The sequence below is a fragment of the Apodemus sylvaticus genome, chromosome 2 (assembly GCF_947179515.1).
Source record: "Apodemus sylvaticus chromosome 2, mApoSyl1.1, whole genome shotgun sequence".
In the NCBI taxonomy this organism is placed as follows: domain Eukaryota; kingdom Metazoa; phylum Chordata; class Mammalia; order Rodentia; family Muridae; genus Apodemus; species Apodemus sylvaticus.
Window position 1 is genome coordinate 84,337,084 of NC_067473.1, and position 144,179 is coordinate 84,481,262.

Sequence of the window (144,179 nt, forward strand, 5' to 3'; positions counted from 1 at the left end):
TCTTTCTTTCTTTCTTTCTTTCTTTCTTTCTTTCTTTCTTTCTTCTTTCTTTCCTTTTTCCTTTTCTTTTTTAACTTGAGAAAATGTTCTCTTTAAAGCATTTTAAGGTCAACTGAACAAAATTACATCAACAAAGGAAATTAAAACATTCTAGATTCTCTTAAATTGCTTCAACATTCAGGGTCCAGTTTTACCCCTCTCTACCGCTTTAACCAAGTGGGCACTGACAAAACATTCCATGGGCACTGATGTCAGCAGGAATTCCACCGTACCTCACTGGGACTTGGGATGGGAGGCACAGAAGACATGGTTGTCCAGGAAGAAACATCCATGAAAGCAAAACAGAATTTAGACTACAATTAGCTCTTCACATAGCAGTCTGTAGTGTACATAATGTCAATACCATCTTAACAAAGTTTAAATCTCCTTTGAAAATCAAATTTGACTGTATGACATTCCTTGAACATCTGTACTGGCTGCTACATCCAGTTTTCTCTACTGAAAACTAGGATGCTCCCATACCGACGACTCTAAAGGGTATCAGAGCCAGAATTGCAGGCACAACCCTGCTCAGAGTTTAGTCAGCCCACAGGGCTCTAAGACTGCCGCTGTTGAGGATACCGGCAGGAACTGGTTCTAATTAATGGTCCTGGTCTAGACAAGTCAGGTGCAGAGCACAGACCCAGCCTGCAAGAGGCTTTTTCTGCTGCGTAGATGTTACATCTGAACGAGACAAAGCGGAAATTGCTCTCTGCTCCAGTCATGGCTGACAGCAGATCTGCTGTGAATACTAATCTGTTGACTGAAAGTAAGGTTAAGCTTTAAAAACTGGCAACCAACCAGAAGAAATCTAGGATTCACAGTGAAGTCTAGAAAACAAAACAAAACAAAAATTCAGCTCTTTGATTTGAGATCTGACTTGGTGTTGCACGAAGCCCACAAAGCTCGTGCTAAAATGTCTACAGAGGTTTCTTAAACTTCAAAGTGGGCCTTTATCTGAAACATTGGGCCACTGTGTGTTAAAAAGTCTGACCTGAATGATAAGAAGATTAAATGACATAACGACAACATACTGAATAATATACAAGTCTATTTCGATGTTTACACCAGACTGAACATGAGAAAGCCAATTATTTCGGAACATTACATGTCTCTGCTATGCTATGATCACATAGTCAAGCTTATTCTTACATAACCCTCAGTATTTTTGTTGCTATGTGCGATGTGCCATGTGCACACTCCCAAGAGCCCATAGAGAATCCCTAGACCTACAGCATTCTGTTTGTGTGAGGCCAATTAAGATGCTGCCTCTAGTGCTAGGAGACGGAGAGCTGCAGAGACGGTTGCCATGGAAACCAATTTCCCCCACATTTCCTGCAGAGCCAGAAACCGCTGAGTAATATGCCTTCCTTCTGAGAAGACCTGGTCTGGCATAAACACAGCTCCCACCTTCATTTGGGCTCCATTTTATGAGGCAAGGAAGTTAAAAATTATGAAGGAAACCATGATATTCCACACATGATTTATTTTCCAATAACTTGGTATTTTATTGATCACATAAAACTGAATGGAGAGTTGTGAATAAATCTTAGTTCATTTACCTTTGGTGCAAACAATGGATTTCAAAACATCTAATAGCTTCTAATTTGTATGCAGCTTTACAAAAGAAATCTCTAGTGTATTCTTTTCAAAACAATGCTCTTAATCAGCTGTGCTTTAAAAGTTAACTGGTACAGATTCGAGTCATTCCAGTTTCCTTAGGAGATTAAGTACTTAAAAATTACAGACTAAATATGGATTTCTTTTTAAAAAATACATTTTTTTGGTCATGTGAATGATTCATGTTCAGGCCTCCAAAATAGAAAACATCCCTACATTACAGAATTTTATTCATAGTATAACTCCTTGAAATCATAGCAAATGTAAACAGCAGAGCAAAGAACATCAAACTACATCTTCATGTACATTGAAATTTGTAGGATTATGTATCGTTTTTGAAGTGTGTAGATAAAAACAGTATTTCCAACACATAGTTCATGCTTCTAGGGGATTATTTGTAAAAGAAAAACTGAAGGAATCCTCCACCTGCCCCACCCCAACCCTGAAACTGAAAGAGCCTCCTGGTGACAGAGCTACAGTGGCAAATCAGTGCTGAAAATCATCTGACTTGAGATCCCCAAACCTGTTTTATCATTGCAACTGGTGATACAGTTTTCCATTTTCCTCATCAACTCTGCCCTATTAAAGGTGGCTCTCCAAACAGAACAGGGACTCCCTGCTGTCTGCCCAGTCTACAGTTCAGTCTTCCAGAGGCAAGGCTGTCACACACCTGCAAAAGAAAGCCTTTGCACTTCAGGCAGACATGGTAGATGAAAAGAAAGATCACATCTCAGGAGTGACAGCAGGCACACAGAAGAGATGAATGATGGGGGAGGGCAGGATGGTTGAAATTCCCTGGTCCCTCCAAAATGTCTAATATAGACAGCTTTGTGACATAGTCTTTGGGAAGAAAAAAAAACCCACAGCATCAAGGTTGGCCACACACCATTTTTTTTTATCATCTTGAAAACAGTGTGATCTAGACTCTGCCTAGAGAGTGGACTGAGCTCTTAGGACTATATCCTACCCATCCATTTAGGGATTTTAGTGCAGATTTACTTTCGTAGAAAAATTATGCTCTGGTAAGTTTAGGAGACTGATACAGACTCCCTCTCTCCCATGATATTCTATACCTAGTATAACAATGAAGCAAGACTCCTTTGTTTAGCTAGTGCAACAACAAAATTGAGCCCCAAACAGGTTATCATAGGAACACAGGCCTCATTTTGTGTTCGGCATCAATGCCTGAGACTGGAAAAGTGCAGTCAGTGTCTGGAAGAGTTTTCAGGCTCTTCAGCTGTCACCTGATTTTAAAATAGCTATTTGTGTAGTCACTCTGTCCTCAGCGTAACACAGGTATGAGGCAGGGACTTAAAGTCTGTCAGCTGAGAGAGCAAATCATCAAAATGACTGCCCTGCCACTGGGTGGATGCTGCCTCCATCTACCTGAGAGCTAACAGGGAAATGGATTTGTGGAGTGAGTAAGTACAGCTTGGGAAATGGCCAAGGCAGGAAATAATGTGCCAACGCATGGTCAGCCACGGTGGAGTCCAGGGTGAGCACAGGCCTCCACAACAAGCAGGCTCTGCAAGGGAAGTCCTGAGCTTGTGTCTGTCACAGTTTCAGAATGGCCTCATGTTTTTCAATTGTCAGGGAAGAACAGTAGGTTATCTGCCAAGTCTGATGGTGTGTCTAATCGCTGCTCATGTCAGTGAAGTTCCTACTGCAGTGTGTGTTGACGTGTGTAGGAGTCTGACTTGCCCACTATAAAATCCCTTAGTCAGGTCACACTGGCATCTTCCACGCAGGCATTTTCTAAGGCAGGCAATGGAGGCAGGAGTCAATCTGATGGGTTAAAGGCAGGGGATTGCCTGCTTTGTAAGCACAGCTCCAAGGCTGCCTTCCAGAGCTGTTCTTTCCCGGGAGAACTGTCATCCACACCACCAGTCCTTCACATGGATTTGGAATCAGAATCTCTTTTGCTGATGAGCACCTCCAGCAAACGTAGCTTCGCCTTTATGTGCTTGTATTCGTTGTATTCTTCAGCCATTGGACTACGGTCTTCCTTCTGGACATTTCTAGAAGAAACAAAGAGGGGGAGGGAGGGAGTGAGTGAGTGAGTGAGTGAGTGAGGGGGAGAGGGACGGAGGGAGGGATAGAGAGAGGGAGAAAGAAACCAAGGATCACTTTCTGCCTGTTTTAAAGGAATTATCATCTGGAGACTACATATTCTATCAATCTAAAATCAGTGTTGTTAATTAGCTCTCAGTATCTAAGGCTGGATTCAGACAAGTACAAAGTGGTTCTTTTCTGGTGGTACCATGGAACTTGAGGGCCTATAAAGTTAATCTAGGATCTAACAGGAGACCACAAATGACTAAGAAATGCAGGGATTTTCTATTAAAGTATGATCTCACAGTAATAGTTTCTCAGAATGAAAAAAAAACCTCATTCTTGATTTACCTAGGGGATTACTTAGGAATTCTATTGATGTGATAAAACACAAAAGCAATGTGTAGAAGGATTTTATTTCAGTCCATCATGAAGAGACTAAAGGCAGGAATAGAGAGGCAGGAACTGAAGAGGCCATCTCTGGAGGATTGAACTTAGTAGCTTGCTCTTCTTGGCTTGCTCAACTGGTATCTTATAACCCCCAGAACCACTAAACCAGGAGCAGCATACCCATATTGGGCTGGACCCTCCCACATCAATCATCAATCAAGAAAATGCAGGCATGCTTACAGGTCTGGTGGGGGCATTTTCTCAACTGAGGTTCCCTCATCTCAAATGACTCCAGCTTATAACAAATTGACATGAAATTAAACCACACAATTCTTAATATTTCCTTATTTGTATATCTTTTATCAAATGAACCATTAATTTTCTCTTTTTAAGGTTTATTGATTTTTATTTTATTTTATATGCATGAATATTTTGCCTACATATGTATATGTACAAGTACACACGCCTGCATGCTCAGCACCTACAGAGGCCAGAAGAGGAAGCTGGATCCCCTACAACTAGAATTATGGATGATTATGCTGCCCTGTGGGAATCAGACCTGAGCCCTCTGCAAGGGCAGCAAGTGCTCTTAACTGCTCACCCAATTAAATTTCCAATTAGCAGTCAACACATCCACAATTTGCAGCTATTTCATGAAGAGTTAATATTCCTACCTAAATACTTGTTTTTGAAATGTAGCAATTGGCCACACGGTGTTAAGTATTTGTAGTTTGCTTTGTAATTTTATATGCATTAGTATTATTAGTATGTCTTAGTTTAAAGCTTACTCTGAGGACCCAGCACTTTATAGCCATGATCTAACACAACTCTCACAATAGCTAGACCACAAGGAGCTGCTGTCTATGTTCTTTTATACATGGAATACTCAGGGCAGGCAGTGACAGTCTGGGAAGAATGACCTCCAAACCACCTGTCACTATGGAATACAGGAAGCAGGCTTTCCAACACCATGCTTCCTTTTCTCTTCACAACAGAAAAAAAAACGGGCAAGGGGGACAGCAGGAGGCTTCATTAACAAATGAAACTGATTTTGAAAAGATTCTAAATGGGTCTTTAGTAGAAGGCAGGAAGGAGGCCTAAGGCGACCATCCCCACTCCATCATGCCCTGTGAGGGGCTTCTCATTCTTGCAATGCTATGACGTTATTAGGCTCTCATTGCTCTAAACTTGAGTGATGATTGGTTAGTTTCTACCATTCATTGTGGAAATAGCTTTTTCTACAAATGTCTCTAACCTTAAGAAGCTAAACTTCTAGCAAGTTGCAACCAAGTTAATAGTGTGCCTGAGGCCATTTAAAACTCTGTTCTCAATCTGTTCCCTTCTGTGAATTCAGTCTGTTTTAAGTTTAACTTCCCCTTAAGAAAACTATGCCATTAAGCAAACTGTGCCTGTTCCCACTTAGTCAGCTTTTACACAATAAGCTAAAGGCATAGCTTTAATCTTAAATTATGTGTTCTCCATCCCAACTCAGAATAGTGTGTGTATATGTGTGTGTATGTATGCGTGTGTGTGTGTTTACTGAAAGCAGCCAATAGGTTGAAAGCAAACTTAAGGAAAACAAGTATCTACCATAAATGTTGGCATCAATATGTGGGTATAATAATATTTGTTTATGGATTTGAGTGTTATTCTGGGTCATTAAGACTCATAGAGTAAAGTTTTCCCTTGTAAACTCTGATGAAAAATCGATTAAGACCAGTGACTCTGCGTCCCCTTCTGATGCCAGATATTTGGGGGCTATTCAACAAACAGAGGAGAAGTGGGGAATTCAAAGTTGGGCCCACTCTTGGTTTAAGCCACTTCAAGACAAACAGCCTGGCTTTTTTTTTTCCATCTATGTGGCATCAACACAACTTAGACTTCCTTACATCTTCTTCATGCTCCACAATATATAGAATTCTATGTACAGTATGTGAGATTAATGTGAAAATGAAAGGCATATGGACAGAAACATCAAGCCAACACCTTAACAATTAAGTTAACTCCTATGTTGGTTATTGTTATTATTTTAGCAATTATTTCTGTTGTATGCTTAGCCAAATTTTCTTAATAGTCTGTGAATGAGTAGCCAGGGAAAATGCAAACACATTTCAGTTATAAAATACACATTTAGCTATAAATACACATTTAACTATAAATACACATTTAGGTCCAAATGTGTAAGAGATCTTTAGAAATATTATTGTACAGTATATCCAAGTTAGAAATCCAAAAAGTACATTTATGTAATGCTTCCACTAAACTGGGATATAACACAGTCCCAGTGTCAAAGTTATAGTTCTTGTATTTCTTTACACCCCAGGGCATGAAAGTACTCCAAAGAAACTACAGAACCCTTTACCTAATTTAGATTAATGTAATACCAGTTTAGGATGGTAAAACCTAATTCCACATGAGAGGCACAGATCTATTTCTGGTCCTGTTACTTAGCTCCACATAGGATATGAGGAGAACTGCATGACAAAGGCTTTCCTTGCAAATGTAGTAATCAGACAATTCAACTACACCTTAAAACTCACTGGATAAAACAAGGTATCCACTAGACAGATACAATACACTAATCATTGCTTCTCATATATGATTTTCATTCAGACTTGGTCACTAGCATTTTAGTTATTTTAGTTTTTTTATATTGCCTGTGTGTGAACGCAGGACCTTGTACGAGCTGAGCCATATCCCCAGTCCAACTTTGGACTTTTAACTGTCATTATATCCCCTAGTATCATTTTTCTCCCTCTTGCTTCCTGAGAAGAAACTCAATGCTGTCAATTTGCAACTCAGTTCCAAACTACTCATTTTAGTGGAGAACTAAAAGTGACAGGATGGTTTTGCCTTTTAGCAGACTCAGTATGTCACGGACACTGCATGAGAAGAATATCTTCTTAAATATCTCTATCTATATGATTTGCACCTATAATATCTATCTATCTATCTATCTATCTATCTATCTATCTATCTATCTATCTATCTATCTATCTCATGGTCTCACAGAAAATTTCCTGGGCATAACCAGGGGACCTATAAGGAGAATGTGGCAAATGGCCCACTTGGAAGCTCTCCACAGATGGAGCAGAAACAGAGGGTGGGGCATGGGAAATGAGGAAATGAGGGACAAGGAGACGCATACATACCTCCCATTTTGTCTGAAAAAATTGTCCTCAAAATCATGAAGTTTCTTTCGAATCATTTTCTTTTCTTCTCTCATTTCCTGAAGGTATTCCAAGAGTTTAGGTCTAAGAAGAAAGGAAAATTTAAAGAAACAATTAAATCAGATAGCTTTAGTAAATAGCATATGATATGATAGGCGTGGTGGAGAAAGAAAACAAAACAATTTGAAAGTCACCATGGGTGCTTTCTCTTGACTGCCCATACTCTGAAAACAGGCGAGGCTCTAGGGACTCCTAGGGGATTTTGCTACTTGGGAACTCTTTAGGTCTTTATGAAGCCCAGGATGCCTTGTCATATATTTCTCAGAAAGAAAAAAATGCTGTCTGTACTCAGAGTTAACTGAGCTGTGATGGACAGCGCCACAGAGTCATTCAGAGACCTCATACTTGTTGAGGCAAGATCTCAAAACTTCCTCAAATAATCTGGGATCAAATATATGAGAAACGGATGAACATGCTGATCTTTTTCTCTCCCTTTTTCTCTTCCTCCCTCTCTTCCTTCCTTCACTCACCTCTCTCTTTCTCCTTCTCCCTTTCCTTTGTTTCCCTAACCCCCCACCTTCATACTCCATAGCTTGATGCTTCCTTAGGATGCACTCTAGCCAGCCTGGCCTCGAGCTTACTTACCCTTCTGCTTTAGCCACTAGGCCCGTTTCATCAGTTTAAATCATTATTTTCTCTATATACGCATACCCTAGGTAAGCCAACTGTGGCTTTTTAGCTAAACTGACCCTCATGCTGTTATTTGAACTAAAACTACTGAAATGCCACTGCCCAAACAACATACATTGAAGCAGAGTGGAGGTTTGAAAGGTCCGAGTCCTGGCTGCATTTTGATGGCATTTCGTCATCCATTGGTGAAATAAATCCATCAGCATCGTCTTCAAGTTGGTCCAGAAAGCAATGTGCACTGCAGTCTGTTTTCAGAGTGACAGCAAAGTCTGGCTTTGTAGAGCTGTCATCTTCTGACCCCTCCTCTTGTTCCTAGAGACACAAGGCAATGCCAGTAAGACTCTGAGCATATTCTGGAGGATGCTTCCATTATAAGTGTCATTCAGAAACCACCCAATCAACCAGATTCACATGGCTTCTCTTCTCTTTCATTAGAATGATGGCACCAAGACAAAGTATGGAAGGCAAAGCTGGACCAGGCAGGCACTTTCTACCTCAAGGACTTTCCACCTTTAATCTCTGCTTGGCCCAAAGAAACAGTGCTTCAGTCTTCTTCTCAATTACTTTAAATTACTTTAAGACTTCAGACAAAAGTTGATTTTCAAGCAAACAATTTTAAAGTTTCTTTTTCTAAGTAGAAGTAACAGTTACCACCAATGCCATTTTTATAAAACTTAACTGAAGCAGCATACACCTGGAACTTGGGGAGACACAGCTGGCAGGTAAAAACTGTTAGTCTCCCTCTCCTCCCTCTCCCATGCATGAAAAAGATGAGGGAGAACAGATTCAAAGCCCAGGCAGATCTTGGATCTGTACACTGCTGCTGCTTCTCAACAAGTATCTGATGAACAGTACAGCAATTCAGATTTAAAAGAAAGTTGTGAATACGCAGTTTATAGCTGAAAAAAGATACCCAGGAAAGCTACAAATAGAATGAGGATTTCATTTTCTAAAAGTTCTACTAATAGACTGGAGAGTGGCAAGAAGCTGCTCTTCCAGAGGACCCAGATTCGATACCTAGTACCCATACATCAGCTCACAAATATCTATAACCAGTCCTCGGAGACTCCAAAGACACTTCATACACATGGTGCACAAACATACATCCCAGCAAATACTCATATACATAAAATAAAAATAAATAAAATCTCTAAAGTCTTCCTAACTCCATTTGAGAGAGAGAATGATGCACTATGATACTTTTTTCAGATGGACCTAATAGAATTACTCTCAGTAGCCTTGGAAAATCATGGGGAAAAATGAAATACCAAATATAGATGTGAAATAATATCATAAATGGCAGATGCTGAGTATAGTCCCAAAATAATGTACAGATAAGATGTGAGCAGTTGGGAAAATAGCAGTGATTAATTCCCTAGTGCTAACTCCTTCATAAGCTAGTTTTCTTTTTCTTATAGGACTAATGTTATATCTGGATTTTGATAAAAAAAAAAAAAAAACAAGGTTAACAGATCCATTAAAAGGAAAGGCGACTATCAAAATTTCAGCCATGATGCTAAATTGGTGACATGAACCTGAAGAGAAAAGGCCATAGTAGGCTCTTAGCCTTGAAACCACCAATTAATGTTATTAGTCATTTAGATGATGATATAAAGGATGTATTCACCAATGCACCAATCACAGAGTGGAAAGGATATTTAGTTTGCTGGAATATGAATCTATATTTAGCTTATTTCAAATAGCTTGAAACCAGTATAAAAAGCAGTTGGAAAGTATAAGATTCTACAAGTAAGCTAAGAAAAGGAAAAATCAGATAGGTAGCCAATAAGAAACACACGGAAAAGCATCAGGAGATCACATGATCCTTTAGCACAATCGCAAGGAGGTGGGGCATGGACAGTGGTCTCCATGGGGCGATTATAGACCCTAGGTATTCGAAATATCTAGAGACATTTGGGGCTATCACAACTGAAGAGGGGATAGCAGTAAGTGATGGCTGAAGGCCAGGAGTGTTAGGAACAATCATCTCACAGCGGTTATCCTGATCCAGCGCCAACACAGTAAGGTTGAAAATCTGCCCAGTGAAAGTCTAAAATGAACAGGCCATAGATTGACAGTCACATGGGCAAAGATTTGGAGAATTGAAAGGACCTTTGCTATCAAGTAAAGCCTGACTCTTTGTCTACTGTCCTGGCTAAAACATAGTTGGGATAAAACTAGCTCTGGAGAGAAACAGATAAACTGACCTGTGTATTTACAGCAGAGCCAGTGGCTGAAGAAGAGCCTGAAACCCACATTTCACAAGGAACAGTAGGAGCTTAGAGAAAAGGTTTTTCTCTAAGGAAGCAGGGTGGGAAGAAATGGCACGTGACTATAAATGTGTGAAGAGCTATAAAGGGAAGCCATATGTGTGCTCCCTAGCCTACCAGGTGGTAAATGCAAGTGTGTGTGTATGTGTGTAGAATGTAATGGGCTATACCAGTTATAAAAATGTTTTCACTAATTATTTTACATTTATCAAACTAACATTTTAAAATTATATGCTACATAATGAATTATATTCTACTTTGTTATGAAAGCTGGTTAGGAAACTACTAAGATGTTGGCTGCTTTGGACACTCAGTTCAGGAAATATGCAGCCTCAGATTTCCACTGCTCTGAAAGGTTCAGTCTTGTGAGAGAATCCTATTCCACTGTGTTTTGGAGGGTTCTTGGGGCTAGAAATTTCTCTAGGCTTATTTTGGGTTGAAGGCCTTCATAACCTTCAGAACTCAAACTAGCTCAACTTCATAAAAGCTGGTTTCTTCAAAAAAGCAAATAGAACAGGGGATAAGTTTTAAAGAAACTTCTTAGACTTTTTTTTTTTAATCTCCAAACGAAATTGTGAATTGTGTTAGTACTTCTGTGTTAGCGCATATCAAAAGCACATTAATAACCCTGTCCTTTGAGAACAAAACGAACCAAAAGACAGCCGTATTTACAAAAGCAATGTAACAAAATTACTTGTAATTTTGACCATGATGTGAGCCAGTAGGCAATAAGCCACAGGAAAAAAAAAACCATCTTCTTAAAGAAAAGAGAGAGAGAGAGAGAGAGAGAGAGAGAGAGAGAGAGAGAGAGAGACCATTGCTAAAGAATAAGAATGGGTAGACTGTCCTCATCCAAGAAAAGCATCATTAGGATATCTACCATTCACTTAATGAGGCAATTATTACGTGACACATCTTGCATGTATTCAAGAGAATGTTTTTACCTGGTAATAAGTCCATTATATGCTGCTGAGAGAAGCATGCTAATTTTCATATACAAACTATCCAAATTTCTTCAATTATCAACATTCAGTTCATCTGTAAGACTACCAGACAAAGCCTGTTGCCTTTCACTGATATCAAAGCATATTGTAAAGAAATAGCTGTAATTTTAAAAAATATAATATAGCACACTAGCCCTGATGTTCCAGTATTCATTCATAATTCAGATTCTATTTAGTAGCGTGATTATCAAGCACAGTCTGGCTAATACATTAAAATTGGGTATTGTAGTGCGGTTTACCTTACCTCAGGCAAGAGAATGAAGCTTTCAATTGGTCACCCACAATAGGTTTTTCAGAGATAATCATTCCTAACTATAGGGACTAAATGGCCACTGTCAGCTTAGAATGTCACAGAAATGTGCCAGGTGGGGACTCTTAAAACTTTCTTGTACTTTAAGTTTAAGTTTTCTCTTTGGCTCCAAGGAACTCCAAAAAAGTAATCATGAGTTAAACAACAACAACAACAACAACAACAACAAAACCCAAAAAAATCAACAAAAAAAAAAACCAAGGTGAGGTGAGAAACAAAAGTCTGTGCAATCAAAGGAAAAGCAAAGCAGAACAAACCAACAATGGAGAATGGAAGGGAATCGGGAATCAGCAGGGTTAGAAGATGAGTAGATATGACTGGCCACAGCTGGTTCAGGTAGCTACTAACTTGTAGCAATGACTACTAGAACTGCCACCCAAGGGCGGGCACACCGGGTGCCAAGGGGGTTAGTGGAAGTAGTGTCAGCACCAAGCTCTTCACCTTTATCTCCTTGAAGAAGGAAGCAGTTTCTCCCTCGATAATCGGCTGCAGCGAAGGGCTTCTCCGTTTGCTGGAGGGGGATCCCTGTGACAAGTGTTACATAACAAATAGGTTATGCTGTGAACCCCTTTTCCTTGCCTTATAGCTCTCGGTCCCTTTGACCATTACTACTGTAATTTAACTACATTTTACAATCATTTCCCACCAAAAGCTCTCAAGAAAAAAACACAAAGTTCTTTTTCCCCCTTCAAAGCCCATACCTAGGAATCAGAGGACAGAGTAAGAAGGCACAAGGCCTTTTTAGCCAAGCTCTCAGAAATTCCCTAAGGAGAGCATTGATTTCCCACACCTCCTCCCTAGGTCCAGCAGAGCAAAAGGAAGTAGCTCAAGGTCAAACAAACACATTTATCTGTTCTGCAATCACCCTATTTAGGAACCCTAAGTGTTCCTAACTGGTTGAAGACAATGACTCCTTACATTCACTTATTTTATTTATTAGTCTGTTCTGCAGGAAATCTGCAGAAAAAGAACATTCTTTAATTACGCCTGCCTAGAGTCTCTGGGTTGCCTCTCATTCATAAAAATGAATCCACTATTAAAAGAAGTATGAAAAATGAGGAAGCACACACTAGGCCTGGAAATGAAGAAATGAATCAGGAGATTTAGTGAAGTGCTAGATAAGAGCAGCAGCTAGAGGGAGTAAATGTCCTAGCAGTGATATCAAATCAAGGTTGTGACAGCAGGGAGGATGAGGGCCTTGAGCCAGGTAATGCTTCTCTTAGAATGAGCAGCACTAACACCCTAACTCTGTCTAGTCCAGGGAGGACGTTCTTGGGCTGTAGGTAGAAGTCTGTCAGAGTGAAAATACTGCCTGCAAGCAGAGACAAACTATTATTCCCCTTAACAAGATGAAATTCAGATGCTAACAGCAGTTATATCCCAGCATGTGCGTCACAGCAAGGCAGCTTCCCAACCAGTAGCTTCCCCAACTACTTGCGACTTCCTCTCCACTCCTATAGCCTCCAAAATAAAGGCCTTCTCACATATAGAGTCCTCCTTGGGTCAACTTCTTAGGGAGCAGTCTTAGGGAGTGGGGAGAGACTGTAAACAGACAGCACCAGAGAGGCACTCTTTGGAATGAAGCACCTAGAGGAAGTAAATCCACCCCTATACCTTGAGCTCTGTTTCTAAGGATGGCTTAGGTATTGGCCCTGTGTGTACCAGAAGAAGGTATATCTATCTGATCAAGTCATTCCTCAGGCCGTGGGGCATGGATATGAATGGCTGGTGCAACTACCACAGCCTGATCTTGATGAGAATGCAGGTTAAGATTCTATTAGCATACGCAGCGCTCCTCCCATAGAAAGGGAAGGTTATATTCACAATGATGAGTATGGTACTGGTTAAGGCCCTGTGCTGGTGAGTTTTTGACAACTTGATACAATTTAGAGTCACCTGAAAGGAGGGAGCCTCAATTGAGAAAACACCTCTTTAGATTGGCCTAGAGCATATCTGTGAGGCATTTTCTTGATTGATGTGGGAGAGCATAGCCCATTCTGGGAAGTCCTACACTTGGGCAGCTGGTCCTGGGTTGCATAAGAAAGCAGGCTAAGTAAGTCATGGAAAACATGCCAATAAGCAATCTTCCCCCATGGTCCCTGTACCAATTCCTGTCTCCAGTCCTTCTTTAATTCCCTGGCCCAATGTCCCTTCAGGACACATTATAAACTATGAGCGGAAATAAACTCGTCCCCAAGTTGCTTTTCTGGTTATGTGTTCATCACAGCAGGAGTTGAAACCTAACAAGGACAAGCGCTTGTAGCATAAGCAGGGGATGCCAACAGAAAGGGAAGAATGTTCTCACAATGATGGGGACGGTGCTGGCCCGGGACAGGATCTGTTTGACTAGTCGGTACCGATCATATAGTGGCTTCATAATCTGACGCTCAGTCTTTGTCACCTGAAAAGCAAGAACAGGACAAGTGAGAAGCTGGTTCCCAGGTCATGCTGTCCCTTGTCCCCAGCATTCTCTGGGCTTTTGTGGCCCAAGAGAATATACAGAGATGATACAATTTATAAAACTTATTTAAAGTGATAATAATATTTAGCAAATTAATAAAAATCCTGCAGATCTCCCCTGCAGATCAGTGGAAATCACTCTACTAGTATACTTTCTTCTAGACCTGAATAATGTCCTATGTCCTCAGCCGACTATGGTAATTCTAAAACTGCTATTTAAAACTAAGGGTGGATGGAGGTAGAGATGGCTCATTGGTTTAAAACATCTACTGTACTTTTAGAGGATCTGGGCACAATTCCTAGCATTCATACAGTAGATCATAATCACCCGTAACGAGTTACAGGGGATCTCAAGCCCTCTTTTGGCTTCTATGGACTCCAGGTATGTGCATAGCATATAAACATACATGCAGGCAAAATACCTGTACACATAAAAATAAGTAAATGAAATTTAAAACAACCTTCCACTCCAAAACAAACAAACAAAAAACTCTTCAATGTGTGAGGACTCAGTAGGTAAAGTTGTTTGTTCTGAGCTTGCTATCCAGACCCCACATGGTAGAAGAAGGAATTTGATGCCCACCATTTGTCTTCTGACAAAAAAAAGTTAAAAAACAAAAAAACAAAAATCCAAGAAACTCAAGGTTCAAAAATCTCCAAATGGTTCATTATTTGGGGGAAGGGAGGACGCCAAAGGATGAGGCAACATTTCTATTATAATTATGCTTATTACATGGTACTGTAATCAACTTATTTGGATGAATTTCTTTCACTTGAAACTATTCCCTCTTATGATTCTGGCAGGCAGAGAGTATTCAAGGAACATTTGTTGCTGGAATCCACTGGATGATTCAACCTCATTTTCCTCATCTGGCACCCTGCACAAAATCTGTATGCAGCAGGAAGGAATCCAGTTCAGTTTCCTTGTACTGGATTTGAAACCCCTTGTCGTTCATGATGTATTTCCTCCCCACTGTACTTCAAACTCCAGCGACAGACTAGGTCATCTCAATACTAGATGTACTTCCCTCTGTTGAAGAGGCTTTCTCTCGTCTTTGTTTGGAAGTGGCAGATCAAAATCTGACTAGGCACAACTCTTTTTTCCTTGTGCTCCAATTTGAAAGTGATCCTGTCCTCCACATTACCACCTGTGCTGGCTAGTTTTATGTCAGTTTGACACAAACTACAGTCATTTTGGAGTAGAGAACCTCAATTGGGAAAATGCCCCCATCAGACTGCTCTGTGGATAAGCCTGTGGTTCTTTCTTTCTTTCTTTCTTTCTTTCTTTCTTTCTTTCTTTCTTTCTTTCTTTCTTTCTTTCTTTCTTTCTTTCTTTCTTTCTTTCTTCTCTTTCTTCTCTTTCTTCTCTTTCTTTCTTCTCTTTCTTCTCTTTCTTCTCTTTCTTTCTTCTCTTTCTTCTCTTTCTTTCTTTCTTTTCTTTTCTTTCTTCTCTTTCTTTCTTTCTTTCTTTCTTTCTTTCTTTCTTTCTTTCTTTCTTTCTTTCTTTCTTTCTTTCTTTCTTTCCTTTCTTTCTTTTTTCGAGACAGGTTTTCTCAGTATAGCCCTGTCCTGGAACTCACTCTGTAGACCAGGCTGGCCTCAAACTCAGAAATCCACCTGCCCCTGCCTCCCAGAGTGCTGGGATTACAGGCATGCACCACCACACCCGACTGTGGTGCATTTTCTTGATGATTAATGTGGGCAGGTGTCAGGTTATGAAAGAAAATGGCCCATATATGTTTATAGTGAGTGGTACTATTAGGAAGTATAGCCTTGTTAGAATAGGTGTGGCCTTGTTGGAGAAAGTGTGTCACCGGAGGTGGGCTTTGAGGTCTCAGATGCTCAACCCAGGTCTAGAGTGGTATTTGCTTCCTGCTGTCTGTGGATCCAGATGTAGAACTCTTGGCTATTGTGTCACCACCATGCAATGCTTCCTGCCATAACAATATTAGGCTAAACCTCTGAACTGTAAGCCAGTCCCAACTAAATGTTTTCCTTTATAAGAGTTGCAATGGTCATAGTGTTTCTTCACAGAAATAAAACCCTAACTAATACAGAGGACCAACTTCTTATGGGCAACATTACCCTTGGGCTAGTGGTCCCCAGTGCTATAAGAAACGAGGCTAAGTAACTCCTGATGGGCAAGTCATTAAGCAGCATTTCTCTATGGTCTCTGCATCAGCTCCTGCCTCCAGGTTCCTTCTCTGCTTCCCTTCCTGACTATAAGCTATAAAATGAAATAATCCACTTCCTCACAAAGTTGCTTTTGTTCCTGGTATTTATCAAAGCAACAGAAATGATGAGACAGCACATCTTGTGCTTGCAATGCTTTGTAATTTCAAACATTTTTACATTGTATCATAAATGTTCACATATGTATCCTCTGATTTACTATATAACCTGTTGAGCTCAGGGGCTTATATTTTCTTATCCCAAGTACCTCATCCAATGGAAACATTCTATATATATTTGCAATGTTTTTGAATGAATATTTCAAACCTATCCGGCTATGCCCAACAGACAGGTATGCATGCATTTCCTTTGGCTACCTCAGTGCACAATAAGGTAAAGTATCTTTTCAGACTTGGTTGTGGGGATTCTGCATTCCATTACCATTCCAAGAGTTTCTCAGGTAGGGAATGGTGTAAGATAGGCAGCTTTACCCTTTCTCTCGGAGTTTTTGGAAGATACGTCTTCAAAGACAGCTCTGGTTTATGTAAATATGTTGTCATGTGTGGCTTTTGTATCTGCCTTTCTCAACATGATCAACAGTAAACCACTTTGGATAACTTTTACAAGCTAACAGGGTACTACTTCCTGCTGTTAGCAACAATAACAATCTCTTCATTCATCTTCCTTATTTAGGTTTTAAGAGTGGCTGAAATACTTCTGCTTCAAGGAGGTACCATATGATAATGGAATTTTAAAACTGGTCACTTCATTTACAATTAGTTACTTCATTAAAAATGGCTGTTGGGACAGCAAGGTGACTCAGAAGTCATTTGACATGAAATAAAAGATATTACTATTACTGCCACATTCTTATCATAATAGCTAACATGCTCATTCTGGTTGCTGGTAAGGGCATTCTGGTGAGCCATTTGGCACATGAGTGAATTTATGATTCATTCATCACACTCCGAAGTATGTATATACTGAACAAACCATCAGAATCCTCTGTGTGTCACTTTCTGATGGTAAGCTGAAGAAGTTAGTTTAGAAAAATAGCTGATTCATACTTACTTGAAAATTACATTCAGCCAAACATACTATCTCTTCAAAATCCTTTCTCCACTCTTTAAAACCTTAGTTTAAATTTAGTTGGTAGTACTGAATGCTTTGGAGTGTGAGGAAATGGAGTTCTTATTGATTTTTTTTTATGCAAAGCAAAGCAATATTGGCCTGTGTGGTGGTACAAGCCTTTAAATTCAGAATTCAGGAGTCAGAGGCAGGTAGATCATTGTGAGTTCAAGGCCAGTCTAGTCAACGTAGCAATATCCAGGGTTTCATAGTGAGACCCTATCTAAAACAAAACAAACAAACAAAAAAACATAAACATGAGACAGGAAGATAGGAATACAACAACATCTCTACAGTGGTCTTCAGTAAGATACAGAGATACTTCTACTGTCACTACTTTTTTTTTTAAGTAAATCAAAAACCCTGCTTTTGGTTACTCAAAAGAAAATAGCCAGATGTTATTTTGAGTATTTTAAGAAGAGGGCACTATCCAATAATTATTCGTATTTAACTAGAGGCAAATTTGGGGTAGAAATCATAAAGTCCAGATTAGATAGCCCCTTGTGTCTGCCTTTATGTTGTGAGTTTTTTTTTTTAATCTCCGCCTCCAGCAAAACTTTTCTACAGTTTGTTTGATATTACCTGGATGTAAAGGAATACAAAAAGCAGTGAGATATTTACTTTGATGACAAAGACAAAATTAAAGCAACAGACTCCGAGAGCTAGACATTCCTCATTCTTTAGTGGTTAAGGCACATAGAGAGCAATGACTTCCCAAGATAAGAGAGCTTAGATGAGAGTGGATGGATCGACTCCCAGTCAGGTTTCTTTCTATTCCAAAAACATCAGACCTGAATAAAGCTGGACCTAGTTTATTTGAACTATGGCACTCTGGGCCCATTAATTTAGGAAATGGCAACTCTTTTATAAGTTAAGAACACTAGCATGTTTGTGGAAAGATCAGAAAATCCAAGACAGCATCTAACCAGAGGATAGTGTTTATAAATGGATATGTAATTTAAATGTTAACTTGGCTGCACTAAATGCTGTGTTAGTCAACATGGTTGTGAAACACAGAACAAAATATACCAGCATGGGAAAGAAGTAAGAAGAAGCCAGAAGTACAGGTCAAACAACCTATTCTCTTCCCCTGCATGTTTATTATGAATGGTGATATATCATGAACTGTCATGTGGGGGCTTTGACTATTTGCTATATTTTCCTGTGACATCATTTTTAAAGATTTCCAACACCCTTGTTGAAGAGAATGCTTTTTAATAATAGTTTGCAGAGGACAATGAGCCCACTTGTTTTTGTATGTCACACATGTCCTCAATTAAAGCAAACGACTTGGCTGAGAACTGCGTAGTACACGACATGTAACTGTGATCCTGATGATCAATAGCCTCTTAAACTGGAATACACAGACGTAGACAAACTCACGAGTTCTACATATAGACTTCGCGAGATAAAGGGACTTGAAATGACTGCCTAGCATTAGAAATATACAGATTTTTTTTTGTCTAATAGTTTTTAGGGTTTGGGGTTAATTATAGTACAGATCTAAAAAAAATAAAAGTTGAGTTTGATTCTCAGACTGGACATCTATGAAGGGAAGTTTGTTTTTTTTCCTGAGGAGGTTAGAGCATTGTGTCTTAGAGAGAGGCAGAAAGACCTGCGATTGGCAACAAATGACACTAATATTTGTTTCTCAATTTGTTCTCTATCCTATGAGATGCATAAATTTTGATTTGTCAGAGAGGGAATAAGGCAAGACAAAGGACTAATACTTTGTATTTTTAATAACACACAGGTAAAAAGAGCACATTCTTTGCGCCCCTGTAATCATCTTTTGTCACGCAGGCAGGAGGGATGTGACTGTAGTGGCGGTGAGACCTGTCATTTATTCTGCAGTCCAAAGCTGCTATTTACTTCCTCTGTTTTGAGCTTACACATCACTATATGTCTAAGTGTCTCTGTGTGTCTCTAATTTCTTTTTACTGCCATGACAACCCATAGCAGATATCTGTCAAGCAAGTACCTAGAGTTCAAGCGGTATCTTTTTTTTTTTTTCCCCTGAGGACCCTGTTTTTTTTTTTGTTTTTTTTTTTTTATTCGATATAATTTATTTACAATTCAAATGATTTCCCCTTTTCTAGCCCCCCCCCTCCCCGAAAGTCCCGTAAGGCCCCTTCACTTCCCCTGTCCTCCCTCCCACCCCTTCCCAGTTCCCCGTTCTGGTTTTGCCAAATACTGTTTCACTGAGTCTTTCCAGAACCAGGGACCACTCCTGCTTTCTTCTTGTATCTCATTTGATGTGTGGATTATGTTTTGGGTATTCCAGTTTTCTAGGTTAATAACCACTTATTAGTGAGTGCATACCATGATTCACCTTTTGAGTCTGGGTTACCTCACTTAGTATGATGTTCTCTAGCTCCATCCATTTGCCTAAGAATTTCATGAATTCATTGTTTCTAATGGCTGAATAGTACTCCATTGTGTAGATATACCACATTTTTTGTATCCACTCTTCTGTTGAGGGATACCTGGGTTCTTTCCAGCATCTGGCAATTATAAATAGGGCTGCTATGAACATAGTAGAGCATGTATCCTTATTACATGGTGGGGAATCCTCTGGGTATATGCCCAGGAGTGGTATAGCAGGATCTTCTGGAAGTGAGGTGCCCAGTTTTCGGAGGAACCGCCAGACTGCTTTCCAGAGTGGTTGTACCAATTTGCAACCCCACCAGCAGTGGAGGAGTGTTCCTCTTTCTCCGCACCCTCTCCAACACCTGCTGTCTCCTGAATTTTTAATCTTAGCCATTCTGACTGGTGTAAGATGAAATCTTAGGGTTGCTTTGATTTGCATTTCCCTAATGACTAATGAAGTTGAGCATTTTTTACGATGCTTCTCCGCCATCCGAAGTTCTTCAGGTGAGAATTCTTTGTTTAACTCTGTACCCCATTTTTTAATAGGGTTGTTCGGTTTTCTGGAGTCTAACTTCTTGAGTTCTTTATATATATTGGATATTAGCCCTCTATCTGATGTAGGATTGGTGAAGATCTTTTCCCAATTTGTTGGTTGCCGATCTGTCCTCTTGATGGTGTCCTTTGCCTTACAGAAACTCTGTAACCTTATGAGGTCCCATTTGTCAATTCTTGCTCTTAGAGCATACGCTATTGGTGTTCTGTTCAGAAACTTTCTCCCTGTACCGATGTCCTCAAGGGTCTTCCCCAGTTTCTTTTCTATTAGCTTCAGAGTGTCTGGCTTTATGTGGAGGTCCTTGATCCATTTGGATTTGAGCTTAGTACAAGGAGACAAGGATGGATCAATTCGCATTCTTCTGCATGCTGACCTCCAGTTGAACCAGCACCATTTGTTGAAAAGGCTATCTTTTTTCCATTGGATGTTTTCAGCCTCTTTGTCGAGGATCAAGTGGCCATAGGTGTGTGGGTTCATTTCTGGATCTTCAATCCTGTTCCATTGATCCTCCTGCCTGTCACTGTACCAATACCATGCAGTTTTTAATACTATTGCTCTGTAGTATTGCTTGAGGTCAGGGATACTGATTCCCCCAGATTTTCTTTTGTTGCTGAGAATAGTTTTAGCTATCCTGGGTTTTTTGTTGTTCCAGATGAATTTGATAATTGCTCTTTCTAACTCTGTGAAGAATTGAGTTGGGATTTTGATGGGTATTGCATTGAATCTGTATAGTGCTTTAGGCAAAATGGCCATTTTAACTATATTGATTCTACCGATCCATGAGCATGGGAGGTTTTCCCATTTTTTGAGGTCTTCTTCCATTTTCTTCTTCAGAGTCTTGAAGTTCTTGTCATACAGATCTTTCACATGTTTGGTAAGAGTCACCCCAAGATACTTTATACTGTTTGTGGCTATTGTGAAGGGGGTCATTTCCCTAATTTCTTTCTCAGCCTGCTTATCCTTTGAGTATAGGAAGGCCACTGATTTGCTTGAGTTGATTTTGTAACCTGCCACTTTGCTGAAGTTGTTTATCAGCTGTAGGAGCTCTCTAGTGGAGTTCTTTGGGTCACTTAGGTAGACGATCATGTCGTCTGCAAATAATGATAGTTTGACTTCCTCCTTTCCAATTTGTATCCCTTTGACCTCCTTATGTTGTCGAATTGCCCGAGCTAGTACCTCAAGTACAATATTGAAAAGATAAGGAGAAAGGGGGCAGCTTCAAGCGGTATCTTAAGCAGCACCAGGTCTGCCAAACTGAATTCCTACAATTCAGAGACACACAGTATCTGCATCATGGAGCAAAGTACAGACATAAAAAAAAAGAATCTTCCAAAGTTAAAGCCATACACACACACACACACACACACACACACACACACACACACACACACGCACGCATGCACGCACGCACGCACGCAAAAGAAAAGCAAAAAATAAAAACACAACAACAAACCCCAAACCTCCTCCACACAACCCAGTAAACCAGCAGTGAGGTTTGACCACTTGGAATGCAGCTGTGTGCTCTTTCGTGTGGGAGGGCCAGGCCAGGAAGCCCTGGAAGGAGTCTGTCAATATTCCAACTAAAATCCTTGAGAAGGGAAGAACTAAGAACTATGAAAAGTGGAGAAACAGGATCACAGGAGCAGCTTCTGTGGCAAAGGGGCTCTTGTCTGTTCACAACAGTTCAGCTCTGCCTCTCCCAGTCCTGAATACTCCAGGACAGAAAGACAAAATTTCACAATCTTTGAACTCTGAAGCACTTACTATTTGGTTCAGTGCCTTAAGAAAATCTGAAACAAAACTTGGCTGACACATGAACATTATCCTAGAGTTCTAGTACTTTTCCACTGCAGGAACAGTCCAGCAAAATGAATCAGCACCAGGGGCAGAACTTTTCAAAGACAAAAGTAGACAGACAGACAGACAGACAGAGAACTAGAGGATGCCTTCTGTGAATATTCCCTGGGCTTACACTGTATGACATGGTTTGTGCCAGACTCTGGGGATTGGGTTCACTATCAGGTAAACAATACCCAGAATCCTCACCCCATAAATCCATGTTTGGAGTGATGGTTCTGTGATGAGTGTTTACCTTGTTCCTGAAGAACCAGGTGTCATACTGTGTCTTGTTAAAAAGGAGTTTTATATCTCATTCTGGAAGCTTCTACATTGTAGAAAATATCCTTTACAAGAAAGGATTAATTCGTTCAATAATTCAACCCAATACCATGCAGTTTTTAACACTATTGCTCTGTAGTATTGCTTGAGGTCAGGGATACTGATTCCCCCAGATTTTCTTTTGTTGCTGAGAATAGTTTTAGCTATCCTGGGTTTTTTGTTGTTCCAGATGAATTTGATAATTGCTCTTTCTAACTCTGTGAAGAATTGAGTTGGGATTTTGATGGGTATTGCATTGAATCTGTATAGTGCTTTAGGCAAAATGGCCATTTTAACTATATTGATTCTACCGATCCATGAGCATGGGAGGTTTTCCCATTTTTTGAGGTCTTCTTCCATTTCCTTCTTCAGAGTCTTGAAGTTCTTGTCATACAGATCTTTCACATGTTTGGTAAGAGTCACCCCAAGATACTTTATACTGTTTGAGGCTATTGTGAAGGGGGTCATTTCCCTAATTTCTTTCTCAGCCTGCTTATCCTTTGAGTATAGGAAGGCCACTGATTTGCTTGAGTTGATTTTATAACCTGCCACTTTGCTGAAGTTGTTTATCAGCTGTAGGAGCTCTCTAGTGGAGTTCTTTGGGTCACTTAGGTAGACGATCATGTCGTCTGCAAATAATGATAGTTTGACTTCTTCCTTTCCAATTTGTATCCCTTTGACCTCCTTATGTTGTCGAATTGCCCGAGCTAGTACCTCAAGTACAATATTGAAAAGATAAGGAGAAAGGGGGCAGCCTTGTCTGGTCCCTGATTTCAGTGGGATTGCTTCAAGTTTCTCTCCATTTAGTTTGATGCTGGCTACCGGTTTGCTGTATATTGCTTTTACTATGTTTAGGTATGGGCCTTGAATTCCTGTTCTCTCCAAGACTTTAAGCATGAAGGGATGCTGAATTTTGTCAAATGCTTTTTCAGCATCCAATGAAATGACCATGTGGTTTTGTTCTTTGAGTTTGTTTATGTAGTGGATTGTATTGATGGATTTCCGTATATTGAACCAACCCTGCATTCCCGGGATAAAGCCTACTTGATCATGGTGGATGATCGTTTTGATGTGTTCTTGGATTCGGTTGGCAAGAATTTTATTGAGTATTTTTGCATCGATGTTCATAAGGGAAATTGGTCTGAAGTTCTCTTTCTTTGTTGGATCTTTTTGTGGCTTTGGTATCAGCGTAATTGTGGCTTCGTAGAAGGAATTGGGTAGTGTTCCTTCTGTTTCTATTTTGTGGAATAGTTTGAAGAGTATTGGTGTTAACTCTTCTTTGAAGGTCTGGTAGAATTCTGCACTGAAGCCATCTGGCCCTGTGCTTTTTTTGGTTGGAAGACTTTCTATGACTCCTTCTATTTCTTTAGGCATTATGGGACTGTTTAGATGGTCTAGTTGGTCCTGATTTAATTTTGGTATTTGGTATCTGTCAAGGAAATTGTCCATTTCCTCCAGATTCTCCAGTTGTGTTGAGTACAGGCTCTTGTAGTAGGATCTGATGATTTTTTGGATTTCCTCAGTTTCCGTTGTTATATCTCCCTTTTCATTTCTATGTTTGTTAATTTGGATACTTTCTCTGTGCCCTTTGGTCAGTCTGGCTAAGGGTTTATCTATCTTGTTGATTTTCTCAAAGAACCAGCTCCTGGTTTTGTTGATTTTTTGTATGGTTCTCTTTGTTTCTACTTGATTGATTTCGGCCCTGAGTTTGATGATTTCCTGCCTTCTACTCCTCCTGGGCGAAATAGCTTCTTTTTGTTCTAGGGCTTTCAGGTGTGTCATTAAGCTGGTAATGTATGCTCTCTCCATTTTCTTTTTGGAGGCACTCAGGGCTATGAGTTTTCCTCTTAGCACTGCTTTCATTGTGTCCCATAAATTTGGGTATGTTGTGTTTTCATTTTCATTATGTTCTAAAAAGTCTTTAATTTCTTTCTTTATTTCTTCCTTGACCAAGGTATCATTGAGTAGAGTATTGTTCAGTTTCCACGTGTATGTGGGTTTTCTGTTGTTTCTGTTGCTATTGAAGACCACTTTTACTCCATAGTGATCAGATAGGAGGCATGGGATTAGTTCTATCTTCTTATATTTGTTGAGGTCTGTCTTGTGACCAATTATATGGTCGATTTTGGAGAAGGTACCATGAGGTGCTGAGAAAAAGGTATATTCTTTTGTTTTAGGATAGAATGTTCTATATATATCTGTTAAATCTAATTGGTCCAAAGCTTCAATTAGTTTCATTGTGTCCCTGTTTAGTTTCTGTTTTCCTGATCGGTCCATTGAGGAAAGTGCAGTGTTGAAGTCACCCACAATTATTGTGTTAGGTGCAATGTGTGCTTTTAGTTTTAATAAAGTTTCTTTTACGAAAGAGGGTGCCCTTGCATTTGGGGCATAGATGTTCAGGATTGACAGTTCTTCTTTTTGTATTTTTCCTTTGACCAGCAAGAAGTGTCCCTCAGGGTCCTTTTTGATGACTTTGGGTTGAAAGTCAATTTTATCTGATATTAAAATGGCTACTCCAGCTTGTTTCCTGAGACCATTTGCTTGTAAAATTATCTTCCAGCCTTTTACTCTGAGGTAGTGTTTGTCTTTGACCCTGAGGTGTGTTTCCTGTAAGCAGCAAAATGTAGGGTCCTGTTTACGTATCCAGTCAGTTAGTCTGTGTCTTTTTATTGGGGCATTAAGTCCATTGATGTTAAGAGATATTAAGGAATAGTGATTGTTACTTCCTATCATTTTTGACGTTATTTTTTAAATTTGATTGCTTAACTTCTTTTAGGTTTGAGGAAAGGTTACTAGCTTGCTTTTTCCAGGGTGAAGTTTCCCTCCTTGTCCCAATAATTCGTTAAATGAGTAGTTATAACACAGTGGAAATGCCTGCATTTCAGGGCTTTATAAAAATTGGTGACTCTAAATTTCATGCATCCTTATACCTGCCTGTAGCAATTGCTGTTGTGACATTTTTCCCTTGTCAACTATCTGAACAGGAGACAATGAAGAGTAATAGGCAGCAAGGGTGACTAGGGTCCTCAAAGAAGACAGCAGAAAGAATCTTGTCTTTGCTCCACCTGGGGATTCATTCCTTATACAGTTACCAAACCTCCTCGATGGAGGAGTTGGAGAATGGACTGAAGGACTGAAGGAGCTGAGGGGCTTTGCATCCTCATGGGGGAAGCAATAGTATCAACTGGCCAGATGCCTGGGAGCTCCTGGGGACTGGACCTCCAACCAAAGAGTACACATGGAGGGACCCATGGCTCTGGCCGCATATGTGGAAGAGGATGGCCTTGTTAGATATCAGTGGGAGGAGCACCCTTGGGCTTGAGGGTGTTATTCAATGCCCCCAGTATAGGGGAGTGCCCCGGCAGGAAGGTGGGAATGGGTGGGAGGGTGGGGAATCACCCTCATAGACACAGGGGGAGGGGGAGGGAATATGAATTTCTGGAGGGCAGACCTGGAAAGGGGATAACATTTGAAATGCAAATAAAGAAAATATCCAATAAAAGGTGGGGGTGGAGGGAAGAATCCTGTCTTACTGCAAGTTTCCCTAAAACTATCAAAAAATACCCAACATGTGCTTGTTAAACATCAAACCACCTCAGGTACTTATTAGTTTGATAAGAAAGCATAGCAGCCAGGCAGTGGTGGTGCACACCTGTAATCCCAGCACTCTGGGAGGCAGAGGCAGGCAGATTTCTGATTTCAAGGCCAGCTTGGTCTACAGAGTGAGTTCCAGGACAGCCAGGGCTGTATAGAGAAACCCTGTCTCGAAAAAAGCAAAAAAGCAAAAAAAAAAAAAAAAAAAAAAAAAAAAAAAAAAAAAGCACAGCTACATCTTGCACTTCATAATGTGGGTTCTACGTACCCTTAGAAGTCATTTATAGTGCTGACTGTGTCCTGAAGCACAGAGGGACTGTTTTATGATCAAGCTTACTCCTTTTATAATATGCCAGTGGAAACCTACAGTCAGCTACAGCTTATGGATACTGACTCTGGCAGGAGGTCTCCTTTCTTTAAAATTTTATGAACTCTCTACAAGATCTCCCTTCCCCTTTACCTCTCTTCTCTTTCAATAGGACACTAGCAACTTAAGTTTAGGTGTAAACTAACTTCTGTTGGAACTCAGTTATGTTCAAGATCTATTGACCATGCCTTCAAAAACACTTCCATATGATGTGAATATGCATTAAGTTTCCTTTCTTGTACTAGAGAATAGAGTATGTATCAGGGTCCCTAGTTCCTAGATGAAACTAAATTGTAGAACCTTTCCAAAACCAGACAACTGACCCCAAAGAGACAGTTTGCTGCATCACATACCGGCCGCCCGTGGATACTTTCGTAGTATAGCAGGGCTTTCTGCAGAGCCACTTTCTCATTAGCAATCTGGTCCTTGGTCATATCCTGTATAAACACAGTGGTAAGAAAGGAAACATGAGGAAAACATTTGTGTACATCCCAACTTCTTTATGTAGTCACATTCATCTAAAGGAAGGGTTAAAATGCTCTGTTCAAAGATCACATAACAATGAGAGCCCCTTGACCTCCCACCAGAGGCACAGAGTGTAGATGACCATTGTCATCAGCTGGAATACCCACGTGGCAAGGAAGGCACTCTGAAGACACAGGTTGAGCTTAATGGACCCAGAATACTTCAGTTATTCTCCTAAAGGTTTGCCTGTCATCCTCTACTCAGAGAGTCAAGCCATCAATTAATCTCGATGAGTTCATTTTACAACAGTCAACAGAACGATCTGCTTTCGATCAGTAGTCAGAAACCAGAGTAACCACAGCTAAAACACTGCAGCTTTCATATGCCTCTCTCTGGGAAGCTTTACAAGGGGTCGCGCTTGCAGGGATTCACACTCCCTGCCCTCTTCCCCCTTTCCACTGGGACTAGTGTAATGCCAGGAGACAGCAGAGCAGTGTCGCCTACCTGGAAAGCAAGTTTGGCAAAGGCATCACGGCAATCTGCATGGCCTGTGTTTTTACCATGTTGACCTCACTAAGGGCAACTCCCTCATGCTTTCTAACAGCATCCCACCTTAATGTCCTCGGGACGGCTGGCCTCTACTCGCTTCTCTTGGAGTTTCCTTAGTATCCCTTCCAGTGTAGCTTCAACACTGGGCCTGATGGCTTTATCCACCACTTCCTGCTTCTTCTCATCTTCTTTTTCTAGCTGGGAACCAAAACTCTTGGGGAGTGTGTTACTTCGTTGCCGTGTCCTGGGGGTGAGGTCCTCTTCAGAAATCTTCAGTTTTGATTCTAGGCAATTAGATTTGTAAACACAGGTACATGAGACTGAGGTGTGCTGTTATGTCAATAACTGCTTAGCCATGTCTTTTTTTTTTTTTTTTTTTTTTTTTTTTTTTTGTCCAGAGAGAATTGAATTACAGTGTAAATGGAATTCCCTGGATCATTACATAAAACAAACTGTAATAGACTATTTCTAGATCTTTAGGAATGTTTCCCAAACCCTAATTCCTAGGAAAGTATTAGCTTTGAGCACCTGAATTTTGGTCACCTCAGCTTGGTAACTGATGTCAGAAGTGGGCTAAAGCATTTCAAGGGCATATAGATGTGCATATAGTACATATAGTACATATATATATATATATATATATATATATATATATATATATATATATATGCTGATCTAAAATCAGACACTGACCACTGCTTCTCATCCAATGTACAGTATATCCCATTTTCATTTCATTTAGTTGTTTCTGTGACTATCCCTAAATACAGAAAGCTTTTCAAGGGGAAGGTGCCTAGACCTTTCAGATCTGTCTCTGATGAAATGCCTTCTAACATTCCTACAAGTGCAACTTTAGAATAAATGGGTAGAAGAAGTACTAACGTGAAACCATCTTTCTAGGAGTGTGCAGAAATCAGGACATGTTGAGGAATTCATATCATATCTTGTCTGGTTGTCTTGTGACATGAGATGTTCCAAAGTCTTGGGATGGTGTTCCAAAAAGAACTGGGTGAACTGGGAAGTGTCTCCAGGCCTGGGAAGCCCTGATAGTGACACTCTGGTGAAACTCAGCATAACCCTAGGGATTTGGCTCCTGGTTTATTGCACACAGGCCATGCCAGAAAGTTCACAACTTCACTTACCTTTCAGCTGTTTCCGGAATTTGGCCAAGTCATTTGTCCATTTCAGAACCTCTGGATTGGCTGCCTTGTCACTATGGGAGGGCTGGGAAATGAAAATCTAGAGTAAATACTTTAAAAAAATGGTTTATTTAACTTTATTTTATGTGCATTTGTTTGAGGGTATCAGATCCCTTGGAATTGGAGTTAGAAACAGTTGTAAGCTGCTATGTGGGTACTGGGAAATGAACCTGGGTCCTTTGAAAGAACAGATGGTTCTCTTAACCACTGAGCCATCTCTCAAGCCTCCTACAGTAAATATTTTACTGCTTATTTCCAATACTCAAGCCAATTTCCATAAGGGCTAAATACTGGATCTTTATGATCATGGACTTCTATGGGGTCCACATCCCCTTTTCTATTATTTCTATATTTCAGCTAATGAAGCAGGAAGTGGAAGAGCTTATAGTTTATCTTACAGTCAGCATGAAAAATGCCCTCTTGCCACTGGCTTGGGAAACCAACACATAGCCAACAATGGAAGGAGCCCAGCATGGAGGAAACTGTAGAAGATAATCTTAAATCAAATTTTAGCCCAACAAGTAAAATTCCCTTCTTTAATTAACTTTGGGTATCTTCTACATCAATGGTTCTCAACTCTCCTAATGCTGTGACCCTTTAATATAGTTGCTCATGTTATGGTGAACCCTCAACCACAAATTTATTTTGTTGTTACTTCATAACTATAATTGTGCTACTGTTATGAAATGTAATGTAAATACCAGACATGCAGTGTATCTGAGACCCACAGGTTGAGAACTGAAGCTCTACCAGATAAAGGGTATATTGGGATGAGGAGATCCTAACGGAGAACTCACTCTGTACTTTCTCTCTTCTTCAAACCTGTCCTCAAACTTCCGGATCTTCTTTTTAAGGGTCTGGATCCTTCTAGTGAGCTGCACAGGTGTCAGGTCCTCTTGCTCATCATCATAGGACCCCAGGGAAGAGCTTCGGCGCCTGCAGAGAGCATGGCATGGGTTAGCTGCCCCGTGAATGACCAATAACTATGGGGAGGTCCTTCAGGATATGAGAGTAGATGGAACAGAGGAGTGAAAACATCCCCTCCCCTTTGATAAAACTCAAGAGATGGGTACATTTTCCGAGTACATCTGAATTATGTATATGCCACCTATTAAATAAGTCTGTGTTTCTCTCACTTCCACTTACATTATCAAAACAATCTGAAATGGAGTTCAAGCCTAAATGTTAAATTTGACAGAGCTTTAAGAAGGAGGCGCTAAGTGGAATTCAAAATGAGATCTACAGTTGGGCCACAGCTCAAGTGGAAACTCTAACACAGCCTCCACACTAGGATGGAAAACTTTAGGTGTTGCACCCCACAAATCCCTCCACACATCCCCAACTTAATCTTTTACTAATTGGGTGAGCCATCAGTGACATTCTGTCTATTCTGATGCAATGTGGCTGTTGCAGTAGCTTATCAGTAACAAAGAACGTACCTCATGAAAGAATGGGAATTGGGGGGAGACGGAGGCACTTCTGTGTCATCCAGGTACTGCCTGCTCTGCCCATAGGCATAGAACCTGGGAGACAGCATGGGGTCGCTGTCCTCATCCAGGAACTGGTGAATCAGGCGCCCAGCCTGTGGGGAGAGGCGGGCTTCATCAGAGTCTGCATTTTCTTGTTGCCAGGATGGGATGGGTTCTGGAAAATGGTTGAGGTTTAAGAGGTTAACACTTCTTGAAAGTATCATCACCCTGATTCCTGAATGTTTTAGGTCACTTCCTATTGGGTGGCTTCTTGCTTCATATCTAAGGTCCAGAGTAGATACCATGTCTAACTGAAATCACCACTGTATCTCATGGACACCACCTGACTTTATCTCTATTCTCACTTGCTTTCAGACCAGAATTTGACAACTAAGGAGCCATGTTAGCCTTATGGGAGCCTATTGACCAAGGGTATACAACCTCTGTGTGGGTAATTGAGTAAGACGTCTCCCCGGGCCTCTGCCGAGCATGCAGGATTAGCATGTTTCTTTCTGTGTCTCTCTGCCTAGTACACAGGATTCGCTGGCTTCTGACTGTGCAAGCCTCTCTACAGGATTAGAATGCTTCCCCATGGGCCTCTGCTTAGGACACAGGATTAGCATGCTTCAGACTGTGCACACCTCTCTGCCTAGTACACAGGATTAGCATGCCTCTGACTGTGCACGTCTCTCTGTCTAGTACACAGGATTAGCGTATTTCTGACTGTGCTTTGCACTTGTAATTTCAGAAACTGCCCAAGAGCAGGTTGAGGGAGCATACATAAATTATGAAGAGAGGAAAAGAGCCTTAGAGACGCCAAACCAACACAAATTATTTTTAGGTAATCATTCAGGAAAAAAAAGCACAAAATAGTGACCTTTTATTTTATGAGGCAAGAAGGTAGTGTTTATTTCTATTTATCACAAGCCACATTTGAAAATACTCCTTTTCTTAGTTGGAAACTAACAATAAGTATTGGGCTGGCAAAATGGCTCCGTGGGTAAAGGCCCTTGTTATCAAGCCTGATGACCTGAACTTGATGCCTGAAACTCACGTGTTGGAAGGAGAGAACCAACTCCTCAGCTCATTCTCTCAGCTCCACAAGTTCACTGTGGCACGGCTGCAACAGCCCCCGCCCCACCTGACAAAGCTAAATAAATACTAAGAAAAACTTTACAACTATATCTAAAAGACTTCAAAGTAGATCTTAGGTGGCACACAATCTGCACTGAAGTCTTTGAGTACACTTGCCATTTAGTGATTTCCACAAGTCTAGTACTTGCTCCGATCTTAGACTCTGGGATTCTTAAAAGTCTGAATCACAGAACTCCCAACTGCTCCTTGAATATGAAGCTTGAAACTGTTTACAGGTATATGAACTACATGTGCTTAAGCTTTGTATGTAGAAAGACCAGATTATAATTCTAGAACATTTGAGGCAGGTTAACAGCTTTTAAGACCTCTCACCCTTGGTACATGCTTAGAGTAACCCAGGGAAACTAGGAACACATAAATACTTAACCTACCCCACATACAGTATACTTAAATGAAGGTCCAGATAAGACTGACAGGCAGGTCAACAAACATGTACACACATGTATATCTACATCCACACACACCAGTGTGCACACACAAAAGCATGTACACACTTAAAAGCTGCCCAAATGATTCAATAGTCAGCTTTGAGAACTACTAATCCCAGGCTGCTGAGAGATAAGGCCTCTGAGCTGTACGGAAGTTAAGAACAAGCACCCGTCAGTGAGAGAAGAGAGGGTGTGCTCCTGTGCCTTCTAACTTCTAACTGTTTTGCTTTAGAATGTTCCAGAGCTACAAAATCAGTGACAACTACCTGAAGCTTCGAAAAACTTCACAGTGCAATAGGAAGATAAACGAGTCCATTTGAAATATTAAATAATAAAGAACAAGGTTTGCAGTTTAAAGGAACTCACGTTATCTGGGAATGTAGATAAATATTCTGAAAACAAAAATGTTCAAGGTAAAAAGTCTCATTTATTGATGCGCAAACATGCGCAATGCACATGACTAAGCCTGGAGACAAACATCTCATTCTTTGGACTAACGGTATTAGTCCGTATGTGCTAAGTAGCAGCTTACAGGACTGAGCAGCTATACTCGGTTGACATAAAAGAATGAAAAGCACCAAGAAAGAAGGGAGGCAGGAGAAAGGAGTCTCTGGGAGAAATGCAAATGTTGGTGTTATGTTGCAGAAAATGAGGTTGTTAGACTGACTAGATCACATCTTCTATTTCCTAAGACAACAATCAACTCAACCAGACTGCATAGAGTTAAGACGGCCTAAGCAGCCTTGCCGCTGGCCTTGGCCTCTCTGCTGACGAGTGAACAATTAAGGGGACAGGACCCAAAGTTTTGGCAAAACGAAGTATGATGCTGATATTGGCACAAGGGTATGCTAGTTAACTTGAGATTTCTATTTATCAGGGAAAAAGAAATATAGTTTGAAAAGCTTGATCTTGACACCCTCAATTTGAATTTTAATCCAGAAGAATACATTTTCTAAAATAAAATCATCTTTGAGGTTTCAACTATTTGGTCTTTATGGTCATAAACTCATTATAAATAGACTGAATTAGGAGTGGTGCTTAGCAGGTAACCTGAAGCCATCTATCTATTCTCTTGTTTAATACAACTTTATTTTGTCTTTGTCCTGGATCAATCATTTCAATGATAAACATACAAACAAAAACAAATAAAACACCCAAATACATCCTTTCCTAGTGTTACAAGTGTTGAACAGGAAATAAGACAGCTCACAATATTCTAGCATTTTCCTGCTAAACTGTGTAGGTAGGATAGATGAATCCATTACTGAAAGACAATAGATACAAAGTCATTGTGAATTTCAGCTTTAACAAAATAAAGAGCAATATTTTATCACTGTTCCACAGGTGGAACAGAAGTGATCGTTCCCAGTTCTACAATGAGGAACACTGAGGCGAGTGGCCTCTTCTCCCTTCTATGAAGTCTCAATCTAAAGGACTCCATTTAAGAAAGTCACAAATTGACATGCAGTACATATCTCATATGCTAAAGAAGCAATACACTTCTTTCCACATTAGTCTGAAATAGCCTGGCTTTCATTTGCTAATTGTCACTCAACTAGGAACCAAGGAACAGCCTGGCATCCTGTGACATATAGTGTACATCATTATATTGCTTTGAAAAGACCAGTTTTGAGGATGCATAGCCATTTCTAAGAGATGCTTGAAAAATAGTTTATATTGAGTCAGTAACTGTAAAACATTGAAAGAAGAATATTGTAAGAAAAGTACTCAAGGGGACAACAAAAAAAGTCATGAGGCTTCACACTGAATTTCCCCTCTACAGCAGGACATAAAATAAGCACATATTTATTTCAAATAAAAATCCCTTTGGTCACTCACAATGAACTCTAGATATAATCATGTTGTTTATAATTAAAAATTAATTCATTTAGGTCACTTGATACAAAAGCAGGTCATCAGAAATAACAATATGAAAGCCGTGTTCCTGCTATGTAATTGATAAGTTCTGAGGAATCCTAATTCTGAGACCACATTACACAGGGACCTAAAGGGAATCAATCCAGCACAGGAAGTTCATCTTCAAGCAAAGCTGGCACAGGGCATTGAGACAGCTGCGCTCTGCTTATCTGGCTGCAACCATTGCTATATCAAAGAAACTGGCTACTGAAATGAGTTCTTTATAAGAAATCTGGACAAAATTAAGGGAGATGATATTTTCCATAGCTCTTTCCCAACTATGTTGTCTAGAGTCATTACTGCTTGGTATGATGTCATAACTGTCTTCTCAGCTGTTCAAAGAGGTGCTAGAGCATCCCAGACATGAAAAGGTAGATGCCACACTGAGGGGTTACTTTCATAAAATCTTTCTCTGTTCTAAAATTCAACCTTAGAACAATGTGAGTCTTACTAAATTGGCCAAAAATGTCTTGCAAACTACCAAATTTATAAGGACCTTAGCAGTCAGCTTTGTTAATCCCAGATTTAATTTTTAGGGCTCATATATTTGCTTTGCCTCTATCTGCAAAGAAGCACGTCCCCAGGAGGTCTGCTTAAATTACTGATATATGTATAGGACAGAATAGGGCGGATGACTTCAACCAAAGGAGCAATGCCATTTGAGGTGACCTGAACCCATGGGCTAGCACATGTACACACAGTTTCTTATCAGCTACTATGTACTACTCTGCCTGTCTGCTATTACTCACATCTTAGAGAAAGCTATCACAAAGACCCTGCTAGGAGGCCAGCTACTCTCTCTTTTCAAGTGCTGCATTTCCCAACCCAGGGTCTAACCTACTACAAAACAGAGGAATAGAGATTGGCATGAATGGGAAACAGCAGATGGAAGGAATGGGAAACAGATGGAGGGCCTGCCTAATTATTATTGATTTTGCTTCTTTAAAAATTATTACTTCTTTGAGAATTTCATACAGTATATTTGCTGAATTTCTGCCCCCCAACTAAATTTAGAGATATTTGGGGGAAAGAAAAGCAGTAACAATCATATGGTGACCATAGGATGTGGAAGACAGCAGATATTAGCTCATTTAATCCTTACTAAACAAAGATTATATTTATTATGTATTATTATTTGCTTATGTTGTTACACTTATTTACAAATAATGGAGTCAAGGCAAAATGGAGACAGATTTCATAATTTTTCCATAGACCATATAATTAGCAAAGCCAGGATTTGAAGTTTGATTCTTATCTACTCTGTTTGATGGGATACCTAAATAGCATTGCTTAAAGCACGATCTAAAAGTTAGGAGATGCTCAGTTTTCTTAATTGTATGATGGGATGGATCATATTGCCAATGGCAATCTACAGATTCAATGCAATCTCCATCAAAATCCCAACCCAGTTCTTCATAGAGCTAGAAAGAGCAATGCTCAAATTCATCTGGAATAACAAAAAACCCAGGATAGCTAAAACTATTCTCAACAGTAAAAGAACTTCAGGGGGATTCAGTATCCCAGACCTCAAACTTTACCACAGAGCAATAGTGATAAAAACTGCATGGTATTGGTACAATGTCAGGCAAGTGGATCAATGGATTAGGATTGAAGATCCAGAAATGAACCCACACACCTATGGTCACTTGATCTTCGACAAAGGAGCTGAAAGCATCCAGTGGAAAAAAAGATAGTCTTTTCAACAAATGGTGCTGGTTCAATTGGAGGTCAGCATGCAGAAGAATGCGCATCGATTCATTCTTATCTCCTTATACTAAGCTCAACTCCAAATGGATCAAGGACATACACATAAAACCTGACACACTGAAACTAATAGAAAAGAAACTGGGGAAGACCCTTGAGGACATGGGCACAGGGAAAAAGTTCCTGAATAGAACACCAATAGCTTATGCTCTAAGAACAAGAATTGACAAATGGGACCTCATAAAACTACAAAGTTTCTGTAAGGCAAAGGACACTGTCAAAAGGACAAAATGTCAACCAACAGATTGGGAAAGGATCTTCACCAACCCTAAATCTGACAGAGGGCTAATATCTAATATATACAGAGAACTCAAGAAGGTAGAACCTAGAGAACCAAATAACCCCATTAAAAAGTGGGGTACCGAACTAAACAAAGAATTTTCACATGAAGAACTTTGGAGGGCTGAGAAACACTTTAAGAAATGTTCAACATCATTAATCATTAGAGAAATGCAAATCAAAACAACCCTGAGATTTCACCTCACACCAGTCAGAATGGCTAAGGTCAAAAGCTCAGGAGACAGCAAGTGCTGGCGAGGATGTGGAGAAAGAGGAACACTCCTCCACTGCTGGTGGGATTGTAAGATGGTGTAACCACTTTGGAAATCAGTCTGGTGGTTCCTCAGAAAACTTGGCATGACATTTCCAGAGGACCCTGCTATACCACCCCTGGGCATATACCCAGAGGATTCCCCAGCATGTAATAAGGACACATGCTCCACTATGTTCATAGCAGCCCTATTTGTAGTAGCCAGAAGCTGGAAACAACCCAGGTGTCCCTCAACAGAGGAATGGATACAAAAAATGTGGTATATTTACACAATGGAGTACTATTCAGCCATTAGAAACAATGAATTCATGAAATTCGTAGACAAATGGATGAAGTTGGAGAACATCATACTAAGTGAGGTAACCCAGTCTCAAAAGATCAGTCATGGTATGCACTCACTGATAAGTGGATAATAACCTAGAAACTTGGAATACCCGAGAAATAATCCACATATTAAATTATGTCCAAAAAGAACAGAGGAGTGGCCTCTGGTTCTGGAAAGACTCAATGCAACAGTATAGGGGAAGAACAGGGAAGTGGGAAGGAGTTGATGGAAGAACAGGGGGAGGGAAGAGAGCTTATGGGACTTGCGGGGAGTGGGGACCCAGAAAATGAGAAATCATTTGAAATGTAAATAAAGAATACATCAAAGAAAAAAAGAAAAAAAGAAGAAAAAAAAAAGATCCTGCTTCTCCAGGATTCTTTTAAAATACTTTTTTATACTCATCAATTGATTGGTTGATTGATTATTGATTGTGTTTGTGTATGTCATAGTGCACATGTGGTGGGCAGAGGACCTTTTGTGACAGTTGCTTTTCTACTTCCATAATGTAAATTCTGGGGCCTGAGCTCAAGTTATCAGACTTGGTGCCAAGTGCCCTTACCCACTGAACCCTCTTGCCAACCCTTCTCCATGACTCATTTTTAAGAATATTTTTATTATTGTTTGTTTTACATGTGGGTATGCCTGAGGCTAGGGAGCATCTGCTAGAGCTGGAGCTACAAGCAGTTGTAAGCTGTCTTATGTGGATGCTGGGAGTTGAACTCAGATTCTTGGCATGAACAATAAATACACGCTATTACCTACTAAGCCATCTCACCAGCTTCTCTTCATGACTTAAAGAAAATTTCTCTCCAAAATTGTGGTCCATTGTAAGTAACAACTGAGAAAACTTAAACATTTTGTGACCTTTATTTCTTATGTTTTATGGATTTGGTTTTTTTTGAGACAGGGTTTCTCTGTATAGCCCTGGCTGTCCTGGAACTCACTCTGTAGATCAGGCTGGCCTTGAACTCAGAAATCCACCTGCATCTGCCTCCCAAATGCTGGGATTACAGGCGTGCGCCGCCACCACCACCCAGCTACATTTTGTGACCTTTAAAAAAACATCCTGTTAGCTGTTTGTGGAGGCTCACACTGATAATTCCAAGGCCAGCTTGTGCTACAGAGTGAGACCCTGTAGCACAGGCTGGCCTCAACATTATGGTGATTCTGCTATCTCACATATACTGGGATTATAAACCTCCCCACATTGGGATTATGTGTGGCTACTATTCCCAGGTCAAAGTGCCCTTTAAGTCTAATTTCAAGGCAAATAAAATACAGTTATGTTTAAATATCATACACATCAACATGCCTTAATTGCACAATTCTAATTACCTTTCAGTATCAGAACAATGCCTTTGATTTATGTATCCATTTAACTTTGGAGAGTTGAAACGCTAACACCACGAAATATAACAGCATGACAGATTACATAATGTGCCTTAAAAGGTGAAGGCATGGTTGACTGCAGGCCAGCAAGCCGGATGAGATGGACACTATGTTTACTTTGCAAGGGTTCCACTTTGTAGACTATGGAATCTACTTACGATTTCAATCCCTTTCATTGTTTCCTTTATCCTAAGCTTAACAATTTGGAGAACGTTATTTCCGCAGCACACCCGGCAGCACACACCTCAGCCATTCAGGCCACCCCACATCAGGTGACCCTTTCTGGCTCCACATCAGACTGTGACCAATGGCACAGGCCAGGGAGCATTCATGCAAACCCAGAGTGTCCTTCTACACTGTGGCTTTGAGGGGATTGGAGGCTGAGAATGGATATTCATCTGTACAGCCTCCTGATTATTCTTTCCATCCTTATATTTCGTTGTCTTGCTTTCGTGGGCACAATTTAGTGTGAAGTTCACTGGCGACTAGGAAACCATCTTTCCATTTCTTAAAGAAGCTATAGATGATATTCTAGCCATCAAATTTATTGTTGTCATTTAACCTAGCTTTGCACATTGGTTCCTTTATTTTGACTATACTTTTGGCCATGTTCCTATTATAAAGCAAGTTGGAAATTAAAGTATGTAATTTAAAGAAAAGGTTACTGAAAGCAGTAACCAAACTGTCAAAATGACCTTGAAAAACAAATCACTGCAGGTTTTAGAGTTGTAGAAGTTCAACCACAAATGCAAATTTAATGGGGTGGAGGGGAGAATAGTCACAGCAATTCACCAACACAAATCTCAAGCCCAAGCCAGCCTGTAAAGTGTATTTTTTTCTAACCTTGAGGAAAACATCCTGCCCAGCCTTCTAAATAAAATGCTGCTTCCTCCACACTTGTATTCTCTACAAAAAAATCTTTAATGGAATGATTTCTAGGAAACTCTATATTGGCTTCTAACCACACTGAAGAGCTTGTTCAGCGTTATTTTAAGTTATGTGTGTTGAGAGAGAAATTTACATTTGTGATTAACCAAGAGAAATTATCAAACTGAGGAGCAAGGAAGAGACTGTAGCTCATTTGAATTCTGGCTCCGGAGTCTTCTTTTTATTTAAAAGCTACATGATAGCGCATATCACTGAAACTCAAATATGGTATTTATTTATGTGGACTTTTGCTTTTATTTGGGCAACAGTGACCTCTCTGAGACTCTTAAAGTTAGAAAGTCAACTTGTTGCCAACTTACAGATTAAAAGGACATATGCTTATTTCAAAGTGGTCAAAAATGAATATCAAGTCAATAGATATCCAGCAATAGACCAGTTAAATTTCACATGAAGCAAGTCAACCATGACCTCTTTTGTTCTCTGAATATTTTGAGTTGGAATGATCTGAGAAAATTTCAGATCTGCTGCCTAATTATATGAAAACAACCAGAACAGGTTTCTTAGATTATAGGGGGAAAACATGAAAATTAAGCAGTCTCTTCTGGCAAAGCTCGCTAGGTCAGGACAATAAGTAGGATAGCCTTTCCCCTTGTGGGCTCTTCACATGGACTTTTGATCATTAGACAAGAACTGAGGAGTGGGTCAGGATAGGAACAGGGAATCCCCACACAAGCAGAGCTGCTTTTCGTAGTTGTGACTCTCTGTTAAGTCATTAGGTTACATTCAGCTGCCTTAATAAAGCCAGGAGCCCATTTCTCCCTGACTATGGCCTTCAGACACACACTGTGCAGAACAGTGACACAGGTTTGGGTGTAGACAGAGGGATAGTGGAGGCAGCTAGGCCCTCCCTTGGCATTGTCGTGACTAAGCTAACTTCTTCCTCAGAGCAGATTTCTGATATCTTCATCAGAAGACTCTAGAGAAGAAGAAGCTAAAACCATGTCAGAAGTCTTCAGCAAAGAAACGCTTTCAACCGATGTTCCCAATGATGTATGATTTTTTTAAAAAATGTATACATTAAAAGATAGAAGAGAAGCGAAGAAGAATATCTTTCTTAAAAACTTGGAATGTATACTTCAGGAAGTGGGTAATGTGTCTGGTGAGTAGCCAGGGGCAGCTAAGGCATGAGGGGTAGTGGGTGAGATGGTGGGTGGCTGGCTTTCTGCAGTGTACCACAAGCAGGGAAGCACTCTTGCTGGCTTAAAAATATACTGCAAGGTGACACTAGGACAGAGCGGTTGCATATTTTCCTTTCTTGTATTGCAACTATCCTTGGCAACACTAAAAGGCATGTTCCTATGCCCGGTAAGGGATTTTTTTTCTTTTTTTTCTTTTTTTCTTTATATTAATAGAAACCCAGTTTCTTCTGCATGCATGGCTCATACTCCGATCCGCACAGGCATGCGGTCACATGCTTTGTCTATACTTATTCATATATGCTTCTTTAATGCGCAACCCAAATGGCAGATGATCACCTACCTTCCCAGGTCTTCTCATCGCACAAAGCTGTCAGGTCCAACTGGGGCATATCTGGGACAAAGCTCTCCTGCTGATCTTCAGCATCTTGATTCCTCTGTTGTTTGGCGTCAGATACACTGGGATGCTCCTGAATCTTCATTGTGGGGCTCTGCAATAACAGCACAGTGTCCCCTAAAGTTACTGTTTATCAAAATGCAAAAACATTTGCATCGATTCAGTGCCTTCTGAATGCAACCTCCCAAGCCACAGCTGCTAACATTTCCACTGCAAAAATAAAAGCCAGGGCTTGATGCCCCCTGGGCACGCTCTGGATACTCTCATGCACAGAGCCACTGCCCATCTGCCAGCCTTTAACTTTCTTCTTGGAGGGGAGAGGCAAGATGATTTCCTTAGGCTGCTCCTCCAGATAACTCCAGGCAGCTGACAGGTCTTGAGTGATTACTGACTAAGACCGGGAAGAAGGAGAAGGAGTTTATGTTTCTTAAAGGAGCATGGCCCATCAGACGGTAAACAACAACAAAAAGCTGGCCACGGTTGCTAAGGCTGTGGCAGCAACATGGTGTGTCTGGCAAGCAGTGTCTTTGCTGCTTAGGTAAACATTCCTGCAAGGGCAGGGGAGAAGCTGGGGCCACCACACTCCTCTGAGCCCTCAGGCTTAGATCGATTAAATGGGGCTGTTTTCTCTAGAGTGTGGGGAGAACAGACTATTTATGGAGGCACTCTGGGTATTAAAACATTGTTGCGCAAATTCAAATGGCTGGGGTTTGGTGTTTCATCTCAGCTAGCAGTGAGAAACAGACCCTGAAAACAAGCCAAGAATACGGGTGAGCGATCTTCCCTCTCAGTAAAAGTAAGAGCTGGCAAGTTGGCGATATGTAATTTTATCCTAAAAATTTGCAGTTGTCATTGTTTTTCTGTTTATTCAGTTACCTTGAATACTAAAGCTGCATTTGGCTCTGCCATTGGTAGTGCCCACAGCCTGGCTAGGAAATGATGGAAGGGAAAAACCTTCCTTAAAATGCAGCTATTTAAGCTAAGTGCTTGTGTATGTGTGTGTGTGTGTGTGTTTACAATGGCAATTAAATGAATTCTTTTGCAACAAAATTGTCTTTTTTACCTTGCTCTCTTGGCATTTAGTAAGTTAAGCTGTTATATCTATTCCATTTTTTGTGAAATCATAAATGACTGTGCTTAAATATTTTTACTTGAAAATGTACTTTTCAAATAGCACAGATCTGTACAAAATATTTTCTTTGGGGATAAATGAACATTTATTTTTAGTTATCCCATTATTGATTGAAAAAAACCCAAGAACATCTGGAAGCCATAAGTGAATTCATTAATGTAGGAGATGTTGTTATACTTAAAATAAAGTGCTATTTGAGCCTTCCAGCTCCTTTTAGTAGCTGTCCGACCCACTTTGAGATCACCAGGGGAATTCTTGGTGATTTTCTTTCTATTCTGTTTCTCTGGAGTGAAGCATGAAGACTGGCATTTCTTAACATGGGGAACAAAGCAATACTTCAATACAGGCATGATGAGCAGTAGCATCACGAGAAATACCAAGGCCTTCTACTCTAGGGTAGTGGTTCTCAACCATTCTGATGCTATGACCCTTTAATACAGTTCCTTATGTTGTGGTGACCCCAATCATTAACACTATTTGGTGCTACTTCATATCTGTAATTTTGCTAGTGTTGTGAATCATAATGTAAATATCTGATATGTGAGCCCAACTGTTGCACTAGGATATTCTGAGTGTCTTATCTGTTTACTGGGAAACAGTCATATCAGCCACTGGTTCTGCGAGTTTAGCCTAAGTGGAACAGGGATGAAAACTTCAACATGGTATTCAGATTTTAGATGTTTTAGGGACAGTCAAATTTGTGAATGTATGGGTTTGTATGACTATAAATGTGTGAGACAAAGAGATGAACATGCATATAGTAAATAGGCATTTCTCAACAATCTTTTAAAGTTCTTGTGAATATCTAAGATATGATAATCAAAGCCTGCAGGCCTACAACTCAAAAAAGAGACAGACAAGCAGAAGTCACCATTCCTTCTCTTGCTGTATGGTACCATGTAAAGACCAATGGGTAATATGCCAGGTCCCCAAACTGTTAGTGAGGGGACTAGAAGACAGCACATATGACTGGATTTAAGGTAAAATACACTCTATCAAAACAAGGAACATGTTTATGCACCATGGGAAAAAATAAGCAAAATGAGAAAGAGGTCCTACCATATAGGCATAGGCAGAAGAGGGCTAGTGTGAAGGCCAGCAAACCAAGGAGCACCCTGGCCAGAGGGGGAGAAGAGGTTCCAGGGGGCTGCGCTGGGATTGAGAAGAGGGAACGCAGATGACAAGGGTGCCAGAAGCAGAGGCAAGGGTGACAACCCTATATGCTTAGCTAATCTCTGCATAATTAAGTGTACTCTAGTGCTGGCTACTACATGTCGAAAAACGTGACATGCAAAGAGGAAAAGTACTTGCTAGTTCATCCAAGAAACGATGTTCCAGTGTGTGTTAGATAGTTTCTTAGACACTAGGAAAATTGCGTTAGGCAAAATCAAATGTCCTGTGAGTGTTACACAATAGAATCAGTTAATAAGAAATTATTTCAGGGCTAGAAAGGTGAATCAGCGGCTAAAAGCATGCTGCTCTTGCAGATAACCCAGGTTCTATTCTCCACAGGAACACGGAGGCTCCCACTCTCTGTAACCCTAGTTCCAGGAGGGTCTGCCTCCACAGGAACATCATACAAAGTACACATACATATGTGTGGTCAAAACACCCTTACAGATAAAATAAAAATAAGCCATTAAACGTTTTGAAAATAAAAACATCATTAGGTCTATGGGAGATAAAACAAGGAAAGATGAGTGTTAGTGACAGTGGACAAGATGTCATGTTTTATGTTGAGTGGCCATGGATTGGATGGCTTCTTTTCATACTGACACACAGGCAGAGGTGTGAAGGAAGTGAGGGAATGGGCTGTCACTGGGAAGAACATTTCAGGAAGGGGGAAGCTTTGTTCAATGAGGCCTTGGTTTTTTGTTGGCTTGTTTGCTTTTTCATGTGGTAAAAAATAGTAGCAAATAGTCACTGTATCTGAAATCCCTCAAGGACAGCCACCAGCATGAGCACCATTCAGTGTTGAGTAGGACATTCTGCATAGTGAAACCTAGGTTAACTGAAGTTGATTCTTGGAACAATGGCAGACACATCACTCTTTCCTATACCTACCCCAGCTTGTATAACCATGGACACGCTTGCACAGCAAGCATGCTCTGTTCCAGTGCAACACAGGCATAACTTGGCTCTATCTTGCTGGGCTCTGATCCATCCCTGAGGTTATTGCTCTACTTGTCCTCTGATCTTACCAGCCCGAGTCCTAATTTTTGGCCCAATTGGTCTATGAAGTTGGTGTCTCTCCTGGACTTGGATTGCACAATTGGCTACTGCAGAGGAGGAGACTGATGGTAGGCTGCTCTTCAGTGGCTACTGAGGCTCTGCAGCATGTTCAGAAGACAAACTTCTCTTCCTGCCTGTAGGTAACTCAGTTGAAGCACCTGGCTAGGCAGTCTATACTTTCTAGGAATGCTTATTATAGACATGGCAAATACTGCCTATTTGCTTATCTGTTTCTCTTCTTTGATCATTCAGGTTAACTTGTTAAGGGCAGCCTCACATATGGAAATGTTTTTGGTTTAAACTTTTGTTGTTTACACATCTAGTATCTTCAGTTCAATCGAAAAGTAAATTAATTGTACAACTTTCATCTCACAAGTCTGTCATGCTATGATGTGGACCACAGTGAACCTCTGTCAAAATGCTGTTTCATATAATAATGTAAAGAATCTTTGCTTAGTGAAATAGTGGATGTCTCATGTACAGTTGGCAGGTAAAGGTGAGTTCTGGAGGTATAGACCTGAGTTTAATAGAAGCTCTGCTTTGTCAGGACCTGTGAATCGGCATCTTTGAGCATTAGTTTCCCTTTTTCTAATACTGGATTGAGACATCTTAAGATTGTTGTGAGTTACAAATCAAAAACATATACAATAGATTGCACACAGCAAGAGTACATAGATTTCTGTTTCTACCTCTACTCCCCTCCCCCTTCCTATTGCAGTGGTTTACTGAACATGTAGCATGTTCTGGGCAATAGACTTCACAAATGCATAAAGTATAGAATTCAGGGTGGAAGAAACACTTTGAAGGTCTGAGTGCTGGAGGCCTCAGGTGACAGTCCATATGTAGGTTCAAACCATTAACTTCAGTCTCTTAGCCTCAGCATTGTCAAGACTCCCACCTGTCCAGCCAAGCTTGATTGGACCTGTTCTGTCCCCAGCTTTGGGTGTTAGACAAGCTCATGAGCCATTCCCTGTGCAGAATTTAGGTAAGTGGCTCAGGATTTAGAATGAGGAATGATGATTCTTGAGGCTGCTGAACAATGCAGCTTTTCAGGAAGAAAACAACATTAACTGAAGACACAGGAAACTGCCAACATTTACTGTTTGGCCTGATAATAAAGGAGAGTAGACACAACACAGTCCCAAGATTCAAGTGTGCACAAGCTCCAGCAGCGTGTGGTGAAAGGACAGTCCTGTTTCTCAGGGTCATTGAGAGCTTGGACTTGAGATTGTGGGACAATCAACTTTCAGTCTTGCACAGAAAGCCTTAATGTTTCCCTTTCTCCTAGTTTTCCTTTCCTTCTTTTATTTAATTACTTTTTTGAAGCAGGATGAGAAAAAGGCAAATAGGTTTTTATGATGAATGTCCTGTTTGTTATCAAAGGTATGCTTCTAATCACTCTTAATTGGTGGGCTTAGAAGGCATAAAGAACATAAAAATATCTTGAAAGAATTTAACACTTCCCTACCTTAGAATTCTGAAATAAAATAATTTCTCTCTGGTAATTCAATGTCCTTCCACACAGTTAATAATCCTTGCTTGATTTACTTCCATGGCAAAAAGATTCATAAGTTTATTGTTTGAATAGTCTAGACTTTATATGAAGTGCAACATATTTCCACAATATAAAATTCCTTGGCTTGGGACTGGAGAGATGGCTCAGTGATTTTGAGTGCTTCCTACTCTTGCAGAGGACCCTAGTTCAGTTTCCAGCACTCACATCAGACTGCACAACTGCCTGTAATTACATCTGTAGAGAGGTCTGATATCTGTGGCCTCCATTGGGCATCTAGACTCACATGTAAATACTCACATGCATATGTATAATTAAAACAATAAAAGTAAACCTTTAAAGAAAAATGCTTAGCTTACAGAAGGAGCTGAAGTGTAAGACACCTCCATAGTGAGCACAAGTCTGAAAACATATTTCAGTCATGTGTTTTAGAAGGGGGGGGCACATGAGTGATAAGAATGCTTTCTTTTCTCAGGACCTGAGATTTTAAATGATATTCAGAAAGAAAAAACAAATCCTCTAGGCTCCATGTGTTATAAAACACATGCTACCTCTTTCTTAAGTTATCTCCATTCATACAACCCAGGGAAGATATTTTTATTAATGTTGTCAACCTCTGCATTGCCCACCGCAAGGAATGCTACTTTTCTTTGTGAAATTTTGAAATGACTTTGAAATATTTTCATTGTGTGCAATTAAATAATTTTTAATTCAAACCTCAGAAGAAAAGTAACTTTTGGTGTAAAGTACGTACCAGAGACTCCCAGAGATCCTCTTTTTAAAATAAAAAAAAAATTAAAGGCATGCAATGAAGGTGCAGGGTCATGATTGTTTTCAAAACAGGTGTTGGCATGAAGTATGTTTAAAACAGCCAATTGACATTTAAAAAAAAATAAAATCGTACTGAAACAAGGGAGAGTACATTAAAAATGGAAAACAAATCTTCCATTCTTTAATGAATAGTAATAAAAATAGTCCCTCAAAATAGATGTAATCCCAATCCTGTGAAGTGGTATCTTTTTCTCCATTGGTGCAACTATTATAAAGGGTGACAGTCAGAGTTTGTTCTTTATTTTAATTCGCCATCTAATTTCTTCTCTGAACTGAAGTGGTCATGATGGTAGTATTTCTTAAGAGTTAATGCTTACAGTGAGCTGGTTGCTGATTGGTGCTACATATGGGTAGCACATGGAAAAAGCAAACCTGGCACCCAGGAGAAGAATTTAAGATCTGTCCCAATGATTGTGCTGTGAGCTAGAGACATGGGGAGACCACTGTGAGTTTGAGTGCCATTTGGCATTGTGATTTACTCTCATGAAGTTCATTGACACCACTGTTCTACTTCACGTTATCCCAGAATAGGTGAGACATCTCCAGGAGCCTGGCAAGATTTAAACTCATGTCCAATGTCAAAGGGCTTTCTGCAAGCCAGGGAAGACGGTAAAGAAAAGAAGAAATGTGCACCCTAAGAGACAAGAAGTCCAGCAGCCTAGCCTGTTGCTTTGGTCCTATGGAAGGAAGGACACTTGAGTTGTAAATAAGATATGAAGGAATTATCTCAGAGGCAGAGGCTTGAAGTAAAAAAACAACAAAACAAAACAAAAACAAAAACAAACAAACAAACAAAAACACATGAGTTTTGTAGGGAGACAGCATCTTGCTATATAGCCAGACTGTCATTCTTGGTGCCTTAGCCTCCTGGGTGCTGGAGTTCCAGGTCCAGCACCATGTCCAGCTCTCTGTCTAGGCTGATGAAGTTATACAGACGAAAATAAACAGACGAAATATAAGAAAGCTACAGCATTAATGGGAAGGTCTTCATTAGCTTACAATTGTTTGTGTGAGTGTACACTTTTCTAAAGAGAAAGTTCTCAAATTTTCCAATTCTTTGTGTTTTCATTGGTAGAGATCATATCTAAGACTTTCTACATGCTATATACATCCTGTACCACTCAGCCATGCCACTCACTTCTACCTAGTATGGTGCTTAGATTCTAATCTGTTAGACTCAACACTTTCTTGGGGCAGTGATTCTGGCTGTCATTAAATGCTTTGAGAATAGAACATATGTAAGACAACTTAATAGACATTATTAAATAACTCCATTAATAAATCAGGTCGTTACTCAGCAAGTTTTAAGAAGTATTCATCTACTAAGACACTTCTCTCTATTTTATTAATATATCTACATTTAAAAGTATTTAGAGAAAAGCATTAATTCTTCCCAGAAATATACTAAAATTGACCCTGGGGCTGGGAGCATTTAGATATAGAACATGTGCTATACATACATAAATTTTAAGTTCAGACACTAAGCTGTACCAGAAATAGGCCAAAGAGAAAATGAGTACTTGAATCAATGTGGTGCCAAGATGACATACACAAAGGCAGGAAGATGAATGAAACATAGAGATATAGCCATTGGGGAGCTGAGTTTTTCATTTAATCTGAAAGAAAAGGACCTTTATTGAGTAGCTTAATCTGAATTTTTGTTAATTTAAAAAGGAATGAGAGGAATATAACTGTACTAGCACAATTTATCTTTACAAGGGGTAAAATAATCTAATCTAATTTCTAATCACAGTCCTGTGAGTTACCTTACTGGCTCTTATCAACAGGCTAGTACCATTTCCCAAGGACACTCAAGAACAAGGGCAAAACTCACCTGACAACGCTGAGTGTCTCTACTGCCTCTTTCATTTTCTTTGCTATCAACAAGAAAAACAAATACATAAATAATCCATCTATTTTATAATCTCTTTTATCCATTTATAATTATATTTATTTTAAAATTGGTCAGAGTATTTCTGACCCAAATTCATATAAAACTAAAAAACAAAATAGAACATACAATTAAAAATATAATAAAGAACCTAAGAAATTCACTAGTATATTAGGTATAGCAACACATGTGGACTGATAGCAGCTGTGACTGCAAGCACAATATCTGCACAGGCTCAAGCCAGATAAAATCCCAGCTTTGAGAGAATTGGCACATGAGTCCAAACAGTAGCTGAGAAGCTCTTGGGATTTAATAGTTGGTAGGAGAAGAGTCAGCTTTATTTAAGGATGTGATCCACACTCCATGGTAGTTCCCACACCCAAGAGTATTTAGACAACACACTTGGGCTTGTCTGTCTTTTTTAAAAGGGTGAACATGAAGTTGGACGGGTAGAAAGTAGGATGGATCTGGAGAAGTTGGAGGAGAGAGGTTGAATGTGATCAAAATAGATTTTATAAAATTTTCAAATAGTAAAAATATTATCTCTTCAAGTGAATGCCTGTGAATAAAAAACATAAGAAAACCACATGTGGATATAATTATTTGCCATAGTAATAGAGTCTGTACCCCAAATACTCTCCTTATAATAAATACTTCTGGCTACACAAAATCCTTTCTTTCTCCTGTTTGTTTTAGTTCTTATAACTCACATAGCATTTAGTGATGGAAATCTTTCATGCCCTTGAAAAATAGAGTGAGAAGAAAATTCTCAAATTACCTCTCAGATGATAGCAGTTCTGCAGCTTCTGGTTCAGGTGTTTCTTGGGATTGCATGGAACTGAGACTTTCCATGTTCTGTAACATAATAAATGTTGGGTGCTATGAGGCAAGGAAAGAAAAGTTCAATAGCATATTCTCCTTTCCTTAAAAGAGAAAAATCAGGGAAAGTAAATTGAGACACACTTCTGATGGTTAAAATGATGACTATTGGCATAAAGATATACTGAGTCCTATCACCCCATTAACAAAGACAACTGTCATCATGGAACCAGACAACTGTAACATCCTCACAAGCTAAAAAGGCATTTATAGCTAATGTGCAAAACTCAGATTGCCAGAATTTCAGGATGATTGGGAAATACAATGAAGGGGTGATCTTCAGTCTAATCTATCAGTTGCTATTCATTCTATATTTTTTCTTTTTGGTCTTTGTTGTCTTTGAGACAGGGCCTCATGTGATGGAGGATGACCTTGAGGTGATTCACACGCCTGCATCTGGAGAGTGCAAGGTTACAGCTGTGTGCCCTCACACCCAGCTTAATTTATTACCATTGTGGAATATGCTGCTAATATGACCTTGAGTAAACAATAGGCAATGATGAGAATGGCCTGATTATAAATCAATGTGGTCCAAAGTCTATTTTATGGGCTGGCATGTAGTTCAACAGTAGAACACCTGCCTAGCTTAGGCAAGGCACTAGATTCAATTTCCTGCATAAGGAAAGAAAAGGAAGTAAGTGTTCTACGCATTGCTGATCTGTTATTGAGGGCAGTGTAAACTAGTGCACTCCCAGTGGAAATCAGTGGGGAAGTTTCTGAAAGAATTAAAAATAGAACTATTTTATACCTAAGATATATTAATACCGGGCATACACCCAAAGCACTCCATATCCTACCACAGAGACACGGCACATTCATGTTTATTGAAAAGAACTTTGCTTTCATATGTGGACCCTTAACTTTTTATATGTGTGTGTATGTAAGTAAGGAGTTAGGGGAGTAGGTACAAATTTTGAAGGTAGACAGGAAACCACGAGAGGAGAACAGGGAGCATAAAGTAGGTATGGGTGGGCAAAGGTCTCACGCTGACATCAACGTGCAAAGGAGGTTTCAGGGGTCAAGGGCAAAAGGAAGGCGGAAGATGGAGAAAACACCAAAATATAACCCAATACCATTAAAAAAAAAAAGATAAAGAATCAAGGCCACATCACAAGAAATATGGGCAGGTTCTTCTCAGTGCCACCCTAGTATTTGATCTACAACTTACTTTTCATCTGAAAAACAGCTAGTAAGTTCTGACTTTTCAACAAAACATGCCATGTTTATATATAAATTTAAGATACCTTTTGTTTGTGTACCATTGAATACAGAAAAAAAATGCATTGGCTTCTGAACTCTGTGTCTTGGCAATTAATGTTTAACTTTACTATTCAGAGCCTATGATAGAAACAAAGGTATTATAAACACTGTGACAAAGTGTGTTTAGGCCAGGCAGACCATGAAAGCGACAAGGGCAAGATCAGTGGTCACATTTGTTGCTGTGTTATTTGGTGCCCAGCATAGCTCAGAGTGAGTTATCAATTGCATGAGACCTGCTGCCTTTTTAGGGTATAACATGGAGCCCAAATTCAATGACTCAAAGAACTGGGGAAGGAGAGAGAGAGAGAGAGAGAGAGAGAGAGAGAGAGAGAGAGAGAGAGAGAGAGAGAGAGAGAGAGAGAGAGAGAGAGAGAAGAGTCAGACAGAGAGACAGACAGAGAGACAGAGAGAGGGACAGAGAGAGAGGGAGAGACAGAGAGAGACTGAGACAGAGACATGGACAGACGGGCAGAGGGAGAGGGTGAGGTGGACAGAGAGGGAGAGGGAGATATGCAGGAGCAGATAACAGCTGCCATCTTCAGCACAAACCTCTAGGTACGCCCTCCTCTGGATGGAGGAAGCAAATGGGACATCTCACCAGCCAGGCCTGCAAGCTATACACATCTCTTCTCACATCTCACCAGTAGAGAGACAGGATATGTGCTGTTTCTGGCATATAGCTACTTCATGACCAGAAGAGGAAGATGGGGATATGGAGAGCTAGTGAGCTCTCCATGGGGCTTCATTATGGTATCAGTAGTTCCATTTGTGTTTGTGTGTGTGTGTTTGTGTGTGTGAGGGTGCATGCATGCATTCATAAGGGTGAATTCAAAGGATAACTCTCTTTCTCCTACCATCTTTTGAGATTGAGGGATCACTCAGATTGCCAGTCCATGTATACCTATTGATCTAGCCTAGGCGATATAGATATATTTTTAAGCAGTAAAACATAAAATATACAACAGTGACAAAAAGGGATTTCAACCTGCCACTGATCCTTTGCTAATGAGGTCACATCACAGTCTCCTTTCTTTAACTCAAGGTTAGAATCATAGACTTGTTTTGACTGGCAGCATTGCCTGACCTTCAGGGTGGCATGTTTGTTCAAAGGAGGCCTTCTGCCCTGTCCTCTAAAAAGCTCTGTCAACATGAACAGCTTTTGAAGACAAAGTCATTTTCCTCCCATGTATATGTGCTTCAGTCTGTGGTCAAATAGGTTTTGTGTCTAGTTTTCAATGCCAACATTGGGCAAAGGGGGATTTAAAATAATTTCCAGTCCAAGCTAGCTGCATCAAGATGTTTGTTCATTTAGACTGAGGTTATATTTATAATTGTACCTAACTTGAAAATATCCATAAAAGGTAGTGGAGTTAACCCACCTTTCCCATAGTATCTGACATTAACCTTTATAATAATTACAAGAATAGACTGTAACTTAGACACATATTAAGTATAGTAGACATTCTCTCTGTGTGTGTGTGTGTGTGTGTGTGTGAAAGTTGACTAAGTGAGCTTAATGTTTATCGAGAAGCATGCTTATAAGGACTTATTCACGTGTGGCACTGCCTTGTAGTCTGGACAGGATATCTTGCTGTATTATGCTGCACTTGAGATCAAGTCTGAAAGCCCTGTATGGGTGGGTGATTTGTTTTGTAGCAGCAGATGGAATAGTCTAGCAGGGGCAGACTGGAAGTGTGCAGATGTCCTAGCTTACTGTTGTGACTCCAAACTAATTAGAAAAGGGTATCAGTAATACAAAGATAAGATAAAGAGGAAAGGGCTCAAACGGTTTATTTTTAAACGACCTTTTATTTTTATGTGCATGGATGTGCATGGGATGACATGTAAGCTTGCCAAGATATATGTGAAAGTCAAAGGGCAACCTGTTGGAGTCAGTTCTTTACTTCCACTATGTAGGTCCCAGAACTAAGGTAGTCAAGCTTGGCAGCAAACACCTTTCCCTCAAAGCCATATCACTGGCCCAGTAATCATGATATTTTAAACATAATAAACTACATTTGACAATTAGAAAGTTGGAAGAAGGCCCGAAGCTGAGGAAAAGAAAGGGGCTTAGAAGAACTAAGGAGTAGACAATGGGGTTGGATCAGGACACCCCAAGGTCAAAAAAAGATCGCAGCACAAGAAGAATGAGCTCTAACATGTCGACTCTAGAACTATGTGAAGCACATGGAGATGGCATTTGTCAAATGCTGATGTGGAAATCATCTATAGAAACGACCTAAACCTTAGACTTGGTGTGCATAAGTAAATGTCTGATAGAGAGGTGTCACAAATTTGGGTAACACTTACATCCAAGTCTGACTTAGGAAGTTGAGCCAGTGAGGCTGTAGCAGAGCAGTCACAGCCACTGAGAAGAGGGAAGGGAGAGATCAGTGCCAAGGACAAGAGACAAAGAGACATGTGTCAAACACAGGACATAGTAGGGCACAGTGGAGGGGTCTTGAATAGCCAGTTCATTAACAGTAAACTGGGCTTCTGAAGAAAAATATGTGTAAAGTTTGACCACAGGGCTGGATAGGTAAAGGACCATGGCAAACAAGTGTAGATGCATGAAATGTTTGAATTAAAACCAAAGTGAGAGACTAGGCATCAGAACACAGGGGACACTTGGAAGGGAAACCCTTTACTGTCCTCACTTCTACCTATAGTTTTAGCACATTTATTTGCATTTGGCTCTCAAAAAGCCAAGATATTAATATCTTTCTTTTCCATAAGTAGTAACTAAAGCTTCATGACCTTGGGGCTCTTGTCTTTAGCAGTGTGGGGAATTAAACTCTGTATCTTACACACGAGAGCCAAGTGCTTTAGGACTGACTGAGCTTTAGTACCCTTCTCACCTGCCTTGCTATATAACTATGAAGCTAAACTGAACCAAGATATAAGTAATTGGAGACCCATTCTCCTGTTGGGAACCTCAGCTTAGATTTCAGACATCAGATGAAAGCTGTTCACAGACATGGGATGTACTAGATCTTTTCTTTTGCTTTATAGTTTCAACATAGTGTTTACTGTAGAATTAATTATATATTCTAATAGGATGTGTTGAGAAAATAAAAGATTAACAATTATTTCTAGTAATACCATTACATTATACAATCTCTTTTGGGCAAACATTTGGGGGAAACAATTTTTTTCTTTCAGTGTTTTTCCCAGGATTGCACACACACACACACACACACACACACACACACACACACACACACACACACCATAGCTTACTTACTTGCATCCTAGGTATTCAATCCCCTTTGTTTCATGCCTTTGTACTTAAAATGAAGATAGTTAATAACATGCTCCTACCTACTGGAAGGTTTAAAATGATAAAGTCCTTCAAATACAATTATCAAGGCTTCGCATTGTATTAGTTTTCTTAACCATAATTTCTAATACTTACGTTGTATCTTACTGAACTCACACCAGGTATTACTTATTTCTTTGATCTTATATTTTGAAATAGTAAACTTGCTTCTAATTATCCATGATAGGTTTATGATAAGAGAATCAGTATACAAGTTTCTGTGTTTTTACTTGTTTGCTTGTTTGTGTTTCAGTTTTGAATCCCCACGGTTAGAGGGGGGATTTGGCATGAGCCAGCCTCTGAGGGGCTCTCTTCTCACACTGTTAGGCTGAGTTCTAGAAAGAACATTTGGGGGGAATAAAGATGATTTTCTAGGCCTATAGAGATGAGTTTATGAAAACTGTGTGTGTAAGAGATCGTTTGTTTGTTTGTATTCATGCTATCCATGTGCAGCCAGGGGAAGAGGTTCAGTAAAACTGATTTTCCAAAGGAGGTTTGTGTGTGTGTGTGTGTGTGTGTGTGTGTGTGTGTGTGTTTGCCTTACAAGATAAACTTAGAGTTAGAAAACAAACAAAAAATCACTTGTCATTGAGTCAGGTAAGAAAATGGGATGGTTAACGATTAAGAATTTTTTTTACATTAGAGTAAGGGAAATAGTTAAATAGCATCTTTACTATCTTGACTCTTTAAACAAAGCAAGAATATCTTGTGTCCTGAAAGAAATTAAGAGTACAGATACAGCCAAGGAGGGAGGGAAAGGATCCCTAGAAGTGATACAGAGTTGGAGCTGAGCAGCCTAATGCTGATTGGCAGCTCACTGCCTCTGTGTCCTAGACCCTGATGAGCTCTGTGTCCTCACATCCTAGAAAGGTGAAAGAAAAAGCCCCAGGCACTCCTACTGTATGGACAACAAGTCTGTGAGGGCCCAGCGAGTTCTGTACATGGTGCTCCTCTTTGGCAGATTGGGGATTGGGTGCTTACCATATACAGTTAATCTCTTTCCATTCTCTTTTGTCTACCAGAGCAAATTCAGATGGTCAGACCCCGTCCTCTCTTGGCCTCACCTCTGACTCTTGTCTCCTTAAGACAATCAGTTACTCGGTTTGTAAGACACAAAACTTGCTCATTTTTCCTCTACATTCTGGCTGCTGATTATTAAGCTTATTTTATGGACATATTTTCCCATTGTCTAAGTGTTAGTATGCCTCCTTAAGTATCTCCGATTCTGATGACTGTCACACATGTCTCTAGTGAAGATACTTTGTCTGAACTACAGGCCCAGATATGCAATTATCTCTTAGATAGCTCCTCTGCCATATCTAACATGACACCTAATCTTATCATAGTGTGAAGGGAAGCTAGGATATCATTTCCCAAAGTTATGTCTTCTTCTCATAAACTGGCAGTGCCAATCTCCAGCAAGGCCGTGTATGTGGCCTTTGCTATCATCTTAGTTTAAGCTTTCACTAAGAACCAAGATTATGGCCAGACCTGCTCACTGCTGATCCAACTCCTTCCCTTGATCATATGTTTAATGTTCAGTTTTGCAGTAACACTAAATTTAAGAGGTTTACATCCTTGCAAACAACATTCCTGTGGCTTCTCATCATACCCAGTGTAAGATCAATCCTCTATATGTTTAAGAATCCAGTTAATATGCTCCCCCGTCCCATGGCTTCTCAATCTGAGATCCTTTTACCATAACGGGCTCTCCACAATTCCTCAGACCTTCCCAGATAAATGATTGGCTGGGGGTCTTTGTGCCTGCAGTTTCACTTAGGTGCCCTGTTTTATTGACTCTGGATTTCATAAGCAAAATCACATTCACAGGGAAGTCTTTCTCATGACTGCCAAAGAGATTTAAATCCTGAAGCTTGGCTTTCTAGCTTAGAAAGGCTATGTTTTAAGTTTTAATACCTTTAAATAAAACCCATGAGTTTACACCACCAGTTACTCACTGGGAACAGTGTTTCGAGTACGTGAAGAACAGTGGAAAGGAATACTCATTTCTTGAGATGCAGGTCTAGACGTTATCTCAAAATAGTCTGATGAGGGATCCTTGTCCAGCTGGTACTGTAATTGTATACCTTGGCCTCCAAAATTACTGATATCAGGATTTTGGCTCTCAGGAAATAGATTTCACAGTAGTTACAAGCATTTGCCACTCTCCCAGAGGACTCAAGTTCAAATCCTAAAGCTGTACCGGGCAGCTCACAACCATCAGAAGCTCTGTCTCCCAGGGTATCCAATGCCTCAGGCTTCCCCAGGCACCTGCACTCAGTAACATACTCCTACCCATATTAAAAATAATAAAACTTTAAAATTCACAGAACACACAAAAAAGTCGAAGGTTTTTGGCAATACATCACTTCGTAGAGGAATAAGTTTACCTGCCAAGTTTGCTGTCAGAATAAATTAAATTCTTAATTGCAACAAAGCCAGAGCATATTTGTGTTAATGTGATATGCAGTCCTTGGATGCAGAAGCTGGTGACTGGGGAGTGGCAAATTCTTTCACATGCCAAAAATGAACTAGAACAAGGAGTCTCCCATTGAAATGTTTTCAAAGGAAGTTCAGACATGTATTTTAAGAAATAAATGTTTCCACTTCTCTTCATTCCTACCATCTAGAAACTTCACAGCATTATTATCTGTGGGAACGTTGAGGGGTTAACTCATGTTTTTTAAAAAGGATTTTAACAAAGAAGTGTATTCTTTCGAAGCTATAAAAACTAAGTTTCAGACTTTTAATCACCATGAATATCTCTGGCAGATAAGCAAATTATGGGTCAGATAAAGAGTTAATGGGGTGACTTTAATTATTACTCTCCAGAGGTTAAAGATGTAGGTCAGTAGTAGTACACAGGACTGAATTAAATGCCGTGTTTGTCTCTGTTTCTGTTTCTCTCTCTCTCTCTCTCTCTCTCTCTGTCCTTCTCTCTCTCACTCCTAATCTCCCTCTCTCTCATAGACACATTGTCCCATTTTCTGTCTCTGTCTCACCTCTGTCTCTGTCTCTGTCTCTCTGTCTCTCTGTCTCTCTCTCTCTCACACACACAGTTTTACAAAGAAAGAAAATGATGATTTTAAAACAGTCACTGTGACCTGATTCTTTGTTCTGAGAACACTATCAGATATAACTTTCTAGATTGTAGTAGGCCTCTTTTATTTAGGGGAAAATGTGGAATTTTTTTCTAAGCCCATATAGAAATTAACAGTGGGAAAAGAGCCAATTTATAATTTGAATAAATGTACCAGACGCCCCAGCATGAAGCTGTAAAACAGCTGATCGGTAAAGGAGACTAAAGAATCTGTACTCCAGAGAGACACTCCATTTCTCTTTCTACTGCAGACTTCTGTACTGTTATCTATTTATCCTCATGGTTGTTATTTTTAATTTTGTTTTACTAAAAGTAACAATAACAAAAGGTATTAGAAGGCAGATTTTGCATTTCATTTTTCAGAGAAACTGCAGCATAAATAAAAAAGGAAGAGGAATATTGGTTATACAGATATCACTGGCTGAAACAATTGCAAAAACTTAGATATAAAGTTAATGTCTCAAAGTTCTGGTATGAGGTAACTGTATTGAGCACTGATTTCTTTTTACTTTTGATTAATTTGGAGTAAAGTACTGTATGTATTTAGGCTTGTCACCACCAAACATGAAAATGTTTCCTGGCACAGCACAGAGGCCTCTCGGCTACCCTCCTTCACCTTGCTTTGTGTGTACGTCCATCCAGTTTACGCTTCATATACGCAGGACTAAGTAAGGTGGGGAAAAAGAAAAGGACTGTGGTTATAAAAGGGTTTTATTTACAAAAATGTAAAAATGCTTAAAAATTAGGTTAAAAAGCAGTTTAAGTCACACAAAAGTGTTGTCTCTTGCTCTTTTGGCAGAAAGTCTGTCCTAGTTCTCTGCCTTAATCACTAAATTCATTAAAACGAAATACCAATTCAAGCACTTTCTGGGCCAGTAGTCCTATAATTTTGTGACACTCCATTTTTTCTACACTAAGAGAAAGAGATATTTCTTTGCAGGCTGAGGTAGAGAAGGTACTAACACGCCACTTACCAGGAGCCCATCATGGTTTTCGCTGAGCTCTGCAAGCCTGGAGCTGGATTTCTGACGCTTGGGTTTGCGTCTTTCCCCAACGTATTCACAAATATCGTCCTGGATCCTTTCTGCTTCCTGGCTGTTCAGGATGCACTCGTCACAGCTGCTGAAGCCATAGGGCATATTCTCCTTGTTGACAAGCTCCCTTGAATGAAAAAGGAAACAGCGTAATCTTATTTTAAAATGTAAACTGGAAACTTTTTAGTATAGTCACTGAATAATGTCTTACACACTGGAATATCATAATAATGGGTTTTAATTATTTGTACGTTAAAAACATTAGGCTTTTCAGGCGACGGTGGTGGCAGCAGCAGCAGCAGCAGCAGCAGCAGCAGTGGCTCATCCAGAGGAAGGGCCATCAGCAGTGGAACCAAGGCGACAGGGTCCTGGCCAGCCCTGTGCCCACTACCACTGACCATCGCTGGCCAGCCGGGCTGCAAGCAGCAGCAGATTTACAGCACCTTTCACCTCACAGAAGCCACATCAGAAATCTGCCTCCCGCCAGTCAGTTACTAGAGACTCGCCTCCATCTTGGTTCTCGGACGCCAGAGAGATCAGACAGCCTGAGGTACACAAACATAACCTGCGGGGATCTAAGCCCGATGGGCATTGGCCTGCACCCAGGCCCTGGGCTGTTGGGGGGGGGCATCGGTGTGCCGACCTGGCCAGGAGGTTGTTTGCTTGATCAGACGCACACTGCCATTTTGGCTACAGGACACCAGAGAGTGCTAGCAGGCAGTCAGCTAACAGTCATAGCCCAAGGCAAACATAGCGGGGGGTCTAGGCCCAACAGGCCCTTGACTGCCCCCAAGACCTGGGCTGCTCAGTGGGCCATCTGTGTGCCAACCCGGCCAGGAGGTTGTTAGCCAGCACACAACACCATCCTGGCCACCTGACAGAACCAGTTAACACTCATAGCCCGAGGGGAACTTTACTCAGGCCTTGGCCTGCCAGGCTTTTGCCTAGACTCGGGGCTTGAGCAGCTAAGCTAGCCTTGTGTGCACCAACCCGGTTGGGAGATCGGCTTCCCAGCAGACTGATCATCACCTGGAAAAGGTCCCACAGCATACACCATCAGCACTCCCTGAAAGAGCAAAAGGGCACCACCTGGTTCACAATCTGGGGGAAGGCACACTAGGGCTCCAAGGATACTGAAGAGGAGGACAGCACATCAGCAATCTATGACAGGTGAAACCCAGCCACCCAGTGTTGCAGAAATAGCCCTAGAGCCGCAAAGGAGGCTCAAACACTAGTCAGAGACAAGACCAACTAACACCAGAGAACAAGATGGCAAAGGGCAAACACAGGAACACTACTAACAGAAATCTAGGCAATATGGCAACATCTGAACCAAACTCTCCAACATCAGCAAGTCCAGGTTATGCCAAAACACCAGAAAAACAAGATTTGGATTTAAAATCACTGGTCATGATGCTGCTAGAAGAACACAAAAAGGACATAAATGAATTTCTTAAAGAAATACAGGGGGACATGAATAAGCTTGAAGCCTGTATAATGGAAACACAAAAATCTCTTAAAGAAATTCAGGAGAATAAGGCTCAAAAGATAGAAGCCAATAAAGAAGAAATGCAAAAAAAAAAAAAAAAAAAAAAAAAAAAACCAACAACAAAAAAAAAAAACCCAAAAACTTAAAAAAATGCAGGAGAACTTGAGTCAACAAAAGTCATGAAAGAGGAAACACAAAAATCTCTTAAAGAATTAAAGGAAAACACAAACAAACAAATGAAGGAACTGAGCAAAACCATCCTGGATCTAAAAACAGAAGTAGAAACAACTAAGAAATCACAAATGGAGACAACTTTGGAGATAGAAAATCTTGAGAAGAAATCAGGGGCCATAGATGCAAATATCAACAACAGAATACAAGAGATGGAAGAAAGAATCTCAGATGCCAAAGATACCATAGAAACCATTCACTCAACAGTCAAAGAAAATGCAAAATGCAGAAAGCTTGTATCCCAGAACATCCAGGAAATCCAGGACACAATGAGAAGGCCAAACCTAAGGATTATAGGTATAGATGAGAGTGAAGATTTAAAGGTCAGCAAATATCTTCAACAAAATTATGGAAGAAAACTTTCCCAACTTAAAGAAAGAGGTGCCCATGAATATACAAGAAGCCTACAGAACTCCAAAAAGACTGGACCTGAGCAGAAATTCCTCCCGTCACATAATAATCAAAACCCCAAATGCACTAAACAAAGAAAGAATATTAAAGGCAGTAAGAGAAAAAGGCCAAGTAACATATAAAGGAAAACCTATCAGAATCACACCAGACTTCTCACCAGAGACCATGAAAGCTAGAAGATCCTGGGCAGATCTCATGCAGACTCTAAGAGAACACAAATGTCAGCCAAGACTACTATACCCAGCAAAACTCTCATTCACCATAGATGGAGAAACCAAGATATTCCATGACAAAACCAAATCTCCACAATATCTTTCCACAAACCCAGCTCTGCAAAGAATAATAGGAGGAAAACTCCAATACAAGGAGGGAAACTACACCCTGGAAAAAGCAAGATAGTTACCTTCCTTCATCAAGCCCAAAAGAAGATAACCACTCAAATATAAAAATAACATCAAAAATGACAGGAAGTAATAATCATTATTCCTTAATATCTCTTAACATCAATGGACTCAATTCCCCAATAAAAAGACATAGACTAACAGACTGGATAAGGAAACAGGACCCTACATTTTGCTGCATACAGGAGACACACCTCAGTGTCAAAGACAAAAACTACCTTAGAGTAAAAGGCTGGAAGACAATCTTACAAGCCAATGGATTCAGGAAACGAGCCAGAGTAGGCATTCTAATATCAGATAAAATTGACTTTCAACCTAAAGTCATCAAAAGAGACACAGAAGGACACTTCTTGCTGGTCAAAGGAGAAATCCACCAAGAAGAACTTTCAATTCTGAACATCTATGTGCCAAATGCAAGGGCACCCTCATTCGTAAAAGAAACTTTACTAAAGCTCAAAGCACACATTGCACCTAACACAATAATTGTGGGTGACTTCAACACTCCACTCTCCTCAATGGACCGATCCGGAAAACAGAAACTAAACAGGGGCACAGTAAAACTAATTGAAGCTTTGGACCAATTGGATTTGACTGATATTTATAGAACATTTCACCCTAAAACAAAAGAATATATCTTTTTCTCAGCACCTCATGGTACCTTCTCCAAAATCGACCATTTAATTGGTCACAAGACAGACCTCAACAAAATATAAGAAGATCGAACTAATCCCATGCCTCCTATCTGATCACTATGGAGTAAGAGTGGTTTTCAATAGCAACAAAAACAACAGAAAGCCCACATACACATGGAAGCTGAACAATACTCTCCTTAATGACACCTTGGCCAAAGAAGAAATAAAAAAAGAAATCAGAGACTTTTTAGTATTTAATGAAAATGAAGGCACAACATACCCAAATCTTTGGGACACAAAGAAAGCACTGCTAAGAGGAAAACTCAGCCCTGAGTGCCTCTAAAAAGAAAATGGAGAGAGCATACACTAGCAGCTTAAAGACACACCTGAAAGCCCTGGAACAAAAAGAAGCCAATTCACCCAGGAGGAGTAGAAGACAGGAAATCATCAAACTCAGGGCTGGCTGATATCAATCAAGTGGAAACAAAGAGAACCATACAAAGAATCAACGAATCCAGGAGCTGGTTCTTTGAGAAAACCAACAAGATAGATAAACCCTTAGCCAGACTGACCAAAGGGCACAGAGAAAGTATCCAAATTAACAAAATTAGAAATGAAAAGGGGTTGTACCAATTTGCAATCCCACCAGCAGTGGAGGAGTGTTCCTCTTTCTCCACACCTTCTCCAACACCTGCTGTCTCCTGAATTTTTAATCTTAGCCATTCTGACTGGTGTAACTTGAAATCTCAGGGTTGTTTTGATTTGCATTTCCCTAATGACTAATGAAGTTGAGCATTTTTTAAGATGCTTCTCCGCCATCCAAAGTTCTTCAGGTGAGAATTCTTTGTTTAACTCTGTACCCCTTTTTTTAATAGTGTTGTTTGGTTTTCTGGAGTCTAACTTCTTGAGTTCTTTATATATATTGGATATTAGCCCTCTATCTGATGTAGGATTGGTGAAGATCTTTTCCCAATTTGTTCGTTGCCGATTTTTCCTCTTGATGGTGTCCTTTGCCTTACAGAAACTTTGTAATTTTATGAGGTCCCATTTGTCAATTCTTGATCTTAGAGCATACGCTATTGGTGTTCTGTTCAGAAATTTTCTCCCTGTACCGATGTCCTCAAGGGTCTTCCCCAGTTTCTTTTCTATTAGCTTCAGAGTGTCTGGCTTTATGTGGAGGTCCTTGATCCATTTGGATTTGAGCTTAGTACAAGGAGACAAAGATGGATCAATTCGCATTCTTCTGCATGCTGACCTCCAGTTGAACCAGCACCATTTGTTGAAAAGGCTATCTTTTTTCCATTGGATGTTTTCAGCCTCTTTGTCGAGGATCAAGTGGCCATAGGTGTGTGGGTTCATTTCTGGATCTTTAATCCTGTCCCATTGATCCTCCTGCCTGTCACTGTACCAATACCATGCTCTGGAAATCATCCTGGCAGTTCCTCCGAAAACTGGGCACCTCACTTCCAGAAGATCCTGCTATACCACTCCTGGGCATATACCCAGAGGATTCCCCACCATGTAATAAGGATACATGCTCTACTATGTTCATAGCAGCCCTATTTATAATTGCCAGATGCTGGAAAGAACCCAGGTATCCCTCAACAGAAGAGTGGATGCAAAAAATGTGGTATATCTACACAATGGAGTACTATTCAGCCATTAGAAACAATGAATTCATGAAATTCTTAGGCAAATGGATGGAGCTAGAGAACATCATACTAAGTGAGGTAACCCTGACTCAAAAGGTGAATCTTGGTATGCACTCACTAATAAGTGGGTATTAACCTAGAAAAACTGGAATACCCAAAACATAATTCACACATCAAATGAGGTACAAGAAGAAAGGAAGAGTGGCCCCCTGTTCTGGAAAGACTCAGTGAAGCAGTAATCGGCAAAACCAGAACAGGGAAGTGGGAAGGGGTGGGTGGGAGGACAGGGGGAGGGAAGGGGGCTTGTGGGACTTTTGGGGAGTGGGGGTCTAGAAAAGGGGAAATCATTTGAAATGTAAATAAAAAATATATCGAATAAAAAAAAGAAATGAAAAGGGGGCTATAACAATAGACACTGAGGAAATTCAAAAAATCTTAAGATCCTACTACAAAAGCCTATACTCAAGACAACTGGAGAATCTGGAGGAAATGGACAATTTCCTAGACAGATACCAAATACTAAAACTAAACCAGGACCAAATAGATCATCTAAACAGTCCCATAACCGCTAAAGAAATAGAAGGGGTCATAGAAAGTCTTCTAACCCAAAAAAGCACAGGACCAGATGGTTTCAGTGCATAATTCTATCAGACCTTCAAAGAAGACCTAACACCAATACTCTTCAAACTATTCCACAAAATAGAAACAGAATGAACACTACCCAATTCCTTCTACGAAGCCACAATTACACTGATACCAAAGCCACACAAAGATCCAACAAAGAAAGAGAACTTCAGACCAATTTCCCATATGAACATTGATGCAAAAATACTCAATAAAATTCTTGCCAACTGAATCCAAAACACATAAAAAACAATCATCCACCATGATCAAGTAGGCTTCATCCTTGGGATTCAGGGTTGGTTCAATATATGGAAATCCATCAATGCAATCCACTACATAAACAAACTCAAAGGAAAAAAAAAACCACATGGTAATTTCATTGGATGCTGAAAAAGCATTCAACAAAATTCAGCATCCTTTCATGCTTAAAGTCTTGGAAAGAACATATCTAAACATACCTAAACATAGTAAAAGCAATATACACCAAACCGGTAGCCAGCATCAAACTAAATGGAGAGAAACATGAAGTAATCCCACTAAAATCAGGGACTAGACAGGGCTGCCCCATTTCTCCTTATTTTTTCAATATTGTACTTGAGGTACTAGCTCGGGCAATTCGACAACATAAGGAGGTCAAAGGGATACAAATTGGAAAGGAAGAAGTCAAACTATCATTATTTGCAGATAATATGATAGTCTACCTAAGTGACTCAAAAAACTCCACTAGAGAACTCCTACAGCTGATAAACAACTTCAGCACAGTGGCAGGTTATAAAATCAACTCAAGCAAATCAGTAGCCTTCCTATACTTACTCAAAGGATAAGCAGGCTGAGAAAGAAATTAGGGAAATGAGCCCCTTCACAATAGCCACAAACAGTATAAAGTACCTTGGGGTGACTCTTACCAAACATGTGAAAGATCTGTATGACAAAAACTTCAAGACTCTGAAGAAGGAAATGGAAGAAGACCTCAAAAAATTGGAAAAACCTCCCATGCTCATGGATTGGCAGGATTAATATAGTTAAAATGGCCATGTTGCCAAAAGCAATATACAGATTCAATGAAATACCCATCAAAATCCCAACTCAATTCTTCACAGAGTTAGAAAGAGCAATTCTCAAATTCATCTGTAATAACAAAAAACCCAGGATAGCTGAAACTATTCTTAACAACAAAAGAAATTCTGGGGGAATCAGTATTCCTGACCTCAAGCAATATTCCAGAGCAATAGTGTTAAAAACTGCATGGTATTGGTACAGTGACAGGCAGGCGAATCAATGAAACAGGATTGAAGATCCAGAAATGAACCCACACACCTATGGCCACTTGATTCTCGACAAAGGGGCTGAAAACATCCAGTTTAAAAAAGATATCCTTTTCAGCTAATGGTGCTGGTTCAACTGGAGGTCAGCATACAGAAGAATGTGAATTGATCCATCCTTGTCTCCTTGTACTAAGTTCAACTCCAAATGGATCAAGGACCTCCCCATAAAGCCAGACACTCTGAAGCTAATAGAAAAGAAACTGGGGAAGACCCTTGAGGACATCAGTACAGGGGGAAAGTTTCTGAACAGAACACCAATAGCTTATGCTCTAAGATCAAGAATTGACAAATGGGACCTCATAAAATTACAAAGTTTCTGTAAGGCAAAGGACACCATCAAAAGGACAAATTGGCAACCAACAAATTGGGAAACGATCTTCACCAACCCTACATCAGATAGAGGGCTAATATCCAATATATACAAAGAACTCAAGAAGTTAGACCCCAGAAAACCAAATAACCCTATTAAAAATGGGGTACAGAGTTAAACAAAAATTTTCACCTGAAGAACTTCAGATGGCGGAGAAGCATCTTAAAAAATGCTCAACTTCATTAGTCATTAGGGAAATGCAAATCAAAACAACCCTGAGATTTCACCTTATGCCAGTCAGAATGCCTAAGATTAAAAATTCAGGAGACAGCAGGTGTTGGCGAGGATGTGGAGAAAGAGGAACACTCCTTCACTGCTGGTGGGGTTGCAAATTGGTACAACCACTCTGGAAATCAGTCTGACGGTTCCTCAGAAAACAGGGCATATCACTTCCGGAAGATCCTGCTATACCACTCCTGGGCATATACCCAGAGGATTCCCCAGCATGTAATAAGGATACATGCTCTACTATGTTCATAGCAGCCCTATTTATAATAGCCAGAAGCTGGAAAGAACCCAGGTATCCCTCAACAGAAGAATGGATGCAAAAAATGTGGTATATATACACAATGGAGTACTATTCAGCCATTAGAAACAATGAATTCATGAAATTCTTAGGCAAATGAATGGAGCTGGAGAACGTCATATTAAGTGAGGTAACCCAGTCTCAAAAGATCAATCATAGTATGCACTCACTAATAAGTGGTTATTAACCTAGAAAACTGGAATACCCAAAACATAATCCATACATCAAATGAGGTACAAGAAGAAAGGAAGAGTGGCCCCTTGTTTCAGAAAGACTCAGTGTAGCAGTATAGGGCAAAACCAGAACTGGGAAGTGGGAAGGGGTGGATGGGAGAAAAGGGGGATGGAAGGGGGCTTATGGGACTTTCGGGAGTGGGGGGCTAGAAAAGGGGAAATCATTTGAAATGTAAGAAAAAATATATCGAATAAAAAAAAAAGAAAAAAAAGAAAATAATTTAGTACTTTAAACTCCATGAAGTTTTCACAGAATTAACTTAGCAAAGTTTATATCATGGATCAAATTAAAGTGCCAACACAGCACTATGGCTTGGGAAGTAGGAAATGATTAAGAGTCTCATCCTAGCTGAATTAGTAAATCTTTAACCCCAAAACTGCATCTGAAAATAAATGAGTTTATCAATTAAGAATAGATGCTATATTTTATTGTCAACTCAACCACAACCCCCAGTGAAAGACAGCATCTAATATTTATTCTGCAATAAATTTATATCTTTAGACCATAATAGAAAGAAATCTATAAATTCAAAGTTTTACTGTTTTTAGATATTTTTAGTCCTGTATCATTTGGTCATTACCAGAAACCCCTTAAGGACAAGCTGAGTGAATGGAGGAAGTTTACAGGGTCTAGCATACAGGTGTCACACTCGTGCAGTGGCTTCTGTGGACTGTTGCAGGAGTTTGGTTGTAAATCTAAAATATGATTTACCCCTCAAATTCTGCTTCTTACCCTGCCTATTTCCCAAAGCTACTACATGTCATCATAATTTTTAATGAGGCCCTGTCATGCTTGATAAGACTCATCTGTGTCCCCTCACTGTTCCTGTGTCAGTGTTCTGATACCAAATATGCCCGTTAGTGAGAGAAAGGCTGCTCAGAAGCAATTCAGTCAAATGGAGATCATTACGGCTTGATGTCCAGTGTGAGCTCTGTCCATGTAATGGACATCAGGAAAGCTTGCACAGAAGGAAGGTCACGTTAGGACCTGTGCAGGCGCAGGACAGTGGTCTTGGCTGAAACCTGTTCTGTCTGTCCTCTATCTTGGACCTGCCAGCCCCTAGATCTGCAAAGGAATAAACACTTTCTTAAGACAATTGTCTATGTATTTTGTTGTGGAAGCCAAGCAGACTAAGACAAAAGCTGAAAATATATATGTGTGTGTGTGTGTGTGTGTGTATGTGTGTGTGTGTGTGTGTGTGTGTGTGTGTAATCAAATAGAAACGCTGATTTATTTAGTCATTTGGAACAATGAACACATAAGCAGAACAAGCTTCTGACATTGATGGGCAGCAAGATGGCAGTAGAGCTGTGCTCACTTGTACCAGCTCCCTGGAGGCTGGATCTTCTCTTTCTCCATTACCTACACAGCATCTCAGTCATGAGGGCAGTGAGGATGTGGAGTACAGGAACCCTCTCCTTTCCCAGACACACGACACATCACCATTACAGTTGACATGATTTAAATTTCACCTGGACTTGGAGCTCTGGGCCTTTTCTCTTGATTACTTAGATCTTTTCCTAGGTTGTTTTCTGACCTCTGTATTTTTTCTTCCTTCTTCATGCATGCATTATATTCTAATAATATAGTCACATTTACTATTCTTATAACTGTGCATTCGTTGCTTTTGACCTTACAATAGGCTTAGAAATAATATTTATATAACACACATTTGGATTAAATTTTCAGGTCATTGTGTTTAGGAAGGTTTAAACTATTTTCACCTAAAAAATGATACCTTGCAATTGAAAAATAATAAAATAGAGATAAACATGTATATAGTATTTACCTGATAGCCATCAGATTCTTTAATCACACAAATCAGACTGAAACATTTTATATACTAAATATACTTCTTAAATATTTATGTTTTGATTATGGCAACCAAATATTTGAGTTTGCGTTTTCTTGACAAAAAGCAAATGCATGAAAATGAATAATTCATATTTTTTATTTATGCTCAGTGTTACTTATATAAAAACTCACAACAGCCTCGGTAAAACACCTACAATCAACCATCACTGGCTGGGGACAGTGGTTAATTGTCACAGCTATGAGTATGATGTGATAATAAAGCAAATGTATATCCTTAAAACACTTTGTAACTATTCCATGAGATTAACATTTGGGGTAAAATAGTACAGAGTCTAGATTAATTGTTCCTTTTTTAAGAAAGTAAAGCCTGATGAAAATCTTAGCTAAATTGATTTAAGCAGTTATAACTAACTTTTGGAATAATACACATCCTACAGGCTATAATGATGAGCTTTGGAGTCCTCATGATTTATAAAATACTAATAGCTCTACTGGATATATCAGAGAGGACCAAACATTCTGAAGTCATTACAAAGAGGAAGAAGGCAACAGAAAATTCTGAGATTGCAGTAGAGGTGCTCCTGGAAGAATCAACAGCTAGAAAACATGCAAGGCAAAAATGGTTAGGAAAAGGTAAAGAACATTTTGGGGAAAGGGACAGTGGAGGTGAGTGAAAGCATCAGGAAACCCAGGCAGGGTATAGCTGGCTGCCAGCAAAGACTACAGGCTGTAATCAAAGTTAAGCCAGGTAAAAACTAGCTCTGGGACCATGAGAAATAAATAACCTTGTGTTCAAAAAACTCAGAGAAGACACTCAGTGTGTTCTGGATGTTGAAGAAGCCCTGCTCAGCAAGTCTGTGGCCCAGAGTGTCAGGCAAGATAGATAGATGTCTCTTAACTAGACAGGTAATGTGAACAAGAAGCAGAAGGAAGGGGCCAGGAAGGTGTGCTGATAACTTGTGTGTGTTAGGCATACATGGTACATGAGGACAACACGGAGATTTGTACCCCAAGATTCAGGATAGGGACCAGAATGAGCAGTGAAGGAGATAACAGATGAGTAATAAGGTTAGAGTCCTACAGGTGGTCTACAGCTCACCAGGACCCACCAGTCTCCACCTCTGCTGGTTCTCCTGATGTTGCTAGTTGAATCCAATCAGGATAACACATGCAAGAAATATCCATGGACTTGGGAAACTAATCCCTGCAAGCTCTCTCTGAGAAGAAGGAGAGGTTAGCCTGTGGTCACATTCCTTGGCCCTGTCTGACTGGCCCCTACCTGTTGACACTACCACCCCAACCTGCTGCCTGCCCCACCCCTACCTGCTTCATACCCCACCCCCTGCCTACTCTCTGACCCCACCCCTGCCTGCTACCTGCCCCCACATCTATTTCCACTATTATCTTCTCTCTATATCACTACCTCCAACTCCACAAACTTATCTGCTGTCCAAAGAGAGAGGGTAGAAAGCAGGCTGTTGCATGACACATTGAAAATATTTTTTAAATTTCCAAAGCAGAGGGCAATAATTATTTTAATGAAAAGTATACTGAAAAAAATATACTTGTGGCATAATAAAACAGACATAATGCAAGTGGAAATGGTACTAAATGCTTTGGACAAACCTGTCAGTGGCTGATATCAAATGTGAACATTTCTGATGCTACACTTTTTTTTTTCTAGTTTCTAAGGAGATATTACAACTACTCTTTTCCAGCAGTTCTAAAGCAGTTCTTACACTAATGAACACTTCTTGTTAATTCAGCAGGATTAGATCATTGCTGCTGCTGTTTATGTGAATTCATATGTTGACACAGCTCTTAAACACTACAATGGCAGATAGCCAGGGATTTATATACACAATTTATTTTATTATTTTCTTTCAGCAAAACAAAAGATGTTTTCATAGAGATTTTGCTATAGGTTATGAGTCCAGGGGAAAAGAATGTGCAGATCTAGGGTCAACTTTAGTCTTGAACACTTAATAAGCAGGTCAAAATATCAACCACATATGATTGGAGATAAACTTGGAACACTGTAGGGATACATGAATATAGTCAATTAATAAAATATAATAATTTTTCTTGGGAATCTGCATCATGACTATTGATATGAATGATGATTTGTATTCATACTTTACTGAAGCCACTAATGGAGAATAAATACTATTCTTGAAATTTATGCTGCAATTATTTATTATTTATGCTGCAAACATTTATTATTATTATTATTTTTATTATTATTATTATTATTATTTTCTATATTCTTCTTTACATTCCAAATGATTTTCCCTTTCCCGGTTCCCTCTCCCCCTAAGTCCCATAAGTCCTCTTCCCTCCGCCAGTTCCCCAATCAACCCCCTCCCACTCCTCTGTCCTGGCAATCCCCTACAATGCTGCATCAAGCCTTTCTAGGACCTGGGCCCTCTCCTTCCTTCTTCTTGGTAATGATATGATATGTGGGTTGTGTTTTGGGTATTCTGAGCTTCTGGGCTAATATCCACTTATCAGTGACTGCATTCCATGTGTGTTCTTTTGTGAATGAGTTACCTCACTTAGTATGATATTTTCCAGTTCCAACTATTTGCCTATGAATTTCATGAATTCATTGTTTTTAATTGCTGAGTAGTATTCCATTGTGTAAATACACCACATTTTCTGTATCCATTCCTCCATTGAGGGACATCTGCTTTCTTTCCAGCTTCTGGCTATTATAAATAAGGCTTCTATAAACATAGTGGAACATGTTTCCTTAGTACATGCCTAGGAATCCTCTGGGTATATGCCCAGGAGTGGTATAGCAGGGTCCTCTGAAAGTGCCATGTCCAGTTTTCTGAGGAACCGCCAGACTCATTTCCAGAGTGGTTGTACCAACTTGCAATCCCCCCAGCAGTGGAGGAGTGTTTCTCTTTCTCCACATCCTCTCCAACACCTGCTGTCTCCTGAGTTTTTAATCTTAGCCATTCTGACTGGTGTGAGGTGAAATCACTTTTTGCTGGTCAAAGGAAAAATCCACCAAGAACTCTCAGTTCTGAACATCTATGCTCCAAATGCAACCCTCATTCGTAAAAGAAACTTTACTAAAGCTCAAAGCACACATTGCACCTAACACAATAATTGTGGGTGACTTCAACACTCCACTCTCCTCAATGGACTGATCAGGAAAACAGAAACTAAACAGGGACACAGTGAAACTAATTAAAGCTTTGGACCAATTGGATTTAACATGTGTGTGCGCGCGCGCACGTGTGTGTGTGTGTGTGTGTGTGTGTGTGTGTGTATACATTCTCCAAAATCGACCATATAATTGGTCACAAGACAGACATCAACAGATATAAGAAGATAGAACTAATCCCATGCCTCCTATCAGATCACAATGGAGTAAGGGTCGTTTCAATAGCAACAAAAACAACAGAAAGCCCACATACACATGGAGGCTGAACAATACTCTACTCAATGATACCTTGACCAAAGAAGAAATAAAGAAGTAAATCAAAGACTTTTTAGAATTTAATGAAAATGAAGGCACAACATAGCCAATTCCATGGGACACAATGAAAGCAGTGCTAAGAGGAAAACTCATAGCCCTGAGTGCCTCCAAAAAGAAACTGGAGAGAACATACAATTTTTAAACTTTTAAACTTAGCTAATATTATAACTTAATTTTTTCTTCTTTTGATTAAAAAGTTCAACTTTTTAAAAAATATTAAAACATAACCAGGTGTTAGAGTTATTCCAAGGATGCTCTACTTGTTAATAAAGGACCAATTCTGCTGACTAATAAGCTAACTTAATGTTGATATGTACAGAAGAAACCACTTCTGGATGGAATTCAACAGGAAGTTATAAAATACATAAATGAAGACTTGGATTCCCCCCGAAATACCAGAGATATAGATCTAGATGAAACAGATACTAGGTGTGGTGGTTTGAATATGCTTGGCCCATATGGAGTTGTACTGTTAGGAGGGATGACCTTGTTAGAGGAAGTGTGTCACTGGGGGGTGGGGGGAGGGTAGACTTGGATGTCCTATGGTCAGGCTCCACCCAATTCAGAAGAGAGCTTCTTCCTAGCTGACTGCAGATGTCAGTCTGCAGATGGTTGGCTTCAGAACAAGAACAAGATGTAGAACTCTTAGCTCCTCCACACCATCCCCAACTAGACACTGCCATGATCATAATGAATTGAACCTCTGAAGCTGTAAGCCCACCCCAGTTGAATGTCCTTTATAAGAGTTGCCTTGGTCATGGTGTTTCTTCACAATGGAAACCTTAAGATAGTAAGCCACTCTGGAAATCAGTCTGGCGGTTCCTCAGAAAACTGGGCACCTCACTTCCAGAAGATCCTGCTATACCACTCCTGGGCATATACCCAGAGGATTCCCCACCATGTAATAAGGATACATGCTCTACTATGTTCATAGCAGCCCTATTTATAATTGCCAGATGCTGGAAAGAACCCAGGTATCCCTCAACAGAAGAGTGGATGCAAAAAATGTGGTATATCTACACAATGGAGTACTATTCAGCCATTAGAAACAATGAATTCATGAAATTCTTAGGCAAATGGATGGAGCTAGAGAACATCATACTAAGTGAGGTAACCCAGACTCAAAAGGTGAATCATGGTATGCACTCACTAATAAGTGGATATTAACCTAGAAAACTGGAATACCGAAAACATAATCCACACATCAAATGAGGTACAAGAAGAAAGGAGGAGTTGCCCCTGGTTCTGGAAAGACTCAGTGAAGCAGTATTCGGCAAAACCAGAACGGGGAAGTGGGAAGGGGTGGGTGGGAGGACAGGGGAAGAGAAGGGGGCTTGCGGGACTTTCGGGGAGTGGGGGGCTAGAAAAGGGGAAATCATTTGAAATGTAAATAAATTATATTGAATAAAAAAATTTAAAAAAAAGATAAAAAAAAAGAAGGGATTGCAGCGTGAACTGTATAGTTGTACACAGTAAATGGTTGAAGTGTTTCCTCAAATGACACTGGAAACGAGGCTTTCAAAAAAGATAGGAATTATTTGGGGGAGAAGTTTGCTTCATTATTTTCTCAGGTTCTTTCTTCATTCATTAAATACAGATCTTTCCATTATTCCAGGGTGAAGAGAAATGGAGGCTCAAAACAAAATTTAAAATGTCAGCTCTCATAGGAGAAGCAAATGTTAGCATTGCAGTAGCACATTTGAGGTTTACCACATTAAAAAAAAAAAAAAGATAGTAAGCCACATAGGAGTGTCTGAATGCCCACTAAGTTAAGAATGGTCAAAATGAAACTTGTGAGTTTTAATCTAGAGACTGAAATGAGAGCAACATGTGTTCCTGTAATGTAGTGACTGACTTGAAGATGGAAAATCTTGAACAGTATGTGCCTATGATAGCTTACTTGTCCCGACCATGCCAAACATCATCCTGCTTCTTAATCTGAGGGCCTCGCTGCCTGGTGGGTGTAGAAGATGCTGATGATGGCCCAGGTTCTGAGTCCTCTGAACTTTGGTCTCCAGAGCTGTTGACATCAAAAAGATGCTCTTCTACTGCTGACCTGATGGTTCTTTCTAAGATCCTAGTTAAAAACAAACACCAAGTTAATGAAGCAAACAAGGTTATCAATGATTGCCTTTAAAATGTATTCGTATTTCAGACATATCTCTATTCCCCTGGATGGCCTTTAGTGCTTTATGAGCAAAGACAGAATGGTACATTCATCTAAAATACTTGTATTTTACATTAAAAACAAATTGAGTTAAATTATAATGGCTTATTTGTCTCATTTTGTGAGTCTGTAGTGACGGAAATGTTTAAAGCAAATCTAGCAACAATTGTGAGGTAATCACGAAGTAAGAGCCACTTGACATAAGGTAGAATGAGAAAAGTTTTCACTATAAAGTAACAATCAAATAAGCTTGCAAAGAACAACTTCTCCAGATTTCATGCCAGTCCTAGAGAAAATGACAGTTGGATTACAAAGCAAAAATATTTTAGAATATCTACCATATATGTATAATCTCATTAAGATAAAGGTATATATGGATTCATACCATTTTTTCCTGGGGGGGGAGCATCTCACAAGAACAATTATAATTCATAATAGCATAGCATAATATTTTGACATTTCTAATCAGATCATAATTTGTAAGATTAAAACTGGGCTCACACAGTAAGCACAACGGGCCAAAGCTGTGCCAGCATGGGCGTGTTCTTGCCTTGTGGTGCCTGATAATCTTCCCTTGTGTAGTAGGTAACACCATAGGTTTCTCTGACACAGAAAATGAAAGTTGCAGTGACCACCTCCCTTATGCTATACTTTCCCCTTATCATCAAGCAATTTTAATACATTTACAAAGCAAGACAAAAAAGCTGGTATGATTTAACTCAATTTTTAAAATGCAATATACATGTATTTTAGATGAACATATCATTCTGGTTTTGTTCATGAAATACTAAATAGTGGAAAATAGAGATACTTCTGAAATATGGGTATATTTTAAAGGCAATCATTGGTATGGTAACCTTGATTGTTTAATTAACTTGGTGGTATGTTTTTAACCAAGATGCCAAATAACATCACTTTCCCCATTGATACTGCTCTCTCTGAGTCGCACAAACACGCCATTTGACAGCAACAGAGCCTTTCAGTGTATCTAAGTAATTAACTGACATTCAGCTTAATTCTGAATGGAAAATTCTTAATTTATACTCATCTAAGCAGGTTTTTCTTCCTTGAAAAAGATCCACACTCTTTTTAAATATCTAGAAAAGAGTAACTTTATTTGTTTGTTTTGTTTTGAGACAGTTTTGCTACATAGCCCAGGCAAGTCTCAAACTTAGAGTCTTATGAAACTACCAGCCCTAGGTTCATCAAATAATCCTATAAAATTTCAATTTAAAGTTTTCCAGATAGATGCAGATAAACATTTAATTAAATGTTTATTAATTTTATTAAACTGTTTTCTAAAAATGATTTGAAGACAAGCATAACCTAATTGAAGTGGTCACTGTGATATCTGTTTTCTGTGTCCCTATTGACTAACTGGCGTAGGAAAATATAAATATATTAGCATCAAATACTAAGCAACTACAGTGTTACCAACTACATGAGGAAAGAGTATCAGACACAACACAGGGAGTGTCCATCGTGGTTCAGTTCTGGAATCTTTACAGCAGACACAGCCAAAGAGCGTTAGCTCTGCCTTTCTTTGCTTCCGCAACTAAAGGAAAGAACCCAACTCCATCATCTGAGATTCCAGTTCTGTCCTGCCAGTGCTTCTTCTCCTTTAAGCTCCTTCCTCTAGACCACACCTTCCCTGTCCCTAACACTTGATTATTGCCCAGGGAAGATGCTATGAAAAGGCTTCCCATGTCCCAGGAGAAGAAAACAGTAGGGGAGACAGAACAACAGCTTTTGGTCAGATTTGTCTAGTGAAGTTAGCACCTAATATGTGTTTCCTGGCACCAGGGAGATAACCATAAACATGGCAGAAAAGATTCTGTGTTAGTGGAGTTTGCACTTCCACGGCGCAGGGCAGAGGAACCGTGTGGCAGTGCGCTGTCTGATACTGAGTCAGAAAGTGATTCCTAGAAGGGATGAATGAAAACAAAATGCTAGCTGGGCTATCTCAGGAACAGAAAGTCAGGCGCGCAAACAAGAAAGCACAATGTGGTTAGAGAGGCAAGCAAGTGCAGAAAGCCTGGACCAGGTCAGGCCATAAAACAGGACTGTGCTTAGCCTAAGGGAGCCTGGACTCCTCTGCAGGAGAAAGCATGCGCCAGGTATAAGTAACCCAGTTACTGCCACTGCTGTCAGGAGACAGGACTTGGTGCTACCAGGGCTTTGCTTTCTTTTCTACATCCCTTTAACAAAAAAATTTAAAGGAGGACTGCAAAATATCCACAGAGGTGGAGCAAGGCTCATTCAATGTCACACACTTAACACTGTGTGTGGTGCACCGTAGGTTCTTAATAAACAAACAAGGCGGGAAGAAAAGTCGCAGGTACCGCTTCAGCCTGTACTTATTTTTTTCTCCATGACAAGATGCCTCCAGGGAACAGAGTCAGCACTGCAAACATTAACTGACCCTGACATTGTTTTTATTAAAATAAATAAAAAGCTAATGGTGCCAGGCATAGTGGCAAACACACCTGTTACCCTAGCACTAGGGCATAGGCAGGAAGATTGTGAATTAAAGGTGAGTCTGGAGTACATAGTGAACTACGCCTAACCTAAGACGCACAGTGACACTAACAAGGAATCTAGTTGGTAGTTTCAAATGGGGAAGGAGGATCGTGTATTGTCACAGACAGACCTACTTTCTGGATATGAACAGCTTAAAAAATCACTGGCTGTTTATTATCTTAATCTTCCAATTCTATACCACATAAGGATTTGCTTTTTTATATTATTAAGTGGGAAAAGGCATAAAATGTTGTTAAATATAAAAAAAAAAAAACAACTTACTCTCCAGTTGTTGAAACATTGCTGACTTGGGATACGTGGGCACTGTGAAAAGAAGCAGAGAGAGAGAAAATCAGGTTGACTGAGGGGTCAGAGAGGATGAACCAACATCTGAAGGGACGCTGCCGGCATGGAAGAATGGGCGGGTCCCACACGTCACCACTGACAACCAGCAGCCATGTCAGGGCCCTTCCACTGTGCAGCACGTAGAGGCGGCTTGTGTACTTCTTCGAACACCGACTTGGAAAACACCTAGCTAGCTCTAAGCCTGATGCTGCAGCCAGGGCTGCTGGCCTTCTCCATCCTTTGCCGTGCTAGAGTGATGGCTGCCGACTGTCTATCACCTGTTGTCCCAGGCCTGCAAGCACAGGCATGTTTGTAAATCTGCTCAGAACTCAGAGGCCAGCAAGGACCAGAGGGCACAGAGAACAAGGGACTGGCCTGACTTCCTACACAGCCATTTCCAACTTGTCTTTTCCACAGCGCGCATTTTCCTCCAGACACTCAAGATGGAAACTCTCAGGTGATAGCTCATTGTAAAAAGTGATTTAGCACCTGTGACTGAATGCATATAAACATCTTCTATCTTCTAAAAAGCCCGATTCTTTGGAATAATGAGTATGTATTCCACACCACGGATGTGTACCTATCTGAACTTCCTTCTGCCTGTGGGAGCTCCGTACTCACAAACCCAGGTGAGGTCCGGGTTCAGCTAACTAAAATTATCTGTTGCTACTTTCTCACAGGCCACCACTCCCAACTCCATGCTTAGTCAAGATTTAAGTTCCTGTGCCTAAAAAGGAAGCTAAACATTGAGCAGATTTTTAAGTGTATTAAGCTAGTTTTTAACAGACAGCGTTTCCTTGTTTTCTTCCTACTTGCACAATATACAGGAAGAGGATGGAGGTGTCCTGAAGAGATCACTACCAGTGGCGACACTTCAACTAACCTAAACGCTAATTCATCTGGTGTCATCTCAGCACATGCACGTGCTGCTTCCAAATCATCTGCTGGCTCCTGCTCCTGTGTAATAATACATCTCAGTGCCTTCATGTCAGGATCCACGTCTTGGAGAGTTCTACCCCTTACCATCACCATCACAACCACCACCGCCACCACCACCACCACCACTGCCACCACTGCTAGGTGGAAGTCCTTATTCCAGAGGGAGTCAGTAATTCTACTTCATCCCCAGTTAGTTTTTATCAGTTGATATGAAGTTCTAAGTGAAACCCACAGATAGGGAAAAACTATTCCAAACATTCCACTGTGCAAATGAACACTGAGGTGCATAAGAATAAAAACAAATACACATATACATTAGTAAGGGCCCTGGACCCTTACCGTTTTCAGATACTGTGCTTAGTAATTTTTGCTTGTATTTTTCTCACTTAGATTGTAGTATCCCTGTGAGGAGTGTGTTGTCTTTCCAGTCTTCAGCGAAGAGGTTAGGCAGACCAGCTAACTGCTCTGGAGGCTAGTCACAGATGAGGCAGAGCTAAAGGTTTCAGCTCTGAACCTGAGCTCATTACCACATAGACTAGGGCAGGTTTGCATGCAGAGGTGAGGCTTAGGATTTGACTTGTCTTTCGGCCACAGTGCCCATTATTCACAGTGGTTCCCAGGCTTTGTGGCCCACAAGAAACTCTTGCTGTATCTGTCTTGACCTGGAACAGGCAGTCCCCCTTGGGACATTTTGTGGCAAGCCCCCAGTAAGTCCAGTACTGTATAATTAACTCCTGGGTTCCTCAATACAGTTACACAATCTCAGTTTGGGGAGCCAAAACGAACTGAATAATGAAGTGACTAGGGTATACCTAAAACAGCAAAGGGTCAGATGTGCTAAATGCTGAAGAACATTCCCAACACAGCCCACCAACCAATCCGGCGGCTGCTTCCAGAAGGAGATGGATTACCTTTCCTTTCTCATGTACTTGGTTCTTAGTGCTGTTCTCTTTGCCTGTTCAAGTAGAGGATGCAGTTGCTTGCTTGTTTTGTGGTATTGGGATAAAATAGATGGTCTGACACATGCTATGCTGTGCCCTTCCACTGAGCTCCAACCCCAGACTGGTATTTTTATGTTCATTTGTTTTTTCCCCCAGGGTAAGGAGAAGCAAATCATGAGGGGACAAAAAAGCCACAAAAACAGAAGAGGCAGGTTTGGAATTTCTAATTCTGTAAATAGGGGCGTTAGAGCCTCAACATACCCAAGAATGACCCAAACCCTTATTAGAACAGGTGATCCATCTGGTCTAGGGAAAGGGGGTGCTAAAATCTGCTTTGCAGAACTGGCCAAAAGCTCTACTATCAAGTTTCAGTTTTAGCTAGACTGAGCTTTTCATGAATTCCCTGGTCACTTCCATGCTATTGTTTGTTGGTCAGTAAAAGATGCATTGAGGAGCAAGGTTCTTAATCCTTGCACTAAAATTCTTTAGAATGTTCTTAGGGAACACTAACTATTTTAAAATCTGTAAATAAATTAATGAAGATATAATAATATAATAATATGGCAATCTTTTTGTTGGTTTTTTGTTTGCTTGGTTTTTTTTGTTTGTTTGTTTTTTGTTGTTGTTTTTTTGGGGGGGGGTCTGAGGCAGGTCTCTCTATATAGCCTTGACTGTCCTAGAACTTGCTTTGTAGACTAGATTGGCTTCCAAGTCATAGAGGTCTGCCTACCTCTGCCTCTGGAGTGCTGGGACTTAAGACAAGCATTAGCAAGCCTAGCTTATGCTAATTTATTGAGTGAAAACCAGTTAAGACCTTCTAAAAGGAAAATGACCTGAGGCATTTGAGCCAGCCATAAAGATTCCTCCCCAGGACACAAAAGTGAATGTGTAAGTAACAAAACACATAGTTACATCTTCTTTAATTTTTTGCTATATTTATTTTAATCAGATTTATGCTAACTTTGTGTTTTTACTTTTTAAAATGCAATCTAAAATTTCTAGTTTATGTAGCTTGTGCATGATTTTAAGGAACTTAAAGATGAGCATATTTGTCACTGAGAATCAGAAAAGATGAGTGAGGTCTTGGTTCTGGAAACTGGATGAAGTCATAGCCACTGGTTAGATAGGATGCTTTCAGCTGGTTCATACAAGAAAGAAAGAAAGAAAGAAAGAAAGAGAGAGAGAAAGAAAGAAAGAAAGAAAGAAAGAAAGAAAGAAAGAAAGAAAGAAAGAAAGAAAGAAAGAAAGAAAGAAAGAAAGAAAGAAAGAAAGAAAGAAAGAAAGGCAGGCTTGGCTAGTGATACCTGTTTAGCTCTAAAACTCAGTTCAGATTCAAGTTTACTGTCCTCAAATTTAATTCACTGTAAAAGACTAGAACTGCTGTTAGTTTTGCAACACAGTAAGCAGTCAAGCAGTTTTATTAGATACCAAAATGGCTGTGGTCAAGTATCCATCCACTTTTATAATAATTCCATGGTAAGTGTTTAGCAATTCACCAATACAGTTATAACCAAGTTAATACCAGCAAGAAGGGATGCTTTTAAAGCTGAGATTCATTAGAGGATGAAGTTCTAGGGAAGTGATGTAAAAATTAAATGCATTTGAATAATAAACAAGTTAAACTATAACATACTATTTTATCTCAAGAAGAGTTTAAATTCTCTTTACAAAAATAAGAATTAGTATATTTATTCGGAGCCTTTGACCTATTGAGCAAATTTCTTACACATTATGAAAAGCATATGAATGAGTTCACTTCTTGACTTTTGGTAAAGTAAATACTTAAAGTTGAAAGAAGTAAGCTCACGTATAAACAGAGTCAATTTGTTACCACAGCTATGTTAGTGATCATGTGTCTGCATGTTCTGCAGGTCCAGTCATTCAAACTAGAGTTTAAGCCCACAAGCTGTCATAAGTGAGCTCTACGGCACACTTAAGTTGAAATCAAAACTATAAGCTAATTATGCTTAGCAACATTGGTCTTTAAAATTTGCGTGTGATATGTTGTGCAGATTCATGTTGACAAGTGAGTCTTTTATTAGAGTTCTTGGTTTGAAGGGATGAAAAGATACTACACACAAATAAAGAGCTTCCAATCTACAAAACTTGAAATTGATACCCTGGAAAGGTGTGCAATGTGCATCCTCTCTTGCTTTAGTTTGTTCTTTTTGGTGGTGTACCCAGGCCTAACTAGAGCATCATGGCTTTAACAAAACCCATGAGGGCTAACAGACTTGGATTTTGCTACGGGATAGAACACCTACATTTATCTGATTTAAAAAAAAAATCAACAAATGGGACAATTATGTGATTCAATTTAAGTCCAAAGATCATCAAAATATCACAAAATTCTTGATTTTTGTATTTAGCAAAATGCAGTGTTTGGGTATTATTTTCTAATACCACAAGCTGGCCTGTAGTGTCAACAGTATACATGTCAGTACAGGTCACTGGACAGTCCTTTCTCAATTCTATGATTTTCGTGTGTCCTGAGAGTGTCCCTTATTAAAGCACATTCCATGCATTTGTTTATTGCCTCTGTGGTACCCTTAGCCATGGTTATCACACACACAGGGTTCCTGTGACATTTTTATAGACAAACTTTGCTATTGGCTGTATCATTTGCATATGGTTGATATAATTAACACTTTGGACACAATTTGGTTTTAAAAATGGTATACACAATACTGTACATGCCACATGGAGTACATACTACTGTGCAGGAAGAAAATATTTATCTTTACTCTTCCCTAATGTCACACTAATATCCTTTTGCATATTAAGCATAATTTAGAGGAGCCTAATGTAAAGAAAGAGTATTTTCTTTCCAGTTTTATCTTGATATTCTACTCAATACTTGACTTGTCAACAGACTCATCTTTTGTTCAACTCATTTGATTTTTTTTAAAGAATTCTCAGTTTTACCTAGTATATTTGTGCTTAAAAAGAAATTCAGAGTTTTCTAGTTTTTATACTAGGTCATTCTTAGGCAAAATTATTAGATGTAACAGATAAATCACACTAGGCCCATTTTACAGAATGGAAGCTAAAGTTCAGAGAAATTGATCTCACTCTGAACAGTCTGGGTTCATTAAAGATGCACATTATTCTCAAATAATCTGCTACTTCTAGAAAATTCTGTAAATACATCCATTAATAGTTATTCCACTAGAATATATTACTACAATGCTGAAGAGGATGGAGGTGCTTGTCAAAGTGCAAGAAAAAACACGAGTTTAGGGGATACTGGAGCAATTTGCAGGGGAAGGTTCAGGATCCGCCCGAGCCTTTACTTTCTGAGTCTCTTTGTAAATTTTGTGTCTGACATATTGCTCTATTACAAACACAATGCTTACATGTAAATCTATCATTTTTAATGTAAGAGTTTACATGCTTTGATACCATGCTACTTGACAGAGTAGTTTGCATCTTTCACATCCTCAGTAGGCTAGTTCCTGGTATGTTTGCTTTGCCCTTTGATGTGCTTCTGAATGAGATGGTTATATCCTAACTAACTTTGTTTTCCACTTCTGTTTTCAGTAGTATGATTTCTTTCTTAGAATCCCTACAGTTTTCAGTTATAGCTATCACTTCTAATATTACTTGTTTCACTGTTTTAATTTTTATTCTTTCTTTTTCCATTCTGCAAGGATTTCTCAAATTTTATTTTTATCTTATACCTGACTGTAAATTTTAGTATATGTTTCTGAAAATTAGATATATTAATTGTATTATATTATAATATGCTATATATATGCACTTGTGTTTGTGTGCTTGAATGTATGCATGTGTACTACATGAATGCAGAAGCCCACAGAGGTTAGATTACCTGGAACTGGAGTCACAAACAAGGGTTAGCCCTCATATGGGTGCTGGGGGCAGAACCCAGATCCTCTATAAGCGTCGCAACTACTCTGAGGCACGGAGCCATCTCTCCAGCTTTTTTGTTGAGAATTTCATACATGAGTACTGTATTTACATCATTTCCATCCCTTTCTCTCTACCCTGCCAACTCCTTCCATTACCTTCAACTTGTCCCCAAATTTATGACTTATTCTTTAATTATTTTTAGAGACTTCTTAATGTTTTATTTTATTTTATTTTATTTTATTTTATGTGTATGATTGTTTTGCCTACATGTATGCATGTACAGCACATGCTTCCCTAGTGTCCATGGAAGTCAGAATCAGGTACAGGATCTCCCAGAACTGGAGTCCTACTAATTTGATTTAGTGTTGCCCGTGTATATATACTTGCTTAGGGCTGACTATTTGGGATTGGATAACTCATCAGTATTCTCACTCCTAGAGAAACTTTCTCCCTCTCTTGGCAGCTATTGATTATCTGTATCTATTCATTTGGAGATAGAACTTAGTGAAATTTCTCATGTCCACATTTGCATGTCAATTTGTCTTGTTTAGGCAACTGTGAAGGTGAGATTTCATGAGTGCATTTTGACCAGCCCAACAAACTATCTCTAGTGGTGCAGTAATGGCACTGTTATCTTGAGGGTAACTAACAGCTTTCTAATTGGTGTTAAGACTCTACTTAATATTAGAGAATTAATACCTAGTAAATCTAATCAGCTACCCAGGATTGGAGAGGTATTAGGACTAGAGGAGAACCTACTACTACCAATTTCCTAAACTGTATTCTATACCTTATACCCACAGGAAAGTGTAGCCTTCCTCTCTCACTAAAAACTAATAAACATAGAAGCAAACAACAAAACAAGACAAAAACAAAACATTTTGCAACAAATAGAGACTATTAAGGAGATCCACAAGTCATCAAAATGCCAAGAAAAAGTGACCATGAGATGCCGAGTTCTAGTTGATATATTTATGATGCAATCATATCTAAGGCTCAAGAGAAATTATGGAAGATGGGTAGAAAGACTGTAAGAGTCAGAAAAACAGGGTATGCGCTGAATCATGTCCTATGCTTGATTTACTAAAAGTATCTGCTCTCTTATGCTTCTCATGGATTTTTAGGTTTTTTAATGTACATCTAATGTCAATTTAACTGACTAAAGTGGTTTTAATGCTAGGGTGTTTCTTATACATCTTTGTCGTTCATTTCACATCTAAACATGTTATTTCCAATAGAGTCTTACTAACAGTTCAAAGAGGTTGGTCAGATCTTTGAGAATGTTTTTGAGAATAACTATATTGCTTTTCAAGTTTTCTTCTGACTCATAAAAACGCGTTTTTGTATGAAAAATTCAGAGCGGGTCATCTTTTACCTTTAATGTGTAATTTCATTGTGTGAATCCCAAATCATTTTTTAGTGTTAAACTACTCTTAAGGGGGCAACAATGAACCAAGAAGTCATTATTAAATAATCTGGGTGAATAAATTAGTTCTTAGTTTATGGCATTGTCCAAGTAGTTGTGGGCAAATGCTCTTGCTGACTATAGCCAGTGCATGAGTCTACTCTAGGGACATGTGCTAAGCTTTCTTGGGCAGGCTTGATGCTTGCTTGAATATAAGAAGTAAACTGGAGAACCGCACACAAAATTACTTTGTTTTTATGCAATATATACTTTGAAATGCACACTGAATCCCACAATCCCCCTGCTCTTAAGGCCCCCTTTTTCAAATGCTTTGGTTAAGTAGCTAATGTCCCAGGGGTATCCTCTCTCCTTTCTATTGTTTTGTATTCTAAGTATTCTATTCTCTGAATAGATAGTGAAATGAAGAAGCCAGTGGGCCAGAGAGGTGGAAAAGAACACCCAACTCTTTTCTGATGACCCAAGTTGTTCTCCATTTAGGGAATGTCACTTGTTTTTCTGGTCAGTGAAGCAGATAATAGAAAGAATCTAATTCTGCCTCCTCCCAAATGGCTTCTTTCTTTTTCTTGCTATCTCCATTTGACCAGAAGATGGAACATAAAGACTTCAAGGAGCACATTAATGGGCAGTCTTGGACACCCTGGCTTTCTTTGAAGCACTAGCTCTAAGTTTACTGCTGTTCTAACTTCCTTGGAATTTAAGAAGGAAGTTGGGGATGATTATATCAGGGAAGGTAGTCAGTCACCTGTTTAACTAAACACTTTTAGATTGTATTCCAGTCGGAAGCTCCTACAAGGAGAGCAGAAGAACAAAATGGTAAGAAATTTAGGCACAATGGTTATAAAAGAGTCAGTTATTACATTCCTTTGCTTTATCATGCTAAAGAAGAGCCAAAGGAGAAAAGCTCTAACATTTTATATGATCTTAATTTTCAGTAAAGACTGAACACAAGCCTAATGTTTTCATTAACATTAAGAGAATTGAGCCCAGATGCTCCTATATTAAGAACCCAGGACAAAATCTCTCAAAAATTGTTGAATAATATCAGTTTCTCATTGATGGTCATCATACTGATAGTTTGCTCTATAGCTAGATAGCATATGAAAAGCTCTTATGACACATTTCAAAAATAGACATCCAATCCTACATAAGATTCAGATTCTTTTTTATTTTTTGTTTGTTTTGTTTTTTGAGACAGTGTGCGTTTGTGTAGCTTTGGTTGTCATGGAACTACCTCTGGAGACCAGGTTGGCCTTCGATTATGATTTGGATTCTTAATCAGCAAGAAGCGATATTTGAAGATTCCTACATATTTCAAATCTATAGGAAAGGATATTATTAGAAACAGAAATTAATGATTAGTGAAAATGGAAAATAATTGAAACTCTAATTTGTGATTATTGGAAATGTAAACTTGTGCTTCTAGTGTGCAAAACAGTGTGGGAATTCTCAAAAATAAATCCAACAATTCTATATCTAATACAACTAAAAGCAGGGGTTTGAGCTGGAGATTTGACACCCATGCTCACAAGCTGTATTGTGTACAAAAGTCAAAGACAGAAACAACCTGAGCCAGTGAGTTAGCTCAACTGGCAAAGGTGTTTACTATCAAGTCTGGTAACCTGAGTTCAGCCCTAGGGCTCTGCCTTCAAAACCAATGGGCTTCTGACACATGCTACAGAGAGGATGAGCCTTGAGGACATAAGGCTAAGGGAAATGCAATAATCACAAAAGGATAAGTTCTGCTTGGCTCTACTTGAGTGAAATGCCTATAGCATCATAGAATAAGACAAGGGCAGAATGATGGCTACCAAGGGCTGGGCTTGAGAGGAAAGTGATGAGGAGTTAATGGCCCATGGGCTAGAATTTAGTCTTGTAAATTTTGAAGGGTTTCTAATGATAGATAGCAGGTGTCCAACAAATGTATTTAAAGAAATCACTGTACATTTAAGATGATGGAAATAGCAAATTTCAATTTATATGTATCTTATAAAACATCAAAAATAATTAAAATTGATTTAGCTGGTGAAGAATATGTTATTTGCATTACAAAGACACATACAGACACACAGATAGACAGACACAGACACACAGGCACACAGACACAAGCATACACACACACACACACACACACACACACACACACACACACACACAGCAGGGGAAGTCCATGGTTTCCCTTCATCTTAGAAACACTATTCCAGTCAAGAAGCAAGAAAAAAAAATTCTTTGTGCTTGAAACCGTCCACTCACTCGTTTGATTTTTCATCTGGTTAAAAAATTAAGTATATACTAAATAAACAACTTGTTTGTTCACTTTGATAGCCTGTGACAATCTTAGCCATGAATAAAATATCTGGGGTATACACTTCTGTAAATCATTCCATGATAATCAGCTTGCATGTTTGTTTTGAAACAGGTCTCACTATGTAGCTCTGACTGTCCTGAACCAGGCCAGTCTGAAACTCACAGATATTAACTTACCCTTGACTTTTGAGTGATGGGATTAAATGTATTATCACCATACCTGGCTGATAATAAGGAGCTTTAGAAAACCTATCTTTCAAAGGCAAAAATCAAAGTAGTAACAATCAAAATTTTAAACTAGAGAAATATAATGAAAACATCACAAACCTTCAAATTATAGCATAAATTGTTTAAGATGGTATTTCCCCTGCCATTAAAAAGCTGTCTACAGATGTCCGTAAAGTTTTCTACATACAAAGATAAGAATAATATGACATAATTTCTAGATATCTCCCTGTTTGTGGTACAGAAAAATCAAACCCAGGGCTTTGTTCATTTTCCCAACATATTGACCAACATATTTAGCCTCAGATAAATTTTACATAATATGATAGGTTTAAGTCTCCACCAATTAAAAATGGGCAAAATCTTAAAGAATCATCTTGCATCCCAAACAACTCACTTGGAAATAAATCTATCAAATATTCTTTCAGGACAATTAGAAGGCAGATAAAACCCTGACCCTTACTTAAGCAAGTCTGTACTTGATAGTAATTTAGCTTTGGTTTGTACCGTATTAGAATACCAGGAAGACTTGGGCCTTGCTAGAAGACAGGTCGAGTTTGCCTATCAGGTGCAAGCCTGGGAAACAGGCTGGAAACAGCTCAGTAAGACTGACTGCAACTTGGCAGACTCTGAAGCAAACAGCTCAGACTTAGATGAAGCACAGGCCACACAGGCCGTCCGGGAATTTGTGTGGAACTCAAGCGTAAAATCTGTTGGATAGGCACCTGGAACCTGAAGGTGGGTGGGGGTTGAGCAGGGGAGTCAAGGATATGAAAGTGAAGGCAGAGAGCTTTGGTTCCGGTGGAAATCCGTCCTAGAAGCCCAAAGCCAGGTTTGTAGACAGTGAGAACTCAGACAAATGGAAACATAAACTAGTCAAAGATCCCAGCCAGATGTGACCGGATGCCAGGAGGAAGAAGGTAGGCAGCAACAAGCTAGGGGCATAGGGGAACTTCAGGGGGAAGCTGCTTTGATGTGAATCTGATCAATGGAGTTGGGGGTTCCTGTTTTTGGAGTCCAGCCTAGAATCTGAAAGAGAACACAGTATGGACGTGCCTGCCAAGAACGTTCCCGTGTAACCTGCAGAGGCATGTGTTTGTTTTGCTTCAGCCTTACCAAAGTTTTGCTTCACTTTCTGTTCCCCTAATTGTTTCAGCAGGGCTGGCTAATCCCAAGGGAGCAATCTGGGGAACAATGACACCTATTATCTGTGCTACTGTAACTGCAGTAAACTTGACACATGGTTAAAGCAGGTGTTGCTCTATAGCTATTATTTCCTTTCCCTTCAAAGAAAGACACCTGGCTCTCTGTTGACTTAGGGCAGACTGAAGAGGGACTGCAGTGGACAGTGAACTGTTACCACAGAAGGTATTTACTTAGACCCAGGGTGCTAACAGTCCTGCTTTATTGCAGAAACATCTGAAGCAAATGAAATGCCCAAGAGCTAAATACAGGGCATAACCTGACTATGAGGAGAATAGCAAGCCACAGAAGTCATTCTACCTCATGGTGGTGAAGCAAGATGAGGAATGTGGGCCCTTTTTGGTTCTTGGTCCCTGCATCCAACCCTCTCCTCCATCTAAACCTGGGCTCTAATGCCTCTGCTGGTTTGCAGCAGCCTCCTTCCGGGCCCTCATCCACACTCTTCACCCAGCAGGTGAGCGCCAGTGACTAGGCACCTATCTGTGTGATGTCTGTGTGAGGATCATCTGCTCCCCTTCGAGAACAGACAACTGCTTTGCTCTCTCTTCTATCTGTCCTGATCCATTTCATTTTTGATGAAGGTTGACCCCAGACTGCAGCCAGTTGAGATTTTATATTCCACTTTACGCTGATCTTCCAGAATCGATCCAAGTAATGACCAGTTGTTCATCCCAAACCACTTTGCCTGGCTCCTAAGAGATTCAAACTGCTTGTGCAGTGTATACCTATCTCAGCAGGTATGTCGTATCTATTGTTTGGGTCTGTTATTTCCTTAAGAAAAATCTAGTGAATCCACAACACCGACATATAGTATATAGCATGCAGTATTCAAAAGTACTATTTTTGGAAAGTAGCAGGTTGCAACTCTCAATCTACAAGGTTCTACTTTGAATATAAAGAAATGAGTAAAATTTTAAAATCATCTCTAAAAAACATCAGTGAGGAATTTATGAGTCTTGTAATAGCTCTGTTTTGGGGATTGAGTCAAAGGATTCTTGACTAATAAAGTGATAGCAAAAAATGAAAGTTGCAGATACTTATATTGAAAATATATTGAAAACAGCTAAGCATGTCTCTTACGACATAACACCAAAAAATGTGCACTTACTTCTAAGCTGTTCTTCAGCAGATATGTCACATTTCTAGCTAAAAATACCCAGCAGAGATAACCAATAATTGGCAAACACTTTTCTTTCTCCCACTTAAACTCTTTATGCTAGAACAGCAACAAAGTTTACTTCAAACTAGCCGTGCAAATCACTGTGGGGCGGGCTCATGCTTCCGCAGTAGTTTAAGTTTCATATCAAGTGAGAAAGTAAAATCAAGTTAAAATAAACTTGTATGAAACTAATTCTTGTATCATTTTTGGGACAATCATACAATGTTACTCAGGGGAAAAAAAAAACAAACCACTTTTGGAATTTTGATTACAGGTTGAATAATTACTGTTTTTGCTCCCATGAAACAACAGCTGCACTTACTTTGAACTTTTATTCTCTAAAATTAGCAGAGGCTCCTAACGTCTTCTTTCTCTACTGTCGATGTAGCCTTGTAGGAACACTCATGCTGGGAGACTCATTTGTATTATTTGTTTACTTATGTGTATATGTGTGTAATGTCATGGTGTGTGTGTGTGTGTGTGTGTGTGTGTGTGTGTGTGTGTGTGTGTATGTGTCACCAAGAAGGTGAAGAGAAGGCATCAGAACCCCCTGGTGAGGGACTTGCAGGAGGTTGTGAGCCCCTTGATGTGGGAGATGGGAACTGAACTTAAGTCCTCTGGAAGAGCAGAAAGGGCTTGAGCCATCCCTCTGCATAGTCTTTCTGTACCCCTAATGTCCTCATGGTGTAGTGTTTATGCTCCTAATATTGAATAGAGGATGCAGCCTGCACTCAAAGTCCAGTAAATATACTACGAACTGTCTTTTACTCTTATTTACTTATTTTACTCTTACTTACTTTCTAAAATTTTTACTTTAAATATATTTTTATTTTGTGTGTGTGGATGTTTTGCCTGCACATATATGTGTTTTTGACCTGTGCCTTGTGCCTGGGGAAGCCAGAAAGAGGTATCTGATTCCTTGGAATTGGAGTGCAGACTGTTGGGAACTACCATGCAGACTCTGGAATCAGACTCTGGAATCAGACTCAGGCCTTCTGGAAGAGCAGCTCTTAACCATTGAGTTATCTCCCAAGCCCCTTTATTTTACCTTCAGTCTACAAATCTAGAATTTCTTTAAAAAAAATCTAGTATTAAAGACATATTATAGTCCAGATAATGAGAGAAAAATCCACAGCTTTATACTGTAAACACTAGTATATATTTTTAAAGACTTAAGACTATTTTGACTATTTAATTAAATATAATAAACATAAAAATATCATTAATTACTACTTAAAACACAAATTGTTCTCATTCAGAGTTACAAAATTAAGACAGAGAAAGGCTTTCAGTAGGTGGCACGGCCTGTGTTCTGTGTAGCTTAATTTTCCTTACTACACAGTAATCACTTCTTTGATACTACTATCCATGTTTACAAAATGATCCCAGAATCAATATGGACTCTGGGATGCCACCCTAATATGCCCACAGTGCCTGTACAGCTGAGATTAACCATGATCAGAATGTGCAGATTCAGTTTGGAGGAAACCAAGATTTGAAAACAAAATAGTAACAACAACAACAACAACTACCACAACAAAAACAACCACAACAACAACAAAACTGGTTTTAGATAGGCTATCTCAGCCTGAAATCTGCTACAGAGTGTGTTGAAAGAGTGAACACTGGGGAAAGTAGTTACTCGGCTGTACCTAGCATTCTGTATCACATGTCTAAACTCTGAGTGGTTAAAATAAAGTCTAATTTTAACTTTGTAATAATTGCAAAAAAAGGTTTAAATAAATAATAAGCAAATAAAAACCTATGTTTTGTGTGTCCTCATACTTTCTTTAAAAATGTAGACTTTAAAATTAAGGCAATACTAAAAAGGACAACAGTTTTTGTCTGTGTGGTTGGATGATATTCTATCACAGTGGTTTTCAATTTATGGTTTGTAACCCCTTTGGGGGTCGAATGACTCTTTTACAGGGGTCATCTATCAGCTATCCTGTATACCAGATATTTACATTATTCATTATTCACTATATATATATTCATCAGTATATACATTGTACATTATTCATAACAGTAGAAAAATTAAGAAAAAAGTTATGAAATAGCAACAAAATAATTTTATGGTTGGGGGTTACCGTAACATGAAGAACTGGATTAAAGAATCATAGCATTAAGGAACACTGGGAACCACTGTCCTATCATATTTTAGAGGCCTTTGAAGTGGGAGGATATTTAGGCCAGAAATGCAATAAGAAAGACTTGGTTTTAGATTTTAGTCAGGTGGTTCAAATAGAAAATATAAAATATCCCAAGGATATGTCCGGTGTCCAGTCACTAGTGACATTACCTAACTTCTGTCCTAAATTCTGTTAACTTGACCTGCTGCTACTAATAGTTGTCATTCTGGACTTGTAACTGCTAATAAACAATTCAGAGCTCCAGAAGTGTGTAAAATATTTAGTTTATTGTTCTACTACTATCCAGAAAACAAAATCCAAGGCTTTTTCAGTGTGGTGGGGACTGTGTATACACACACACACACACACACACACACAATTTAGATCTTTGTGCCTGTGATACCAAGACCGAGCCTAAGGCCTTGTGTATACAAACAGCATTCTCCAGTTGGGTTTCATGCCTGGCTAGGGTTTTAAATTAGCTTCCTACTTTAGCATCAGGCACTTTTGAGAACTAAATTCTGAATTTAAAATAAAAATGTCTCATTTTAGTCTTTCAATTGTATTAAACACCAAAAAAAATGCCCTAAGCACAACATAAAACCAAATGTGATGGTATATGCTTATAATCTTGGAACTCCAGAGAAGCAGGAAGATCAAAAGTTCAAGGTTATCTTCAGCTCTGTAGTAAGGTGTAGAACAACCTGGGACACATGAAGCTGTCTCAAAAAACAAAAGAAAAAAGAAGAAATGAAAATGCAAGGAAAATAAAATTAAATGGGCAAACAAACACACAGGAATCTTAACTCATTTCTATGTTTCCTAGCAGATCAATCAAAATAAGACACAATCAATCAATCAATTAATCAATCAATAAATACCTCAGATAGAAAGGTGATAAAGGTCTTTCATCTTCCTGTGAGCTGAAAGGAAAAACATGTGAGTTAATATAATTTCTATTAATATAACATCTATATTTTACTAAAACCCTGTTCTACCTGCCACAAATTGTGACATATTACTGCTGATCTTATATTAGATTCAAGTTAACAAAACACCCTCTCTAGGACCTAGACAACATCAATTACTTCTTCAAAGAAGCCAGATCATCAGATGTATTCTGTGATAAGCCTAACACTAAAGTAATTTATATCACACTTCAAGAAGCAACAAGTCTAACTAGATACAGCCCTTACAAATGATTGCAAACAATTATTTTTGCAAGGTTAATTGCAAAAGTAAGATAAATGATGAAATAGTTCTGTTAAGTGTGGGATACTTACATGAGTGATTTCCTGGAAGTGAAAAGCATATTCCTCTGAGGCAAATCTCATGGTATTTGTTTTTCTGGGGTTGCTCTAATAAGTATTGTGGGACAGTAAACCATGCCAGGAAGCTTGGTGGGTAGAGCCAGTTGAGACCCTGGAAACTTGTGGGTGCACAACTGAGATGGTAGGCACCTTTCTGCTCCCTGCCAAATTCCTGGCCTGGAACATATGCCACACTTCCCACATAAGCAAACAGGACCTCTGGTCACGCAGGCCCAGAACAGTGTTCTCCGTGTTAGCACATAGAGGCCCTGAGAGTTTAGCCAATTAGCTTCCATTCTCAGACATTCCTCCCAGCAAAAGGTATTTAATCTCGGTCCACATTGAGCAGTTATATGGTAAGCATCCATTTTCGACAATGAATGGTCAGTAAACAGTTTGGAACCAAGGACTGTCTCTTTCATTGAGAACCGCCATGGGAATCATGGAGTAGACCCTCACCTACAGAGTCTAAATCTCCCATAGAAGGCCAGTCTGTACTCCCAGCCATAAAGGCCTCAAAGCTAAGGACCTTCACTGATGAGCAAAGCTAGAGCTCTCATTCCCTCCCCTGACCCCTTACCCTCAGCCCTAGGCTAGGGCCTCTGACTCTCCTCTCAACTCCTGGAGACTCAGTGGAGCATAAATGTCTAGGACTTTGGTAGCACCCAGTCCCGGCCTCCGAGAGGTCTTATGGACCTCCAACATTTTATTCCTGAGCAGCGGCTGGGGGCCCAGTAGCCAGGGAATACTAACTTCAGACTGCATTTTTCCACCCTGGAGCAGTATATTGGTGCTTTCCTGAAGCCCAGCACCTGGCCAGTGGTGACTTGAGACAAGCACAGTCAAACTCTCCCCGTTTTGCCTCCCCATTGGCCATGACCAGTGGTGAGGTGGGACTTGGACCCACAAGTATAATTTGATATGGATAACAGGAGAGGACATAGTTACAACACAGTTTAAGTCCCTCAAACAAGACGGAAAAAATAGGACGCTTAATATAAAGGCATTTAATTTTTAAATGTAAAATAAATGCTAACATTTTCTTTAACATGTTTTTCTTCTAATAAACTACCTTTAATTATAAAAGCACAAGGTGAGTTTCTCCTGCTAACTCAATTTCTTAAGCATAATTCATGAAAACGGAAATGTTGGATTCAAGTGGCAATATTAAACTAGAAAACAAGATCTTACTTTAATGATATAATCTCTCACATACACACTTGTTCCCGCCCCCCCACACACATACACATACACTGTCTGTCTGTTTCTCTCTCTCACACACACACATATATACAAACTCAAACACACACATTGTCCTAGGAGTTAAAAAGTGTTGCATTCTAGCTGGGCTTGGGCATGTACAACTTGACACACTATTTTTCAATCTTCTATGATCTTTGGTTTGCAATTTTAATCTTGTTTGGGTATTCTCTTGCCAATGTTGTCAATAATACCTATGGTTCATAGCATCTTTGTGTTTTATGTGCACATGCATACATATACACAGGCATAAATTAGCTATGCTAATTCATCACATATGAGAGGTGATGGATCACTTCATTGCAGACTAATATGGATGGGCTTGAGGCAAAGCTGGTATCATTCAGGTGTAAAATTTAAGAGTTAGAGGTAACCACTTCTGAGAAATATTCAGGTTGGCTGGGATGAAGCTATCTGAAGCAATGGTTTTATAGGTAGCAACTACTTTAAGCTAACCTCACCCAGAAATGTACATGTTTGACTTCAAAGTATTCCTGGAATACACTTGACAAAACAATTGGGCTTGTTCTCTAATCAAGGGCTCTATATCAATGAGACATTATGCCCAACATGGTGCCAAGAAAGTTGCTAGTATAAACCTGCCATGATTTCGTGTTACAGGAGAGGAATATTGCCTTGTGTTATGAAGCGAGGGCTATTAACACTAACATAAAACAACTTATAGAGACTTGACATGCTTAGCATATTGTACTTTTGTGGGCATTAAACCAGTCATATTTGTTTGTTTGTTTAAGTGCTAAAAGATTGTAGGCATGTCCAACCTACTGACAATGTTTTTTTTTTTTTAATTTTTTTTATTCGGTATATTTTTTATTTACATTTCAAATGATTTCCCCTTTCCTAGCCCTCCCACTCCCAGACTGACAATGTTTTTTATGATACTGTTATCTACAAAGTTTACATGAGAATAAAACATTGGAGTTAAAATATCAATTACAGAAAAACTTAATTTTAAGTAAGTTTATGATTTGGTCTTGAGCCACATTCACAGCTGTGCTGGGCCATGTTGCCGAGTAGTACAGGGCTCCAAACAAAGTTGTCTTCCTGTGCCTTCCACTGATGTTTTTGTTGTTAGGTGAGTGCTACACTGCTTTGTAGCAAGCAGAAGCAGTGTCGTAGTCGTCGTCTTCTTCTTCTTCTTCTTCTTCTTCTTCTTCTTCTTCTTCTTCTTCTTCTTCTTCTTCTTCCTCCTCCTCCTCCTCCTCCTCCTCCTCCTTCTCCTCTTCCTCCTCTTCCTCCTCCTCCTCCTTCTCTTCCTCCTCTTCCTCCTCCTCCTTCTCCTCCTCCTCTTCCTCCTCCTCCTCCTCTTTCTCCTCCTCCTCCTCTTCCTCCTCCTCCTCCTCTTCCTCCTCCTCCTCTTCCTCCTCCTCCTCCTCTTCCTCCTCCTCCTCCTCCCACACAAATGCAATGAATCACTTATTGCCTTTGGATCCTCATAGAGACTCTCACTTTACTTGCCCTCATTTATCCAGAAAATCATGTTCAAAGTAGGGATAGAACTCATCCAGGCAATGATGAGAGCAGAAGACAAACTGGTCAGGTAGGGAAGACACCACAAAGCAGCAGTGCAGAGACTGTCCTTGGTGGGGGCTGAGGATGCTAGTTCTCGGCTCTGGGTTGTCTGTATCTCTTGGCTGGAAGCTGTAAGTGAGAATGTGACTGGAACTGGACAGAGGCACTGGACACTTGATGGTTGGGCCATCCAGATGACTAGCTCATTCTCTACCTATGGTTTAGCCCAGTGTCTACCACAGGTTCTTTAAAAATGTCCCCAGAACTAGTAGCTTAATGGTGTCCCATGCTCATAGACCCTTCCCACTTACAGGAACTCTGCATTCACTTTCTCTTAAGTTCCTACTATGAATCTATAAAAACTTCTTTCTAAAACTTATCCTCCGTGGTTCTCAAAGTTCATTCTTTGAAGTCTCTAGACAAGAACCTGAAAGCCATTGATCTCAGGTCACTTAGGTGGTCATTCTGATTTCTGGGATCCTGACTTTTGAGGGAAAATCCTGATATTCTCAAAGATACACAATATTACTCTATTAATAACCGGCTAGTGCTGAGTACAATTTATTTTTATACCCCACCCTGTCTTGGTCCATAAATGTCTAACTGATTTTAATTATCAGATTAGCTTGTCATGGGCCAGGGATGTGGTTTGGATGTTTGAATGTCTGCCTGGAACTGGGATTAAAGGTGTGGGCCGTCTTGCCAGTCCAAAAATGTCTCTTGATGGGAACACAGGTTTAGATCATACGCAAACATTATTTTAGGCTGTGTTGGCACAAAGTAAATTCATGAGGCATGAAGTCAACTACAAATCTCAATTCTGTCATTTTGATCAGTTTTAAGTGTTCTAAAAAGAAAAAAAACACAGAAATTAAAATAAAATGAAGTAGATTTTATGGATAAATAGTATACATCAGAATGCAATCCATGTATGGCAAAACAAAATATGAAAAGAAAATGAGGATAAATAAATCAAATTGATTAAATAATGGACATATTTCTTCTTTTTTGTTCTTCAGAAGTGCTCTTGCCTGGGGCATAGTTTAAAATTTTTGATAAAGTTGTGCATTTGAAACAATTAAATCATGGATTTTAAATTAATCAAATCAGTTAACTTTGAAGATTAATTTGCTACCCTAACTTTGGAAGTCACTCTAAGACTAAAAACCACCAAGGACGGTGCTTTTTAACAGCATCAAGAAAATGAACTGTTTCACAAAATTTATAGTTCAGAATGGGAAGAAATATCATTATTTCTATACAGTTGTCAAAACAAATACATTTTTGTTCTTAGCCCCAAACTACTTAGATAAATTTCTGATGTCCATTTTCTGACAATCTTAGTCATGTCCAAAGACACTGAATGACTTCACTTAAGTTCTAAATTAAGTATAATCCTTTGCCTGGATTCTAAACTTAGAATTGTGATTCACTTTTAAGTTTGAAAAACAAACACATACACCATTGTTCATGAAGAAGAGAGCTGGGCTGTGAGGCAGTGCAGTGATAAACTAGCAGTTTGGACAGTTTGGGATTCATTTTGTTGTTGTTGTTGTTGTTTTTGTTTTTGTTTTGTTTTGTTTTGTTTTTTGTGGGTTTTTTGCTATTCATGTAACATAAGGAGATGCTTGAGGTATATAGTCTCTTAAAACGACTGCTGTGGGAAGAATGTTTAGCACAAATCCTGAAAGTCCACATCTAAGAAGTTACAACTGAAGTAGCAATAACTTAGATATTGAAATTTTAGTGGACTCTTCTGGACTTACTTAATATGGCCAGCATTGATGAATTATATATGTAAATGGCACCTACCCTTGGAATCATTTCAGGAGCTTTGGAAGCCCTGAATGCAGTGTCTATCTAGGTCACTAGACAGTGAGCTAACTAGAAACAGAAAAAGGATAATGTTTTATGTGGGAAACAAACAAATCAAATCCAAACCAAACAAACAAGCCAAACCAAAACCTAAAAGCTGTTGGGAGAATTCCCAGAATAGGGTATTCAGATGCATTTTCAAACTGCTGTCCCATTCAATGTCAAAACTGAATGCTAACACAAGCAATCCAATTTATTCTACTTTCTAATCCCTTAAAGTGGCTGATTACTAAAAATTAACATAATTTACATATTCATCTTCACTGTTTAAATGTAGTCTCAAGTTAAGACAGGAGATTTTGTTTTGTTTTGTTTTTTGTTTTTTCGAGACAGGGCTTCTCTGTGTGGTCCTGGCTGTCCTGGAACTCTGTAGAGCAGGCTGGCCTCAAACTCAGAAATCCACCTACCTCTGCCTCCCAAGTGCTGGGATTACAGGCGTGCGCCACCACGCCCAGCGCAGGAGATTTTTAAAAAGTGTTTCTTGGATACTCAAATATACAGAAAAAAATCGGTAAATGGTAAGAATTGGGCTTCACTCTTTCTAGAAATGAGGAGAACCATTTGTGAGGACTTAAGAAAAAGAGCAAAGGTGGAAGAGGAACTGAGCCACAAGTGAAAACATCACTAAGCAAATCTTCCAGGAACTCATATTTTCCCCGAGACTCCGCACTGCACAAGTGCTACTCGGAGAAGCCTTCTTTGAGAACAGGAAGGAAGTGACTGTAGCTTCCTCTCTATCCTCTTCCGAAGTGCTGTGCTTACTTGAGTGGCCTCTGTTTGTCTTCTCTTGGGCACTGACCACAGGCCATGACAACCAGGCGGCGAGGCGCCCAGTGTTGTTCTGCTGTTTAGATTTTGAGGTTGATCCCATTCAGAAATAAAAAACAAACAACACAAAAGCACACATAAGTCCCTATGCATTTTGGAAAAATGAGAGTAAAAGTTTACAATCAGTTTGTAGATAAATGTTGCTGGCTGAAATTTGATGAGCTGTTTACAATTCTGTTTTATAAGCCCAAGCAGCAGTTTTACAGTTTTCCGCCTGTGTTTGTTACTAAGAATGTAACACACAGCCCATGGAAACACGAATTACCTTCTTTCAAGGAGAAATGACTTTCTCCAGCCAGGGAAGAAGTGCAAATATGAGAGAACTTAACCAACACTGAATGGTGTTATCTGTCTAGCAAAATGGAGGGACTAAATACTTTCCAAGATTTAAGATATTTTTTTATTCCAATAACATAGGAAAGCCTTTCTTCTCCTCCTCCTCCTCTTTCTTCTTCCTCTTCTTCCTTCTCCTCATTGTCATCTTTTTCCTCCTCTTCCTTTGCCCCTCATCCTCCTCCCCACCTTCCCCTCTGGTGGTACTCCATCTGAACCTCGAGACTGGATTCCTGAGCTCAGCAAGCACTCTGCCGGTTAGCTAAGCCCCAGGGGTAGCTACCATTTACTTTACTGTGAGTGGAAATCTTCAGTGTGTGTGTGTGTGTGTGTGTGTGTGTGTGTGTGTGTGTGTGTGTGTAATTCACCACTTGGAAAATACACACAGAAGTCCTGAACTTCAGGATGTGACCATGTGTAGAAATGGGGACTTCAGAAGGCAATCAAGTTAATATAGTCATTAAGCCTTGAGTCAGCATGCCTGTGTCATTATGCAAAGAGGGAAGCATGAATGGAGACATGAAAACACTTGGAAACATGGTGTGGAAAGTTTTTCTTGAAGTAAGAGAAAAGAAACCTACTATACACCACTGCCTCGCTTCTGCAGAGAGAATGGCCCGCAAACCCAAGGTCTACAGATCTTTTGGACTCTAGGACAATCCACCTCTCCCTTTCTAAGTTTCTGTGAGCTGTGATATTTAGTTACAGCAGTCCTCGTAAACCTATACACTAACTAAAATGTTTGTTCTTTTCTTTTGCTTATTTGTTCTCATGTTTTTCTTAATTTGAATATGCCCAGCTTTGCGAAAAGGTAGGTGCTCAAAGACAAGACAAGCTTTTCCCGGGGATCACACAGACACTGGATTTCTATTCTAAGCACGTACTTAATAACCCACCAAGGTGCTAACTCTACTGAACTACTCTCAAGTCTCCTACATTACATATTCTCATACATATACTGGCACAAATGTCATCAAGTTGTTACTTTGCTTGGATATGTTCCATGTTTACATGGTCTGTAAACTAGTTGTACAAATATAAAATAGAATTATGCAAAATGAGCATCCTAACCTATTAACTGGCCTTATGAATGCTGTGAGGTTATGGATGAGAGTTCTGAAATGTTGTGGTCCCTTGTATATTATGTGACACGGAAACACATGGGTACACGGTGTGTAAAGGTTATCCTGCAGTGTACACACTAAAGGAAGGCTCCTGAATTAAGATCTGCTCATAAAGGAAGTCACCTTCCTTGTCAGCCCCTCAGCCAGAATCATCTAGAGCCAAAACCAAAACAGCATTTGTTGACTGTGTATGAGGGAGAAGAGAAGTGTAGAAAGCTGGCCCAAATATGCCTAGTGGCAGACATAATGGCATAGTTCTGGAAGACCATGAAGGATGTTGGCTGGACGGACAGACAGTTCTGGAAGGACAGACAGGATGACTCCAAGTCTTTTGGTAGACTCCCCTGACTGCATACAAGACCGTTAGAGCATAACTTAGAAGCCTGTGGAGGACGCCCTTCTACATGCTTCTTAGGAACTCCTTATTCAATGACTGCAGCATTCTATATAACTTGTACTGTCTTCTGTAATCAGGCTAGAAATGTGGCCCAGTTGGTAGAGTGCTTGCTTAGCAAGTACAAAGCTTGGGGTTCATCCCCCAGACTCGAATAAAGCCATGGATGACAGACAGCCCAGGCCTACAATTTCATCACTCAGAAAAGGATAGCCAGGATCAGCAGCTCAAGTCTTTCCTACATAAGTTTGAGAGAAGCTTGGGCAAGTCATTGTATTAACAAAAAAAAATCAAAGAACTATTTATTACGTCTATGAGAAACTAAGAATCATCTTATTCTGTTCCAATTCTATTTTATTCCCACACAATCTGTTCAGCTCTGGTTGTCTGTTTAGCAGCTTGCAATGTCTAAGAAATTGAGCTACACATGAGCAGAAGAGGGTGGAACTCTTATCCAGGAGTGGGGAGGTAGAGGTGTCTTTTCCATTTCCTTTGCATCTTTCCTTCTGGTCAGAAGGTTTCTCCCAGGAGCCTGCACTAAGGCTTGTTTAAAAACCACAACACAACGGGATGGCTCACTCTTGGTACAGTCTTTAGGTCGCATTACCATGCCAAATGTTCTTTTGAAAGTTTCTCCTTCCCCGCTCTTGGTTCAGTCACTAAGCCTCGTGCATGCATTCCTCCTTCAAAAGCCTCTCCATGTCTATTGCTGCTGGCTGGTCCAGTCTCCTGCCACTCTTCCATAGCGGTACTACTCAGGCCCTGCTGTCCACGCCAATTCACCCTCAGCCTTTTCTGCTTCTCTTCTGCATTTGGGTAAAATCCAAAAACTGCAGCCTGGTACATCGAATCCCTCCCACTTTAGCCCTTCGTGCTTCTGGAACCAGACTTTTCTCACAGGACTCTGGAACCTTCTCCTTTTGCACACATTATTTCTCCTTCCCACCCCCACAACTCTGCGTAGTGAATGTTTTGAGTTTTATCTCAAGGGCCATCTAGTCTGGGAAGTCTTTGCCAGGACCCTGCTGCTTCTTCAGTCCCAGGTTCCCAGACACTGCTCACAGCTTCATGAAAGTGCACAGTGGTGTAAGTCGGTTCTCAAGTTTGTCTCACCACGGGGATGTGTCTTGATCTCGGTGCTCCAGCACCTAGCCAAATGCTTAGTATACTCCATGTGCCTGGGACATGGCTGCTGAATAGAAACAGCATCAAGATTTCGCCAACTGGTTAAACAAAACTGTCCTTAAATATTTTTAAGATGCACACAGTTTATCATTTGTGAGATCAATCTAGACAATTAGAACACTCCCAGGAATCTATAGGCTGACTACTTTAAATGGCCTTGTCCTTGCAAAAGTTAGTGGGATTGGACTGTAGTCTGGTTTCCTTCCATCCTTACCTAAGGAAAAGAAAACAGTGTCTTTTCTCCAACTGCGCTATTAGAGGCAGTTTTGTCATTACACCTGTAATGTAAATACTACTCAGTGGTGTGTGGAGAACTCAGAAGAGGGTATATTCAGGTAAGGTGATGTTTGAATATGGCCTCACCAGTGTTTGTTCTGGCTTGAGAACAGGAACAGAAAACAATTTCACTCTACTGAAAATCCAAAGGTTGTTTGGAACTTAAAGAAATTCTTAGTTTATTTCAAACTGATTTTCAATGCAGCTAGAAGATCCTATGTGCCATTGAGGCCTTGTCCAGGAGTGTGATGGTGACTGTTCTGTAGTAACAACACAAAGAGGCCCTCAGCAAGGCAGTAAGCTAGAGTACAGAACCCAGTAGCCTCTTTATCATTAACAGCTGAGCTTTGTTGATAGGAACATATTTTTGGAACATTAGTTATTAAGTTAAAATATATTCCACTCTAGTCACTGAAACAAAACAGTAGGTAGATATTTTCAGAGAGGAGATGGAAAGAGTAAGTTCTTCCAATATTTACCATTAGTACAAAACTTCAATGATTTGTTAACAGAGTTTTGATCGGTATATAATCTCCCAAATGGTAAAGTCTGCATGTGAGAGCTTTGGAGATGATGACAGATGTGCAGAAGGCACTACCAATCATTCTCTCACTGTCACTCCTCCTCATCCCTTAAACCTTCACTGCTCTTCCCTCCTGGGGAGGACTGCCCAGGTGACTTGACGCACTGCTGTGATTCTGTACTAGGCCTAAGTGATGAGCAGCACAGGGGAATGGGTATGAGCTGCGCACTGATCTGCACAGACACTCACTTTGAAAGACTACTATTTGCTAGAATCACTGGCAAGTGCCAAAGATGCCAAGGCTGCTAAGATGTAATAGCAAGCCTCACAAAACCCACAGACAGAGATGGCAACGATTGCTGACTGAAAGCTCATCACAGGCAAGGCTTTTGTGCGGAGAGTTTACACACATTGTTTCCTTCACTCCTCAGGCATCCTCAGAGGAAAGTATTAGCAATGACCCAAATCAATCACAGTCAAATGATATAAACTCATCCAAGGAAGGCTAATAAGCTGTGAAAGCTCAGATGCTGTCTGTTCTTGCACTCTGTCTTTAACCCTTGATCTCTTAGCACTGTGTACCCTGGCGGGTTTGGTGAGACTTGTAAATACGCCACACTGAATTCCAATGACCACACAGGCATTAGAGTCCCCTCTAATAGAAGGGTAGAAGGAGAACTACTCACACAGTGGCAAGATAATAGACTTCAGAGGCCACAGGAAGCAACATGGTGAGGACTGGGTAGCAGCATGGTAAGCAGCAGTGGCCTGCGACAGTGGCACCAGACATCAATACAAGAGAGGCGCCTGAACTTTTGCTAAGTAAAGGAGATGAAAGTGAATAAAAGTCACTTAGGAAAACACCATAGTGTGTGAGCGGTCTGTGCAGTATGTGAGGGTATGTCTGTGCAGTGTGTGAGGGTGTGTCTGTGCAGTGTGTGAGGATGTGTCTGTGTAGTGTATGAGTGTATGAGAGGTGTGTTCTGGCCAGAGTCTGGTTCCTAACTTAGTTTCAGGGCTCATTTTCACCCTAACAGTGCAATTACTCTGTTGTGTGCCCGTTTTGCTCACTGCCTTTGCAAAGCTCTTTGCTTTAGCTCCATTCATTCTATGTGATGTGGCCAAGTCTACCCAGCCTTTCATGTCAGTTCTCAGTAAAGTTGTTTTCTGAGTTTTAGTCTTTATTTCTATTTTATGCTTTCCAAAGCCCAGGCCTTAGGAGCTTTGGAAAAGCTCCTCAACTCTGCTCAGTCCTTCCCACTCTCTACTTCTATTTAATTACATAGTTGTTCTAACTTAAAAACAAACAAACAAACAAAAAAAAAAACCTCTCCGGCTTCCACTTTTTAACTATAGTTAACCAGACCCACTCTCACCACTAACACATCCTTTTCAAGCTGAGACTAAAACAACTTGTGTTTGGGAAGATTTGTGTGAGATTATAATGTATTTGATCTTAAACCATGCCAAGAAATGGTTGTTTTTGTTCCTGGGATACAGTATTCATTGGCTTGGCAATAATAATTATAAATCTGTTGTCGATGAAGGAGACTAAACTGGTTTCAGAGTGTAGTCTCAAGATGACAATGTGAGATTTGGAAGGAATATTAAACGTGAAGACACACAAGCAAATCTGTACCAGAAAAATACACATAGCTCGAGAGAGTCACTCAGAACTTTTAAAGTGTATGAATGTATATTTGGTCCCAATAAAGTTCATCTGCCATCTTTATACATAAAATGAATGCTACAATGTCCTCCAGTGAATCCCTACCAGGATGCGCATTCTGAAAACATTTTATCCAATGTGGAATTAGGAGTCCCATTTTGGTGTGTCTATTGAGGAGAATAAAGTCTGAATGGAACCCAGCTCCTAAGACTCCCCTGGTCTGTACCTGATTACTCACGTCGAAGATGAAGAGTTTCTCCCAATACAAAACAGTGCTCCTGTACTAGGAATGAGAAGAATATAATTCCAAAGGGTTTCCATATAATTCCAAAGGGTTTTCATTACAAATGAATGGAAGTACTTAGCCTAAGTACTCCCCCACATCCATTAGCACTTTTGAGCAAGTCTTCTTTATGTTAAAACACAAGGTAGACATAATGCCAGATGGCTGGTTATAAATCAAGCTCACTCATTATTACCTTATAACATAGAAGGAACTAGAAAAGAACTTCAAATTCTGATAAGCATATAAAATAGTGCTTTTCTTTTTCCTAAATCAACAGCTATAATAGTTAAAGAAAATGCACTAAAACTGCTTAGGGAAAATATTAGAGTATTCTAATAGAGGTAATGTTTTTCCTTTGAACAATATATGCATATAACAATTAACTGACTCCATTATTTGCAATATTTTGGTATAAATATTTCTTTCATTTGTAATGGAGACCCTTTGGAACTGTGTGGAGAACAACATTCTGATGTTTCCACTAGTATTGCCTATGGTCACAATACAGTTCACGTGTATAATGAGCAGGAAAAAGGGAGTCCTCTATGGCCACAGAGGTACTTCAGTCTCTAGTACAGTGTCTATCTCCCAGACCTCCAAGCTGGAGGGAACTTGTTCTGGGAACAAGTTGAGCAGGTCACTTCCCTTTATTGCTTAGTGGGTTTTCTCTTTTGGGTAACAATGTCTTCCCCCTTAATTCTGCTGTTAATCCCCCCAAGATGATCAGTTTTGTATATAAATGGTTTTTATTTTACATATCTTGGTAGGGATTTTGCATATGTTTTATGTTTTTTTGTCCTTGACTAGGCAACTATTTTGTTCCCATGAGTTTGAGTTTAGCCACATGGGAAATAAAAAGAGATTTAGAAAACCCCTAAGGATCTCTTTGGCCCTAAAGTAGAGACCGTATTTTCAGAATTCTCCAAAGCTACTTCTGCATATGAGTAAAATTCATTATACAAATGAAACTGTCAAATAGTTAAAAAAAACAATTAAGTATTTAAACATTAAGAAAAAATGAGGAAGAGTCATGAACTACAGAAAGGATTATCAACATTTGATATATCTATATCAGAATAACATTCAGCCATTGAAGGGAACTAAGAACCGGTACCTTCCATACATAATGTGGATGAAGCTTGAAAACATCAAAGGGAAAGAAGCCAGTAGTGCTATGCTACATGTGAGGTAGCTGTACCATCCTGTTTATGTACCAGAGAAGAGAGGTCCACAGAAACAAGGAGCGGAGGCTGAAAGCTACACAGTGGGCCTCTTTCTAGGTGATGAAAATGTCTACAGTTGATGCACAACTCTGAGAATATGCTGAAAGCTACTGAATCACATGCTTTAAATGGGGGAAAATGTGTGATATGCAAGTGTTAGGCTAATAAATCTGACTGAAAGTTATTTTTAACTCCTTTACAATCTGTTTCTAGTTCTTCTTAAGGGAAGACTACTAGTTCATTAAGACGTTTCCATATAATACAGACCATTGGCAGTTGCTTCTTATTGCCACATGCAAATATATGTGCACAGGAAGAAAACAGGTGAAAAGCTTTTGTGTTCCAAGGAATTTAGTTTGATGTTATGTGTGTTTGTGTGTGTGTGTGTGTGTGTGTGTGAGAGAGAGAGAGAGAGAGAGAGAGAGAGAGAGAGAGAAGGACAGAGAGACAGAGACAGAGAGTGGAGAGAGAGACAGAGAGACAGAGACAGAGAGTGGAGAGAGAGACAGAGAGTGGAGAGAGAGAGACAGAGAGGGAGACAAAGAGACAGAAAGGAGATACTGAGACAGAAAGACAGGAGAGAGAGAGAGAGAGAGAGAGAGAGAGAGAGAGAGAGAGAGAGAGAGAGAAGGACAGAGAGACAGAGACAGGGAGGCAGAGAGGGAGACAGAGAGTGGAGAGAGAAACAGAGAGGGAGACAGAGAGACAGAAAGGAGATACTGAGACAGAAAGGAGAGAGAGAGAGAGAGAGAGAGAGAGAGAGAGAGAGAGAGAGAGAGAGAATGTGAGGGTGTGCATGAATGTGGAAGTCATAGCAATAGGATACATCAGAAGCAACAGTGCTCTCTGCCTTATTGCTTTGAGATAGAGTTTCTCACTGATCCTGTAGGTAGTTGTTTTCAGTTAAGCTGGTTGGCCATCAGGGTTTCAGAATTTGCCAGTCTTTGTCACCAGTGCTTGGGTGACACAGCCATGCCCTGCTTTTAACAGAAGAGCTGAGGTTCCTGACTCAAGTTCTCATACTTGCACAACCCTAAGCACTAAATGCTGAATACCTCCATCTTCTCAACATGCCTTGAAAAACAACATCCTTGCTTTAGGAATTTTGTTTTGTTTTTGAGAAAGGGTCAAAAGATCTCAGTCTTATCTCTGTCTCTACTGAAGCTCACTATGCAGACCAGGATGGCCTTGAACTCACAGAGACCCTCCTGTGCCTACCTCCCAAGTGCTAGGATTAAAGGTACATATAGGTAAGGAAGTCACCACACAGTAAGAATAGGTCTGTTTTATTTTCAAGTTTGTTACTATCAAATAATGGCTATATCATCAGTAAATAATAAGTTGAAATATACAACCCAGCTAGGTCTGAAGTGAGGTAGCTTTTAACTCCTTATATTGTGCTGGCAGGCAGGGTGGTTAGAAATACCAGCCAAGTTAGGCGTCACCTCCTCAAGCAGCAGGGGGCTCTCTAACACCACACAGCAGCCCAGGAGCAGGATCCATGCGACTTAGGTTTTTACCAGTGAACTCAAATGTCATCCCATTGTCAATGTTGATGCACTTGCTGAAGGATGCTCGAATGACCAACATTTACAGGACAGATGTGTTCCACTGATAGGAAGTTTCAGCAAAGTTTCAAATGTTGAATCAATAGTACATGCTAATTAATTACGTTGCTATAAGTCTTCTTTGAGGTCCAATGAAACTTAGATTTCTTAAGTGTTTCACCCTTGGAAAACTAATATTCAAGATATTATGATGTTCTGGATGAAATAATGAAAAAGAGGCTTCCATAGATATTATAAACCTCCACTTTTCACTTTGTAAATCAATGCAGGACCGCACTTGATGTTTACCCAAACATGAAGATGCTGGTACATTTAAAAGAGGAAGCTAAAGCCCTAACACTCATGGTCTTCTATATCACTCTTCATGGAGATAAACTGACCTAGAGGCCATTGGGAAGTTACTCTAACAATCAAAGTACTGCTCTAAAAGCTGATTTTGACAAGGTCTAGGTAAAGCCTTTGTCTTTTGGCCTGTTATGGTGCGTTTCTCTCTGGAAATATCTCGGCAGAGAGCCATACCTACTTGTTGCAGGGAAAGCAACACCAACAGAAGGTGAACTGCTCAAAGAGCTGAGCAATCAGATGACCTGGGATTTGATAAAAAGGCAACCATATGAGTCACTAAAGGTGAAAATCTTACTTCCTTTTAATTCTTAATGTAGTTCTTCATTTATTTACTCATATTATTTATGTCAGGGGCCCTTACAGATAGGGAAGACCATAAAGTGTATTATTTTATCATGAACTGTAAGAATGATATAAATATTTTAGAATCTTTAAACACAACTGGGGAAGAGTTTCCAGAGGATTGAGTTCAGTTACCAGCTCCTAATCACATGTAATTCCAGCCCCCAGGGGATTCAATGTTTTTTTTTTTCTTTGACCTCCAAAGGTACATGCATACCTCTGTCCCCGCACAATTAAAATATAAATAAAAATCTTAAAAAAAAATAAAAATTTGAGTCAATTTGATTTTTTTAGGACTTAATAAGATTCCAGTTTTGATTTAGGTCATTTGAAATGAACTGTAAAACATGAGAACTTTACAAAGGGGCAGAATTGAACAGTCTCTGCAAAGCTCTCACTGAGCCCACACATGTCTGAGTCAAGCCTGTGCTGGAAACTCCACAGAAACCAGGAGTCTGGAAAGAGGACCAAGGTGCTTTAAGCCATTCTCACTCCTGAACCTGGTGTGCCTTCTCACCTCGGTTAAAAATTAGCAGTGCCAAAATATCTTCTATGCCTTTGGAAGGTTAAAATGTCACCTATGAAAATTATATGTTAGATCGACATTACAGTACACGTGTGTACCCTCTAATAACATCAGATGAGGAGATGAGATTGTTGAATAAAACACAGGGTGAAACATATCCATCTAGGTGCATCTGTTATTACTCTAATCTTGCTGTGTATTACAGAATTTACCGCATGGCATTGCAATTGCCAGGACAGCAGAACTTGTGTCTTAATTACCTCACTGACAGGGCAGTAGTGTTTGATCAAGGAGAAAACATTAAACAGTGTTGTAAGTTTTGTTTGAACAGGCAAAACTGAAAAGAATACCTCACATAAGGCCATGATATTAAATATGCTATGTGCCAATGTTAGGCTGCATAGTGTTAGATTACTACATGGACCAGCTGTCAATAGATTGCTACAAGCTATAATCATTAACTAGAATTCACACCAGTATTTTCAATGCAACATTCAGCATGAATTGCTTTACTTGTTGTTTAAACCTAATATTCTACCAATTTATTTCCATTCAGTTTCAAGCACTCTGGTGCTCCGAAACCCTGTAGAGTCTATAAAGTCTCTCCTCTGGGTAGAGTGAAGATGGGATCCTCAGCGATGGGTATCATTTCTGTAACACACATGGAGAACAACAGCCAAAGACATTGGCCTGAGAGTTAAACACCCTGCAGGAACATGAACAAGGCCGCATAAACACTTAGGCTCACAAGGGACCTCTGTGCAGAAAGCCTCATCTTACGCACCTGGCCACCGTCTTCAAGAAGGTTATAATCAAAAGCAGAAATAAACTGCAAGTGAGGATTGCCAGGGAGTATTTCACCATCCCCATCCCCAACCGCACCCCCACCCCCGAACTTGGAAGTAAGGAGATATTGAGCTGGTGAGGAGTGACCACTCAAAAGTCATGACTCAGCATTCTTAAATGCACACTGAGATATTTCTAGGCTCACTACAGTAGCCAACAATGTAAAATAATTTTCAGGAAATCACATAGGCATTTTTGCTCTGCAGAGCAGGCATTCGCTTACTGTGTCGCTACAGCAGGGCTCAGTGATGGCCAGTACTTTTTATCTGAAACACAGCCTGCTTAGAACTCTCGAGGACTGACATCATTGTAAGGACAAAAGTTCCCAACCTTAAAATTAGAACTCCAAAAAGTGTGCGATAGTTTTGTTATCTTAGAAATTTCAAGCATGGGGGACTTTTCCATCAAATCAATATAGAATTATGGATTACTCTACACAGCACTTCCTTCTGCATTATGTATCAATTCTCTGATAAGGAACACCACATCAAGTTCCTATTACAGTGGACATGTTAGGACAGAAAAGAACCCAAAAACCCCAAAACAACAAACAAACAACAACAACAACAAAATGACCAACCACACTGACTCTCAGCATAGCCAGCCTGGCAGGTACCCCTTTACCATAAATGATACATTTTTCCCTCATATTTCTGTTGTTAAAGAACAAACAAAATATCCATGGGATTGTTTTTATTTTAAGTAAATTCATGTCATCTAAGTATTTTCAATAAATTGTCATTACTGTTTGATTTTTGAAAATACCATTTTAGATAGAAAACTGTAAATGAAACATATATATGAAATCAAAAGTCACTGTCCCTAAGTAATTGTAATTCAAATGTGACCATATGATTAGCAAAAGTAAGTTTTTAAACTATGAACTGTGACCTTGGGCAGCTCAGACTTTCTGTGGGGACAGGACTCAGTCCTTTCTGTTGTGGCTTTAACACACCAGGACACAGCACTCCTGTCTACTTCACCAACAGTGTGCTTCCTACCTGCCAGGGCTAGTTACAGTGACCTTTGTTTATTTCTATAGGACTCACAGAGACACCCCCTCGCTGCCCCCATCACAGTCCCCAGAAGCAAAGATACAACCCTGAGCTCAATCACAATCACAATCACTCTTACACAGCATTTTTCTTTTCTTTTCTTCTTTCTTTCTTTCTTTCTTTCTTTCTTTCTTTCTTTCTTTCTTTCTTTCTTTCTTTCTTTCTTTCTTTCTTCCTTCCTTCCTTCCTTCCTTCCTTCCTTTCTTTCTTTCTTTCTTTCTTTCTTTCTTTCTTTCTTTCTTTCTTTCTTTCTTTCTTTCTTTCTTTTATTTTCCTTCCTTCCTTCCTTCCTTCTTTTTTCTGTCTTTGTTTTTCTTGTTTTGATTATTTTTTCTAAGCGTCATTTGGGTAACCAATCTACCTCGAATTATTCAAGGAAAAACATTGTCCTCAACCTTTATTCTGATGACTACAATATACTTGAAGAAAGTCTTTGCCTAGAGAACAGATAATCAGATCATCTATTGAACCCACTGAAGTGCTCTAACAGCCTAGAGACCCAGGAAGCCCATTCAGTTTGCTTTGCTTCGGGTTGGAGAGGTATTGTCTTAAACACACTTCCATTAAAAGAAGATATAACTGAACCCAGTAATCATGAGCAACTACACAAAAGTGTCAGTGAAAGAGAAGTGCGTTATTTAAATGTTTTAGTCTGGTCTGAGGAAAGAGTACAGCGCAGAACAGACTGCAAGGTTTGCAGCCTGTTACTAATGATGCTGCGCACTGGCCAAGTACGCTGCCCAGAAAATACCAAACAGCATAAGAAGCAGAGAACACTTACCTTCGCAGCGGCATGATTTCACACGCCATCCTCCTGTGCGAATCTGCACGGTATCCCCGAGTGTCTTCCAGTCAGGCCCCGTGTGCAGGACCCGCGGAACACACAACCTGCTGCAGCTGACACTGCCTCTCCACCTCCAGCTGCAGGCAAGGATATTTATCGGCTGCCTCCACATTTACACTGCAGTCCACTTTGACCTTTTGTTCCAGCGAAGCAGCTGAAGCCCAGAGCCAATCAGAGGAGGAGCAGTGGAGTGTGAAAGGCTGCTCCTCCTCCTGATCCTCCTCCCGCTTCTCCCGCTCCTCCTTCTGTCCCCGCCCCACTTTGCTCTGCTAACTGCCTAGTGGGCTTGGCAAGCCCCAGCAACCTGAAACTTTCCTCTGAGAGGTTCCAGACAAGTCTGTCAGTCTGTAAAGAGCAACCAATAACTGCAGAGGAGCCCAGTCCTGCATGGCTCAAAGTGCAAGAAAGCCAGCAAGGAAATGCATTGTCAAGGACAGCCAGCGTCCCTTAAGGTCCTGTTTTTTTTTGAGGCCCAAGGGAAGAATTGGACTGCACCTTGTTTTTCTAAAATCAATAAACAAATAAAAACCACCCAAACAGTAGCCAGACAAGGCTTTTTCAGATTGTTCCAGGCTTTTCCAGACGAAAGAAATACCCGGACCCTGGCCCTACCCACATTTTCTTGCCCAGATACTTATTTACACTAGGTTGTGAGCAGTTCCTGGTGACATCACTCAAGGGGAGGAGGACAAGGTGACCTAAGAGGGCTCAGGTTTTAGGAGATCAAAAAAAATGTCTACTAGCATGGAGCTTCTGTTTGTTGTTTTTACATTTCATTCATATAAAGTGAATGTATCTATTTGAATATTATTTTTTTCTAAAAATGTCTGCATTTGGAAGAGTCTTGTTTCCTATTATACATTCTTCTATTTTTACAAAACCAATTTTCCAATAACGTTTCTAAGTCCTTGTCAATTATTTTTTATAATTTTGTATCTCACATGTATGTATGTATGTATGTGTGTGTGTGTGTGTGTGTGTGTGTGTGTTTGCCTGCATCTGCACGACATGTGTGACTGTTGCCTGAGGGGCCAGAAGGGGGCACAGGATCCTCTGGCACTACAGTTACAGATGCCTAAGTGGCCAAGCTGGGAACCAAACCTGGGGCCTTTGGAAGAGTCGCCAGTGCTCCAGCCCCTATCATTTCTTCAGGGGCACTCACTATTTCTAGGAAAGTAATTGCAATTCATAGATTTCATACAACAAGTACAATTTGTTTTACATTATGCAAATTTAACAAGTTCTAACATAGCCACAATCATTACTTTTAGCAGCAGAAAGAACAGAGACCCAGATAATGATATTCAAAAAGTGTGCCAGCTTAAAGACTTTCCTGGAGTTTTTCTCAGCCCGCTCTTTTATAAAACAGACTACTCATGAAGTTGGAATTGTCACTATATTCTCTTTTGATACTATGTCTGTCTATGTCTGTGCTTTTTTGCTTTTTAGATTATCACTTTTATTCCTAGAACCAACCTCTTTATCAACATCATCATATTTTTGAACAGTCTTGATGTCTTAGTTTTTTTTTTTTTCCTTTCCTGCGAGGAGACATTATGACAGAAGCAACTTTTAAAAGAAAGCTTTCAGTTTCAGAATTTAGTTGATGGCCATCACAGAAGGTAGCATGTCAACAGGCATGATATAGGAGCCGAGAGACTACATCTTATCTGAAAGTCAGGAGCTGGTGGAGAGATATAGACAGACAGACAGACAGACAGAGAGAGAGATAGACAGACAGATAGATTGTGGGCTTTTCAAACATCAAAACTCATTCCCAATGAAATGGGAACTTCTCAAACAAGGCGACACCTCTGATCCTTTCCTAATAATTCTACCTACTGGGAACCAAGCATTCAAATATATAAACCTCTGGTAGCCATTCTCATTCAAACCACCATATCTATTTAAGTCACGAAACATGGGTGGTTAGAGTACAGAAGGACACATCACCGTTGTTAGAGGCACTCTTTTGGAAAGAAACTGCTTACAGTTGGTAAAAACATAATTTTTATATTTAGTGTTGGCATTTAAGAGGATAGCCTCATCTTTTTTCTCAGTTTTAGGTAGGCACTGTAAAGTTGAACTGAGCCAAGGTCATATCTATATCTGGGCAGCCTTTTCTCTTTTTACTAAGAAGACTCATTAATGAGAAATAGCATCTCATATGCTTAGTATGTCTGGGGATTGTTAAAGAAACACTCATCATTTTCATCCCAGTTATACTTTCCTGTGTGGTGTTGAAGACCAGATAGATGGCTCAAATTAACCATTTTCTTTTTAATGTCAAGCCAGTCAAACATCTCTGGTCCTTATGTGTATCTTGGGCTTGGGAGGGAACTCTGGTTCCTCTTGTCTTTCTTTTGCCAGCTAGTCAACCTATGAAATGATATGTTCAAGGCCTTGTTTGACCATTGTTTCATTTGGAAATGTGGAGAAAACATTTTGTCTTTGCTGACCCTCCTCTTTGTAGACACTCTAAGAATCCACAAAGTGGTGTTTCCATGTCCTCCCTGAGCAAAAGAACATGTGAGCCACCACAGACGTTTGAATGACCCTACACAGCCCACTGGAACTAAGGTGACCTTGGAATGTAAGGGGGAAAGGATTCTTTCTTTTATCACTTTGACTACATCAGTGTAAGACACCAAGTGTGGGTATTGAACACTGGTTAGTTACAGCCGTCTGCTATTTTTTATTACTGTGCAATATTTAGATAAAACTTGACCTGAAATCAAGTATTTTAAGTCTTGATTAGACATGCATTACATCTGTACCCTATATCTCTTATCTTTTACATACCCTAAATAACTTATTTAGACACATATAACTTATATAAACTTTCTAGCTTTTTCCATTTTGAAAAATAATCTATCTTAATCTTTAGATGCAATTTTTTACTAAGAATATTTTTATTTTCATATTTTAATTTCTTACTGTTTTTTAAAATACTATGAGACATAGTAACAACAAAAAATAAATTCACCATATGTTGTGAGAATTTAGAGGGTGAATTAATCAGTGTGGATCCCCTCTTCAAAGGCTCCAATAACAAACCTAAGTTCATCCTGGGGGAACCAATGAATGTGTAAGAATTATTTACAGAGTACAGGTATGGAGATATTTACAAGAGCACCCTGAGATCAACCATACTAAAAAGTCTTTACCTAATACTGATGATGGTTTTCCCACAACTGCATAGGTGGAGTCTCCCTTCCTTAGCCCCAAGACCACTGAGCCACATGCAATGAAGACATAATTGCATATTAGCTAGGAGGAATGGTTGAGTACTCAGATAGGGGTACAAAGACCCTATCCTTCTGTAAAGGAACACTTACAATTAGTAAGTTCTGATGTGTTTGTTTTTTACAAGCAGGTGCTGCTGAGCTCATACAGAAGGTAGTTGCTCAGCTTGGAAGACAAGCACTGGGTAAAACCTCTTTAACAAAGCAAAGTTGAAAAAATATGTAGTTGAACAAACTACATATAAAGAATAGTGCAATGTTCTGCCTAGTTTTGTAATAACTTGATGCATGCTAGACTCACATGGAAGAAAACAGTCTCAATTGAGAATAGCCTCCATAAGATCTGGCTTTAAGATATTTTTTCAGTTAGTAATTGGATGGGAGGGACATTGTGGATGGTGCTACCCTGGGTTGGCGGTGCTAGGTTCTATAACAAATCAGAGTAAGCAAGTCACGGTGAACCAGCAAGTAAGCAGCAGCATTGTTCCATGGGCTCTGTATGGCTCCTGCTTCTAGGTCCCTGCCCTCTTGGAGTTCCTGTCCTGCCTTTTTTAAATAATGAATTCAGTGTGCAACTGTGAGTCCTCCCCCACCTGCCCCCACACACATTTGCTTTTTGGTCATGATGTTTCATTGCAGCAATAGAAACCACAACTAAGACATATTGCAAATTAGGATTACCTGTGCCTTATAAAAAACGTTTACATTTTAGGAAGCGTTTTGACAGCTTATTAAAATAATCTTGACATCAAGGGATACCCTCTGCAAATAACAAAAGGCAGACACACACACACACACACACACACACACACACAGAGAGAGAGAGAAAGAGAGAGAGAGAGAGAGAGAGAGCACCAAAAATCCTTACATGTTTATCTTGTAACTATAGTCTTAGATTAGAGAGGACATACATTTCCTCCATTTTAACTAGGATAGATTAATGTAAAGCCTGTGCCTTGAAAATCCATTTTCTTTCTCTCTAGTCCTACCTTGAAATCTATCAAGGGTTTCTGGTGGGATCCAAAAAAGCATTCCTGACTCTAATTCTCAAAGGCTAAGTGGACTAACTTTAAGTTGTTGTTGTTATTTTATAGTTTCATAGTCAACAAAAGTGACCTACCCTGGCTGTGTTTTGGTTTTGAATGCATGTACATAGGTAAATAGAAGCACTAGATGCCCAGAAAAACATTCTCAAATCTATATCTACAGCCTCCCCTAGACATCAGCTACAGAAGCCCAGGCAGAACTATAAAACTGGAGTCAATGGTTGAAGACTTCTAGGCAGAACATCTTCTCTGTTCTCTTCATAGCTGAGCAACTCATTAGCTGCCTTTACCGTTCACATCCTTGTGTCATGAGATAAGTAATAAATAATTTATCCCTTAGCTGTCCTTAAGGACACAATGACTTGACTCTTGAGCTGTGTTGTCTTTCTCCTTTTCCTTGTCACTGAGTCAGGGGCCAGTGTGACCCAGGCAGGGGTTTGGGAGGACATTGAGATAAACATGGTTAAATCTGAAATGGGAGTTGCAAGTCCTTTTTCCTAGGCCAGCTTCTCAGTGAGCTTAACCAGCACAGGATACTGTACCAATATGGCATATATATAAAAGGCATTTCCTGCTCTGTGAAACTGAACTTATTGCCTTATATTGGACATAAAATTTGCTGTTGGGTTTTACCACAATTTGGTTGGACCAAATGTACCTGTACGCTTTACCAACCTGCATAGAGTTGTACAAATGACTCATGTCTGCTGGGTCACTCTTCAGGAACAGGGATTGACAAGCCTCAGAAGGTGATGCCTTAAGCTGTTGTTTTCTCCTTAACTCATCTCTCCTACTGTAACTGAGAGGCAAAAGCAAAAGTAAGGGTAAGGTACCCACAGTGCCATTTAGCTCAAATGAAATCAGCTAGGTATGAAGCAATGCAGTTTTGGCGTATGGGAAGGGAGAATATTCTATATCAGAAGAAAATGGACCTAGAGATGCCAGGCAGAGAGAGCAGGCACTAAGGCACAACAGAGCTTACATCTTCATTATCCTTTCTCCTCTGTCTCCAGGCAGGCCAATCCAGTGATGGCTGAAGCAAGTGCCCACCGAGAGCAGCCTGTCTAGCAACTAGAAATTTATCCCTTGAGTTTCTGTTGGGTTCCGAGCTTTACTGATATTCGACCTGAGACCACCAAATGAAGTGGAAATTTTTGCACAATTGGTTATGTCATATGATGTTTTCCTGGAAGCTGTCTTTTGAGGATGTTTTGCTGAGGGAGACACTTGAGAGGACGCATGATGCTTGGAAAGACTACAAGTAGAACCCAAAAGACAGTGAACAAGGCTCTTGCATTGGTTCACCTTTCATTGTTTCTCTGGTCTTCATTGATGATACTCTTATATTGGTTCTCTTCTCGATGCTTTGCTGGTCTTTGCTGATCTTCACTTGTTGTGACTTTGTAGAGAATAACACACCAAAGAACTTCTTGTGGCACTTTGGCTGCTTTTTGCTGCATCTACAGACTTGTACCAATTTGATGGAGGTTGGAGATTTCTTCTGGATGAAGGCATTGCTATTGATTCGGTGTTTGGTGGCTGGACTGGACTGTCACTACTGACTCGTGTTTGGAATTGTTCCACAGGGCTACTTCTAGATAGGTTCACAAGCCAAGTGTCCTATTAACCATCTCTCTCCCCTACCTTTCACTGATGGCCTAGAAGGAAGATTGAAACATTTAAGAATCCAAAATAAAACAGGCTTTGAGAAACCTAAGTCCATAAGCACAGATTTCAGTGATAGGTCCTTTTGTAGGAAGCCGGTGCTGGAGGCATGTGGGTGGGAACACTCATAGATGTCCTCTAGAAACCAGCAAATATAACATATGAAACAATGTGTTACAACTAAAACAAAGCAAAACAAAATGTGAAAAGTAAAATAAATCACCTCGAAGATCTGATGCTATCTCCCTAGTCTAATATGAAAAGACATGCAGTGATCTCCAGAGGACTCAGTGAGATCAGAAAGTTTTATGGGTTATGTCATGTGGTTACATTAACCGGGATGGCAGTGAAGTCAGTAGTATTTGCTCTGTTTATGATATAATTAACAGGATGTTCATCAAATCACATAGTTGCTTCCATCCTAATGAGGTCACCAGCAAAGAAGGTGATAAACCATATGGTTGGTTTCTGATTATGGGGAGCCCATTTCCCTTCAAGTCTCAAGTCCATGTGGGATCCATACAGCTCATTGCTAAGGACAGTTATATCCTATCCTTTAAAAAAAGACACGTTAATTAGGTTAACAGGAATAAAGAAAGAGACAGTAGCCACCCCTCAACAAAAAACAAAAACAAACAAACAAACCAACCACCCCCCAAATAACAACAACAACAACAACAACAGCAACAACAAAACAGAGGAAAAAATTCCATGGTCACGGCTCCAGGTACCAGCATCTATGTGTAGCTAGAGTGAATTTGAGGCTCTCAGATGGCGTCTAGAGAGATGGAGTGAGGTTTAACCATCATCTAATTTTAATTCAAAACAACAGTGAGTCTGTCTCTGAGGGTGGCTAAAGGGACAAGAGAAGGATAGGGAAAACTAAAGCTTTGGAAAAAGCAAAGGTTTGTCTATAACTTCCCCAGCCTGCTTAAGATGTCCCTCTTCTGGGGTCTGGATTGGGTTTCATCATAAGCAGAGTGAGGTAACTTCACTGTGGAGCCAGGACCTAGGTTAATGGTGCATTTTAGTATCTGTTCACAGGTCTGTTAGTCATCAACAGTTTAACTTGCTTCCTAGGACACGTAGACATTAGGGTTGGAAGGACAGGTGTCCGGTCTCATGGAGGAAGTGTGCTGCGGGTGGCTTCAACAGTCAGACTTTCCTGTTGTTTCAGGGTTGGGCCTGCTTTATTGTACTCATCATTATGAGTGAGACCTCAGGAAAAATATCCCAAGAGATATCTAGGAGTCATGCTCAGATGAGTTGCTTTTTCAAGTTTTGTTTTTCCTGCCAGTTACAAAAGTAAAAGGCAGAAAAAAACATCTGAGCCAGACATGTAGCAGCAAAGAAACTCTTGAACACAGAAGACAGAATAAGCCAAAGGAAGGATTTTATTAGGAAATATATACATACAATAAACTCACAGAGAGAAGAGGAAAGGACCCTCCACAAGGCAGAGGGAAACCCAGGAATTCCAAGCCTTTAAAAGTTTTTAAAGCACTTTGTAAGACACCAATATTTTAAAAATTAGTTAAGATTTATTGTTACATTTTTTTCTATTTTTTTATGAAGGCATCAATGCTATCTAGATAAAACAGGGGGGCTGAAAAGATGGCTCAGGGGTAAAGCTGTTTAATTCCAAGCCTTGTGATCTAGGATTGATCTCAAGGCCTCACATGATGGAACCAGCTCCTGTTGTGTTCTGCTTTCCATATGCACATGTACACACACACACACACACACACACACACACTTAATATTTTAAAACTCCAACATAAAACTCTCTTCCCAACAACCTTCTTCTAACACTTGTATCACATAGTGGTGAGTCATTGTTTTTTTTTTTTAAAGTCTACACATATCTGCACTTACTAATTACATGCATTTCTCATTTTTTTCCTGTTTATGTATAATCCCTTTCTTTTGGGGGGATTATTTTGTAGTCAATACTTGTAATGGTCAGTACTTATTCATAGCCTTCCCTGCTTTCACTACCAAGTATTACCTAACTGCTTTCATTGTTTGTACTTCTAACATCTAATTCCCTTGCCCAGGGCTCCACAGACACCAGCCAGAGCACCCTTCAGTCTGCTGTTCCTTCTAAACTCTCGAAGGTTGCATCTCCTCCTACAGACTCTACCACATAAGCCCCTCTGCCTTGGTTCCTCTGTTTTTTGTTTGTTTGTTTTGTTTTGTTTTAACCTAGCTCCCATCAGCTTCTACTGTTCGGAAGTGTCTGTAAAGTTCAACCTGTACCCCTATGGTGTGAGATGCAACCTTTAAAAGACAGTAATGACATATGCCTTTAATCCCAGCACTCATGAGCCAGGCAGATCTCTGTGAGTTTGAAGTTAGCCTCATCTACAGAGCTAGTTCAGAAAAGCCAGGGCTATACAAAGAAACCCTGTCTTTAAACACAAAAAGCAAAAACCAAAAAACCAAACAAACAACGAACAAACTAAGCAATCAACCAACCAACCAAAAATAGTTCTCCTTAGCATTTATTGTTTTAAAAGTGAATTCATTCGTATTTTCTGCCCTTTCACCCTAATAAGTTCTGTTTACAATCACACTCTTGCCAGATAACTAAATAGTATAAAAGAAACTCTCAGATTACTGGTGACTATTTACACTAGAGAGCCTACACTGCTGTGCTGTGGCTCTTCTCCAGTGACAGTCTTCATGTCTTGTCCCACAGTCACCTCTTCCTAACTGAGAAACTCAAGATCATTAAGTAGGAACAAGTCACCTTTAGTCTTCTTGGCTTCCTTCACATGCTGCTCTCCTGGCAGCAGTGGCCAAAGCAAAGCAGAGACAACTTAAAGGGAACATGGTCAGGAGGAAAGAGAGGCAGTTCTTTCATATGGGTATTTGGTCTCAAGCACTTTCTCTAGGGAGAAGCCTGGTATCTATTGCACTCTGAGCTCATCCTTTCCAATGGGAGTAAGTAAGTTTCTCTCAGCCTAAACACAAGCTCCTAGGCCACTAGGCCTCTGGCACTGTACCTTGTTACCTGTCTTCTCACAGACACATGATCTCCTGAGAGCTTTGTGTTTCTGTATAGCCTTTCCTAGGATTTCTCAAAACTTTCTTATAATCTTTGTTCATTCATTTCATTTGTCTTTCCTTCTCTTTTACCTCTGCCTCCAAGTCCAACTCATTTCAGTTTATTTCACAGCCTGGGCCCTGGACTTCTGCCCCAGGGATTAGATTCTGGCTTCATTGTTAGCAGTGTGGGTTCTACAAGCTCTAAAGGCTTGTTTTGAAGCAGTGAGGTTGCTTGGAGAAGCAGTTTTACCACACAAGTAAAACATGCCGACTATTGTGGGGCAGAGGATAAGCCCACACTAATTTTATTAACACCTCAGTCAAAACATTCAAGCCCTCCCACCGTCTGATCTCTAGTTGCTCTTTCTTTTCTCCTTATCAATGTTAGTATTCTCTGAGTCACGCTCAAGTCCCAATCATCTTAACTCCTCCATTTAGCAAAATCCGCTGAGAGTTCTATTTAGTCTGCCCATGTAACTGGTCCCAGTATGATCAGTCTTTCTTCCTCTGTTCACTGTACCTCCAGGGCCTACATTCCTTCACCAGACTAAACAGCTCACTCACACCACTACTCAAAGCAGCTCACAATGACCTTTTACTTAAAGCTCAGCGTTTTTAATGAGAACCCCCAGTTGACCAGTTTACCTCTAGTTCAGTTTTCTTTTACCTCTTCAAAAAAAAGCATAGTTATCCCTAATTCAAATTTGCTCTGAACTTTTCTACCCAAATACTTCCTCATGGTATACCTTTAGCTGGGATCACTCTTCTATTCTACTTCCTCTCTCCAGTTCTATTCCCTCTGAGCAAATTTCTGCTAACACTTCACTCACAGCTCAATCTGAAGAAACCTCTTTAGCCTCTGAACGCATTTAGCCCATTGCAAGGATACTTGCACTTTTCCACAGTGTTTTATAATTATTTGGCTCTACATATTTTGGTAGGAGTGACAAGAACTCTATCTTTTCTGGAGCGTTTTCTCAGTAAGTGCCAAGTAAATTGTGAATAATCAAGTTTAGATATTCTAAAGCATAACTCCTTTTGTTGGATTTAAATGATCAAGCTGTGGAGATATCTGCATTTTAGCATTTTCTCCCAACAATCACTTAAGATAAACTGAAAAATAAAGCCTCAGGACAACCAGTAATTGAGAAGAAATAAGCAAACTGAGCTGCACGTTGTAGTTCAGTGACAGAGATGAATAAGTAAGATCCTCTATGAAACCTCTGGGCCCTCTCAAGCTCACTGCTGAGCTCCTCCCCCTCCCCCCATCCTCCCCTGCCTAGCCCCCGCCCCCTGCCTGTTTGTTTCTCCACATTTCACATGGCTTGCAAATGTCTTTCTTTTTTCAAACTTTTTCAGTTTCCAACTATTTGGTAATATCTGTGTTTGCCCTTGTGCTATCAAGATCAACAAGTGTTCCAACAATGATGTGGCTACATTTGCTTTAATTTCAACATCAATTAAAAACAACCAAGGAGCCAGGAACATTTCTTGGCTACATGAGTTTGTTTTCAAATATCATTTTAGAATCAGATGGATTTTTTTTTATGATGTTGTATATATTAAAATAAGTTATTTTATTGGAGGTTTGGTAAAGAAGTTTTTTTTTTCAGGGAGAGTTATCCCTTAACATACATCTTAAAATTAGTCTTTGAACAATGCATAAGAAGAAATACCTTCTATGATATACTTACATGGTGTTTATAAATGAATAAATCTGACATGAGATATAAAAAGTAGACCAAAGTTGACATTTTAGGGTATAAATAATTGGAGTAATTTAGAAGTTTGCTGCACAAGGCTGTTTCAAAAACTAGTTCTCTAGTAGTTTCTATTGGACCACGAATGGGTTTTGGAACAATTACAGGACAATATCATAATCATCATCACCATCATCACTATTATTTACAAAATGTCAAAAAAGATGGAGGAAAGAACTATAATGATGGTATTAAAAGGAAACTAGAATGTACTGAATACGTATGCTGTGCTCATTGTAATAGATATACAAATGAAGCTAGAGCACTCATCTAGCGTGCCTGACATGAACTCAGTATTGAAATGCCAATTTCCATACCTTTCAACCATTACATAGCCTTTTTAAAATAGTAAATTGCTAAACTTACCTCCATATACCTCCACATCCATCCACCCAATCATCCACCCATCTATCCATCTATCATTCATCTACCTACTACACAGTATCAAACAACTATAAGAAATAATGGAACCTTTCTTCTCATTTGAACTTTATATTTAGATGATTATAAGTAAGAACTGTATAATCTTTTAGTGACTATCTCAATATGAAGATATCCAAAGGACCTCAGTAGACATCTGCTACTGTGAGTTAACACTGTGCTCTCTGATGTGTGTGTGTGTGTGTGTGTCTGTCTGTCTGTGTGCTCATGTTCAAGGATGGGTATGTCCATGGTGCCCTTGGAATACAAAAGTGGGATTCTCATGAAGCTGGACTTAAAGGCCATTGTGAGCTTCCTGATAAGGGTGCTGGGAATAAGTCTTAGCACCTCTGCAATAGCAGTAAGTATTCTTAATGGAGAACTATCTCTAAAGCCCCACTTTTATTTACTTTCATTTATAAAAATATTATTTCCCTTTTAAACACTACTCTCCACAAGTAGTCAGTGGCCTGTGAATTGTTTTATGTAAATAAACTTCAGATTCTAAAGTCCCCAAGAGGAGACCAGGGAGAAGAGGAGGAAGAGACAGCTGTTGGCAGAGGCCAGCCGTGGAGACTTGCACATGCAGGGATACTGTCCACACTCCATGTAGCCCCTCCCTTGCTAGTCTCACACTGCCATTGCAGGAAGTAGGACTCAAAACAGAAGGACTCAAACTTCTTCAATTGGGCCATCCTTCTTGTTTAGCTTCTTTGTGTCTGTGGAATGTAACATGACACCTGCATTTTATGGCTAATATCCACTTGTAAATGAGTATGTGCCATGCATGTCCTTTTGGGACTGGCTTACCTCACTCAGGATGCTATTCTGAAATTCTATCCGTTTGCCTACAAAATTCATGATATCTTTGTTTTTCATAGTTGAATAGTATTCCATTGTGTAGCTACACTGTATTTTCTGTATCCATTCTTCAGTTGAGGGACATCTAGGTTGTTTCCAGTTTCTGGCTATAATGAGTAAAGCTACTATGAACATAGTTAAACAAGTATCCCTGTGGGATATTGGAGCATCTTCTGGGTATGCCCAGGAGGGTTATAGCTTGGTCTTCAGGTAGAACCATTCCCAGTTTTTTGAGAAACTGCCAAATTGATTTCCAAAGTGGCTGCAAAAGTTTACACTCCCACCAACAATGAAGAGGTGTTTCCCTTGTTCCACATCCTCACCAGCATGTGCTGTGTCTTGAGTTTTTGATCTTAGCCATTCTTATGGGTATAAGATTGAATCTCAGAGATGTTTTGATTTGCATCTCCCTGATGACTAATGACTTTGAACACTAAAGACTGTCAGCAAATCATGGAGTGGGGGATAAAGTAGCACAGCAATACAGAGAGTGAGAATGAGAGTGAGTGACATAGCACACAAAAGCATGCACACACACACACACACACAGAGAGAGAGAGAGAGAGAGAGAGAGAGAGAGAGAGAGAGAGAGAGAGAGAGAGAGAGAGAGAGAGAAGAGTGCCCATGCATGTGAGAGAGAACACAACTGTGGCAAGACCAGGCCGGGTTCTTTGCCTTTCTTTTTCCTTTTTATTAATTCAGTCTTCTCTCATGTATTACATCCAGGAGTGCAGTTTCTTCTCCCTTACCTATCTCCAGTTTCTCTTCCCCATCTCCTCTTTTCCTCAGACCTGTCCCTCTATTCACCTCCCCTCAGAAAATAGGAAGTCTTATAGGGAGATCAACCAAATACAACATAACAAGCTACACCATAAGATCAGGCACATATTCTCACATCAAGGCTGGATAAGCCAACCCAGTGATAGGAAATTGTCCCACAAGGCAGGCAAAAGAGCCAGAAACAGCTATTATTCCCACTGTTAGGAACCCTATAAGAACACTGAGCTACACAGCCATATCATATATGCAGAGGACCTAGATCAGTCCCATACTCTGTGAGCCCACTTGTGTCCTGGTCAGTTGGTTCTTGTTCTTGTGATATCCTCTTGTTTTTCCAGTCACTTTCTCCATCCCCCACAGGACTCTCCAAGCTCCACCTAATATTTGGCTGTGGGACTGTGCATCTGTTCCTATCAGTTGATAGATAAAGTCTCTCTGATGGTGATTATACTAGGCTCTGGTCCCAGCACATGCTGCAGGCATGACAAACTGTAGGTCAGGTTTTATGGCTGGGTTGGTGTCCAATCCCCTCCACTCAAGACCTTGCCCAGTTGCAAAGTATGGCAACTATTGAGGCTCTATGTCCCCCATTATTAGTTGTGTCACTGGCTTCGTCACTACTGTCACTCTCACAGATTCCATGGAGATCCCATTGCACTAGTTTCTACCCTACTCTCAAAATGCCCCCCAATTCTAGTTGTCTCTCCCAGTAATCTTTCCCTCCACAACCCCCCCCCAGCAACCTGATTCCTCTTATGACCATCCCCACCCATCCCAGTCTACCTGTAAAACCAAAGAATGTTCCATCCTACCATAAGAACATTTGCTCAACTGTGTTCATAGTAGTTTTATTCATAATGCCCAGAACCTGGAAACAACCCAGAAGTCCCTCAATTGAAGAATGGATAGAAAAAAACATGTGGCACATTTACACAATGGAGTATTAGTTGGCTGTCAAAAACAAGAAGTAAGTAACAAGAAGGGCTTAAGGGTGGATGCAAGAATCCTCATGGGAAGCGGGAATAGAAAGTCAGGCTCTTAATACGAAGTATCTACAAGACTTCAAGAACTCAGAAGAGCTTTGGCTGAGACTCAGGCTGTAGGAGGTAGACTGGAGAGACAGATCAGCTACAGGTGACTTCCCAAGAAGAGTGCTACAAATACTGAGAAAAGCCTGTTCTTCTGAACTATGGAGGCATGTGAGGACAGTGGCACAATTTACAACTCCTCAGTCCTTTGGTGTCCTGACAGATTTCATCCATTTTTCATCTTGGGATGCCGAAGAATATGCTAAAAATAGTATTCTTGGTATGAGGAGAAGGCCAACCTGGGGAATAAGTTCCCTGCACTAAATGGAATAAGAGAGTCTTCACGGGGGCAAACCTTCCTCGAGAAAGGAAGGTTTCTTCACACCTTTGTACGCATTCAACAGCATTTACTATAAAAGCCAGAAAAGGAAAAATGTTAACATCCCATTTCAGCAAATGAGTGTTCTGTCACTGTCTGCAAGTCACCCATTTCTGCATGGAAGATCAGGAGCTGGTGAATGTCCCCCAGAGAAGTGCAAGAGGATGAACCAGTCGTGAGGGGAGTTCATGCTGTGCCACATTATGGGGTGCCTTACAGGCCCTGATGCCTGATGTAAGGGGCACACATGGATGTGCCTTTTCTTCTTTGATTCTTGGGATAGAGAATGTAAGTTACATAAAGAGAGGAAAATAAAAGAAATGCAGAAAGGATGGGCACCCAAATTCAAGATGCTTCTCTTGCTTCAGCTGGAGCCATTAACTTGCCAAAGAAAAAGGTTAGTGACTTAAGCTGAGCCTATCTCCCTGGAGAGTAACCACGAAGCTAGTCAGAGAGCTGAGGTCTGGAAGAACTGCTACAGGAAGACCCAAACAGCTGAGAGAAACAGCTTGTTTCGAAGCTCAAGTATCAAAGTCTTCTTCAAGAAAGAAAAAAATAGCACTTGCTTTTCAGGAAATGTTTCAGTTGGCCACCGAGAAGAGGGCTAAGGAGTGGCAGGATTAGAAAGAAAACAGTTTACATGGAGACCTGGAAAATGCTTCTGTGTGGAGGAAGCCAGGCTCTAATAGAAAGAAGAGCAGAGGAGGAGGAGCTTAGCCAGGCTGTGGAAAACACTAGCGCGTGACACCATAAATACATGCTATGGACATGAAACCCAGTGGCCAGCCTCTGTGCTGATGCCTCCTCTACACACCACGACCCTGCCTTGCTGAAGGAAGACACTGCTTACCAAAGCCAGATGCTATACCACACATGCAGAGAACCCTTTCTAGAGACTCCTTGCCCCCTGACAGCTGGGGATGGAAATTTGCTAAAAATCGTTTCCCTACATTTTTGAACTTAATAATGAGACTCAAGATATTTGGGCCTCAACCAGACCGACTTCTTGTAGTTATTTTTTTTCTTTAAACATCAGTTGTTTGTTTAAAGTTGGTCTTAACTCTGAGTAGAACTTCGAGCCTTTGTGTCAGTGTGTACAATGTTCTACATCGCCACCTTCCCTCCTCCCTTGTGTGCATGTGTTTTCAGCAGAAAATGAAGGTACTTAAATCCTGGAAAAGCAAGCAAACAAACAAAAACACACAAGGGATGCATTAAGAGTGTTTAAAAATAAATTCTTTGAGACAACTTACATAATTGTTCCCCAGCTTTCTGGGAAAAATCCCCAGTTTTGCCAGACGGAACCTCAGTCAGTGAGCACTGCCAATAACTAAGTGCTTCAAGCACATTTCTCTTGGAACAACCCTTCTTGGGCCTGACTCTCCACATCTCCCCTGCGTCCAGACAATTCTGTGCTCACAGATAAAGAATGGCTCTTCCCAGCAGCGGCTGCACACCTGAGACCACTGCTTCAACATCCCAGGGACCTTTCACTCTGTTAAATGCTATTTCTGCCAGGAGAAGCAGCCTGGGTATGGCTTCCACACTGTTAAGTGCAATATGGTACCTGGTAGGCTGGCTCTGTGCCCACATAGATCAATACTGCATGTATCTGAGTTGTGAGATGCTGACAAAAAGCATACACTCTCAGGGCCAGTGTGCTGCCTGGCAAAATTTAGCACAAAGTAGAGTGTTTTGTTCTGAAAGAGCCCAATCAATGAAACTAAAAATGTATTTTAAAGGAAAATAAGGGGAAGTAATTGTTACTCGTGTTACCAAGGATACTTCACATGAAGAGAAATCATAGTATCAGTCTTTAAAGTGTCAAAATCTCTAGTTCATTTTAAATGATTCGATTTTTAAAATCTCTCCTTTATATCATCAGAAAATTGAACCCAGAGTATTAAATAGTGGCATATGTGGCCTTTGAGGGCTAGTTATGTATGAAGTATTTATAATTCACAATGATCATGTTTTTTAATTGAATATTAAAAAGTAAATATGTAATGCAGAAAACTTCAGATGATTAAAAAAGAAACTGGGCTTATAAATTAAGAGTTAAAAAACTACTATCTACTCATCTAGGCATTAATATTAGTTCATTATTAAAATGTAGTAGGCATTTTACTCTATATACCAACATCAGATATTTATACCTTTTTAAAAAATTGTATATTTTATTTGTTTATTTACATTACAAATGTTATCTCCTTTCCTGATGTTCCCCCAGAAAACCTCTATCCCATCCCCCCTCCTCCTGCTTCTATGAGGGTGTGCCCCCACCCACTCACTCCTACCTCTGCAGCCTCGAATTCCCCTACAATGGAGCATTGAACAGACCAAGGGCCTCTTCTCCCATTGATGACACGGACAAAGTTACATATACAACTGGAGCCATGGGACCGTCCATGTGTACTCCTTCGTTGGTGGTTTAGACCCTGGGAGCTCTGGTTGTAGTTCTTTCTATGGGGTTACAAACCCCTTCAGATTCTTCTGTTCTTTCTCTCACTCCTCCACTGGGGACCTCGTGATCAGTTCAATGGCTACAAGCATCCACCTCTGTATATGCCAGGATCTGGCAGAGCCTCTCAGGAGACAGCTATATCAGGCTCCTGTCAGCATGCACTTATTGGCAACCACAATAGTGTTTGTGTTTGGTGGCTGTATATGTGATGGATCCCTAGGTGGGGCAGTCTCTGGATGACCTTTCCTTCAGTCTCTGCTCTGTACTTTGTTTCTGTATTTGCTCACGTAAGTATTTTTTTTTATTCGATATATTTTTTATTTACATTTCAAATGATTTCCCCTTTTCTAGCCCCCCACTCCCCGAAAGTCCTGTAAGCCCCCTTCTCTCCCCCTGTCCTCCCACCCACCCCGTCCCACTTCCCCGTTCTGGTTTTGCTGAATACTGCTTCACTGAGTCTTTCCAGAACAAGGGGCCACTCTTCCTTTTTTCTTGTACCTCATTTGATGTGTAGATTATGTTTTGGGTATTCCATCACGTAAGTATTTTGTTACTCCTTCTAAGAAGGACGGAAGCACCCACACTTTGGTCTTCCTTCTTGAGCTTCATGTGGTCTGTGAATTATATCTTGGGTATTCCTAGCTTCTGGGCTAATATACACTTACCAGTGAGTGCATACCATGTATCTTCTTTTGTGATTGGGTTACCTCACTCAGAATGACATTTTCTAGTTCCATCCATTTGCTTAAGAATTTCATTAATTCATTGTTTATAATAGCTGAGTAGTACTCTATTGTGTAAATTTACCACATTTTCTGTAACCATTTCTTTGTTGAGGGACAGTTGGGTTCTTTCTAGCTTCTGGCAATTACAAAGAAGGGTGCTATGAACATAGTGGAGCATGTGTCCTTATTATATGTTGGAGTGAGCATCTTCTGGGTATATGCCCAGGAGTGGTATAGCTGGGTCCTCAAGTATTATTATGTCTAATTTTCTGAGGAACTACCAGACTGATTTCCAGAATTTTACCATCTTGCAATTCCATCAATAATGGATGAGTATTCCTTTCTCTACATCCTTGCTTGTATGTGCTGTCACCTGAGTTTTTGATCATTGCCATTCTAACTGGCGTGAGGTGGAATCTCAGGGTTGTTTTGATTTGCATTTCCCTAATGACTAAGGATTTTGAACATTTTTTTAGGTGTTTCTCCATCATTTGAGTTTCCTCAGTGGAGAACTCTCTGTTTAGCTCTGTGCTCCATTTTTAATAGGACTATTTGATTCTCTGGAGTCTAATTTCTTGAGTGCTTTATATATATTGGGTATTAGCCTTCTATCGGATGTAGGATTGGTAACGATCTTTTCCCAATCTGTCAGTTGCCGTTTTGTCCTATTGATGGTGTTCTTGGCCTTACCAAAGCTTTGCAATTTTATGAGGTCCTATTTGTCAATTCTTGATCTAAGAGCATAAGCCTTAGAGCAAACATAGGTATTATGTTCAGGAAAATTTCCCCTGTGCCCATGTATTCTAGGTTCTTTCCCACTTTCTTTTCTATGAGTTTCAGTGTATCCGGTTTTATGTGGAGGTTTGTGATCCACTTGGACTTGAGCTTTGTACAGGGAAATAAGAATGGATCAATTTGCATTCTTCTACATGGTGACCACTAGTCGAACCAGCACCATTTGTTGAAAATGCTGTCTTTTTTCCACTGGATGGTTTTAGCTTCTTTGTCAAAGACCATTGGTGTGTGGGTTCATTTCTGGATCTTTAATTCTATTCCATTGATCTTCCTGCCTGTCTCTGTACAAATACCATGCAGTTTTTTATCACTAGTGCTCTGTAGTACAGCTTGAAGTCAGGAATGGTGGTTTCCCCCCAGAAGTTTTTATATTGTTTAGAATAGTTTTCATTATCCTGGGTTTTTTTGTTATTCCAAATGAAATTGCAAATTGCTCTTTCTAACTCAATGAAGAATTTGAGTTGAAATTTTGATGGTGATTACATTAAATCTGTAGATTGCTTTTGGTAAGATGGCCATTTTTACTATATTAATCCTGCCAATCCAAGAGCATGGGAGATCTTTCAATCTTCTTAGATCTTCTTCAGTTTCTTTCCTCAGAGACTTGAACTTCTTGCCATATAGATCTTTCACTTGTGTGGTTAGAGTCAGACCAAGGTATTTTATAGTATTTGTGACTATCGTGAAGGGTGTCGTTTCCCTAATTTCTCAGCCTGTTTTATCCTTTGAGTAGAGGAAGTCTACTGATTTGTTTGAATTAATTTTGCATCCAGCTACTTTGCTGAAGTTGTTTATCAGGTTTAGGAGTTCTCTGATGGAATTTTTGGGGTCACGTAAGTATACTACCATATCACTTGCAAATAGTGGTATTTTGACTTCTTCCTTTCTAATTTGTTTTCCTTTAACCTCCTTTTGTTGTCTAATTGGTCTGGCTAGGACTTCTAGTACTATAATGACTAGGTAGGAAAAAAGTGGGCAGCCTTGTCTAGTACCTGATTTTAGTGTGATTGCTTCATGTTTCCCTCCATTTATTTTGATGTTGGCTACTGGTTTGGTGTATATTGCTTTTACTACGTTTAGGTATGGGCCTTGAATCCTTATCTTTCCAAGACTTTTACCATGAAAGGGTGTTGGATTCTGTCAAATGCTTTCTCAGCATCTAATGAAATGATTATGTGTTTTTTTTCTTTGAGTTTGATTATGTAGATGGATTTTCATATATTGAACCATTCCTGTATGACTGGGAAGAATCCTACTTGATCATAATGGATGATTGTTTTGATATGTTCTTGGATTTAGTTGCCAAGAATTTTGAGTATTTTTGCATCAATATTCATAAGGGAAATTGGTTTGAAGTTCTCTTTCTTTGTTGGGTCTTTGTGTGGTATATGTATAAGCATAATTGTGGCTTCATAGAATGAATTGGGTAGTGTGCCTTCTGTTTTTATTTTGTGGAATAGTTTGAAGAGTATTGGTATTAGGTCTTCTTTGAAGGTCTGATAGAACTCTTCACTTAACCAATCTGGGCTTTTTTTGTTTGTTTGTTTGTTTGTTTAGAAGATTTTAATGACTGCTGCTATTTCTTTAGGGGTTATGGGACTATTTAGATCATTTATCTGATTGTGATTTAATTTTGGTACCTGGTAAATGTCTAGAAAATTGTCCATTTAATCCATATTTTCCAGTTTTGTTGATTATAGACTTTTGTAGTAGGATCTGATGATTTTTTGGATTTCCTTAGTTTCTGTTATTATATCTCCCTATTCATTTCTGATTTTATTAATTTGGATACTGTCTTAGTGTGCTCTGGTTAGTCTGGCTAAGGGTTTATTTATCTTGCTGATTTTCTCAAGAACCAGCTGCTAGTTTTTTTTTAATCTTTGTATAGTTCTTTTTGTTTCTATTTGGCTGATTTCAGCCCTGAGTTTCCTGTCTTCTACTCTTCTTGGGTGGATTTGTTTCTTTTTGTTCTAGAGCTTTCAGTTGTGCCATTAAGCTGCTAATGTATGCTCTCTCCAGTTCCCTTTTGGAGGCACACAGAGCTAAGAGTTTTCTTCTTAGCACTCCTTTCATTGTGTCCCATAAGTTTTGGTATGATATGCATTCATTTTCATTTAATTCTAAAAAGTCTTTCATTTCTTTCTTTATTTCTTCCTTGATCAAGTTATAATTCAGTAGACCATTGTTCAGTTTCCATCTTTATGTGGGCTTTCTGTTTTTTATTTGTTATTGAAGACCAGCCTTAGTCTGGTGACCTGATAGGATACATAAGAATATTTTTGTCTTCTTATATCTGTTGAGCTCTGTTTTGCAATTAATTTTATGGTAAATTTTGGAGAAGGTACCATGAGGTGCTGAGAAGATAGTATATTCTTTTGTTTTAGGATGAAATGTTTTATAGATATCTGTTAAATGCATTTGGTTCATAACTTCTGTTAGTTTCATTGTATCTGTTTAATTTCTGTTTCCATGATCTGTCCATTGCTGAGAGTGGGGTATTGAAGTCTCCCACTTTTATTGTGCAAAGTTGCAATGTGTGCTTTGAGCTTTAGTAAAGTTTCTTTTATGAATGTGGGTGCCCTTGTATTTGGAGCATATATGTTCAGAATTGAGAGTTCATCTTGGTAGATTTTTTCTTTGATGAGTATAAAGTATCATTCCATATCTTTTTTGATAACTTTTGGTTGAAAGCTGATTTTATTTGATATTAGAATGACTATTCCAGCTTGTTTCTTGGGACTATTTGCTTGAAATTTTTTCCCAGCCTTTTACTCTGAGGTAGTGTCTGTCTTTGTTACTGAGGTACATTTCCTGTATGGAGCAAAATGTTGGGTCCTGTTTATGTATTCAATCTGTTTGTCTATGTCTTTTAATTGGGGAATTGCGTCTATTGATGTTAATAGATATTAAAGAATAGTGATTGTTGCTTCCTGTTATTTTTGTTATTAGAGGTGAAATTATGTTTTTGTGGCTTCTTGGGTTTGTTGGAAGAAGGTTGCTTTCTTGCTTTTTCTAGGCTGTATTTTCCCTCCTTGTGTTTGAATTTTCCACCTATTATTCTTTGTAGGGTTGGATTTGTGGCAATATATTGTGTAAATTTGATTTTGTCATGGAATATCTTGCTTTCTCCTTCTATGGTAATTGAGAGTTTTGCTGGGTATAGTAGCCTGTGCTGTCTTTTGTGTTCTCTTAGGGTCTGTATGACACCTGCCTAGGATCTTCTGACTTTTAGAGTCTCTGGTGAGAAATCTGGTGTAATTCTGATAGGTCTGCCTTTATATGTTACTTGACCTTTTTCCCTTACAGCTTTTAATAGTCTTTCTTTGTTTTGTGGATTTGGTGTTTTGATTATTATGTGATGGGAGGAATTTCTTTTCTGCTCTAGTCTATTTGGGGTTCTGTAGGCTTCTTGTACATTCACAGACATCTCTTTTTTTAGGTTAGGGAAGTTTTCTTCTATAATTTTGTTGAAGATATTTACTTGCCCTTTAAGTTGGGAATTTTCACTTTCTTCTCTATCTATTATCCTTAGGCATAGGTATTGTATAGGACACAATCTCATTGTGTCCTAGATTTCCTGGATGTTTTGGGTTACAAGTTTGTTGCATTTTGCATTTTCTTTAACTGTTGTGACAATGTTTTCTATGGTATTTTCTGCATCTGAGGTTTTCTCTTCTATCTCTTGTATTCTGTTGGTGATGCTTGCATCTATGTGACTCCTGATCTCTTTCCTAGGTTTTCTGTCTCCAGAGTTGTTTCCCTTTGTGATTTCTTTATTGCTTCTACTTCCATTTTTAGATCCTGGATTGTTCTGTTCAATTCCTTCACCTGTTTGATTGTGTTTTCTTGTAATTCTTTAAGGGAGTTTTGTGTTTCCTCTTTAAAAGGAAATAATACCTGTGTTCTCCTGTATTTCTTTAATTGAGTTGTTTATGTTTTTCTTATAGTTTTCTATCATCATCATAAGAAGTGTTTTTAAATGTGAATTTTGCTTTTCCTGTGTGATGGGGTATCCAGGACTTACTATGGTGGGAGAACTGGGTTAGGATGATGTCAAGTAACTTTGGTTTCTATTGCTTATGTTCTTGTACTTGTCTCTTGCCGTTTGGTTATTGCTAGTGCTACCTGTACTCACTGTCTCTGACTGGAGTCTGTCCCTCTTGTTATCTTGGTTGTATCAGAACTTCTCAGTGTCCAGATGTCTTTGTAATCCTGAGATCCTGAGATCCTGAGATCCTGGGTGTAAGAGCTCCTGGATGTCAAGCTGCCTCTGGAATCCTGAAATCCTGGTGTGACCAAGCTCCTGAAATCCTCTGATTCTATGATCCTGGGTGCGTTAGAGCACCAGGCTGGGAGTTAAGCTTCTTCTGGGTGTTGTGGCACTTGGTGTAGAGTTAGTATCCAAGGTCTGCTCAGAGCACTGGCTCAGACTGGATGGAACCCTTACCATTGGCTGGGTTCCTTTGTCCCTGGATCCCTGGTGGTCCCAGTAACTGCTGGCCTTGGGGTGGATGTTATTGCCTACTCACCTATGATCCTGGGTATGTTAGAGTTCCTGGGAGTCCCGCTTCCTCTGGGTGTTGTGGGATTGGGTGCAGAGCTAGCACTCAAGGGCACTGGCTCAGACTGGAAAGCAGATTTTTACACCTTATACATAAAAAAAAAAACAAATAGAAGAAATTGTACCGAAAACTAATTCTCCAAAATTCTAGTTCAGTAAGACAACTTAAAAACATAACCAACCCAATTAACACACACAAGTACCTCATAGATTTTTAGATGTCAAAGTTTAATGAAATAGATATACAATATGGGATAAGCTCAACCTGGGTGCACATGAATGAATGCTTCCTGAAGAAGATAGCTTGAATGAGAGTCCTTTCTTTTACCTTTGCTGTGGAGCATCCATTCCTTCCCTTTCCTCTTCCCCCTCCTATTTACCTTCTTAGTGCTTAACCTTTGCATTCAAGCATTGATTTTTCTAACACACCTTACTGGTTTTTGGTCTTTCTCACCCCATGTCCAGATTGTAGAGAAATGACCTTCTTAACCATTAACTGAAAAGCTCTGATTTCTCTTCACTACCTAGGACTAAAGTCTAAGTTCTGTATCATCTCAGCAGGGCCTCATCTCTCTTGTAAGAATGTGGATCCTGTCATGATCTAACCTTTCACCATGTTTTTCTTGGACATCTCTTCCAGCTTGGCACAACTCCCCAGCCAATACTTCTCATGTGAAATCAACAATAAACCCCAGCATTCTGAGCTTCTTACAAGGGGCCATTCCGGGTCCCCATTCAGGCCCTTAACCTCCTTCATGCTTGATTAAGTCATAGTTGAAAGCCAAATGGAGTTCCTCCAAAGCAGACTATATATTTGTTGGCAGATAGCTCTAAAGCATGATGACTGCCATTTCCTCTATGGAACATTTGTTTTATTCAACTTAAAATAAAAATTTTCCTTTTATCTTGTAGACATTATAGTTTATGTTCATTAAAGAAGCATTTAAAAATAGTCAAGATAGTAAAGGTCAAACACATGCCTACCACTTATCACATGTATTTAGACTCTATGTCTGTTGACTTAAAAAAGATCAAGTATGTTTACAAAAGATGGCCATTGCGAATATATTTAATGCCATTAAAGTATATATTTAGGAGTGTACATGCTGGTCAATTTAAGTTATTTTGCCACCATTTCAGAAAAGATGAAGCCATATGTACTACTTTCAAATATCATGACGTATCCCCTTGAGATTTTTGATCTTTTGCAATATCTTTCTACTATCCTAGATAGCAGTAGTTCATGAACCCTGGCCTAAGTGCTCAGGAAAACCCGTAAGAGCTATTTTTCAAAGTGATACTAAGATGCTAGCTGCTTAGTTCATTGTGACTTGCCTAGGAATGTGCACTGTGACTTTCCAAAGGTTACAAGACGATGGATGCCACAACAGATTTAATGCAGTTGTTTTCTGTTCAATCAGCTACTAAAGAGTCTTGAAAAAATACTAAGTAGTGTGTACTTCATTTTGAAAAAGAATATAAAAATTTTTCTTTAAAATTATTTTCATTTAAAAATAATACAAACATATATTTAAAATAATTTGTTTTCAGTTCTAATATAGCAAATGACAATACTCAGAAAAAGCGATTTGTGTTCTCAATAATGTCAACAAATAAATCAAATGATTGTCAAACAAAATTATTGTCATTTAGTAAAATATAAAATGTCATAGTTGATGTGATAATTCCATACTGCTGAACACAAATGATAGGAAGAGAATGCTAATGTTAAAATGTTGAATATAAACTAAATTAAATATATTTAATTTAACACTGTATATAGAAGAGCTTCAAGAGTCCTGGAGAAGAAGAAAGCAACTATAAGTGAGAGAAAGTGCTGATGTTTGCTGATACTAGCAGAAAACTAAGAGTCCGGTGGGGCAGAGGGTAGTTGGGTGGCTTTCTAGTACCAGGCACAGTATACCTCTGGTTGAATAGGTCTTAAGTCCAGTTAGAGAACTGTTGGTTGTCACTAAGGTATGTGTACCACTATTGCACTTGTAGGCTTACTGTGCCCTGCTGGTTGTTGATGTGGTTCATAGGCATCATAGTTGGGTGGGACTATTGGTTGTCTTTCTCCTTTGGAAGACACATGACACCTTCTGGTATCATGAAAGCTAATTCTTCGGGAAAGGACAATGAAGTCAGTTCCAGCTCAGGGGCCTCTAGGACCTGTGTCTGAAGTGCACAGTGTCTTTAGTAACAGGAACTTTTCTTCCACCTCTGAAGGGTGACCAAGGGAAGCATAGGCTGTATGTTCTGGGAGTCTCTTAGACAACCCTGAAAAACAACTCAAAAGAAGGATTTTTCATGTTGAGTGTAGGGGTTTGGCTAGGTCATCTCTAGCTCTCAGTAAGAACACTGTCTGCCCAAATAAGAAAGATTCATTAAAACTATATACATATATTTGTATACTAAATTATGTGCATTATAGTTTTTTGATAGTTAATAGTATAATGTCTTGTGGCCTTTTCAGCCATTCAAATTGTTATTTTTACCTACCTATCTCCCTCTCTGTATTTTAAGTCCAACAGAGCCCCCCCCCCCACTGTTTCCTTTCCTCCTATCAGATCAAGTGTATCCTGCTATTCCCCTTTGCTCTCCAACTACCCTCTTCTGTATTTACCTCATTAAGGAGCCCCCTTTTCCTATTTTCCTGATCAGGATACTTAGGCCTTGCTCTCTCCATTTCTTCCTGTGCTGCCAATGGTTCTTTTTTTAGTTTCTGGTTTCTGTGGTTACTACAGAATGTATTCACATCTGGACATTTGGAGCTAGGAGACTTCAATAAGACAGAACATTTGTCCTCTGAGTCTGGGTTACTTCATTCAATATTGCCTTTTCTATTTCTACCCATTTACCTACAAAATTCATGATACAATTTTTTCCTTAATGGTGAATTCTCTTCTATAGTGTATATATACCACAGTTTCATTATTCATTTGTTAGTTGAAGAAACTTTAGGCTGCTTCCATTCCCTAACTATTTTGAATAGCACAACAATTAACATGCTTAAGTAAGTATCTATGGAGTATGTGAAGTCTTTTGGGCACATGCCAAGGAATATTATATCTGGGTCATATAGTAGATTTATTTTTAGCTTTCTAAGAAGTCCCCACACAGGTTTCTGTAGTACCTGAACCATTTTGCAATCCCACCAACAGTAAACAAGGGTTCCCTTTCCCCTATATCTCCTTCAGAATTTGTTGTTAGATGACCTTTGCCATTCTGACTGGAGTAAGATAAAATCTCAAAATTGTTTTGATTTGTATTTTCCTAATTGCTAGTGATGGTGGATATTTTTTGAGATATCTCTGAGAAATTTTTTTCTTTCTTCTTTTGAGAATTCTGTTTTGGTGCAGGCCCATTTATTTTTTAATTGAATCATTTTTAAAAACTCTTTGTGTTTTTGAGTTCATTAAATCTCTGTCAGGTGTATAGCTGGCAAACATTGTTTCCCATTATGTGGTCTTCCTTTTCACACAGTTGATTGCTTCTGTTGCTATGTAGAAGCTTTTAAGTTTCAGGAGGTTTCCCTTATCTATTGTTGGTCTTAATTTGTAGGCAAATTAAGTCCTATTCAGGAAGTATTTTCCTATACTTACATCATGTAGGGTACTTTCCTCTAGTGGCCTCAGTGTTTTATGTTTATGTTTTTTATCAATTTGGAATTTGTTTTGTACACAGGTGATAGATATAGGTCTTATTTAATTCTTCTACATGTGGACATTCAGTTTTACCAGAACCATTTGTTGAAGATGTTGTCTTACTGTCTTTTCTCTAGTTTTTATCTAGTTCTAGTTCATGTTGACAATGGAATATTTAACAAATATTAAATAGCTGAAGTTATGTATACTCATGTTTTTGTTTTCAAATTTGAGATAAAAGATAGATAACAGAAGTCTAATCGAATAGAACCAGGAAGCAAACAGGCATCATTGTTCTAATATCTAATAAAATACACTTCAAACTGAAACAAGTGAGGACACAAATCAGCATTCAGAAATGAGTAAGGAAATATACCACAACAGAAACCAAAGAAATTCATAATATTAGAAGGGAATCTTTTAATAACTGGTACTCAATAAAGCTGGAAAATCTAAAAGAAATGGATGATTTTCTAGATTCAGCCAAACCTTCACAATTGACCCAAGAGTTCAAGAACCTAAACATATCCATGAGAAATAAAGATATTGATATAATTATAAAAAGCCTTCCTTAAAATCCAGGACCAGATAAATTCACAATAGAATTCTACCAGACATTCAATTCTTTTACACGTGGCTTGTGGGGTTTTGAGGTTTTGTTTTTGTTTTCTCTTGAAGCTTTCAACACACTTTATTTGTTATGTATACTTAGTGTTTTAACTGTGACACGTCATGGCAATATATTTTCTGTTTTTTTTCTATTTGGTACTCTGTATGCTTCATGTCTTTGAATGGGTGTGCATTTTGAAAGGTCTAGAGTTGGCACAGAACATACTAAGACCACGTTCTCAGCCTAAAAAAGTTATTTTACCCAGACGGAAAAGAGGGCAGAGAATAAGAGACAAAGATAGGATACAGAGAATGAGGGAGAAGGGAAAGGGAACAATGGAGAGAGAAAAGGGATATTTGCCCAGGAGGGTCAAAGGATAGCCTCTGGGTAGAAAGAAGATAGACATAGGTCATAGGCAAAAGGGAAGAAGGGAACCCTCTGTGAGATAAGCTGGTTTGTTTTGATTGGGCATGTTAATTAGGGTAGCCCAAAGGGAGCTTTTGATTGCTGGACCTTAATATCTTGAGAACTCGATCTTGATCTATTGTCAGTCTCAGAAGGAGGAAATGGCTAAATATGGGAATAGACATTGGGGGCTAACTTTCAGCATGTAATCTAACAGTTTAGCAAGGTAGAGGGAATTAGGGAAGGGCAAGACCTGCCAGTGCCATGTTTGCCATGCTGGGGACTACTAGTAACTTTCACCTTTCCTTTAGTGAGGGGACATTGTCTTCAATACTTTCATTGAAGATCTGGTCTACACCATTGACTTAGGATTCTCTTCCCTCATTGTCTTAGTCAGTGTTCTATTGTTATGAAGAGATACCATTTTCATAGGGACTATTATGAACGAAAGCTTTTAATTGGATCTTGCTTATAGTTTCAGAGATTTAGTCAGTTATCATCATGAGAGGGAGGCATGAAGGCAAACATGGTGCTGGAAAAGTAGATGAGAGTTCTACATCTGGATCCACAGGCAGCAGGAAGAGAGCCATTGGGGCTGGCTTGGGTTTTTGAAACCTCAAGGCCTACTCCTAGTAATAGATGTCCTCCAATAAGGCCGCATCTACTCTTATAAGGCTGTATCTCCTAATCCCTCTCCTTGAGGACTAAGCATTCAAATATATGAATGTATGAGGGCCATTCTTATTTAAATCACCACACTTCCCTATACCTATAATTTGAAAGTTTGGCCTCTCCATAATGTCTCATATTTCCTTTGTGTTTCTTCCCTGTGTGTGTTATTTTCTCTTTTCTTTTCATTTTTTATGTTCTTTGCTTATTTTATCTATATGCTTTATTTTTATTGTCCAGACTTGATATTCTGCTTGATTCACTATACTTGTAAGATTTTCCTTTGAGGAAAGGGCATCCAGAGACTGTCTCACCTGGGGATCCATCCCATATGCAGCCACCAAACCTAGACACTATTTCTGATGCCAAGAAGTGCTTGTTGACAGGAGCTTGATATAGCTGTCTCCTGAGAGGCTTTGCCAGAGCTTGACCAATACAAATATGGTTGCTTTATCCAACCATTGGACTGAGCATGGGGACCACAATGATGGCGTTAGGGGAAAGACTGAAGGAACTGAAGGGGTTTGCAACCTCAGAGGAAGAACAACAATATCAACCAACCAGATACCCGAGAGCTTCCAAGGACTAAATCACCAACCAAAGAATATACATGGAGGGATCCATGTATCCAACTGCATATGTAGCAGAGGACGGCTTTATTAGGCATCAATGGGAGGGGAGGTCCCTGGTCCCATGAAGGCTCAATGCCAGAGTTGGGAGGATGCTAGAGCGGTGAGGTGGGAATGGGTAGGTAGGTGGGTGAACACTCTCATAGAAGCAGGGGGAAGGGGGGGATGATGGAACAGGGAGTTTGTGGAGGGGAAACCAGGAAGGGGATAACATCTGAAATGCAAATTAATAAAATATCCAATAAAAAATAAAAAGAAATATGCAAAGGCATCACCATATTTTTTTTTTTAAAAAAAAGATTTTCCTTTGATTTTTCTAGTTGGGTTAATGTGTTTTACCTCAAGTCCTCTTTAATGTTTTTATCTTGTTATTGAATTCCATTTCCAAAGCATGGATTGTCTTCATCATTTTCATCTGCCTTAGCTATGTATTTATTGAGCATCACCCAGGCATTGATTTTGCCTTAAGCCCTTTACCTTGATTTCATTGAGCTGTTTCTTTGAGTCTTCTTCTTCTTCTTCTTCTTCTTCTTCTTCTTCTTCTTCTTCTTCTTCTTCTTCTTCTTCTTCTTCTTCTTCTTCTTCTTCTTCTTCTTCTTCCTTTTTGGTTTTTCGAGACAGGGTTTCTCTGTAGAGTTCTGGCTGTCCTGGAACTCACTCTGTAGATCAGGCTTACCTCAAACTCAGAAATCTGCCTGCCTCTGCCTCCCAAGTGCTGGAATTACAGGTGTGCATCACCACGCCCGGCTCTTTGAGTCTTCTTTAAACTTCTTGAATTCCTTGAGGAGGTGCATTATTTTTCCTTTAAATTCTTTGTATTGGTGTTTATCTAGGTTGGCTATGACACAGGAGAGTCCTGTTGGTATGGTCTATACATAGGGAGGACACTGACCTAGAGGTCCGCTGCAATGAAGATGGGCAGATATATATTATAGAACACTTCCCTCACTAAAGAAAGGTGAATGGTTCTAATAGGCCTGGGCATGGCAAACCTGGCACTGGCAGGTCTTGCTCTTCACCAACTCCCCCTTTCTTGGTAAACTATTAGATTTAGAAACTAGAGTAGGCTGATATAGTAGTGGTAAGACGCTGGTTAAATTTGAGAGATTACCAAAAGGTATGAATAAAGAGGTCAGGGAACTCACAAGGCAGACCCTGGAGGAGGTTGCTGAAAGTCTACATATGTAGATGATGCAAAGGGTCCTGTGGGGAGATTCAGGTAGAGTAGATCCTAGAGGGAATCCAGTCTAAAATATTAAATTATTAAAATTCTAGGTAATGGAGGAGAGAGGTAGACTATTGGGAACAAATGAATATAAAAACTATAATTTGAGTGCCCCTCATGAAGTATAAACACAGAACAATTATGACTGTATTTTTCCTGACTGGACCTTAGAAATAATACCATATTAATAGCAGGAATTGATAGATTAGATCATTTGAAAGGAAGTAAGTATAGTTTGTGTTGAATATTAATTCATCATTAATCTTTTCATAGGTTAGATTCTTATGAGTTTCATTGAGCAAATAAAGCAACAGGTATTCTTTGGCAAATGTCACAGGGCACAAACTTTCTGCCAGTGTGAGTAGGTACATATTTGCAAACCTATTCACTTAGGTAAATAAAAAGCACATTACTGATATGAATGCAATGTGATGGGTCAGGATTATTTGGGCAGTGAAGGTCAGGCACAACTACTGCCACTTCTGTGTGTACCAGGTGCATAGAACAGAAATGCTCTGGGTCAGGACTTTCCAAGGACTACATTGGGAAACAAGCACATACAGTTCTCATAGAACTGAGAAGCCAATGAGATAGAGAGATGAAGGCATGGGTACCTTTGTCTGGAAGAAGAATGTAATTCCAAATGGGGTTCATGTAATGTTATCACAACAATAATGACTAAGTTGGCAGAAATAGCAAACATGCCAATAGCTGTTGCTGTGGAGGTGAAAGAAACACACAGGAGTGCTTCAGTGACCTGAAGATAAAGACACAAAGGGATAAAGCACCTGAAGGTAGAAGACAGACAAGAAATAATTAAAAGGTTATCAGAAGTCCTACACTCAGTCCAAGCCTGTCAGCCAAACAAGTCATCTTAGATAGGTTGCCTAACTTAATAAACATATGTCAACACAATGACCTCAGATGCATGGATTCCTCATCCAGTGTCACTCTTGAGACTAACAATTCTTTATTGTTTTACTGAGGTATCTGACAAAGCTACAATATAGCTCTGAGAAGTTATTGCAGGGTTTAAAAAGAATAAAATCTGATAGATGACTGCCTCTTGGAGAGGAATGTCTGAAACAAACACAGTCCTGGGAAGCCTATGGTATGTAGTAGATACAGTATGGGAAAAGGGCAGGGAACAAATCCTGCTCCATGGCTCATGTGTTGTTCAGGATTCATTATGTTGGCAGTGCAAGAAAGTGGGAAAATTATTAGTAAGGCAGTCCTAGTAGAAGGAAGGTAGGTGGTGGTATGTGCCATGGAAGGAGATATTGAAACTCTCACTTTCTGTGCTTCTTGGCCTCCTGAGGTGAATACATATTACCTACTATGCTATGCAAACACAGGCTTGGAGTGAGGCCAACAAAGCATGGGAGGAGTCCTTTGAAATAAATGTTTCCTACTTTTCAGTTGATGATCTTGGTTAATTGGTCACAACAATGAAGTGTGTTGGGGGAAAGAAGGCTGGAAACATGCGTAGAGGACAAGAAGTCTCATGGAGGTTAATACAAACAAGCAATATACACAGTTCTAATAAAGAGTGCTGTAGGTTTAGATTTTTCAAATCCTACTTTGAGAATGGTTCTTAAATGCTTCAATCTCCCTTTTAGCCCATGGCCAAAGGTAGGGGAGAAAGATGGTTAATAGGACAAGGGTGTGTGTGTGTGGGGGGGGGGCTGTCTAGAAGTAGTTCTTTGGGACAATTCCAATCTCTGTTCTCAGGATTCTAGCAGTCTAGTCAAGAGCATCAAACATGATCAATAGTGGTAGTCCAGTCTAATCAACAAACACCAAACATAAATCAACAGTAGCAACTTGATCCAGAAGAAACTGATAGACTCCACCAAATTGGCAGGAATCTGTGGAAGTGGCAAGAACCACTTGATGTACCTCAAGAAGTTTTTTGGTGTATCACTGTCTACGAAATTATGACAAGCAAAGATGAGCAAAGAGCAGTGAACTGTTCCAAGGTGAATCAGTGCAAGAATGTCATCACTAAGACCAACGAAGCATTGCAAGTTAAACCAATGCAAGATACTTGTTCACTGTCTGTTGGGTTCTATGTATACTCTTTCTAAACATCACATGTCCTCTCAAGTGTCTGCCTCAGCAAAACATCCTCTCACAGGATTGTTTCCAGAAAACCATTACATGACACAAGTGAGTCTCCAAAGAAATTGGAAATTTCCACTTTAGGGAAAAGGAGTAGGAAAGTACATTCTGGAATTGACTGGTTATGGAAGGATAGTAGGGCTAAGGGACAGGGAAGAGATTGCTTTCTGAGGAATTAGGAATTACCCGTAAAGCACCAGAAGACAGGTAGCATGATGAAAAAGTGTTAAGAAAGCCAAAACAAAACAAAACAAAACAACAACAAAAAAAACCCCAAAAAACAAAAAACCAAATCAAGGCATGATGTATAATTTTATGGGTTATATGAGGGTGTCCCAGCACCATTATTTACCATGGTAACACCACAGATTTTTTTCCAATATTTTGGTTTGCATATTATATCTTTCTGTGAGTTCCAATGACAAGACTTCTATTATTGGTTCAGTGTCTTCAGATGTCTGATCTTGGAAGGAAATCCCAGGCTTATGACAAGACTAAGAAACTTTTTCTAAGCCACATAGCTCACTTTAATCCTGCAGAGAAGAGGCCAACCCTATGATTATGACCAGTGGTCTCTGGTAGGAGAGAGAGAGAGAGAGAGAAAGAGAGAGAGAGAATTTGTAATTCCCAGCACTCTGCAGCTTCTCCTCTTTCTGATTCTGTGTCCCCTGGAATACTGATCATGCCAGTAACATTTGATTTCAGCCCAAGAAGCTTCATGCTGGAAGCTCTCCAGGATGAAAAGACAAAGAGTCTTTCTCCCTCTCCTGCAGGAGTCACCTTTCAGGAGTACTTGCAGTGACAAACTTACCTCCAAGGTAACCAAGACACCTGCTTCTGCAGGTAGCAATGCTTACAGTGCTTGGATTTCAGTGATCTTCAAGACAGCGTGGCTTGTTCAGGTTTGAAATGTTTTTGTTTGTTCGTTTGTTTTTTAACACAGTAGTTAACACTCTAGTCTAGTTTTTGTGGTAACTGTACCCCTGTTTGCTCTGGTGGAATTGTGCTGTTCTGTGGCAGTGGTGAAGCTCCTCTGCTGTTCCTCCAGGTGACCTGAGCCCTACTCCCAGTACCCACATGATGGCTCACAACTTTCTGTATAACTCTGGCCCCAGGAAATCCAACACCCTCTTCTGGCCTCTGCTAACAACAGACATGATTGTGGTGCACACATATATGTGAAGGAAAACTCCCATACACATAAAATAAATAACAAAAACTGTACTTTTCAGTCTCCTGTGAATTTTAGTAACACACCTTTATTATAAAAAGTTCATTTTTACATAAATGTCTCTGTTACCTAACCAATTTTCAATTAAAAAATCACTTTATTGTAATGATTGCACAAGTAAAATTACAAAACTAGAATAAGGTAGCCAATTTAGCAAACACTTGCCCCTAGTTTAGTAAAAATTGAGATGCCATCTTGGAACAAATTGTGGCTTAAGGTTTTATACTTTCATTATAATTACACTTTTTGCATTTGATCAACAATGAAAAGGGGGAAAAGCATGAGAAAATTGAAGCAAGAACATTTTACTTTCAACTCTTTCTCATGACACATGTGTGCTTTACCTGCATTTTTCCTGATCCAAATATAAATGTTTATCTTATAGACTAGGATCCATATATAGGGGAGAATATATATTTTTTCCTACCTGAATATTATGTATCTTTCTCATTCAGTAGTTTACTTTCTATTTCCATCCATTTTCCTACAAATTTTATTCTTTATAGTTGAGTAGAATTCTGTTTTGTGAATGTGCTGCACTGTCATTCCATGCACCTGTTAGTGGTCATCTGGACCGGTTTTCATCACCATCATAAACAAGCAGCAGTGAACATGAGGGTGCAGATATGAAGTTAACTGCATATACATCCACAAATGAAATCACCTGATCATTTGACAGATCGGTTTTAATTCGTTGAGGAACCTCCAAACCGATTTCAACAATAGATATATTAATTTGTATCTCTACCATTGGTGAATAAGGCTCTTCTTTCCCATGTCATTTCTAAGATTCATTGCCAAATTTTCTTTTTAAAAATATTATGTTCTGCTTTTAGTTTTTATATTTTATTCTTCATGTGTAGGTATTTTGTCTGCATATATGTCTGTTGCTGGAAATATTAAAAAAAGTGAACCCGCCATCTCTCCTGCTCCACCAGACCTCAGCACCATGTCCTGGTGGGGTCCCGGTTCACACCAAGCTATTCTCTCCCAGATAGTTCCCACAGCATCTTAGTTGTGTTCTCTCTCTACTGTAAACCCCTGTAATTAGTGGACCCTCATTCCAGTAACCAAGTAAATCAAAACTCTTAAAGCTTAATCAATCAGATTTATGTATAAGTAATATTACAATTTATAAGATGCCAACACAATAATTTAAGAGCCAATTGATAATGGTAAAAGCTTTATCCCAATATTTCTAACCTTAAAACTTGTCTATTAAAACTTAAAAACTTAAAACTTAAAAACTTGTCTATTTGTGGCTAGTAAATGCCACACAGGTCCTTGTCCGAAGCCATCTCCGTTCTCCTCTCTTCAGCTCCTGCATCCTCTGTGCCCACACCGACAATTCCTAGCTCTGCCTCCCTTTTCCTGTCCAATCATAGGCCTTCCACTGCCCTAGTGTGATTGGACATGGAAAATCCTGCAACATATGTCTCTGCATCCTGTGCATGGCTGATGTTAGCAGAGGGCAGAAGAGGGCATTCACTGGAACTGGAATTACAGACAGCTATAAGTTACTTTGTAGGTGTTAGGACCTGACTCTAGGTCCTGTGGAAGAGCAGTCAATATTCTTCCCCTCTGAGCCAATTCTCTAGCCTCTGCTGTCAGATTTCTTGAAGAGAGCCACCTGACTGGGTGAGGATGTATCTCAAAGTACTTTAAATTTGCATTTTCCTGATGGTAAGGTTGTTTTACACTTTTTACAGTAGTTTTTGATCATTTTGTGTTTTCCTCTTTTCTAAAATGCCTGATTGTCTCATTAATCTTTTTGTTGACTGGCACTTTTATTTTCTTAGTATTTTTTACAATTCTTTGTAAATTCTGGACATAAGCCTCCTGTCTGAAGTATTTCTAG

The 144,179-nt window shown here is 39.6% G+C and overlaps 1 protein-coding gene across 2 annotated transcripts; it reads right to left on the reverse strand.

Moving 5' to 3' along the window:
• Positions 1 to 1,522: 1,522 nt before the first annotated feature.
• Positions 1,523 to 109,144, reverse strand: Fam13a (family with sequence similarity 13 member A). Of its 2 annotated transcripts, none has more exons than XM_052173831.1 (18): positions 108,942 to 109,144; positions 90,541 to 90,582; positions 75,398 to 75,439; positions 72,329 to 72,505; positions 57,169 to 57,355; positions 48,415 to 48,491; positions 47,580 to 47,622; positions 39,984 to 40,131; positions 29,999 to 30,203; positions 29,357 to 29,495; positions 28,503 to 28,584; positions 27,424 to 27,644; positions 26,700 to 26,783; positions 13,851 to 13,946; positions 11,987 to 12,070; positions 8,077 to 8,273; positions 7,254 to 7,355; positions 1,523 to 3,677 (listed from the first exon to the last, which is right to left on the reverse strand). In XM_052173831.1, the coding sequence occupies exons 1-18, from the start codon at positions 108,968 to 108,970 to the stop codon at positions 3,551 to 3,553; spliced, it is 2,082 nt and encodes a 693-aa protein (XP_052029791.1). In that variant the 5' UTR covers positions 108,971 to 109,144; the 3' UTR covers positions 1,523 to 3,550. The 2 variants fall into 2 exon arrangements, with proteins under 2 accessions (XP_052029791.1, XP_052029790.1); XM_052173830.1 differs by having other exon boundaries at positions 48,415 to 48,515.
• Positions 109,145 to 144,179: the final 35,035 nt, after the last annotated feature.

What these genes read in the sequence shown, in the direction of transcription:
- Fam13a (XM_052173830.1), bottom strand. Translation starts at nt 108,970, where the DNA reads ATGGCGTGTGAAATCATGCCGCTGCGAAG. An exon ending in CCAGCACCGTCCCCATCATT is followed by an intron (nt 12,071 to 13,850) that starts GTGAGAACATTC and finishes CACTTGTCACAG; the next exon opens with GGATCCCCCTCCAGCAAACG. An exon ending in CCTTCTTCAAGGAGATAAAG is followed by an intron (nt 8,274 to 11,986) that starts GTGAAGAGCTTG and finishes TTGTGTCTCTAG; the next exon opens with GAACAAGAGGAGGGGTCAGA.